The sequence below is a fragment of the Theropithecus gelada genome, chromosome 13, assembly GCF_003255815.1.
Source record: "Theropithecus gelada isolate Dixy chromosome 13, Tgel_1.0, whole genome shotgun sequence".
NCBI classification, from domain to species: Eukaryota; Metazoa; Chordata; class Mammalia; order Primates; family Cercopithecidae; genus Theropithecus; species Theropithecus gelada.
Window position 1 is genome coordinate 7,295,493 of NC_037681.1, and position 143,439 is coordinate 7,438,931.

At 44.9% G+C, this 143,439-nt stretch overlaps 4 protein-coding genes across 17 annotated transcripts in view; 2 read left to right on the forward strand and 2 right to left on the reverse strand.

Annotated features, from left to right (window-relative positions):
* Positions 1-16,642: 16,642 nt before the first annotated feature.
* SOWAHC (sosondowah ankyrin repeat domain family member C) lies at positions 16,643-21,325 on the reverse strand. The gene has a single exon (XM_025353643.1). The coding sequence runs from the start codon at positions 21,150-21,152 to the stop codon at positions 19,557-19,559; it is 1,596 nt and encodes a 531-aa protein (XP_025209428.1). The 5' UTR covers positions 21,153-21,325; the 3' UTR covers positions 16,643-19,556.
* Positions 21,326-21,393: 68 nt separating this feature from the next.
* SEPT10 (septin 10) lies at positions 21,394-91,343 on the forward strand. Of its 12 annotated transcripts, XM_025353630.1 has the most exons (12): positions 21,394-21,857; positions 45,908-45,976; positions 53,118-53,235; positions 53,635-53,830; positions 59,318-59,504; positions 66,594-66,755; positions 68,647-68,743; positions 69,973-70,141; positions 80,977-81,109; positions 87,891-88,078; positions 88,586-88,668; positions 89,816-91,343. In XM_025353630.1, the coding sequence occupies exons 1-12, from the start codon at positions 21,828-21,830 to the stop codon at positions 90,019-90,021; spliced, it is 1,638 nt and encodes a 545-aa protein (XP_025209415.1). In that variant the 5' UTR covers positions 21,394-21,827; the 3' UTR covers positions 90,022-91,343. The 12 variants fall into 12 exon arrangements, with proteins under 12 accessions (XP_025209415.1, XP_025209419.1, XP_025209416.1 ...); XM_025353634.1 differs by lacking the exon at positions 88,586-88,668 and having other exon boundaries at positions 21,436-21,857; positions 45,908-45,980; positions 89,816-91,166; XM_025353631.1 differs by lacking the exon at positions 88,586-88,668 and having other exon boundaries at positions 21,436-21,857; positions 89,816-91,166.
* Positions 91,344-111,410: 20,067 nt separating this feature from the next.
* LOC112604937 (myosin regulatory light chain 12B-like) lies at positions 111,411-120,020 on the forward strand. Of its 3 annotated transcripts, none has more exons than XM_025354504.1 (2): positions 111,411-111,417; positions 119,231-120,006. In XM_025354504.1, exon 2 carries the CDS (start codon positions 119,235-119,237, stop codon positions 119,754-119,756), a length of 522 nt encoding a protein of 173 aa, XP_025210289.1. In that variant the 5' UTR covers positions 111,411-111,417; positions 119,231-119,234; the 3' UTR covers positions 119,757-120,006. The 3 variants fall into 3 exon arrangements, with proteins under 3 accessions (XP_025210289.1, XP_025210290.1, XP_025210288.1); XM_025354505.1 differs by lacking the exon at positions 111,411-111,417 and having other exon boundaries at positions 119,223-119,450; positions 119,595-120,020; XM_025354503.1 differs by lacking the exon at positions 111,411-111,417 and having other exon boundaries at positions 119,223-119,730; positions 119,775-120,013.
* An 11,397-nt stretch (positions 120,021-131,417) lies between these two features.
* SH3RF3 (SH3 domain containing ring finger 3) overlaps positions 131,418-143,439 on the reverse strand; it is a 371,252-nt gene continuing 359,230 nt past the window's right edge. Inside the window, exon 10 of the mRNA XM_025353961.1 lies at positions 131,418-134,555. Within this exon, the coding sequence (XP_025209746.1) occupies positions 134,387-134,555 (169 nt within the window). The 3' untranslated portion in view covers positions 131,418-134,386. The remainder of the gene's footprint in view (positions 134,556-143,439) is intronic.

Consider the following 143,439-nt stretch of genomic DNA (forward strand, 5'->3'; position numbering starts at 1 on the left):
CTATGGGGTTCTTTTTTTCAGTGTTTGCAGCTGAGATCAAGCCCCCATGAATGAGCCATTAAAAGAATCTAAAAGAGTATTGAAAAACAGGCTCCCTATTACTGAGACTCCATTCAAAAACAATTTTTGTTTTTGTATTACTGTGCAAACCTACTCTTTGGAAATATATTACCTGGGAAATCTGGAATTATTTTATTGACACATGCTTGAAAGCTAAATCTAACTGATTTTTAAGCTGGTCAATGGGAAGAGGTCATGCAGGAGACCAGCGAGTAGATCACTGCTATCTTTTTGTCGATGGCTCAGCTCCACTTTGGAACTCACCTTAAGGAAAAACAAAGAAACCCCACACCCATCCAAACATATAACATGCACACCTGGTGGGGAATTTGGAACTTGAGCTTGCTTTGATGGAACATGAAAACAAAAGTTTCAGGGAGTAGTTATGCCTCATTTGAAACTATTTTCAGAGAGCAAACGTAGTGTTTACCCCTTTCTTTAAATGAACCTCATTTTGCTTCTAATGAGTGCTAGGAATCCTTGAAAAGCCTAACTCTTAACTCTTGTTCTTTTACCTTTTTAAATATAAGTTCTAATAAGCATACAAAGACCTCCCGTGTTATCTTTCATCTTGCTTCCAAATGTTAACATTTTGCCACATTTACATTATCCTCCTCTATCTCTTGCTTGTATTTTGAAAGTACAGTCATGTATAGTCATGATGCTCTTTAGCCCAGATAGTTAGCATGCATTTCCAGCAGCAAGGACATCCTCTTACACAATCACAGAACAATGATCAGACTAAGGAAACTAGCATCGTCGCAACACTATTTTTTGTTTGTTTGTTTGTTTGTTTTTGAGATGGAGTCTTGCTCTGTCACCCAGACTGGAGTGCAGTGGTGCGATCTCGGCTCACTGCAACCTCCGCCTCCCGGGTTCAAGCGATTCTCCCACCTCAGCCTCTTGAGTAGCTGGGATTATAGGTGCGCACCAACACGCTCGGCTAATTTTTATATTTTTAGTAGAGATGGGGTTTCGTCATGTTGGCCAGGCTGGTCTTAAACTTCTGACCTCTGGTGAACTGCCCACCTCAACCTCCCAAAGTGCTGGGATTGCAGGTGTGAGCCACTGTGCCCGGCCAACACTGTTTTAATCTTCAGATCTTATTCAGATTTTGCCATTATCTTAACAATGTCCTTCATAGCAGAAGTCTGAGTCACATGTTGCATTCTGTTGTCATATTTCTTGGGTCTCCTTTAAGCTGGAAGAGCTCCACAGTCTCTCTGTCCTCTACAATATTGGCATTTTGAAGACTACATACCAGGATTAGGAATGTCCCTCCATCTGGGTTTGTCAAGTGTTCCTCATTGTCTCTTTTGGGTTATGCACTTTTGGCAAAGATTTCATAGAAGTAGTGTGTTCTTCTTTTCATAGAAGTAATATGTATCCTATCAGAAGGCATATTATTTTTAATAGAAAAAATATATCCTGGTATGCTCTTCTCAGTGAAAAAAACCATGAGAGTTCTAAACCATCATCAGATTCTTAATGTCCTAGTCCATTTGGGCTGCTAGAACAAATTGTCACAGACTTGGTGGCTTATAGACAACAGACATTTATTTCTCACAGTTTTGGAGGCTGGAAGTCCAAGATCAAGGTGCCAGCAGGTTCAGTGTCTGGCAAGGGCTCACTTCCTGGTTCACAGATGGTGTCTTCTCTCTGTGTCCTCACGTGGAGGAATGGGAGAGAGAGTTCTCGGGGCCTCTTCTGTAGGGGCACTAATTCTAGTCATGAGGGCTCGCTTGTGACCTGATCGCCTCCTAAAGCCCCCACCTCCTAACACCATCACGTTGGGGTGAAGATTTCAACATAGGAATTCTGGGGGTACACCAACATTCATGCTATAGCACTTAATAACCATAATGCAATTCTGTGTTTACTTACCACTTTCCAGTAGTGGGAAAAGTTAGACAGCATATCTTTTTCATGTTTACAACTTAGCACCCAGCAAAGTGCATGGCATCTAATTGGTATCCAATAATATTTTTTGAGCAAATTCTTTCTGAGGGAGAGGGTACTCTCACTTCATCTGCACAATTCAGCTTTCTGACTTCTGCTCTGTGTCCCCCACCGACCATCTGAGACGAGGTAGGGTCAGACAACCCACTTAGGGCTCAGCTCCCTTTTTGGATGTAGCATCTGGCTCTCCTCATGAATTAAGAAAACGCTCTCACAGCGAGGCTCTGCCACTCACTCCAGTACTTGATAGGTGTTGAATTATTGAACAAATGCCTGCTTAAAATACAATATGCTAGGTGCAGTGGCTCACACCTGTAATCCCAGCACTTTGGAGGGCCGAGGCGGGCAGATTACCTGAGGTCAGGAGTTCGAGGCCAGCCTGGCCAACATTGTGGAACCCCGTCTCTACTAAAAATACAATAATTAGTTGGGCATAGTGGCATGCACCTGTAATTCCAGCTTCTCAGGAGGCTGAGGCAGGAGAATTACTTGAACCTGGGAGGCAGAGGTTGCAGAGAGCCAAGATGGCACCACTGTACTCCAGCCTGGGCAACAGAGTGAGACTCCATCTCTAAATAAATAAATAAATAATAAATAAAATAAAATAAAATAAAACAAAATAACATATGCCAAGGAGTTCGTTCACTTCTGCTGAACACTGGAGTTTCCTTTTTTTTTTTTTTTTTTAAACACTGGAGTTTTACACAGTAGATTAAACAGCTAGGTCAGTGACAAAACATTATTTTTGCAATTTACAGAAAATGTTAAAGTATCATTAGTTTCAAGTTTCTCCATGAATGTGTGTTATCACTTAGATTTTTGCCACAGCCTATTTGTGAATGATTGTTGGTAGATGACAAAATAAGTCAACATGCCTGCAAAGGAATATTTAATCATAAAGGGACAATCATAATTGTTTACTTATTCTTTTATTTCTTCATGATATGCATTCGTGGTTGTGACTTTGTATTATGTGCAAATAATTAGTGTTATAGTGAATACTGGTTATAATCTTTATGCTAATCTAAGCCTCCTTCCCATGTTAGTTCTCTCTTACTTTTTAATATTATGAGTCATTGTTATTATTGTATTACACAGTCAATATTCTTTTGATTTTTCTACATATATGCACCAATATACACATCACCATTTGAATCTCAGGATTTCCATCTGGGATTACTTTAGTTCAGCCCCAGTATAGTTCTTTAATGAGTAACTGTGTTGGAGACAAACTCTCTCCATTTTTATTTGTTTGAAAAATATCTTTATTTTGCCCTCCATCTAGAAAGTCCTGGAAACTCCACCTTCTGCAACAGTTGAGAGCTACTTCTGTGCCTGCTCTGAAGCTCTCATTCCCTGGCCTCCTGGCCCTCAGTGATGTGATTCAGATACTAATTCAGCCTAATCACCCTTTTTTGGAGATAATCTTTTTCTTAATGGCTTATTTTAATGTCTTCTCTTTGTAAATGGCATTTTAACATTTTATTATAATGTGTCTAGGTGTGGGTTTCTATTAGTTTCTATTTATTTATTCTGCTTGCAATTTGTTGGACTTCCTGATCGGTGACTGGTGTTTTTCATCAACTGGGAAACATTCCTGGATATTATATCTTTGAATACATTCAATCAAAGCTACTTTTTTTTTTGAGACAGTCTCACTCTGTCACTCAGGCTGGAATGCAGTGGCGCGATCTCAGCTCACTGCAGCCTCTGCTTCCTGGGTTCAAGTGATTCTCCTGCCTCAGCCTCCTGAGTAGCTGGGACTACAGGCGCCCGCCACCACACCAGGCTAATTTTTTTACGTTTAGCAGAGATGGGGTTTCACCATATTGGCCAGGCTGGTCTCGAACTCCTGACCTCGTGATCCACCCACCTCGGCCTCCTAAAGTGCTGGGATTACAGGCGTGAGCCACTGCGCCAGGCTGACTTTTTGAACATCAACCCATCTGTGACAGTCCTGGAATCTAGCAGTCTCTTACAGTGACCTATGCTCATTTCAACACTAAATCATTCATTTCCCCCCAGCTTCATCCTCTACCTGGGAGGTGAGTCATCTGGGTTTCCGTTTTATCTTGGCTTTATTTTGGGAGAGGAGAGAAGAGAGAGGTTGGGGTTGTCCCTTCCCACTTGGCGGTGGCTCTGCAGGGCTGTGTCATTCTGCAATGGCAGGTCCTGCTGGATGGCCCCTTCTTGAGGTCCTCTGCCACCCAGGCACTGATGATACCTCAGGCTTGAGGGTAGTAGCTGCTTCCCTGGGTGCCTCAGCATCATTTCCCGCCTGTTCCCTTCATTCTGTCTGTTGTTTTGTTTTGTTTTGTTTTGTTTTTTGAGACAGAGCCTCGTTCTGTCACCCAGGCTGGAGGGCAGTGGCACGATCTCAGCTCACTGCAACCTCCGCCTCCTGGGTTCAAGTGATTCTCCTGCCTCAGCCTCTCGAGTAACTGGGACTACAGGTGAGTGCCACCATGCCTGGCTAATCTGTGTATTTTTAGTAGAGATGAGGTTTCACCGTGTTGGCAGGCTAGTCTTGAACTCCTGACCTCAGGTGATTCCACCCGCCTTGGCCTCCCAAAGTGCTGGGATTACAGGTGTGAGCCACCACGACCGTCCCTGTCTGTTCTTTTTAAAATCACGTCTTCATTCAAAACTTAAAAAAAAAAAAAAAAATTCCGGTGAGTGTGCCTTCTATTTGCCATCAAAACCCTGCCTAACGCAGTTCCCCTTCCCCAAGCCGTGCTGTTCTCCACAGAGCATGAGTACAATACAAAGAAGGCATCACATTTGTGGTAACTCGTAAGAGTTGGGAACTGAAAGAATTTGAAGGGAAACAAATCTAAAATGATTACTGTGTATTTCATCTTGGACATCAAGTTTTTTTGTTTTTTTGTTTTTTTTTGAGACAGAGTCTCGCTCTGTTGCCCAGGCTGGAGTGCAGTGGCGTGATCTCCGTTCACTGCAACCTCCACCTCCCATGTTCGAGCGATTCTCCTGCTTCAGCCTCCTGAGTACTGGGACTACAGGCACCCACCACCACACTCGGATAATTTTTGTATTTTTAGTAGAAACGGGGTTTCACCATATTGGCCAGGCTGGCCTCGAACTTCTGACCTTGTGATCCACCTGCCTCGGCCTCCCAAAGTCCTGGGATTATAGGCATGAGCCACCACGCCCGGCTGGACATCAAGTTTTAAATGGATAATATGACATTCTGTTTCCACCCAAACTGACCTGACCAGCTGGGTGTACAGCAATTCAATTCTGACACTAACTTCCTGGAGCTGGTGCAGATGCCACAGGTGAAGGGCAAAGTTCACCACAGATCACCAGTCCCCTTCAGACACCAGCCACAAGTCTCAGAGGGTCATCAGGGCAATTATACTCTGACTGGCTGCAAATTTGGGAGTTCCCATGACCCCCTTAGGTTTGATCATTTGCTAGCACAACTGGCAGACCTAGAAAAGCATGATGCTTATGATTAGTTTCATTGTAAAGCACACGAATATGGGAGGGTCCCAAATGCAGAGCTTCAGTGGCCTCTCCTCGTGGAATCAGGGCACATCACTGTCCTGGCACATCAACATGTTCACCAACCAGGAGGCCCTGGAAGCCTCCAGTTCCAGAGCTTTTACTGGAGTTTTATTTTGTAGGCACAAGTAATTAAACCACCGAACCTGTGATTAATCTCAACCTCCAGACCCCGTCCTCTCTTCAAGGTCAGGTGACTCAAATTCCCCAACCCTCTAATCACCAAGCTGGGCTGCTCTTTTGGTAACCAGCACCCATCTTGAGGCTGTGTAGGCGTCCACCATTGCCTCCGTAGCATAACAAAGCACTACCACTCAGAAAACCCCAAGGGTTTTTAGAGCTCCATACCAGGAATTCAGGAATTATATCTTTGTTATACAAAGATACAAATTCTTTGTTATACAAAAATAAAAATTCTTTGTTATGCAAAAATACAAATTCTTTGTTATACAACAGAGATAATGATATTTCTTTTTCTTTCTTTCTTTTTTTTTAAACCTAGTTTCACTCGTTACCCAGGCTGGAGTGCAGAGGCACAATCTCGGTTCACTGCAAACTCCACCCGCTGGGTTCAAGTGATTCTCCTGCCTCGGCCTCCTGAGTAGCTGGGATTACAGGTGCCCGCCATCGTGCCCCACTAATTTTTGTATTTTTCGTAGAGATGGGGTTTCACCATGTTGGCCAGGTTGGTCTCGAACTCCTGACCTCAGTTGATCTGCCCGCCTTGGCTTCCCAAAATGCTGGGATTACAGGTGTGAGCCACTGCACCTGGCCAGAATTTGACAAATTATTATAGATGTCATAATTCAACCTGTTAATTGATTTCTATATACTTAACTCACTTTCCAAAAAGACTTGGGATTACAAATAAGACTTCTTTTCAAAATATTCCATGTGACAAGAAAGTATAATTTGTCCAGTTCATAGGAAATAGTCTACATGGAGGCAGGAATGTAGGGCCAAGCATCCGCAGTTGTAGGTTCAAGTTCTGGCTCTGCCACAAGGTGACTTATCCCTTATCTCGGAGGTGAATGAGATGACGTCTGCAATCCTGTGACTGGCACAGTCAGCATCCAGGTCACATAGCAATGATGTCATGTCTGTTTAATCATCAACAGCTAGCCCTTTTTGCTTTTCAAGTTATTAATGTTGGATAGTTTCTTTTTGCTTTCTGTTTGTTCATTGTTTTTGGTTTTTGAGACGGAGTCTCGCTGTCGCCCAGGCTGGAGTTCAGTGCTGTGACCTCAGCTCACTGCAACCTCCGCCTCCTGGGTTCAAGTGGTTCTCCTGCCTCAGCCTCCCGAGTAGCTGGGATTACAGGTGCCTGTCTCCATGCCCGGTTAATTTTTGTATTTTCAGTAGAGATGGGTTTTCACCATGTTGGCCAGGCTGGTCTCGAACTCCTGACCTCAGGTGATCCGCTTGTCTTGGCCTCCCAAACTGATGGGATTACAGGCATGAGCCACTGCGCCCAGCCTCAATCTTGAAAACTCGTGCTATATATCCCTCAACGTTACCTCCACAAAGCCTTTCCTGATCCTTGTTTTGTACTCTTTTAGGCAACAAAGGAGTGACTAGGGAGAGCAAAGTGCATTATACTCATCGGTCCTAGAGGAAGGACGCATGCCTCGCTACACAGGCCACACAGCAGACACCAGGGTGGCCAGGAGGCGGAAGACGGGAGTCAGGGAAGGGTCAGGCCACGGCCTTTATGGTGGTTTCCACAGGAACGGCAAGGCAGGGGAGAGTGGACAGTATAGGATTGGCTAGTGCGGAGATTTCTGGTGGGCTCTGGACTCTAGGGATGGTCCCTGGCTGCCTGGGGTACTACCTGGCCTTGGGATGATTGAGGTAGAGGAGCTGTCTGCTAGGGTTTGCAGGCCAGCTAGAGGAGTGCTGGCTCTGGGTCGTTTGTTTGCGTATCAAAGGCATGCTCCAACCTGAGCCTGTTTCTTATCTCCAAGTATTGGCTGCCCCAGGGAGGGTATTTTTTTTTTAAAGATGTCAAAACATCATAATATACATATATATATATATATATATATATGCACATATATGTATTCCAGCTAGAGGATTGTAATTATACACACATGCACACACATAATATATGCAGTCCTCCAGCTGCAATTTCTCCTGTCTCCTAAACCTTAGTGTCGCCTTGTCTGTCTAGCCCACATGGATTTTCTTCTCATTCTTTCTTGCACTTCAGTGATGTGTGGGCGTGTTGTGTTTCACTTCTGACTGTGAGTCCCTTCGGGGCAAAGCCTGGGACATCTAGCTCACTGTGTTCTCCACAGCGGAGGCACTGCTGCTCCCAGTATGAGCTCCAGAATTGCTTTTTAATGAATAAATATCAGCAGGGTACATAACGTGTATGTGTCTTTACCAAGCCATACTCATACACATATTTTCATTTTTTAATTTTAAACAGAGTCTCGCTCTATTGCCCAGGCTGGAGTGCAGTGGTGTGATCATGGCTCACTGCAACCTCTGCCTCCCAGGTTCAAGCAATTCTTCTGCCTCAGCCTCCTGAGTAGCTGGGACTACAGGCATGCACCACCATGCCTGGCTACGTTTTGTATTTTTAGTAGAGACGGGGTTTCACCATATTAGCCAGGCTGGTCTTGAACTCCTGACCTCATGATCCACCTGCCTCGGCCTCCCAAAGTGCTGGGATGACAGGTGTGAGCCACTGTGCCTGACCTCATACACACATTTTCATACTTACTATTCAAATTAGTACAGCATGGTGTTGAGATTTAAAAATCAATTCTCAACTTAGTAAATATTTGTAAGTTAATTGTTATATTAAGGTGGAGATTTACCATTTTTCAAGCTTGTGAAAATGAGGCCCAGGAAAATGAAAAAAATATATGTGTATATATACATATATCTTTAGGCCAAGTGACATTTGTACTTGCTGGCAGCCCTTCAGTATTTAAATGTTAAACATTTTATTTATTTATTTATGAGGCAGAGTCTTGCTCTGTCGCCCAGGCTGGAGTGCAGTGGCAGGATCTCGGCTCACTGCAACCTCTGCCTCCCGGGTTCAAGCGATTCTCCTGCCTCAGTTTGCTGAGTAGCTGGGACTATAGGCATCCGCCACTAAACCCAGCAAATTTTGTAATTTTAGTAGAGACAAGTTTTCACCATGTTGGTCAGCTGGTCTCAAACTCCTGAACTCAGGTGATCCACCCACTTCAGCCTCCCAAAGAGCTGGGATTACAGGCGTAAGCCACTGCACCCAGCCTAGTTAGACATTTTAAATGATTGCCAACCTGCCTGCCAAGAGCCCGAAATTCCTCAAAAGGGAAGAGAAAAATAACTGTCACTCACTTAAGTATTTTTTGGTGAGGTTAAAAAAAATCTACTCTATTAAAGTGGATAAACACGCTACCTGGGATGCGCTTTGAAAAAGTACCATGTCGTCTTATTGGCGAAGTGCCTTAAAGCACAATCTGGATGGCTTGGAATATATATAAGCAAGCAGAGAACTTTGAGAAAAAGAGGACGAGGTTAGCAGAAAAAAAATGTATCCACCTGAGAAAGTATTAGAACATAAATGAGGATATAAATGATGGAGGCTTAAATTCATATAAACTGAATGTGGCCATACTGGGAATAATGGGAATTTAATTAATTAATTATTTACTTACTTATTTATTGAGACAGAGTCTCACTTTGTCATCCAGGCTGGAGTGCAGTGGCACAGTCTCCGCTCACTGCAACCTCCGCCACCTGGGTTCAAGCGATTCTCATGCCTTAGCCTCCGGAGTAGCTGGGACTACAGGCACATGGCTAACTTTTTGTATTTTTAGAAGATACGGGGTTTCACCATGTCTGTCAGGCTGGTCTCTAACTCCAGACCTCAAATGATCCACCCACCTCGACCTCTCAAAGTGCAGAGATTACAGGTGTGAGCCACTGCGCCTGGCCCTTCTCAGGGGCATTTGGATGTTATCATCTAGATGTTACTGTCAATGAGTTCAAGAAACAACAAAATAAGGAAGAACAGGAAGGTTATGGCAAGGGAGACCAAGGTCCACCTGTCATTTTAATTCTTTTTTCCCCTTATACCATATTTCTAACACAGAAAAATGTAGTAGACAAATATATACCCTAGGTTTATCATATTTAAACATCTTGCTATGATTCATTCTAATTTTTTTCTTAAAGGGAACACTGCAGATCTAGTTCAGTTTTCCACTTCACTCCCCTTCTCCCGGAGGTAACCATGTCTTTAATTTGGTCTTTGTGGTCAATACTCTGACTAAGCATGCTTGTATCCCCAGATGAAACAGAATATTGTTTTGTTTTTACATTTTGTATACAGTGTATCCTACCCTACATTTCAGTCTGCAATTTGCTTTTCTTTCCCTTCATGTTATGATTTTGGATGCAGCCCATGCTGGCATATATGGCTCTACTTCATTTATGTGTATTTTTATTTTATTTTATTTGAGATGGCGTCTTGCTCTGTTGCCCAGACTGGAGTGCAGTGGCGCGATCTCGGCTCACTGCAACCTCCACCTCCCGAGTTCGAGCGATTCTCCTTCCTCAACCTTCCGAGTAGCTGGGACTACAGGTACATGCCACCATGCTCAGCTAATTTTTTTTTTTTGTATTTTTAGTAGAGACGAGGTTTCACCATCTTAGTCAGGGTGGTCTTGATCTCCTGACCTCACGATCCACCTGCCTCGGCCTCCCAAAGTGCTGGGATTACAGGCATGAGCCACTGCGCCTGGCCTACTTCATTTATTTTTAACTGTTTTATGCATGTCATTGTATGACAGCATCACAGTTTATCTGTTCTCCATATGTTGGCTATTCGGGTTGTTCCCCTTTCTACTGTTATTACAAACAATGCTGCAACAAAGACATATGCACACATATTTGAGATCTCCAGGCCAGTGCCTGGGAGTTCCCAGGGTCTAAAATGCAGCTTCCAATTTAGTAGGACTGGGAGGGGCCTAAAATTCTGCCTTGCCTTCCCCTTCCCCTTCCCCTTCCCTCCCCCCCCCTCCCCTCCCCTTCCCTTCCCCCTTTTTTTTTTCGTGTCACCAGAGCTGAAGTGCAGTGGTGCCATCTCCACTCACTACAAGCTCTGCCTCCTGAGTTCAGGCAATTCTCCTGCCTCAGCCTCCCAAGTAGCTGGGATTACAGGCACCCACCACCACTCTAGGCTAATTTTTGTATCTTTAGTAGAGAAGGGGTTTCGCCATGTTGGCAAGGCTGGTCTCGAACTCCTGACCTCAGGTGATCTGCCCGCCTTGGCCTCCCGAAGTGCTGGGATTACAGGCATGAGCCACCATGCCTGGCTGGATTCTGCATGTCTAAGAAGAGGATGCTGCTGGTCCCAAGGGCACCACTGGTGCAGCATATGTGATGAGAAGTGAAATAGTTGAGTTAAAGGGTATGCGTGTCTTCAACTGCATTTCCAAGTAGTTTTTCCACATTACTCTCCACGGTGGCACTAATTACACCCTTTCTGCATATGAGAATTCTCGTTGCACCACATTTTTAGCAGCACTTGGTATGATCAGACCACAATCACAAGATTCTCAGATATCTAGACTATTCATTACCTCCATACAGGGAAAGAAAAAGAGGAGCAGACCTCCAGCAACATTCCCCAGACAACTCACAGATGGCTGTAGATGGAAACCTGAAGAACAGTCTAGGAGCGAAATCATGTTTGTGAGATGGGCAAGTTCTGTTGAAAGCATGTGTCATGGTTCACAATAATGGTCAGAATAGTAAAAGCGGTTGATTCTTCCAGATGAATTTCTTAAAATATAATATGCATCATATTACCTTCCTGCTCAAAAAGCTTCCCAGAGCCTCTTTCTGAATGAATTTCTCAGGCTAGCTTTCAAAGTACTCTTCCAGATGGTCCCTACCTGCTCCACTGTGCTTGCCTCCTGCTACCCCTCCCTGGAGCACCACCTGAGTGAAGGTTATCTCAAAACAATTTTGTAAGATGGGCTGAACTTTGGTGTTTATTTTTGTCTTAGCCTGAGGCCACCCTCCATGCTCCATTGGCCTCTTTTGAAGAAGTGGGCTTGCAAAGCTCTGAGTCAACAGCAGACCCAGCTCCTTCCCGAGCTGTGCAGTGCACAGAAGGCACCCATCACGTTGTTTTAAAATTAAATGGGCACAAAGACGACATAGGGGAAGACCCCTGTGGTTTGCCAAAGACTCCCATGAGCACCTCTTGGCTGTTCAGACCCCATCCTAGGCTCTCCTGGGTCCTCTCCCTTCTCCTTTCCTCTCCCCACCCCAAACCTACCAACCTTGTTTTTGGAGTTCTTTTAGGAGACTGATTTCACTTCCATGGGGGTATCCACCTTCTTGATAAAGGCATCATGGTTTTCTAGAGGTTGATTATGGACCAGAGCATTCTCTTTCCTGGACAGAATTCTCTCACAGCACCCACCTGGGTGCACACCTTAAGCCATGTGCCATTTCAAGGTGTCAGACATTGGGAAGAATAATCAGGGTGGGATAGCTTTTAGGCAAATTCCATCTGACCACACAGAAACTGGAGTCGCCTGCCCACAGCCGTCCATGAGAGTCACTCTGGGTTTTGGTTAGGGGAAGCTCCAGATAGGTCACCCTCTTAGAGATCCAAGAACTGTGGGGCAGAGTCCGGACCGCAGGAGGCCAGCTGGCAAGAAGAGCCGTTCATTCTATTAACCCATAAACAGCCCCCGAGTACAAGCCTGCTCAGGATGGCTATGTGGCTGAGACATCCACTCTGGAGAGCAGTTGCACAGTGGACAAGAAAACTGGTGGTGCACCGGAGAGGGACATGCAGGGCCACAGACGAGGACAATGACGAGTGGCTGGGTGTGGGTATGGGCTCAAGGAAGAGGCCACCAGGGATTTACACGCAGGGAAAATAGCACCCTTTGTAATAGATTCCGATAGAACAAACATAACACTCCTGCCTGTGCCAAAATGAACTTTTTTTTTTTTCTTTTTTGAGACAGAGTTTCATCATGCCCAGGCTGGAGTGCAATGGCATCATCTCGGCTCACTGCAAGCTCTGCCTCCCGGGTTCAAGTGATTCTCCTGCCTCGGCCTCCCGAGTAGCTGGGATTACAGGCATGTGCCACCACACCCGGCTAATTTTTGTAGTTTCAGTAGAGACAGGGTTTTACCATGTTGGCCAGCTGGTCTCGAACTACTGGCCTCAGGTGATCTGCCCATCTCAGCCTCCCAAAGTGCTGGGATGACAGGCATGAGCCACCGCGCCCGGTCTCAAAATGAACTATCAAAATTCTTTTAGTGGGCTGCAAATTTATAAATGTATAGTACGAAAACCAGATGCCGTGTTGCTGGTTTTCTTCTACACTGGCCTTTAATCTCATGATTATGTGGAAATGGGTTAAGCCCTTCCGTTAATGCTTAAGTATTCAGACAAGTGAAAGGGGGCTGGACAGAGGGGAGGTGAGCCTAAAGAAAGAAGTATAACTACACCTCAAATATTTTAGCAGCTCCACCATTCTGAGCTAAAGAAATATTCTTTCCTGACCCAAATATTCTTTCCTGATCCTAGGTGACACCAGAAAATGCAAACTCCTAAAAATCCAGTTCTAACCCTACTGCTGTGCAGTAATAACAGAGTGTTAAAGTCATTATCCGTCTCAATCATTAGTGCTTGTTTCTGGTTCTTAGTTGGCGCTCTTCTGCAATAGTATGAATTTCCTATATCATTTGTACTTCATTAGGTGCTAGCCCCATAAACTTCAGGCCAGTTGACTGTCTCCTATGTTCCCAAAGAAGTGGTATTTCCTATACCACTAGCGTTTCCCACAAACCTTAGAGCCAATCTGCCTGAGCGCAAAGCTGAACTGCTAAGAACTAGCTTTGGGACCTTGGGCAAGCAGCAGTTACTTGGGTTTTTGTACTTCAGTTCTCCATCAATAGAAGTGAGGCTACTAGAATCAGGGAAGGGGTATTATGAGGGCTAAACAGCTTGCTTTTTATAAAGTACTTGAAACCTCATCGGGTATATACAGTAAGCTTCCTGAAAGTCTTAGCCATCTTAGTCTTAACCTTAGTCTTGCTGCCAAGTCAGCACTTAGGTGATTCTAAACCTGACTAAGCCAAAGGTGATTCTTTGCTCAATAGTACTGAACTGACTACAACCAAATAATTCCCTATTTATTTGTTTATCTATTTATTTTTTGAGACGGAGTCTCACTCTGTCGACCAGGCTGGAGTGCAGTGGCACGATCTCAGCTCACTGCAACCTCTGCCTCCTGGGTTCAAGCCATTCTCCTGCCTCAGCCTCCCAAGTAGCTGGGATTACACGTGCCCACCACTATGCCTAGCTAATATTTTGTATTTTTAGTAGAGACAGGGTTTCACCATGTTGGCCAGGCTGATCTCGAACTCCTAACCTTGTGATTCGCCTGCCTTGGCCTCCCAAAGTGCTGGGATTACAGGTGTGGGCCACTGCCCCCTCCATAATTGCCTCTTAAATGCAAATTTCAAAGATCCCACATCAATATCAGAAATTTCTGGACAAATCTCCAGAATGCTCAACTATGTTTCTGAACTATTATATTCAAAGTTTCTTAGAGACCCAGAAGACTATTCTAATGGAGGGCCCCCAGGTTCTTTGATCAGAATAGCATAAAGTTGAGTTAAAAAAAAAAGTGGCTTATGCATATAATCCCAGCACTTTTAGGAAGCCAAGGCAGGCGGATCACGAGGTCAGGAGATCGAGACCATCCTGGTCAACATGGTGAAACCTGTCCCTATTAAAATACAAAAAATTATCTGGGCATAGTGGCATGCAACTGTAGTCCCAGCTACTCGGGAGGCTGAGGCAGGGGAATCACTTGACTCCGGGAGGCGGAGGTTGCAGTGAGCCAAGATCACGCTACTGCACTCCAGCCTGGCAACAGAGCAAGACTCCATCTCAAACGGAAAACAACAACAACAAACCAACAACTTACATGATTATACTTTACACCACTGGCAAAGTACTGGTTAACTTTATCCTAAGTCAGGCTGCTTTTGGCCAAAGTTTTGGTCAGAATGAATATGGTTTAGAGCAGTGTTTCTTGAGACAGAACTGGTCACAAGTGTGCTTTAAAATGATCTATTTTAAATTTTCAGGTGCTCATGCAACCTCTGACACATTATCTCCAAAGGCTGAATGTTCTATCTCACAAGGCAGTCCATGGTATGTTTAAAATGATTATTAGAAAGTTCTCTATGCTAAACTAAACTTCATTTCCCTATTCATTTGCTCTTTGGGATTTCACAGAATAAGTAGTCATTTGTGTAACTGACAGTACTCAGACGATTTAAGGCCAGTTAGAATAGATTCTCCTACAGGTCATGGACCTGAGTCAGCTTGTAAGGAAACTTTTTTTTTTTTTTTTTTTTTTTTTGAGACAGAGTTGCTATGACCCCCAGGCTGGAGTGTAGTGGCACAATCTCGGCTCACTGCAACCTGTGCCTCCCTGGTACAAGTGATTCTCCTGCCTCAGCCTCCCGAGTAGCTGGGATTACAGGTATGTACCACCATGCTCAGCTAATTTTTGTATTTTTAGTAGAGACGGGGTTTTGCCATGTTGGCCAGGCTGGTCTTGAACTCCTGACCTCAGGCAATGCTCCCGCCTCGGCCTCCCAAAGTGCTGAGATTACATGCATGAGCCACCACGTACAGCAAAACTTTCTTATAAGCAAATTTACTCCTGAAAATCTGTTAAGTCACTCATGAAGTACAATTCTAATAAAGTTGATTTTATCTTCAGGATTGGAATAACTTGATGTTCTTTTGGCTGAGCTGCAGATGAACTGGTAGGCTGGCATTTAAGAGCCATGTTACATAAAAAATAACTTTATTTGCATAGCATGAACGCATGTTATTGAATTATCCATATTATGTAACATTATAAAATATTTAATGTTTTCCATTAAAAGACCCTTACTGAGTACCTTCAACTTGCCAGGTACTGTGCAAGGGTGGGAACATTTGTCACACATTCCTTACCAATGCATCGATGTGGAAAAATAGGCTATTAGTTAACAGAATAGGAAAGCTACTTACTGAGGTGAAACTGACATTTAAAGAGATCGAGAAAAAAAGTTTAGTGCTCTTCAGGGAAAAAGCAGGTAGTTATGTGAACCATATGACTTCCGTATCTTGAGAAACAAGTTCCTGTAGAGTCATCTTCCAACCCTCTAATATTCAGTGATTTATGAAGACTTGGGTCATCATTGAAGGAATGCTGGTTTACAGCAAATTCCAAGTATTTAGTACTGGAATTAATCATGTAAGAAACTCCAAATAATGCTATTTACTTAGCAAAATAAAAATAATTTTTACTAGGAAAATTTCAAAAATATCTTTAAGTGAACTGGTTAATAAATACTTTTAAGACATGTATTTCTAAGGAAAGAAGTTATTCAAGAAAAACAAACTACTTATCTAGTCTTTCACTTATCCTGAAAAATGTTTTATGGGTTGTCATAAAACAACAAAAACCCCAGCAGCCATAATAGTGGGATCTCCTGGAGAGAGCAATAGTGGGCGATTACACCAAGGAGTACCACATCCCTTTGCCATTCAACAGAGTTGAATTTTGCTAAAAATACAGATCACAGGCAGCCTTGATAAGGAAATTAATTAACTCTCCATGCTTGACAGAGGTTGAAAAATGAAAAACAGTATTCCCACACCTGTCTTGAAGTCAGCCCTGGGTAGGGAGGGTTGATGGCGGATGGTGTGTGCAAAACCTATACAGCTTTTTTTTAGGTAGTGGTAGAGGTATTACCTTCTCTCCATCACTGGTGCCAAACTACAGCTGTTTTGCTAAAAATGTGGCAATTCAACATGCAGAAAAGGTAACGTTGTGGGAAAGCACTGACTCTTAAGATCTTACTAACAGCTTTTTACTGTGTGACCCTGAACAACCATTAACCTTTATTTTCTTACCTGTAAGTCAAGAACATATGGCCCATAATCTTAAGGGATAGGAAAAGGGTCAAATAAACTGAAACTTCAAAAAGCATTTTGTGAACTGTAAAACACAGTATATGTAAAAAGTCTAAAGGACGACAGAAACTTAAACAATTCAGAGAAAAATTCTACTGTGAACATTTTATTTTGACAAAACAAACTTTACAGATTTTACAATCTCCCAAATTTCACTTATTTAAAAAAAGGAGAGACAAGGCAACCTAGACTCCAAGATTTCAGGCATGAAAAAACTAGTACCAGATATTCAAGTTATATATGCAAACTGCATTTTACATACCATGAAAGTGAAATGTGACAAATACTCACTAGTTTCAAGTGTACCTTATAAGAAACACATGGACATACTTGGGTTTTTTAACCACATGGTCTCATGTCAATAAACATCTAAGTATCTGACATACATTTTTCCATTAAAGGTAGGCGCAACTCTATGAATATCAAATTATAATCTGGCTTTTTATAATCTTGACTGGAAACTGAAAAATAAGAGGAATGTAGAGTTAAGTAGCCAAAAATGCTACTTACTGCACAAACAAGCACATCATGAAAAGGAATGCTAGTAGTTCCCCTCAGGAATGGGTTTTTGAAAATTTAAAATATTATTTTATCAGAAAAGTTAAAGCCTTTGGGGGAAAACCACGGTAAATGACATATTGACTCAATCTCTAAAGCCCTAGCAAATTATAGATTTTGTGCAATTAGTGACCAACATATACATTTAAGAGATAATACTGACTGTTCACCAGAACCTTCTGATGGTTCTGAAACATCTACTCTTTAGAGTTATTTCAGCTTTACATGTCTATGAAATTTAAGATTCCTCAATGGGACGTCATAGCTTATTCCACACTAGATACAAGCAATATGTATAGATTTAGCACAAATGACTACTTCTCACCTTCCAGGAGCCTATTTTTATTTATACAAAATTAGATTGGTTTTTCACCCACGTGTATGCATAAGTGCTTCTCAAATTTACACAGTTCATATCTAAAATCCCACAACAAAAGGCAAACGAATGGATAATAGTTTAGATATTTCATATTTTCATTCATCTTTTTTCTTTTTTTTTTTGAGACAGAGTCTCCGCTGCCCAGGCTGGAGTGCAGTGGCATGATCTTGGCTCACTGCAACCTTCGCCTCTCAGGTTTAAGTGATTCTCATGCCTCAGCCTCCTAAGTAGCTAGGACTATAGGAACGCACCACCACACCCAGCTAATTTTTGTATTTTTAGAAGAGACACATTTTTACCATGTTGGCCAGGCTGGTTTCAAACTCCTGGCCTCAAGTGATCCACCTACCTCGGCCTTCCAAAATGCTGGGATCACAGGTGTGAGCCACTATGCCCAGCCTTTCATCCATCTTTAAACAAATTCAATGAGCATCTAGAGACAGACGTGACAAAAGTGTTACAAATTTCTGTGCATTTTCTATGAATTGCTTTGTGCAGTTCACACGTGGGTTCATTCACCCTGCAGGCTGTGAACTTCCTTATCCTGTAGTCTGTAGGTACTTAGGTTTCAGCAATTACATGACCCAAAAGACTAAAGGAGAAGGACTTGTTTAAATTAGTCCCTCTCAAAAACTGTTTCCAATTTTATGACAAACAGATTTCATATGCTTGTGGGTTAAATTTTAAAGTAATTATGAAGCCATTTACTCTAATATAAATGAATGAAATGTAATTAAGAACCACACTTAAGTCCTTAATTTTAATGAATGGTATTTTTCATTTATATACAAAGGAATTTAATAGCCAGCAGCATTTAAATATAGAAATAGTCCCATCTCTTCTCTATTCCCTTTTATAAAGTGCCATTTTAACTGGGTAGATTTACTACCCAGATTTTCAGTAACTACAGGATAGGTATCTAATTGTCAAGAAAAGGTTGGAAAATTAAGTTTAGCATTTTAAACATTTATAAAACATTGCTACAAGTCATAGAGACTACCAATGTAGTAAAATAAAAAGTGTACCTTACGTGAGGATCATTACGTTGGTTTAATAATTACTCCACAGAAACATGGGCTCATGAGCCAATTTGTGCTAATTATTTAAACCAGAAACAGTTTCTGTAGGTAATTCAGCTCTAAGCACCATTAAACAGGGTTATGCCAAGTAGAACAATGGTTATATGATCCTCAGAATAAACACCCCAGCAAATGCAAACTTTTAGAATAGTAACACAAGTTAGTGAGAATCCGAAGGAGAGGCAACATTTTATTTAAAACTATCATAGGCTGCTAAGTGCCCTCTTTAAATAAAATTTTGTGTAGTTATTAATGTACCTTAACACTGGTGTACCTTAATAGTGGTGTTAGAGATGGCTGGAAACCATACTACAGAAGTGAATGTTGCCTGTTTCTTTTGTTCAGTGATTAAAACTGAAATTGCTTTTACAAAAATAATTTAACTGCTACTTACAATACACATAAAATACCAAGAGGATTCCCATTTATTCACATTATTACCTAATTAGTATTTTTGCATTTCCACTTTGATCTGACCTTCAGTAGTACCTTAAAATACAAATGCAATTGGTAAAAAATGGGGCAGCCTGTCGTTTTCACACTCAGAAATACTACCAGTTTCATTACAATTTGCATTTTTTTGTTGCTCTTGAAAGAGTAACCCCTTATAAAATCAGATACATAAAAAGTGCACTATTCCTTACTTTGCAGACATCCAGGAATGGTTAAAGCAAAGGAACTCTCATTCATTCATTCTGTTCCCCCAATTTAGATACATTTCTAGTCTCCAGAAACGGGCTCCAGGGCAGGGAAGTGGAGGGCAGAAAAGAGGCACAGGTCAAGGTATGATGAATCTCTTAAAAGAAATCCACTTTCCCCAGAAGGCTAACCTGAAGGGAACTCCGCCCCATCCATTCCAGTCCCTCAAGTAAGAATGCATAATTTAGCTTGTCCTTCTGGTCTCATTTCCTTATAACACCTAATATTCAATTTCCTAAGACAAATAACCCTTAGCATTTTCTAAAAGAAACAATTTTTACCCAAATACATTGGACTTTGGTCTCAATTTGAAGGAGGACGAGTGGCCTTTAACAGACCGTTCCTCCTCCACTTCCTCCTCCCCGCCACCCTCCAGTGGCTGTTCTGGATCCCTGAAAGAGGGTGTGGTGTGGACAATCTGGGTTCTGAAGCGGATTTTGTTGAGTCTGGGTTTTATACGTCCACTAGAGCTGCCTGAAGCTTTGCGCCCTGGATCCTTGGCTTTGCCTCCGACCCACCCCTCAGCCAAGTGGTGATGTTGGTGATGGTGATGGTAGTGATGGTCTCCTCCATCATCTAGGACGTGCGAGAGTTTGTAGGTGATGAGATGCGAGGGAAGCACCTTTGAAAGCCTCCAGCGCCCACCGCTGCTACCCGCGGCGCTTTCCCCGTCACCCTCGTCCAGGGCTCCCACCAGGTTCTTGATCTCCTCAGCGATGCTCTGACTCAGGTACTGGGAGGCCTTTTTCCCACTGTAGTCCCTGATGTCCACATCGGCGTCGTAGGCCCCCACCAGCAGCTTCACGACCTCCACGTGCCCGTGCATGGCTGCCAAGTGCAGGGCGGTGTAACCCCCGCTCGTCCTGGCGTTGATGTTCACCGGCAGCTGGTGTTTGTTGGCGAAGTTGACTAGCATGGCCAGAAGCTCCTGCCTTCCGTGCTTGGCGGCCCAATGCAGGCAAGTGAAGCCGGTAATGAAGTCCCGCTTGACCAGCAGGCCGGGCTCGCAGGTGAGCAAGCCCTCCAGGCTGTCCCACTTGCCATCGGAGGCAGAGAGCATCCAGGCGTGCTCCAGGGGGTCTAGCGTCACGGAGCCTCCGCCGCTGCTCTCCTCCTCCGCGGACGACGAGGCCACCGATGCGCTGTCTGAGTCGCCACCGCCTCTGCCGCGTCCTCCCCCGGAGGAGCTGCCCGGGCTGCTGCCCCCGGGACACACGCTCCTCTTCAGCTGCGGGGAACTGCCCATCACCAGGTCGCGGAAGTTCTGGCGGGCCGGCCTCTGTGCGGTGACCCCCCCAAGGGAGCTGCTCCTGTCCGCCTCCTCGCAGCCATGGGGCGGGGGTTCCAGGTCCTCACTGGGTCCCGGGGCCGGAGTCCGGGGCAGGGGCTGCACTTCGCGCCGCGAGTTCTTCCTGCGAGCCCCGGCGCTCAGGGGCGGCCCGTGAGCGGCGGCGTGGGGCTCTCCCTCGCCCAGCTCGCGGCCCTGTCCAGGGAGCGCCTCCGGGGCCGCTGCGTCGGGGAGCCGATCGCGCACCTCGGGCCCGGCCGGGCAGTCGGGGGCCTCGGGCTCGGCGGTCACCTGGATTCGCGGCGGGTCCCCGGAGGGCTCGGACGGCCCCTCACAGAACCTCTTCTTGAGGTGCACGTACTTGGCGCCGTCGGCGGGATCGACGCGCACCGTGGCCACGGCGTTCACCAGCTCCTTGAAGTGCGCGCGGGCGCGGGCGCGCTGCTCGGGTTCGCCGCCCAGTGCGCCCCTGAAGTGCTGCACCAGCTCGGCATGCAGGGCCCGGCCCCCGCGCTCCGCCAGGAAGCGCAGCACCGCCTCGGGGCCCAGCACTGCCTCGGGGCCCCACTCTGCCGACCCCTCCATCCTAGACCGCGCTGCTCCCCCGCCAGCGGGCGGCTCAGCGCGGTCCCATCGCGGCGGGCTCCCAGCGGCCGTCTCCCGACGACTGCGGAGTCTGGCGGGCTCAGCGGGCTGCCAGCCTAGGCGTCACAGGCCGGAGAACTCGGCCACCGCCTCACTGGGCCGCGCCCGGGGGGACACGCCCCCCGCATCCCCGCCCCGCGCCCACGACAACAGGCCACGCCCACTTCCGCTCCCCGCTATATCAGCCACACCCACCTAGGGCGGCCTTGCCTCAGGGCCCGCCCACTTCCGGCCTCGCGTGGGCCGCAATCACTGTTCCGCAGTTCCCGCCTGCATTCTTCGCGCCCTCTTCCTGGAGTCCCGGCTCTCCTTCAGCCCGCCCCAACACTGACACTCAGTCCTCAGTCGTCGAGGGCAGCTCCCGCGAGGGGCTCGTTTGGCGAACTCAAAACGCTCAGCGCGCACCACCGGGCGTCCGCCCCGACCCCGCCCCCCGTCCACCGTCCCCGGAGGCCTCCAGCTCGGCCCCGCCCCTGTCCCTTCCCTGTGGCGGAGCCGCTTCGCCTCGCGCCCCGCCCGTTACTGCAGCGCTCCCGCCTTCCCGCCGCCGTTGTCGGGACCAGCCGCTCGGGGCCGGGCTGATACAGCCGCTTCACCGCGCCCCTCCCCGCGACCATGGCCTCCTCAGAGGTGGCGCGGCACCTGGTGAGTGCCGCCGACGCCGGGGTCCCAGCCCCGAGCTCCTCGGCCCCCGCGGGACTTCCCGGACCCCGACCCCGGCCCGCCGGCCCCCTGGTCCGGCCCGGGATTGTGACCCGCGCCCCCTTGGGCCCCGCCCGCCCAGTCCTTCGCGGCTTCCGCGGCGGCCGGGCGCCTGGGGCGGGACAGGAGCCTCTGCGGAGCCTGGGCGCGGCCGGACCCCGGCTCGCGGGGCACGGGGCGCGGTGCCAGCGTCGGGACGGTGGGGGAGTTCTTCTTGAACGACTTCCCGGTCTTTGCCAAAAGTTAAACCCACAGCGGTGATTGTGGGTCTCTCATGGCTGTAACGGTGTTGAGGGCGCTGTGCGGACTGGTTGAATAGCGGTCATCTTTTACAGCCGTGAGCACTTCCCAGCCTCCCTGCCCCCGGGAGAAAGCCCGGCTTCCCTGGCTTTTCAAAAGCTTTCGCGTTTTACCCAATGGTGTGGTCGTCCAAGTTTTCCTCCGAACCTTTTTTTTTCCCGCCTTGACTCTTTTGTACTCTAAAAGAACGCGTTTGTTCATTGTTTTGAACCTTTCCAGTTACTTTTGTATATTTATTTCGCTTGCTAGTAAGCCAGCGGTTTTCAAAGTGTCGTTACAACTATTTTCGTAATAGTACCAAGGACCTGTACATCGAGTTTTCCAAAGGCTACATGATATGGAATGATACCACCGTTTGGAGGGCCGATGTCTGTGTATTCTTTTTTTTTTTTTTTTTTTTTGAGATGGAGTCTCGCTCTGTCGCCCAGGCTGGAGTGCAGTGGCTGGATCTCAGCTCACTGCAAGCTCCGGTCTGTGTATTCTTAAAAACAAATTCTCCCTTTTAATTTCTGATAGTAAACATTAGTGGTTTTAATCTATGTAAACAAAAGCCCTTTGGAGGCTGGAGACCAAAAAGTTTGAGAACTACTCTCCTAAGCAGCCTCCTACATGAGAAGTTTAAATTGTAGAAAGAGTTCAGATTGTAGGCTGAGAGATTAGAGGATCCGTCCAAAGTGACACCGTTGGTTTGTTTTATAGAACCTGGACAAAGATTTTTCTCCCCGATTCAGCCCAGGTCTCTTTTCATTCTATCGCGTATTTTAAAAAATCTCAAATTTTCTGTTTGGACCCCCTTGTCTCAGTTGCTGTGTTTGTGTGCATGTGTGAGTGAGGGAGAATTGAGGGGTCCTGGTGAGGAAAATGTGTTTTATAAACTCTTTGATTCGTAGAGTACGTATCCAGACACGCTTGAGCAGAAGAGAGCACTTCATTTAGCTGATGTTAGATTTCTTTTTAATTGTACTTAATTTGCTTTGAGACTAACTTATTTTCGAATTAAACTTTATTTTGCATTAATTGTAGATTCGTATGCAGTTGTAAGAAATAATGCAGTATAGAGAGAACCCTTTACCCAGCTTTCCACAGTAATATCTGGCAAACCCATAGTATGATATCACAACCAAGATATTGTCATTGATTGCTACGGTGAAGATAAAGGATGTTCCCAGGACCAAGAGGATCCCATAGTGCCTTTTTATAACCACACTCACTTCTTTCCTGCCCTGCCTCCTCCTTAACCCCAGACAATCAGTGATTCGTTTTTATTCCTATAGTTTTGTCATTCCAAGACTTATATAATGGAATCACCCAGTTAGTAACCTTTTGAGGTTGGATTTTTTTTTACTCAGCAAAGTTCTGGAGATTCATCCAGGTTGTTGCATGTATCTGTAGTTTGCTGACGTCGTATTCCATGGTATGATTGTGCCACAGTTTGAAGGACATCTAGGTTGTTTTCAGTTTTTGGCTCTTGGGAATAAAGCTGCTATAAACATTCATGTACAGTAACTCATAATGTAAGCATAAGTCTTCAGTTCTCTGGGATAGATGCCCAGAAATACAATTGTTGGGTCATATGGTAATTGCATGCTTAGTTTTATAAGAAACTGCCAAACTTTCTCAGAATGGCTGTATTATTTTCCATCCCCACCAGAAGAGTAGGAGAGGTCCAGTTTCTGCACATCCTCACCAGCATTTGGTGTTGTCCCTATTTTTAATTTAGCCATTCTTATAGGTGTATGGTGACACCTCATGGTGATTTTAACTTGCATTTCTCACATTGTCACCCAGGCTAGAGTGCTGTGGTGCCAACATGGCTCACTTCAACCTCAGCCTCGACCTCCTGGGCTCAAGCGATCCTCCTGCCTCAGCCACCCCAAGTAGCTAGGACTATAGGTGTGCACCACCACACCCGGCTAATTTTTGTATTTTTTGTAGAGGCAGAGGTGTGACCATGTTGCCCTGGCTGGTCTCAAACTCCTGGGCTCAAGTGATCGTCCCATCTCAGCCTCCCAACATGTTGCCTATTTTCTAGTTAGATTTTTTTTTTTCTGTTGGGTTTAAAGTTTTTCAGGCATACTAAATTCCAGTCCTTTCTCAGATATGTCATCTGCAAATGTTTTCTCTCAGTCTGTAGTTTATCTTTTCATCTTCTAATAGGGTATTTTGCAAAGCAAAATTTTTAAATGTTGTTGAAATTTGTCATTTTTTCCTTTTATGGACTGTGCTTTTGGTGTCAAGTTTAAGAACTCTTTGCCTAACCTTAGATCCCGAAGATTTTCTCGTATTTTTTTCCTAAAAGTTTTATAGTTTATATTTCATATTTATGTTATGACCCATTTTGAGTTAATTTTTCTGTTAGGTGTCAGACTTAAGTTGAGGGCCATTTTTTGGCCTATGGATGTCCAGTTGCTCCAGCACCGTTTGTTGAATAGACTCGCTTTCAGTTACTGAATTGTTGATGCACTTTTGTCAAAAGTCAGTTGAGCATATTTGTGTGGGTCTATTTCAGTCTGTTTCTGGGTTCTCCATTAGCACACAGTCTTGATTCCTGTAGCTGTGTACATCTGAAATAAGGTAGACTGATTTCTCCCACTTGATTCCCCTCTCCCCCAGATTTTTAGGTACTCTAGTTCTGTGCCTTTTTGTGTAAGTTTTAGAATCATCTTATCTATATTTACAAATAATTTTGCTGGGATTTTGAGAGGAATTACATTAAATGTTTATATCAATTTAGGGAGAATTGATAGCTTTACTATGTTGAATTTTCTAAATCATGTACATAGTATTTCTCTTCATTTCTCGCTCTCGTTTTTTTGGAGACAGAGTGTTGCTCTGTCACCCAGGCTGGAGTTCAATAGCGTGATCTCAGCTTACTGCAGCCTCCACCTCCTGGTTCAAACGATTCTCATACCCCAGCCTCCCGAGTAGCTGGGATTACAGGCATGCGCCACCACACCTGGCTAATTTTTTGTAATTTTAGTAGACACGGGGTTTCTCCATGTTGATCAAGCTGGTCTTGAACTCCCAACCTCAGGTGATCCACCTGTCTCAGTCTCCCAAAGTGTTGGGGTTACTGGCATGAGCCACCGTGCCCAGCCCAGACCTTTTATTAATAGAAGAGGATATTACAACTCAGGGAAGTAGCTGGGCACAGTCGCTCACACCTGTAATCCCAGCACTTTGGGAGACCCAGACAGACGGATCATGAGGTCAAGAGATCAAGACCTCATGACCTCATGGTGAAACCCTGTCTCTACTAAAAATACAGCAATTAGCTGGGCATGGTTGCGTGCACCTGTAGTCCCAGCTGCTCGGGAGGCTGAGGCAGGAGGATCGCTTGAACCTGGGAGGTGGAGGTTGCGGTAAGCCGAGATCGTACTACTGCACTGCAGTCTGGCGACAGAGCGAGACTTTCTTAAAAACAAAACAAAACAAAAAAAAACACTTCAGGTAAGTTTAGTGTCTCGCTCAAGGAATCACAGCTAGTGATCGTGAGATTGCTCTGTGTCATATTGTCCCTGCCATTATCTCCACCATGCCCCTTATTAGGGAATTGCATCATTTTATGATTCAGGAGATCCTGACTGTATAATTAGTTATTGCTGACTGAGATAGTGGGTCTTGAAATAGTGTTGAGTACAGTCCACTGGCTGCCTTTTCCTCTCTTGAGAAACAGCCGTAATTTTCCACTTCTTCAGTTATCCTTACCTTTTAAGTGGTGTCTAAATCTTTGCAATTCCTGTCCACATTTGTCATTTTCTGTTTTAGCTACAATGCTTCTGAACTTTTTTTCTCATTCCTTCTCAGTTATTCTTCAGTGAGAATAATTTTTGTATCTAAGAGGCTTCTCTCCTTTGTTTTACTTTCTGTCTTGAAGTTTTGATTCTTAATTCTTTCCTTTCATGTCCTGTTAATTACCATCTCCGCGCCTTCGGATATTCCCATCTCTTCATCTGGAGATCCTATAATCATTGTAGTATAATGAAAGACTCAGTTCCCATGCTACTTCCTCTGAAGCTTTCCCAGAGAACCCCAGCCCCTGGCAGCCAGACTACTTCTCATTTGGCATTTGGTCATATGCTACCTTGCAGTACCTCCTAATTTATGTTTTTGTGTTGTTAACGTTTTGCATCAAGTAAGCTCTGCATTTTTTCGTCCTTAATTAAATGATCTGCCTTCAGGAAGAGCAACCTGTGTTATTCTTTGTATCCTCCATAGCCATACTCATATATCTTTGAGGACAGGTGTTGATTTTTTTTATACGGAAAGTATGTTATCTTGGACAATTTTACTCTTGCTGAATGTTAAATGAATAAATTATAAATGCTTGCAGGCAGCCAGGAGCTGTTTGTTCATCTACATGTATGTTCTAATGAAGCCCCACCTTCCCTAGGCTGTAACACTGATAGTCTCATACTTTTCAGATATTCCCAGACTGATTTTCATTATAACGTAGTCCCAGACTCTGTTTGGATTAATTGATTGATTGATTGATTATATTTTGGTGTGTGGGAAAGAAGGAGCAGGATGCTCTTAAATTTTTATAATCTACTGCAGGATAGATTCCCTCTCTTCAAGAATATGTATAGGACCCTTGTTTTCAACCATATTAATGTAATTTGTCTCTGCTTTAGATTTTGGGCATTCCTAGTATAAAATGCCTGATGCGCAAAGCTTTTGTAATGAGAACTTTAATTCTTACACTTTCTTCTGATTACATCTGGAAGGTTGATTTAGATAATGCTTTATTTAGAAAATTTAATATTTTTCAGGATTTGTATCTACTACTGATTTAAGGATTATGGAGGAGGAATCACATATCTCATAGTCATAATGACAGAAGTAAACTGTTAAATTCTAATGTTAAACACCGTAAAACAAATAAGATTTAATAGCTTGGGATATAGCACTTATACTTTGTTGGTATTATTTTTAGTAAATAGGCTGCCTGGTCTGTGCCAGGTAGGATGGGGTTCCCAGCCCCTTCACACTAGTTTCAGCCTAACTTCACATAACCAAGGAGCTTATCAAAGATAAGGTGGAAATGTGGCTATTCTCTGATTTCCTTTACCTTCCTCCCTTAAGAATCAGGTCAAGTTTATCCTGCCCTCTGTGTGGTCTGTATTTTTGGGGATAGCAAGAAAGTCCTATTGTCTTAGAGTGTCTGTTGCATAGAAAGAGTTCACAAATTGTGAAATATTAGGTAGGGAGTATACTGATGGATACCTTGAATGTTTAGTGAGTGTCTATGAGAAAACTATCCCAGTTTTCTCATAGACAAATAGAAGCTGTGCATGGTGACATTTTCCCTTAGCTGCATATATACTATTTGGCAGGAACATTACCTTGAGCTCTAAGTTAGGCCAGAACTAACTCAAATGATTTTTGAAAATTAAAATGAAAAACTGCTTTTGTTATAAAGGACCTTTAAGAGGAATAGTTGACTAAGGTAATTCTATGTGAATAGATGAGAAATGTTCTCGTTGACAAATTAGTAGCTAGTTCTGCTCACTCTGAATGAGTCACGGCTTCAGAAACAGACATTGAACTTTTCCCCATCTCCAGCATAATCTTCAGTTTTTTTTCCCCATTTGCACTGCATGAAATCTACTTTATAGAAAGTCCTTTTGTCGTCTTATAAAAGTATAGATACCTCCAGGCAGGTTAGTCAGTGGGTGACTTTCCTAATGCCTAGGGAGATCCTGGGAATCAAGGAAGTCAGAGTTTCCCTAGGGGTGAACACAGGTAGGTAGTTTTGATTTAGGGCAAGTTGGGTGAGGAGTCAGGGGAGGGGAGGGCTGCAAAAAGGAAGGTGGGAAAAGACTAAATCTAAACTTTGCCTTTTTCAAGGTTTGTCTAGAACAGTGTTTCTCAACATTTTTTTCATTATTGTCCCCTCAGGAGAAAAATTAAATTTAAATAAAATGTAATTAATAACATTTGATTTTTATTAAATTAATTCAAGTAATTAAGTTCTCCCTAATGGGGGGAATCCAGTACTAAAGAATATACATTTTTCAGATAAGGTTGAGCTTTGCTGAAGGCCACAGACCATTTATTTATTTATTTATTTTTGTCCTCCCAAGAACCAATTTCTCCTCTCTTTAGGGGGAGAGATAATACAGGTACTGCCCGCATTGAGAATGCATGATCTATAGTTAGCCATCCTAGCAATAGGGCAACATATGTTTTTTCTTCTTAGTCTGCTACTAGATTTGAAAACACTCTAAGACTAAATACTGTGTACATTATAAGTTAAATGAGGCATTCGAGAACCTACTCAGGACCTTAGCTGTTTGTAATAGTGTTCTATGGAGATGTATTCTTACTCCAAGCAGCTTACTAATATGAATTTTTGGAAAATACAAATTATTTGTGTGATTATGATTTATACTACCTTTAAGTAAAGCTTTTTACAAAAGCTCAATATTGAGCTAAATAGTAAAGGAAGAGATGGGCACGGATTAGTGGAGAAAATCAGGCTAGACATTTTAGACAGGAAGAATATTCACTGTCTGACACTGTTTATATGCTCAGCCTTAAAATAACATGAGAAGCCTTTCAATTCTTCACTATTCCTGAAAGAAACAGCTTTGCTGGGCGCAGTGGCTCATGCCTGTAATCCCAGCACTTTGGGAGGCTGAGGTGGGTGGATCACCTGAGGTCAGGAGTTCGAGACCAGCCTGGCCAACATGGTGAAACCCTGTCTCTAGTAAAAATGCAAAAATTAGCCTGTCGTGGTGGTGCGTGCCTGTTGTCCCAGCTACTCGGGAGGCTGAGGCAGGAGAATCGCTTGAACCTGTGAGACAGAGGTTGCAGTGAGCTGACATCGTGCCACTGCACTCCAGCTTGGGTGACAGAGTGAGACTCCATCTCAAAAAAAAAAAAAAGAAATAGCTTTAAAATTTTTAGTGCAATTTTTTTTTTTTTTAATAAAAGGGAACTTTTTAGCTATTTTCAACTTTTAGTGGCCCAGTAATCTCTGAAGATCTTTGCAGGTAATAAAGTAGTTAAGATATATTTTTCTGTGGACTTGTTCTTTGTGGCTATAACTATGTCCACTATGGTAATTGAATGCTACCAGATGCTGAAGTGCATTCACCATGGCAAGTACTTCCCCTGTGTTATCACATTTTGTTTTTTATTTTTTGTTTTTTGAGACAGAGTCTCACTTTGTCGCCAGACTGGAGTGCGGTGGTGCAACGTCGGCTTACTGCAACCTCTGCCTCCTGGGTTCAAACGATTCTCCTGCCTCAGCCTCCTGAGTAGCTGGGATTACAGGCATGTGCCACCACACCCAGCTAATTTTTGTAGTTTTAGTAGAGACGGGGTTTCACCATGTTGGCCAGGATAGTCTCAATCTCTTGACTTTGTAATCCACCCTGTTTGGTCTCCTAAAGTGCTGGGATTGCAGGCGTGAGACAGCGCGCCCATCCTGTGTTATCACATTTTATTCTCCCAGCCCATGAGCTGAGTACTGTTATCTCCAGTTTTTTGGATGAGATGCAACTTTCACACATCCTTGCACAAAATGTCTCTTGTTTCCTCCATGTTGTCTTTGTACCTCCTTGCCCCAGACCTCATTCCAGGCTTTGGCAGTTCTTAATGATGCAGCATTTTGCCTCTGTTGCTACTATAAACAGTTAATTCTAACAGCCTTCTTAACATACATTTATACTGATGTCATGTTAACTCTTCTCCTTTGTGACATGGGTCATTGAGAGAATTTCTAGGGGCTCTCTGTTTTGGTAGAAGATAGGCTGCTTGTCATATAGTAACAGAAATTCTGTTGTATGGAAAAGAATTATAATTTACAGTTTCTATGTAACTCTGAGGACCAAAGAACCTAAGCCAGCATTATAATTTGAACAGTTGGAGAAAATATTTTAATTTTGCTTTGTATTTGCGTATTTTGCTATATATTTTCTTTTTTGTTGATTACAAAATTATACAGATATTATTTAGTTTATCCTCAGATATTCTGATTATTTTAGCTACACTTTGCCATTTACCTACCTTTTAGTCAGAAAATTGTTATACTTTTATGAATTAACTTTGTTATTCAAGTACAATTTGTTTATTTATTTATTTATTTATTATTTTTTGAGATGGAGTTTCACTCTTGTGGCTCAGACTAGAGTGCCGTGGTGCGATCTCGGCTCACTTCAACCTCCGTTTCCCAGGTTCAAGCGATTCTCCTGCCTCAGCCTCCTGAGTAGCTGGGATTACAGGCACCCACCACCATGCCTGGCTAATTTTTGTATTTTTAGTAGAGACAGAGTTTTGCCATGTTGGGCAGGCTGGTCTCAAACTCCTGACCTCAGGTGATCCGCCCGTCTTGGCCTCCCAAAGTGCTGGGATTATAGGCATGAGCCACTGCGCCCGGCCTCAAGTACAATTTATGTACAGTAAATTTACCCTTTTTTGTATAAGGTTCAATGAGTTTTGGTGAAAGCATACAGTTGTGTAACCACCAGCTATTTAAGCTAGTTCCATAACCCCCGAAAATGTCCTTGTGCTGTTGGTAGTCAACCTCTTATCCCACCCTCCTCTGACAACCACTGACCAGTTTTCTGCCTCTATTGTTTTGCCTTCCGCAGTGTCAGTTGTATGGAATTTTCATAGCCTTTGCACTGGCTTCTTTCACTCAATGCCATGCCTTTGAGATTCATCCATGTTTATCACTGAGTCATATTCCATTATATTGATGTGCCGCAATTTATTCTATTCATCCTTTCTCCATTTAAAGAGCATATGGGCTGTTTCCAGTTTTTGGCAATTATGAATGAGGATACTGTATACCTTTACTTACAGGTTTTTGTGTGAATGTGTTTTTTGTTTTTTTGAGATGGAGTCTCACTCTGTCGCCCAGGCTGGAGTGCAGTGGCATGATTTCAGCTCACTGCAACTTCCGCCTCCTGGGTTCAAGTGATTCTCCTGCCTCAGCCTCCCGAGTAGCTGGGATTAGAGGCGTGGGCCACCATGCCCGGCTGATTTATGTGTTTTTAGTAGAGACAGGGTTTCACCATGTTGGCCAGGCTGGTCTCGAACTCCTGACCTCCAGTTGATGCACCTGCCTTGGCCTCCCAAAGTGCTGGGATTATAGGCATGAGCCACCACACCCAGCTGAATGTAAATTTTCATTTCACTTTGGTCAGTGTCTAGGAGTAGGATTGCTGAGTGGTATAGTAAGTATGAGTTTAACTTAATAAGATACTGTTTACAAGTTGGTTGTACCATTTTGTATTCCTACTAGTGATGAATGAGAGTGTGTTGCTCTGCATCCTTGCCAGTACTTTATATTGTCAGTTTTTTGGGGTTTTTTTGTTTGTTTGTTTGTTAGTCATTCTGATAGGTATGTAGTGATATCTCACTGTGGTTTTAGTTTGCATTTCCCTAATGACTGTCATGTGCTTATTGGCCATCTGTACATCCTTGGTCAAGTGTTCCGTCTTTTCCCAATTTTCAATTGGGTTAGTGTCTAAATATTGAGTTGTACAAGTTTAAAAATATATATACATATATATATTTCTTGTATAAGTCTTTTATGAGACAGATGAGTTACAGCTGTTTTATCTCAGTCTGTATCTTGTCTTTCTTGTTTTTTCAGTCCCTTTTTTCTTTTGAGACAGGGTCTCTCTCTATCTCCCAGGCTGAAGTGAGGGCAGGGGGGCATGATCATGGCTCACTGTAGCCTCAACTGTCTCAGCTTGGCTGATCCCCTTGCCTCAGTCTTTTGAATAGCTGGGACTATAGGTATGCGTCACCACACCTAGGTAATTTTTTAAATTTTCTGTAGAGACGGGGTTTCACCATGTTGCCCAGCTGGTCTTGAACTCCTGAACTCAAGCCATCCACCTGTTTGGGCCTCCCAAAGTGCTGGGATGACAGTTGTGAGCCACCGTGCCCAGCTCAGTCTCTTTAACTACATCTTTTGAAGAGCAGAATTTTTTTATTTAAGTCCAGTTTATCATTTTTTCTTTTATAGATTGTGCTTCTTGTGTTGTAGCTAAAAAGTATTTGCTTAACCCAAAGTCACAAAGATTTTATACCTTTTCTTCTAGAAGTTTTTAGGTCAGCGCTCCATTTTGCATAAATTTTTATATGTGGTACCAGATATGAATCGAGGTTCTTTTTGCTCATTTTAGCATATGGGCGTCCAATTGTTCCAGCACTGTTTTTTTTGTTGTTGTTGTTTTTGTTTTTTTTTTTTTTTTTTTAAACTCTACTTTCTCCATTGAGTTGCATTTGGGCCTTTGTGAAAATCTCCTCCCTACTACCACCTCAGTTACACTCTAACCACATTACTTCTTTCTTTCACAGCACTTGCACGGTTTGTTTTCTTGTTTAACTCTGTCTCCTCACTATAATATAAGCCCCTTGAGGGGAAGAACCTTTGTGTGGGACAAAGGATGGGAAGGGCATCCAGGTAGAGGGAATGGCATTGCAAAGGGCTGGTGGTGAGTGGAGCTTTGGTGTGTCTGAAACATGCCAGAGGAGGACATCAGGAGCAAGATGAAGCTGGAGACTAGGTGGGGCCAGATCCCGCAGGGCCTGGGTGCAGCCGGAGTAACCAGAGGCTATGACTGGGTTCAAAAGGATTGCCTCTGAGCAGGAACAGGAATCATGTGTTTGTCAGCATAGCTGAAAGAGGGATAATCAGTGACAGTTTTCAATTCGTTATGACCTGTGTCTTGTTCCACAGCTTCCTAGGAAGGTTTGCCCACTGCTATTCTTGGTTAAGGTGGGCCATGCCTTCCTTTGTGTATTCGTGATTTTAGTCAGAATACAGAAATATTTGACTAATTTTATGTTGCCTGAACTTTTTCCCAGAGGGAATGTCTGGGAACTTTCTGTCATTTATGGATTCACCTTGTACCCTAGAATCTGTAGATGGAATAGTTGATTACCACATTCCTCACGTCAATTTCCAGATCCTCCTTCTCCCGGCTAACAGTTCTGACCTCACTCAGCTGTCATACTGTCTGCTAACCACATGCCTTTGTTGCACTCATATCTGAAACACCACCTCTCCTGGTGCCTGATGGTTTAGCTACTGACTGCCTGTAATTCTCTAACATTAGACCTGTCAGAATTCTGGATGATTTCAGCATCTGCATAGATTATCCTTTCAGTCCCCACCTTTTCAGTTTTCTGCCCTTGTCCTTGTGCCCCCCAAGCGGGTAAACACACAGGGTAGAGGTGCCCATCCCTTGCTCATGCCACCTCCACATTTCCTATCTGCTTTCCCTGCCTTATTTTTCTTTCATTTATCATCCTCTAGCAAAGTGTATGCTTTACTTAGATTTTTGTCTGTCTTTCCCTAACTGGAATAGGAGCCGTGTAAGAGCAGAGATTTTTCTGTTTTTTAACTTATGCATCCCCAGTACTTAAGACAGTTTCTGTAACATAGTAGGCACTCAATACATAGCTGCTGATCAAATGCATTTTTTTAGATATTTGAGGAAGACCTGTAGTCTTTTTTCTGTATTAGTCTTTGTTAAATTCACCTAAGTAATAATATTAATAGATATCAAAAAGAAAGGGAAATATTTATTCCCCCTCCAAGAATCAGACTTCATAATACTTGTTCATATGCAGAAATCATTTTTACTTTTAACCATGGTGTTAATACAGCACAAACCTGTATTCTTCTACTGCTTAATGTCACATATCCATTTCTCTCAATTTTTTTATTTCTTCTAATCTTTGTAGTAGTAATTGCCCATTGTAGTAATAATTCCCCCATTTCAATATATGCAACTTTTTTCTTCCTTTTGACGATTTTTTTTCTGACTATAAAAATGAGATAATATTTTATAAACTGCTGCCTGATACTAGTAATATGGTATAATTATATTCAGCCTAAAAACTAAGCCTAACTGGCTTGATTAATTAAGCTGAATCTTTAGTGCTCTTATCAGTATAGAACAATTCCAGTCTCAAGGAATCAGTGGAAACTTCAAGAGAAGTGAGAATTACCACTGGGCCACGTATATTTGTTTTGGATAATGTAAAATTTACCCTAATTATATGCTTGACTAAAGATTTGGGTGATTACATAAAAGTTCTTTGAGGGATCCAGGGTGCTCATAGGAACCATAAACTCAGTAGTTCCAAAATTGCATCAAACCTGTGCTGATTCCTCTCCTATTCTCTTTCCTGCTTCACAGTGACGTCTCTCCAGTGACCTTAGTTTGAGTCACTTGGACTCAGAATCATGAAGTCACTAAGTCATAAGGGACTCCTGGCCTCTTGCAGCCTCACCTTTTCTGCTGTCCTTGCATTTACATGTAAGCCTCTTTGGATTTCAATGATGAGCTCACTGTGCTTTTCCAACCATACTGGTTATATTTGTACCTTTGGCATATGCTGATTCCACTACTGTCTTGTTCCTCCCCTTCTCTCCCCTTCCCCACCCCTCCCCTCCCCTTCCCCACCCCACCCCTTCCCTCCTCTTCCCCACCCCACCCCTTCCCTCCTCTTCCCCACCCCTTCCCATCCCTCCCCTCCCCTTCCCCATCCCTTCCCATCCCTCCCCTCCCCACCCCTCCCCTTCTCTTTTATTTTATTTCACAGAGTCTTGCTCTGTTGCCCAAGTTTGGAGAGGCGCAATCTTGGCTCACTGCAAGCTCCGCCTCCCGGGTTCATGCCATTCTGCTGCCTCAGCCTCTCAAGTAGTTGGAACTACAGGCGCCTGCCACCGTGCCTGGCTAATTTTTTATATTTTTAGTAGATTCGGGGTTTCACCAGTTAGCCAGGATGGTCTCGATCTCCTTGACCTCGTGATCCACCTGCCTCGACCTCCCAAAGTGCTGGGATTACAGGCGTGAGCCACTGCGCCCAGCCTCTTTGTTTCTTTCTTTTCTTTCTTCTTTTTTTTTTTTTAGATGGAGTCCTGCTCTGTCACCCAGGGTGGAGTGCAGTGGCACAATCTCAACCACTGCAACCTCCGCCTCCTAGGTTCAAGCAATTCTTCTGTGTCAGCCTCCCAAGTTGCTGGGATTACAGGCACCCGCCACCACACCCGGCTAACTATTTAAAAAAAATTTTAGCAGAGATGGGGTTTCACCATATTGGCCAGACTGGTCTCGAACTCCTGACCTTAGGACCCACCGTGCCCAGCCAGTCTTTATTTGCTAGGAAATTTCCTGTTTCTTCAAGTCTCTGTTCAAGCCTTTTCTTGCCAGTGCCTTCTCTGACTATGCAGATTTCATTATACCCTGAGTGTCTTTTCCATATTTTTAGTTGTATGTATGTCTCCCAATTGTACTAAGATTTAAATTGCAAGAATATTGATTTATACAGCTTTGATCCACAATGCCTGGGGTCTGTTATTCTGTCCTTAAAATGTAAGGCTTTAGAAATAATATTGTGAGGCACTGCGTGGTGACTCACGCCTGTAATCCCAGCACTTAGGGAGGCCGAGGCGGGCGGATCACGAGGTCAGGAGATTGAGACCATCTGGGCTAACACGGTGAAACCCCGTCTCTACTAAAAATACACACAAAAAAATTAGCCAGGCATGGCGGTGTGTGCCTGTAGTCCCAGCTGCTGGGAAGACTGAGGCCAGAGAATGGTGTGAACCCAGGAGGTGGGGCTTGCAGTGAGCCGAGATTGCACCACTGTACTCCAGCCTAGGTGACAGAGTAAGACTCCGTCTCAAAATAATAATAATAATGATAATATTGTATACATTTGTGGAATAAGTGAAAAGCATTGATAGACTTCTCACTGATTCCTAAGTATTCTTTTTTTCCTCAAATGTTCTTTTCCTTTTAATGCTTTTAATGCTTTTTTGTTTTGTTTTTTGTTTTTGTTTTTGAAACAGGGCCGTGGTCTGTTGCCCAGGCCAGAGTATAGTGGCACAGTAACAGCTTACTGCAGCCTTGACCTCCCAGGCTCAGATGATCCTCCTGCCTCAGCCTCCCAAGTATCTGTTTCTACAGGTACGCACCACTGTGCCTGGCTAAATTTTTTTTTTTGAGACAGGATCTGCCCGTGTTGTTCAGGCTTTAAGTCCTTTTAATGTGTATCTATTTCTGTTCCTTTCCCTTTTCTTCAACTCCTCTCTCATTTGCTTTTCCTGGGCTAAATTAATGCCTTCTCAAATTTCACTGGCTTTTCTGTCACCTAGCCTGCATGGAACATGCTCTCTTTTGAAGGAATTCAAGCCATCTAGTAATCCTTTTTTTTTTTTTTTTAATTTGAGATGGAGTTTCGCTTTTGTTGCCCAGGCTGGAGTGCAATGGTGTGATCTCGGCTCACTGCAACCTCTGCCTCCCAGGTTCAAGCGATTCTCCTGCCTCAGCCTCCTGAGTAGCTGGGATTATAGACATGCACCACCACACTTGGCTAATTTTGTACTTTTAGTAGAGATGGGGTTTCACCGTTTTGGTCAGGCTGGTCTCGAACTCCTAACCTTAGGTGATCCACCCGCCTTGGCCTCCCAAAGTGCTGGCATTACAGGCGTGAGCCACCGTGCCCGGCCTACTTTTTATTTAAATAAGCCTTGAGATTTAGTTCCACAGGGTCTTTTCACATCAATAAGATGCAATTTTATTGTCTTAATCTTAATTTTATTGTCCAGAATCTCCCTTTCTGTTCATGCAGTTTCTGTAAGTTATTTTCATTCTTCACATCACATACTTTCTCTCATTGCTTGTTCCAAGTTATAGTTATAAAATCTGAGCTGAAAGGGATCTTAGAAAATTGTTACCTTTGTTACCCACATAGTACAGAAATCAGCTCTGTAGTATTGATAGGGGTTACTGTGCCGCTGTTGGAACCCTTCCAGGGCCTGAGCTCAGTGCTTCCTTGGCAGCTCATTTCTGTTAGACAACTTGAGTCCTTCAGTCATTTCCCTTCCTTGTGTCAAAATCTGCCTCACTAGTCTATTCATGGGTCCTGGTTTTTCCCTTGGGAAGCTCATTTCCATATGACAGACTTTGCCGTCCCTTAATCCTCTTATGCTGCAATAGGCTAACAATATTGGGAAAAAGTCATGTTTCCTTGACTCATACAGTACTAGAAAGTAACTCGTAGAGTATTATAAAACTTAATCTGTAAGACATCATAAAATAAAATTTAGTTACTTTTTTTAACTTCAGGGTGTAGAAAGATATTTTAAGCTTTATATTTAAGGAAGAAGCCATAAAGAAAAGATTTATAGATTAGACTTTATGAAAACTGGAAAGATCAGTAATAAATCAGGAAAAGATATTTATGATACACATGACAAGCAAAGAGTTACACTACTCAGTAGCTCTTACTAGTAAGAGAAACAAAGGAGTACCCTGATAGGCAAGTGGGAAAACATGAATTGGTGATTTATGGAAATATAGTAGAACTGGCCAGTAAGCAAAAAAATGTTTAAAATACCAGAAGTCAAATTAAGATGTCAGTTTTGCCTGTCAAATTTACAGAAATTTAAAAATTAATACCCTGTACTGATTAATATATAATGAAATGGACCCTTTTATACATTTGTGATTATTGTGAAATATATATTTGGTCTTTGACCCCCTGACATACAACTCCTGAAATCCTTAAAACTTCCAAAGTTATGTCTTTTGTATGCTAATGAGATGACTGGTGGCTGGCAGCCCCTAGGTAGCTTCAGGATGGGGCTGGTCACCAGAAAGAACAAGGCAAGATTAGAGTATTCGGACTTTCAGCTTCATCCCCCAGGCTCTAGGAAAGGGAGAGAGGCTGAGAGTTAATTGATCACCAGTGGCCAGTGGTTAATCAACCATGCTTGTATAATGGAGGCTCCTTAAGAACAAAGGACTGGGTTCAGAGAGCTTGCAGATAGCCAAACACGTGGAGGCTTACACACATCGATGTGTTGGGAGGGTAGCACACCCCCCTCCATGGGGACAGAAGCCCCTGGGCTTGGGACTCTTCCAGATCTTGAGCTTTGTATCTCTTTCTCTTTTTCTGGCTGTTTATTTGTATCCTTTAAAATATTCTTTGTAATAAACTGGTAAATGGAGGAAATGAGCAAATTAATTGAACCTGAGATGGGGGTTGTGGGAATCCTGATTTCTAACCATTTGTTACTTGTGATGAGCAGAAGTCGAGTGGGGATGGGGCAGAGTCTTGGGGACTAGCCCTCAGTCTGTGGGATCTGACTCTATTGCCAAGTGGACAGTGTCAGAATTAAATTAGAGGGCACCCAGCTAGTGTCCACTACAGAACTAATTCTTGCTTGGTGGGTGGGAAAAACTTCCCACATTTGGTCACAAAATTATCCTGTGTTGTGTGAGAGCAGAGGAAAAACAGTTTGTGTGGTTTTTTTTTTTCAACTCATTGCTAGTATTAGAAATATAAGCAGGTCCAGTCTTTTTGAGGGGCAGCTTGGCAGTTTGCTTGGAACAGGAATGATATTCTAGGAATTTATCACGAAGATATTGTCAGATGCACAGAATAATTGATGGTTATACTGGTGAGTTGGGTGGAATTCTGGAAGCAGACATGTAGGAGGAGCTAGCAGTGTAGGAGATTTCTTGGAGATGAGGGGCAGGGGGAATATTGCCTGTGAAAGTTGAAGAGGGAAGAAAGCAGGACATGTGGGTGTTGGGGAGGAAGCCTTCAGACCCTGATCCAGATCTTGATAGCCATGCAAGGAAAGAAGGGAGGAAGCCCAGTTGGGCAGTGAGAGCTGCAGAACAGTGTGGATCTGACAAAGTCTGGGCCAGGCAGCCCTGACATCCTTACTGTGCCCAGTCTTCACCTACCAGCTGCCTAGGGAGAAAGTGGTCTTGGGTCTATACTGCAGCAGATTCCGAAGGCTCTGCAGGTAGAGACGGTCAGCGAGCTGCAATCTTTGTAGGCACAGGACTAGGTATTGCTTGAAGGGGGAATCGGAGTGGCACACCTCTTTGGCTGCCATGAGAGGAAGTTTGTTGTAGTGTTAGTAAAATAGCACAAATTGGAACATTCATTGCAATGTTACTAATTAGTAACAGCACAAATTAGAAATGATATTTTTTCTATAATAATTTTCTAATTAGGAGTAATTTTAAAATAAAATTGCATTTGTATTTTCAACTGTTATTCTTGTAGTGCAAGCTTTTGTTAAGCTTGAGACTCTTAACTTTTATATGAACTACTTCAAGAATTTCCCCATCCTGATGATCTTTTGAGATTAAAAAGTAGAATTTGCAGTTATCCTTTAACTTTTGATGTATTTGTTGGAGTTTGATGGTATAATGGAGGTGCTATTTTGATGGGATTGGACAACTGTAAGCCTTGCTATACTGACACCCTCCCGGGGATATGCAAACAGGCCACGCACACTGGATGCCAACTTGCTGCTATCTTATGTTGCTCACTCTTGGTAATTTCACTTGAGTTCTTTTATTTTATTTATTTATTTGTTTATTTTGAGACTAAGTCTTGCTCTGTTGCCCAGGCTGGAGTGCAGTGGCGCAATCTCGGCTCACTGTAACCTCTGCCTCCTGGGTTCAAGCAGTTCTCTTGCCTCAGCCTCCCAAGTAATTGGGATTACAGGCACACACCACCAAGCCTGGCTAATTTTTGTATTTTTAGTAGAGAGAGGGTTTCACCACGTTGGCCAGGCTGGTCTCAAACTCCTGACCTCAAGTGATCTGCCAGTCTTGGCCTCCCAGAGTGCTGGGATTACAGGTGTGAGCCACCGCGCCCGGCCTCCACTTGAGTTCTTTTTAGTTTTCTGGGCTGTAATTAGCATCCCCTTCTAGCAGTATGGTCTGCATTAACTTGAATAACTTAATGTTACTACTTGTTTTAGGAAAATTTTGGATCACTGTTAATCTGTAACTTTATTTTAACTTGAATTTTCCCGTAACCTGAAGATTTTATAAAATGATTTTAAATAATGAGTCTGTGGAATCTTTCAAAGTATTGTTTCAAGCCAAATGCCCCACCCTCCTGAAACTCATAAAATAGGCCCCGATAATAATTTTTCTTTTAATTTTTTTTTTTTTTTGAGACCAAGTCTCTCTGTGTTGCCCAGGCTGGAGTGCAGTGGTGTGATCTTGACTCACTGCAACCTCAGCCTTCCGGGTTTAAGCAGTTCTCCTGCCTCCTGGTAAATGGAGCAAATGAGCAAATTAATTGAACCCAGCCTCCTCAGTAGCTGGGATTACAGGCATGCACTGCCACACCTGGCTAGTTTTTGTATTTTTAGTAGAGACGGGGTTTCACCATGTTGGCCAGGCTGGTCTTGAACTCCTGACCTCAAGTGATCTACCGGCCTCAGCCTCCCAAAGTGCTGAGATTACAAGCGTGAGCCACCACTCCCGGCCTCCAGATGATAATTATTTAGGCCACTTTTTGCTTTTTGTTCTCTCTCTCACTCTTGCTCGTATTGTCCTAAAGAATGCCAAGAAACATCTCATAGAATCCCAAGGGACGGTTTAAAAACTTTGGTTCTATGTTTTGGACTAACTTTATAATAATAAAACATTTTGGAAAAGTGAAGTTAAAGGGAAGCGATTATAAGGCCAGGCGCGGTGGCTCACGCCTGTAATCACAGCACTTTGGGAGGCTGCGGTGGGCAGATCACCTGAGGTCAGGAGTTCGAGATTAGCCTGACCAACATGGAGAAACCCTGTCTCTAGTAAAAATACAAAAATTAGCTGGGTGTGGTGGTGCATGCCTGTAATCCCAGCTTCTCTACTTGGGAGGCTGAGGCAGACAAATAGCTTGAACCCGGGAGGCAGAGGTTGCAGTGAGCTGAGATCATGCCGTTGCACTCCAGCCTGGGCAACAAGAATGAGATTCCATCTCAAAAAAACAAAACAAAACAAAACAAAAACACAGTGAAGCGATTATAAAGCTAAGTTAGGATTCTGTTGCCTGAGCCTCATTGTTCTGCTTAAGGGGCGGCTGTAAGGCATTTTCAGAAATGTTTCCCAGCAGGGTAAGGAAAATTGTTATCTGGGGCCTGTTGTGAAAGAACCATCATAAGTTTATCTGTAATTGGCAGATAGGAAAAGGCCATGTCTCCCAAGGGCCCCAGGATGAATTGTGTGTCTCTCACATTGCCTGTATCCCACAAACTGAGATTTTAAAGAAGGTGGAGCCACCTGACCTTCCTCCAGCTGTCTCACGTCTGGCACTTCTTTCTAGGACTCATAGATAATACAACTTTTTAAAAAGTATATGGTTGACTTTGCTAGGAGTTAAGTTACTGTATGGGATTTTTCCTTTTGGAAAGTAGGTGTGTAGATTTATATATGGTTTTGTGTGTGTGTGTGATATATGTATCTTTGAAATAGAAGCAAATTGACTATGTAGTCAAAGGTGGGTTGAGATGGTTAGTCTCCTTACCCCCTTGTACGTTGAAACGAGATTGTGGTTGCCTGTTGTGCATTCATGTTTCTCTTGAGACACAGTTACAAGGTCAAGGGCCATATCTTAGTATTGTTGAGACTGCAGAGCCCAGCTGAGTGGTTTACACATACTAAGTAGTGGTCAACGGTAGAGCAGGCCAGAATTCTTCTTGGCAGATTTTTAATTTTTTTCTAATTTAGTGTTTCTTAGCCCTACACAGAGCTCTGTTTGCCATTAGAGGGATTCAGCCAACACTTGTCCTATTGTTATTTTTCTTGCTAATTTATTAAAAACCTTTTCCAGCCGGGCACGGTGGCTCATGCCTGTAATCTTAGCACTTTGGGAGGCTGAGGCAGACAAGTTGCTTGAGCTCAGGAGTTCGAGACCAGCCTGGGCAACAGAGTGAGTCCTCATCTCTACAAAAAATTTAGCCAGGCATACTGGGATGTGCTGGTGGTCGCATCTACTCAGGAGGCTGAGGCAGGAGGATAGCTTGAGCCTGGGAGGTGGAGGATCTCGGCAGTGAGCCAAGATCGTGCCTCTGCACTGCAGCTTGGGTGACAGAGCCAGAACTTGTTTCAAAAATAACTAAGTTAATAAATTTTAAAAAAATTCAAACCTTTTCCAGTATTAAACTTGTTTTGGAAATTTAACTGACCAAGTAGTACTAGTGGAAAATATTTGAAATAATTATTCATATTACTTTAATGTGACTCATTTAAACTTCCTGATCAAAACATTCATCCACTGAGATTTTATGTAGGCTTTTTGGCAGATGTTCAGAAACACAGTAAATCAATAAACAAAAGCAGATATTTGATATGAACTTACATAAATGACAGAAATTTAACCTGTATTTTATTTAAATTTAATGGTAAATGAGTATAAAGCCTCTAATTTTTTTCTTTTTTCTTTTTTATCTTTTTTGTTTTGAGACGGAGTCTCGCTATCTGCCAGGCTGGAGTGCAATGGCGTGATCTCAGCTCACTGCAAGCTCCGCCTCCTGGGTTCACACCATTCTCCTGCGTCAGCCTCCCAAGTAGCTGGGACTACAGGCGCCCGCCAGCACACCTGGCTAATTTTTTGTATTTTTAGTAGAGATGGGGTTTCACATGTTAGCCAGGGTGGTCTCAATCTCCTGATCTCGTGATCCATCTGCCTCGGCCTCCCAAAGTGCTGGGATTACGGGCGTGAGCCACAGCGCCCAGCCTAAAGCCTCTAATTTTTTTCTAAGCAAATTTTACTTATCAACACTAAGCAGCATTTTACCAAAACTCATCATATGCTGATCATATAGCATCACTATATTAAAAACTAAAAATCACTTTTTTATCAGTAATTTTTAAAGTTTGATTTTCAGCCGCGTGTGGTGGTGCGTGCCTGTAGTCGCAGCTATTTGGGAGACTGATGTGGAAGGATCCCCTTAGCCCAGGAGGTTGAGGCTGCAGCGAGCTGTGATCACACCACTGCACTCCAGCTTAAGCAATAGAGGGAGATCTTGTCTCTAAAATAAAATAAAAATTAAACTCTTCCTTAAAGTTCTGTACTTGACAAGTCAAAATAATACAGCCTCAGTGAATTATATGTGTAGTACATCACTTATAGTAGAGACAGATGCTGAGAGGCAAGCAGGTAGTATGTTAGGTCCGGAATTAACGACAAGCATGGAATGTTCTACCCTCCTCCTCATTGTGTCTAGTGCAGGGCTCTGAACAGGGCCCCTAGCCAAATATTATCTGTGGCACTTCTTAGCCTTTAGCAGAAAGTCAGACTCTAAATGGACACTTCTGGTTTACTCAGTCTGCCACTCAGGTATTGTCCCTAATCTGTTCCTTTTTTCCATCAAATTCTTGCACTTACTGTGTTTTCTTCTAGTACGAAATTCTGCCTTGTGGTATTTAGGGATTTTTTTTTCTACCTTAAATGTCTCATCTAGATCTGTACCTCTTTCCTGACTCACTTCAAAGTCATTTTCTTCTTTGACTCCTGCCTTCAGTGATCTCTAATTTCTCCAAATTTCTGTAACCACCACTGTTTGTTTCCAGGGGCTCTCACTTTGCTTGTATTCTACAGACTAGAGGGATGTGTACCACATGGTGACTGGGATTGGGGGGCCTTTCAGAATGGCAGGGTGTAAGTGAAGTATATGTGTAGTTAAAAGCTAAAGCCTGAGGCCAGGTATTAAAATCAGGCTAGTCTCTGATGTGCTTTGTATCATTACATACTTTTCACTTTTCAGATTGTGAAAACACAACCAGGACCATTGTGTCCCTCACTGAGCTTTTGCATGCTTTTCTATAGGAGCATCTTCCAACTGACAAACATCATTTTGTGTTAGAAAAACTTAGTATTTGAAAACACTGTTGGCTGGGCGCAGGGGCTCAGGCCTATAATCCCAACACTTTGGGAGGCCAAGGCGGTAGGATCACTTGGGTCAGGAGTTTGAGACCACCCTGGCCAAAGTGGTGAAAACCCCATCTCTACTAAAAATACAAACATAAGCCACGTGTGGTGGCGCTTGCTGGTAATTCCAGCTGCTTGGGAGTCTGAGGCAGGAGGATTGCTTGAACCCGGGAGGCAGAGGTTGCAGTGGCTGAGATTGCGCCACTGCACTCCAGCCTGGGTGACAGAGCGAGACTCTGTCTCAAAACAAAACAAAACAAAAAAAACACTGTTATTCGGAGTGTTCAGTTACAAGGTCAGCCTATTTTATCAAAATGTACCAGCAAAAGATGGTTGTCAGTCACGATGTGCACTATTTTGTCTGTGTAGGATTCATTCACTGTGTGTGCGCATGCAGAGGATCAGGGTGAGGTGGTGGGAGCACCCAAGTTCTGTCTTTCATTGCAGTGCCATTTGTTGCAGCATAGTTCATTGTAAGTACAGAGGAGAGGACAGTCTCAATGAAGAGCGTCTGTATATATACCACACTGTAGTACACAGAGGAGAACACTATGCTGTAGAAAGAATGAGGTAGATCTAAATAGTACTGCGAAACAGTCTCAGAAAGATTCAGCAAAAAAAACCACAGCACAGAGGAGTAGACAGCTACCATTTATATAAACAAAGGAGGCCTGCTTAGACATGCACAGCCTCTCTCTGGAAGGATGCGTAAGGGTCTGGTGCCTCTCGGGAAGAGCGCTGAGCTACTAGAGAATCAAGAGTGGGAAGGGAGTAATGTGCACTGTATTCTCATTGGTACCATTTGCAATTTTTTTACCAATATTAATACTACTTTTTAAATAATGTGACGTTTCCTCAGTATCTTGTGCTGTATTCAGAAGTAGGATAGCAGTACCTTGGAATTAGTACAGTTTTTCTTGTACCTCTCTTCCCTCATTCTCTACTGTTGGGAACAGTGAATATCCATTTGGTTTACAACTTGGGGCAGCAGAAGGAACACCAGTTTGGCAGTCAAATCAGACCTATGTCTACACCCTACTGGCTTGTATGATTTCGGGTAAATTACTCAACCTTTCAGAATCCGAATTTTTTCATCTAGGCTGTGGGAATAATACTATGTGTAGCTCAGATGTATTGTAAGGATTAAATAAGAAAATGAACTTAACGAGCTAGCATAGTGATATGGATGTGTAATATGAGTTCTATAAATGATTATGTTAGTGACAAAGGTAGTTGTTAAAATTATAAAATCCCTGCTTTCCCCACCACACTGCAATTGTAGCATTCTTGACATTTATGTTTCCTCTGACACGCTACAGTGGAACATACCTAATTTTGAGAGACTTCATGGCTCTTAGTATCTTTAAAAATGAAAAGGCAGGGTGTGGTGGCTCACGCCTGTAATCCGAGCAGGGAGTGCTCGGGAGGCCGAGGCGGGCAGATCATGAAGTCAGAAGTTCGGGACCAGCCTGACCAACATGATGAAACCCCGTCTCTACTAAAAATACAAAAATTAGCCAGGCATGGTGGCGCATGCATGTAATCCAGCTACTCAGGAGGCTGAGGCAGGAGAATCACTTACACCCAGGAGATGGAGGTTGCAGTGATCCGAGATCACACCACTGCACTCCAGCCTGGGTGACACAGCAAGACACTATCTCAAAAAAAAAAAAAAAAAAAGTTATTTGTCTCCCTACTTGTAAATGGAAGTTTACTAATTTCTTACAATTTTTTTGTGTGTAAGTATATTACCATATGTGTTGAATATTATATGTAATTTACTTATGTAGGTACCTATCCAGCAAGAAAGCCACAATTTCAAACATGATTCAATAATGTAGATTACACTTCAAAACTTGGTGATAACAACAGTATTGTAACACCTTATTCATGTAAATATATTATTTAGATACTGGGTTTTGGGGAGTAATGTTTCTATTTCCTTTTAAGCCTTTGTATTCCTTTTTTAGCTCTTTCAGTCTCACATGGCAACGAAAACAACTTGTATGTCTTCACAAGGATCTGATGATGAACAGAGAGTGAGTATGTCTTTTAAATAGATACCATATTGTACTGTAAATGCTTCTATGATTTTAAAATAACTACTTGGAGTGCTCATAGACTCTTGTGATAGAGACTTCTGTTTGTACTCACCTCCAACATGAATTAATTTTTCTGTTGATTCAAGTGAAAAGTCGATGATGGATTGAATAATTGAGTATACACAATATTCTGACATTAAGGACATTTTTTTTTCTGTGTTTTTTTAGACGGAGTCTTGCTCTGTCGCCCAGGCTGGAGTGGGGTGGTGTGATCTCGGCTCACTGCAACCTCTGCCTCCTGGGTTCAAGCAATTCTCCTGCCTCAGCCTCCCGAGTAGCTGGGATCACAGGTGACTGCCACCACGTCCAGCTAATTTTTTTTGTATTTTAGTAGAGATGGGGTTTACCATGTTGGTAGACTAGTTTTGAACTCCTGACCTTAAGTGATCTGCCCACCTCAGCCTCCCAAAGTGCTAGGATTATAGGCATGAGCCACCACGCCCAGCCCTGTTTCTTTTTTTCATTCATTGTTTGTTTTTCTTTTTTGAGACAGAGCCTTGCTCTTTTGCCCAGGCTGGAATGTGATGGTGCAATCTCAGATTACTGCAACCTCTGCCTCCTGGGTTCAAGAAGTTCCCTCAGCTTTTCAAGTAGCTGGGATTACAGGTGTGTGCCACCACACCTGGCTGATTTTTGTATTTTTAGTACAGATGGGGTTTTGCCAGTTTGCCCAGTCTGGTCTCGAACTCCTGGCCTCAAGTGATTTGCCTACCTCAGCCTCCCAAAGTGCTGGGATTACAGGCGTAAGCCACCACGCCCAGCTGTTTTTTTTTTTTTTTTTTTTTTTTGAGCACACTGCAGAATGTGGTGGGTGCATAGAACTCCTGTGAATGGCAGAGTTTAGGGAGCCCTTGGGTGGTCCTGCCAGATGCCTCCCTGATACAAGATTAGACCTGATTCTTCTAAGGATCTGCAGGGAGGGGTTTGGTAATTTATATTGAAATTTGTATTTAAAAATAGGAAGTAAATTTAATTTGGTGAAAGAGGAACGTTTTAAACTTTAGCTAGAAAGAAAATTGCAAATACAAACATGGGTAATTCAGTAAGTTGTTTTTTATTTTGTTTGTTTTTGAGACAGAGTCTCACTCGCTCTATTGCCCAGTCTGGAGTGCAGTAGTGCAATCTCGGCTCACTCAACCTCCACCTCCCAGGTTCAAGCAATTCTCATGCCTCAGCCCCCCAAATAGCTATAATTATAGGCATGTGCCACCACACTCGGACAATTTTTGTATTGTTATTAGAGGCGGGGTTTTGCTCACGTTGGCTAGGCTGGTCTCGAACTCCTGGCCTCAAGTGATCCATCTGCCTCTGCCTCCCAAAGCACTTGGATTACAGGCGTGAGCCACCACACCTGGCCAGTAATTCAATAAGATTAAATAATTTTCTTTAGTTCTGTGCTCCAATAACTGTAGTCTCTTCTTGTTTTTCCCTCTTTCTCCATATATCAATGGTACTAACAGTCTGTTCCATCTTCCTCACAGACTTTTTGAATGATGTTTAATCCTCCAGAGATTACTGTCAGAGTCACTAGTAATCTTTAATCTTTAGTGACTAGTCCATCCGGTGACTGTTAGCTTAGTTTCTTTTTCCCTGGCCCCTCTTCTGTGTTACATCATGGGGACCACACCCTCATTTTTGAAATACTTCTTTTTTCTGGTGGCATTAAAATCCTGTCATTGTAGAACTAGAAGGAATCCTAGAGGCCATTTAGTTCAACTTGTATGTAATAAGCATATGCCTATCAGATAGCAAGTTTAACAAGTTATGAAGTTCTTATCATCTTGAACACTTTCACGAGGAAGAAGCCTAGTGCTTCTTCAGTGCTCTTTAAAAATATATGAGGATAACATGCTTACATGACTAAAAATGATTCAAACGGCACAAAAGAGAATATAGTATACTAGTTTTCTGTTGCTGCATAACAAATCGTCACAAATTTAGCTGCTTAAAACAGCATCTGTTTGTTAGCTCACAGTTCTGTAGGTCAAAGGCCAGATGTGACCCATCTGCCTTCTCTGCTCTGGGTTTCATGCTCACGAGGTCAGCTGCTGGGTTCTTATCTGGAGGCTTTCCTTCCATACTCTTTCCTGTTGTTGGCAGAATTCAGTTCCCTACTGGCTGGGGGTTGTTGTCAGCTCCTAGAGACCATTCCATTCTGAAAGCCATCAAGGGAGAACTGGCAGGTGGAGTTCCCTTCATGCTTCAAGTCTTTGGCCAGGAAGTGTCCAGGCCCTGTTAAGGATTTACCTCATGGCCGGGCACAGTGGCTCACACATGTAATCCTAACACTTTGGGAGGCCCAGGTGAGTGGATCACCTGAGGTCAAGAGTTCGAGACCTGCCTGACCAACATGGTGAAACCTTGTCTCTACTAAAAATACGAAAATAGGTGGGCATGGTGGCAAGGACCTATAATCCCAGCTGTTTGAGAAGCTGAGGCAGGAGAATTGTTTGAACCCAGGAGGCGGAGGTTGCAGTGAGCTGAGACCACATCATTGTACTCCAGCCTGAGCAACAGAGCAAAAACTCTGTCTCAAAAGAAAAAAAAAAAATGATTTACCTCATTAGGTCTGGCCCCCACCCAGGATAATCTCCCTTTCGAAGGCTGACTGACTGGTTTGGGAACTTAATCACTCTGTAAAATCTCTTCTCAGTGACACCTAAATTAGCATTTGATTTAATAACTGGGAGAAAGTTTGTGTGCACCAGGGGCATCAGTGTTAGCGACCATCTTAGAATTCTGCCCACTATATACAATAAACAGCGATTTCTTCTCACCGCAGTCTGTTAGTCTACTGCTGACTGGTAACCACTCTCAATAGTCTGTCATCACCCTTTGAGACATTTACATCTGTGTGTGTGTGTGTGTGTGTGTGTGTGTGTGTGTGTGTATATATGAATATATGATTATGTGAAAAATGCACATAATGCGTATTTTTAAAAACTCAAACCTCAGTAAATAAATCACTGTCGGGATACCTAGCTCGTCATCCATGTTGTGACATATATCAGTAGTTTAGTATACTACAATTTGTTTATCTATTCACCACTTGTTTGATATTTGGGATGTTTCCAGTTTTTGACCATTGGGAATAAAACTGCTGTGAACATTGATGCATAAGTTCTTGTGTGGACATATATTTTCATTATTTTGGATACCTCCAAGCGGGGTTTTTTTTTTTTTGGCTATATAATAGCATGTTTTTAACTTCATAAGAAACTGCCAAGCTAGTTTCCAAAGCAACTGTACCATTTTGCATTCAGACTAGCAAATTTACCAGCATTCCAGTTCTTCATTATCTCTATCACTTGACATGTTCAGCCTTTTTATTTTAGCTGTTTTGTTGGATATTCAATTTTACTTTTTATTTATTTTTATTTTTATGAATTTTTTTGAGACAGAGTCTTGCTCTGTTGCACAGGCTGGAGCTCAATGGCAGGATCTTGACTCACTGCAGCCTCCGCCTCAGGTTCAAGCAGTTCTCATGCTATAGCCTCCTGAGTAGCTGGACTACAGGCATGCACCACCATGCCCAGCTAATTTTTGTATTTTTAGTAGAGATGGGGTTTTGCCATGCTGGTCCGGTTGGTCTCAAACTCCTGACCTCAAGTAACCTGCCTGCCTTGGCCTCCCAAAGTGCTGAGATTATAGGCATGAGCCACCGCGCCTGACCTGACTGCTTGAACCTGGGAGGTGGAGGTTGCAGTGAGCCGAGATCACACCACTGCACTCTAGCCTGGGTGACAGAGCAAGACTCCATCTCAAAAACAAAAAACAAAACACAAAACAAACAAACAACAACAAAAACAAACAAACAAACCCACAAAAATTACCCAGGCGTGGTGGCACCTATAATCCCAACTACTCAGGAGGCTGAGGTGGGAGGATCACTTAAACTCGGGAGGTGGACATTGTACATTTTCTTGATAACCAGTTTTCTATATGTGCCCTTGTCCTTTCGTTTTCTTCTTTCCTACCTTCTTTTGGATTAATAGAGAATTTTTATGACTCCATTTCATTTCTGCTTTTGGCTTATTAGCTATACCTCTTTGGCTTTTTTTTTTTTTTTTTTTTGATAGTAATTGACCTAGGCTCTAACTTACCACACCCAACCTTCAGACAATATAAAATTTTAGCCCAGCACGGTGGTTCAACGCCTGTAATCCTAGCACTTTGAGAAGCTGAAGTGAATGGATCACCTGAGGTCAGGAGTTTTAGACCAGCCTGGCCAACATGGTGAAACCCCATTTCTACTAAAAATACAAAGATTACCCAGGCATGGTGGTGGGCGCTTGTTATTCCAGCTACTCGGGAGGCTGAGGCAGGAGAATCCCTTGAACCTGGTGGTCGGAGGTTGCAGTGAGCCAAGATGACACCACTTCACTCCAGCCTGGGCAAAAGAACAAAACTCCATCTCAAAAAAAAAATTGATATATATAACACTTTATGTATACTGTAGAAACCTTATAACAATATTCCTTCAGTCCTCCTCCTGTATTTTGTGTTTCTTATACATTTTACTTGTGCATGTAACCTGTAACACATTGTTTTTGTTATTGCTTTAAACATTTCTATTTTCAAGAAGTTAAAAAAACCTCTCTTACATTTACCCACATATTTACCTTTCTGATGATCTTCATTCCTTTTTGTAGATCTGTTGTCATTTTCCTTTCTCTTGAAGAACTTTTATCATTTCTTATACCGTGGGCCAACTGTCAGTGGATTTTCTCAGATTTTATTTATCTGAAGTTGTCTTCATTTTGCCTTCATTTTTGAAGGATGTTTTCGTTGGCTATAGAATTCTACATTGTCTTTTTTTTTTTTTTCCTGGCATTTTATAGGGGTCATTGTTTTGTCTTCTGGTTTGCATTGTTTCTTAAGCAACATCTCTAGCTTACTGCAATGTCTGCCTCCCAAGTTTAAGTGATCCTCCCACCTCAGCCTCCCGAGTAGCTGGGATTATAGGCACCACCACGCCCGGGTAATTTTCGTGTTGTTGTTGTTGTTGTTTTTTGAGATGGAGTCTCGCTCTGTCACCCAGGCTGGAGTGCAGTGGTGCAATCTCAGCTCACTGCAACCTCCACCTCTCAGGTTCAAGCGCTTCTCCTGCCTCAGCCTTCTGAGTAGCTGGGACTACAGGTGTGCGCCACCACACCTGGCTAATTTTTTGTATTTTTAGTAGAGACAGGGTTTCACCATGTTAGCCAGGATGGTCTCAATCTCCTGACCTCATGATCCACCTGCCTCGGCCTCCCAAAGTGATGGAATTACAGGCATGAGTCACCATGCCGGGCCTAAAGTTTTCATTATCTTTGTTTTTTAGCAGTTTGCTGTGATGTCCCTAGATGTGGGTTCCTTTGGATATTTCCTCTTTGTAGTTTGCTAAAATTCTTGTTCTGAGTTCAAGTTTAGAAAATTAGAAAGTTTTCAGTCACTATTACTTAGATTTTTTTTTCCTCCCTCCTACCCCACACTTTCACCTTCTCTCCTCTTTCTCTAACTTTTCTCCTTGTATTCCAATTACTGGTGTGTTAGACCATTTGATACTCTCATGCAAGTTTTTAAGACTGGCATAGTTTTATCTTTTTTCTTTCTGTGAGATTTTTAGCTTGGATAACTATTGAACAAATGTCTCTTCCATTATTTGATCTGCTGTTAGTACTAAATATATTTTTTACTTCAGATGTTGCACTTTTACATTCTAGAAATTGTCTGCTGCTTTTTGCTGTTGCGAGCTCTTTCATATCTTTCTGTAATTCCCTGTCATGCCACCCATGATAGCCGTCTTTTTTCTGTAGATTCTTTAGCATATTTGTTGTGATTATTTGAAGTTCTTACCTGCTAATTAAACATCTGGTTCATTGTGGATCTCTTTCTGTTGACTTTCTTTCTTGACCATGAATCACATTTTTCTGTTTTTTTCCCTGTCATAATATTTTTTATTGTATAGTAGATACTATGGAGATGCTAGATTCTGTTTTCTTCTGCAGAATGTTGAACTTTGTTCTGACAGATAATTAAATTGCTGACTGATCACATCGATCATGTTGAGCCTTGTTAAAGGCTTTGTTAAGGCACGTCTGCTTCAGCTATGCTTTCTGATTGCTGAGTTATGGACCTTACTCCTAGGGTTTCAGTAGAAGGCTAGGGTGTTTACAGGAGACCGTTTAACTTACAGGCTTAAAATTTAAGCTCTATTCATCTCCTCAAGATGGCACTTGAAAACTCTGCATAACTCCTCCCAATTCCCATTTTCCCCTTTCTGGGATCTTTGTATTCCCTCTATATGTGTGCAGTTTGGCCATCAGCCATGGATTTGAGTGGAGTGTGTTTGTAGATTTTGGATTCCCTTCTTTCTGGAATTTTCTCCCTGAATTCCCAACCAATCTGCCTGCCCCAATCTCCAATGGACATCTTAACCCACGAAGACTATAACTTCCCTCCTGAACTCTATCTTCCTTTTGCCATAATGACTAGGGAGTGTCTTCAGGGAAAAAGCTAGATAAACTCATCTCACCTGATAAGTTTTCTTCCCTCTAGTCTTATTCTGTCCAGTGTCTATCTGCCTTTGGTTGCACTCTAGTGACTTAAAAAGGTTGCTTGTAATAGTTATCAGTAGGCCGATAAGTTTGACCTAAGTTACTCTGCCATTACCGGGAGCTGAACCTGTATCTGTACTTTTGTTGTGTATTTTTTTTTTCACTTGACATTTTAATGTAAGAATTTTCTAAGTTGTTAAAAATTTATAAACAAATGGACTTTAACTTTTTATTTTGTAAGTGAATATGCCATAGTTGGATATTTTCCTATTTTGGAAATCGAATGTTTTAATGTTACACATAGTGCTAGACTCTCGTTGTATGAAAGGGATAAGAAATGTGTGTTTTGAGGATCTGGACACAGGTTTCTTTTCCTGAAAATTTACTTAATCACTTGTATCTTAGATGAGGTATAATGATTATAAAATTTTTCATTTATTTGATATATTTATCCTTTCAAGTACACCTACATCCTATTTAAGTCAAAGTTTTTTATTACTGTTATTATTGCTGTTGTTTTTGTTCTTATTTTCCTTCAGAAAAGAGAAAACGTTCGTTCCTTGACTATGTCTGGCCATGTTGGTTTTGAGAGTTTGCCTGATCAGCTGGTGAACAGATCCATTCAGCAAGGTTTCTGCTTTAATATTCTCTGTGTGGGTACGTGCCACCTTATCTTCCTCTAAGTTGTTCATTCATATTCCTTGTACTCACTTCATTCTTGTCATGGGCAGAACGATGCTTATGTTATCAATTTGAAATCGTGATCCCAGGGATTCTCTTCAGTTGTTTAGATTCTGTTAGTTTTGTTTTTGTTAGCTTTAAACTTTTGGCTTGTTCTATAAACATTTCAGTGTTGTTGTCAGAGTCCTGAGTAGCTTAGCACACTTACTCTGTGCTCTGCTAATGACCTGGGGGACCAGCCATAGTGTGTATTTCTTTCATGTGCACCCTGGCCTTTGAAATACTTGGGATCTTTGAAACCACTCTAGGCATTTACAGTTGTATTTCTTTTCAGCCATTCGTACAACCATAAAGATGTACCTTTGTGTGTTTCAGGGGAAACTGGAATTGGAAAATCAACACTGATTGACACATTGTTTAATACTAATTTTGAAGACTATGAATCCTCACATTTTTGCCCAAATGTTAAACTTAAAGCTCAGACATATGAACTCCAGGAAAGTAATGTTCGATTGAAATTGACCATTGTGAATACAGTGGGATTTGGTGACCAAATAAATAAAGAAGAGAGGTACGTGTTTTCTTCTTGTAATAAAACAAGTTTTTCTTATTTCAAGACATTTGCCTTATAGCCCTATGAACTATGATTTGATTTTCTCCTATGGTAATCCATACCTTTCCTTCCATACATTAATTTTTAACAATAAAACAATTAAGCAATATTTTGTTCTTATTAGCACATTGACATTTTTCTATCCATTTGTCTAATTTCTTTAGAATAATTTGAATCACCTTATTAAAATGTGCATTTCAGCAAAAGTAGCTTTAATTATTTCCTGACATGCAAATTAAATGTATATTAATTATACTAATTTTCAGGCAGGGCTTATCTCCTTGAAGAAAAAAAAAATAAGACATGTAAGAACAATTATAGACAATGGCCAAATACCTGATACGTGAATTTTTTGTAAAATTCTAATCAGATTAGCCAGTTAAATTATTAATCATTGCAGGAAAGTTTTGATAGTGAAATTTTAATTTATATTTTACCTGATGTCTCTATTTCTTTTCATATTTCTCCTAAGCTCATATAAAGATTGAGTAGAGATTCTGTATCAAATTTAAACTATAAAAGGGGGAAAAGGATTGTTAAAGCAATAACTTTTTGTTTTATTTTCTTTTTTGAAATGAATTTCAATTTTTTTTTTTTTTTTTTTTTTGAGGAGTCTCGCTCTGTCACCCAGTCTGGAGTGCAGTGGCGTGATTTCAACTCACTGCAATTTCTACCTCCCCAGTTCAAGCGATTATCCTGCCTCAGCCTTCCAAGTAGCTGGGATTACAGGCACCTGGCACCACACCTAATTTTTTTGTGTTTTTAGTAGAGACGGGGGTTTCACCACGTTGACCAGGCTGGTCTCGAACTCCTGACCTCAGGCGATCCACCGGCCTCGGCCTCCCGAAGTGCTGGGATTACAGGCGTGAGCAACTGCTCCCAGTCTTATTTCCATTTTTATAAGTATTTTTTTTTCCTTTTAAAAAACAATTTCAAATTTTCGTTTAGATTTGGGATACAATTGCAGGTTTGTTACATGGGTATATTGTGTGATGCTGAGGTTTGGGGTACAAGTGATCCAGTTACCCAGGTAGTGAGCATAGTACCAGTAGTTAATTTTTCAGCCTTTACCCCACTTCTCCCTTCCCACTCTAGTAGTCCCCAGTGTCTGTTGTTGTCGTCTTTATATCCATGTGTACTCAATGTTTAGATCCCACTTTAACCCAATGTTTAGATCCCACTTACTTATAAGTGAGAACATACGGTATTTAGTTTTTTGTTCCTGAGTTAATTTGCTTAGGATAACGGCCTCCAGCTTCATCATGTTGCTACAAAAGACTTGATTTTGTTCTTTTTTATGGCTGTGTAGGAGTCCATGGTATGTGTGTACCACATTTGCTTTATCCAGTCCACGTTAATGGGCAGCTAGGTTGATTCCATGTCTTTGCTATTGTGAACAGAGCTATGATGAACATACAAGTACATGTGTCTTTTGGTAGAATGATGTATTTTCTTTTGGATATATTCTAAGTTGGAATAGCGGGGTCGAATCGTAGTTCTGTTTTAAGTTCTTCGAGAAATCTCCAAACTGCTTTCCACAGTGGCTGCATTAATTTACATTCCCACCAACAGGGTACAAGCATTTCCTTTTCTCTACAGTCTCGCCAGTATCTGTTGTGTTTTGACTTTTTAATAATAGCCATTCTGACTGTTGTAAGATGGTATGTCATTGTGGTTTTGATTTGCATTTCTCTGATGAGTTATGTTGAGCATTTTTTCATGTTTGTTGCTGCTTGTATGTCCATGTCTTTTGGCCATTTTTAATGGGGTTGTTTTTTCCTTGTTTAATTGTTAGTTTCTTACAGATTCTGGCTGCTAGACTATAGTTGGATGTATAGTTTGTAAAAATTTTCTCCCATTGTGTAGGTTGTGTGTTTACTCTGATGATGGTTTGTTTTGCTGTGTAGAAGCTCTTTAGTGTAATTAGGTCCCACTCGACAATTTTTGTTTTTGTTGCCTTTGCTTTTGAGGACTTAATCATAAATTCTTTTCCAAGGCCAGTGTCCAGCATGGTGTTTTCTAGGGTTTCTCCCAGGATTCTTATTGTTTGAGGTCTTACATTTAAGTCTTTAATCCATCTTGAGTTAATTTTTGTTTATGGTAAAACGTAGGGGTCCTGTTCTCTTACACATTATCACATATAATCTTTCACTTAAGGTTGAAGATGAGTGTTTATACTTCTCCTTGATAATACAAATAGACAATGAAATTAAATTTAGAACAGTTAAATTTTGTTAATCCCTTCTCCTGATTGCTATTATATACTAACTCTCTCTCTCTCTCTCTCTCTCTCTTTTTATTTTATTTTTTTGAGACAAAGTCTCACTCCATTACCCAGGCTGAAGTGCAGTGGTGCGATCTTGGCTTACTGTAGCCTCTGCCTCCTGGGTTCAAGTGATTCTTAAGCCTCAGCCTCCTGTGTAGCTGGGACTGCAGGCACACGCCACCCCACCAGCTAATTTTTGTATTTTCAGTGGAGATGGGATTTTGCCATGTTGGCCAGGCTGATTTCAAACTCCTGGCCTCAAGCAATCTTCTTGCCTTGGCCTCCCAAAGTGCTGGGATTGCAGGCATGAGCCACTATCTGACCAAGTTCTCTCTCTCTTTTTCTTTTTTTTTTTTTTTTTTTTTTTTTAATTTTTGAGGTGGAGTCTCACTCTGTCACCCAGGCTAGAGTACAATGAAGCGATCTTGGCTCACTGCAACTTCTACCTCCTGCACTCCAGCAGTTCTCCTGCCTCAGCCTCCTGAGTATCTGGGATTACAGGCACCCGCCATCATGCTTGGCTAATTTTTGTATTTTTGCAGTGACAGGGTTTCACCATGTTGGCCAGGCTGGTCTTGAACTCCTGACCTCAGGTAATCCTCCAACTTTGGCCTCCCAAAGTGCTAGAATTACAGTGAGCAACCATGCCTGGCCGAGTTCTCTATTTTTTAACTACACAAGGTATTATTATATGACCAGTATATGTTTATTACCATTTATTAACCAAAAATTTCTGTTTTACTCACATACTTGAAATTTTAGTTGGATATACAATTCTGGGTTGCCAGTTATTTTCTTTCTTGCATTGGAAATATCATTCCACTCTCTCCTGGCTTTCATCTTTGCTATTAAGGAGTCACCCTTAAGGATTCTCTCCTTTTTTTCCTCCAGTGCTTTTAAGATCTTTGTTTTTATTGTTCTCCAATTTTGCTATGCTGTATCTGGGTTTTTATTATTTCTAATTTACGCTGCTTGTGATATGTTTGAGTTCTTGATTCTGAATAGTGTCCATCAGTTCTTTCTAAAAAATCTCAGACATTTCTTCTGTAAATATTGCCTCTGCCCCTTTTTCTTTGAAAACTTTGATGAAATGTGTGTTAGATCTTCTCATTATATCTTGTGTCTTTTAATCTCTCTGATTCATATTTTTTATCTTTTTGTCCAGATTATGAAAGAATGGCATATTATTTATTTAGCAGAAAATCTTTACAGTTTTCATTCTTGAATAGCATAAGACAAAACATTCAGATAGAGGTACATTTATGGTTATTTATTTAGGTCATATAATAGGTCCTCTTACTGACCTATTTCAGGTCATTAATAAAAGCTTCTTTGGAATGTTTATTTGAAATATATACTTAACAGATTAATTTTTCCCATTTTATTGTTTTGGGAAGTGAATCCTATTGGGTCACATTTAGACCACTTTCTGAAGGATCACTTACTGTTGTTATAATAATCACTCTGATGATGAATTGAATTCTTGTAATGTTCAAGGTTTTATGCTATTTATTTAATTTATTTACTTGTTAAAAAAATATCATTTTTTGAGGCTGGATGTGGTGGCTCATGCCTGTCATCCCAGTGCTTTAGGAGGCCAAGGCAGGTTGATTGCTTCAGGCTAGGAGTTCAAGACCAGCCCGGGCAACACAGCAAGACCCTGTGTTTAAATGAATTTTTTAAAAAAATTCATTTAAAACAGAATCTTGCTTTGTCACCTAGGCTGGTGTGCAGTGGCACAATCACAGCTCACTGCAGCTTTGAATTTCTGGGCTTAAGGGATCTCCCGTCTCAGCCTCCCAAGTAGCTAGGACTATAGGCACCTCACAATGCCTTGCTGATTTTTAAAAATTTTTAGGGGGTCTTGCTGTGTTGTTGCCCAGGCTGTTCTTGAACTCCTGGCCTCAAGTGATCCTCCTGCCTCGGTCTCCCAAACCATTGGGATTACAGATGTGAGCCACTGAGCCTAGCCTATGCTAGTTGTAGTGGAAAACACAGATATATAAGATACTGTCTCAGTCCTCACATTGTTTACCATTTGCATAGGGAGAACAATGTGTATTCTATAATTTTAAAAGAAGTGATGATCCTCAAGGACTAGAAGGTCAGGCAACTTTATAGAAGAATTTAATTCTGTACACCTTTATTAAGTACCTCAGCTGCTCAAGGTACTGGTTCATTATAGGGCTAGAAGGATATTACAAAGGTTTCCAGGGAATTTGACATGGGAACTGTTTGCTGTTATTTTCACTTGGAAACCCAGATTTGTTTAATGAGAATAGTTAAGAGTAGAAAAGTAAGTTGCAAAGGCAGTGGTTTAACATACCAGAACTTGGAATGCTCACAGACTGTTCTTGGAACAGCATTAGCACACTGCTCTGCACATGCACTGTGATTGATTTGCATCTTGAAGGCTGAATAACATGAGACAGCCAGAAGGAAGACTGCATTTCCAGGGAGGAGTTATCTGAGCAGAGGATATAATTGGCCTTTCCTTTATTTATAATCAAATGAAAATAAAAACATGCCAGCATTGCTAGTTAGATACTTTCAGCTGATGTATGCCTTTCTTCTTTACTTATGCTTTTCGTGCCTTATAAATCTAAGAGGCAAGGAGTCATGGACTTTGACTTAAATATCTTTTGAGTATTGATACCTATGCATTTTCTCAATTAGTTAAATAATAAGCCATGTACCAGTTTGATTACAAATTAGACTGCTGCCAGCCTCTTTCAGCAGTCTGGTAAGTGTGGGAAGCTATGTCAGAAAGGGACCCAGCGTGTGAATGACTGTGAGAATGAATCAATGTAAATTCAATACTGTTTCAAGCACAGATTGCCCTAACGGTTTTGGAAGTACAAATGATACTGAATTTAGGAGAGTTTGACTTAATGATTTCTCAACTTTATGATAGGTTTATTCGGATATTAAATGCATTTCAGCTAATATTTTCAGCTTATGTGATGGATTTATCATGATGTAACATCATTGTAAGTTGAGAAGCATTTGTATAGCTTTTGTGCATGTTCTGCACATTTTTTTTATCACTACAGTTATCTGTTCAGCATAGATACTGTTTATTAATCAATGAAAATATAGACCTCAAACTTCTAAGAGTTGCACAGATATCTTAAGGTAGCACAAATAATGTTGTATTAAACATTTAAATAATTTTTCAGCTACCAACCAATAGTTGACTACATAGATGCTCAGTTTGAGGCCTATCTCCAAGAAGAGCTGAAGATTAAGCGTTCTCTCTTTACCTACCATGATTCTCGCATCCATGTGTGCCTCTACTTCATTTCACCGACAGGCCACTCTCTGAAGACACTTGATCTCTTAACCATGAAGAACCTTGACAGCAAGGTGAGTTGGGGAAAGGAATCACCTTATCATACTTTCATATTTATTTTGAACTATTAAAATATTTTTACAATATGGGTATGTATTGTAACTTTTATCCTGTGCATCTTTTTTTAATTATTATTTTTTTTAGAGATAGAGTCACTCTGTCACCCAGGCTGGAGGTAGTTGTGAGATCGTGGCTTACTGCAGCCTCAAACTGGTGGGCTCAAATGATCCTCCTGCCTCTGCCTCCCAGGTAGCTGGGACTGTAGGCATGTACTACCACACCAGCTAACTTTTTAATTTTTTTTTTTTATAGAGTTGGGTGTCTTGCTATGTTGCCCAGTTGGTCTCAAACTCCTGGACTTAAGTGATTTTCCTTCCTTGGTCTCTTCAAATGCTAGAACTACAGGCATGAGCCACCATGCCCAGTGCCTGGAAATCTTTAAAACATTTTATATTTCCATCTAGCTTATTTTTTCAGAGAAATTCAATTTGGAAGATGAGATGCAAAGAAGGAATATTGCAATAAAATTGTAGTTCCCTTTTTAGTGATTAAATTGCATGCCAGAACATGGGTATTCTCTACATTTTTAATGCAGAATTTAGTTGATACTAATTTTACTTTATGAAACTATTAAGTGAGAAGAACTTCATTAACAAGGATGAAGGTCTAATGTTTCATTAGATATTGTCGTAAAATAGATTTTAATTTGGACCATACAGAGAAAACCTATTTTTGAATTTCCGAGTCAAGGAGCTATATATAAATTTGGGGGAGCTATAGAAAAATTCATAAACTAACTCACTTCAGATTTTTATATTTGTTTAAAAGATGGCTAAAGACAGTAATCTTATATTAAAGAAACATTAGAATTTTCCATAATCTCAAATGGTATGCGAAATGAAGCTTTCATGATCCTAGTTACTAACTGTGTAAGTTGAATTCAAAATCCAAGGTTCTGGATGCTGCTGCTTTCTCTGCAGAAACCTGTATGGAAAGCCTGAAGGCCTGCCTACTGAAGCTTTGGCACATCGGTCGATTTACTTTTGACTAGTCACTTGGTCCCCTGGTTTTAGCAAAAATTGATGTAGCTTATATGACAGTCTGTTCACCTGATCACATATGATCAGATGTTCTAACCATTTAACCAGTTGTTTTCATAGTTGAGTCTGATTATGTGGAAATTCATATTTGTTAAAGGAACATAAAAACAAGAGTGTGCAGTTTTGTCTTAGCTAGAGTGGAGCAACATGAGGTAGTTTGTATAAAGAGTTGTAGAAGCTGGTGTCAGTGGAGGATGGCTCTAAATATTGGCTCTGTCATTTACTAGCTGTCTGATCTTGCACGTTTCTTTAGCCCTCTGAGCCTCAGTGAACTTAAGTGATTTTAAATAAAACTTTTAAATAAAAACTAGGGAGAAGAACTACCTCAAGAGGCAGATATGAAAATAATTAAATTGATCCATGTAAATAGAGGGTTTAGCAAATAGGCATGCTCAGTAAGAGCCTATCTGCCATAGAAGTTTGCTTTAGTATACTGTGTAAGTATATATTATCTAATCTTTTCCAACTTTGGTGACTTAAATATATTCTTTATTTTTTATGATAAAAGTGTAAACTACCCTGTAAACTATCTGCCTCTTATTTTACGTAAGAAGGTTGTTGGGCCGGACATGGTGGCTCATGCCTGTAATCCCAGCACTTTGGGAGGCCAAGGCGGGCGGATCACAAGGTCAGGAGTTCGAGACCAGCCTGGCCAACATAGTGAAACCCTGTCTCTACTAAAAACACAAAAATTAGCCGGGCATGATGGCACACGCCTGTAGCCCTAGCTACTCGGGAGACTGAGGCAGGAGAATCGCTTGAACCTGGGAGGTGGAGGTTGTAGTAAGCCGAGATTGCACCACTGCACTCCAGCCTGGGCAACAGAGCAAAACTCCATCTGAAAAAAAAAAAAAAAAGAAGGTTGTCTTAAAAGTTAGCTGAGGTCTCCCCATCCGGGTATAAAACAGGCAGTCAAGAGGGGTTAGGACATGGCCGTCATGCTGAACTGCCTGGATTCTGCTTCAGCCCCGCCACTTAGCAGCTATGTGGTCCTGGATGAACTCAGATTCAATTTTTCATGTGTAAAATAGTGCTAGAGGCCAGGCGCGGTGGCTCATGCTTGTAATCCCAGCACTTTGGGAGGCTGAGGTGGGCGAATCACGAGGTTAGGATATCGAGACCATCCTGGCTAACACAGTGAAACCCTGTCTCGCTAAAAATACAAAAAAAAAATCAGCAGGGTGTGGTGGTGTGCGCCTGTAGTCCCAGCTACTCGGGCGGCTGAGGCAGAAGAATGGGGTGAACCCGGAAGGTGGAACTTGCAATGAGCTGAATTCACACCACTGCACTCCAGCCTGGGCAACACAGCGAAACTCCATCTCAAAAAAAAAAAAAAAAGCGCTAGAGAGAGCTCACTCTAAGACTTTTGGGGAGATTAGCTGAGATGAACATTACAAAGCATTTAGCACGATGCCTGGCATATATGAAGGATCTCTGTTATTTATTGTTATTTAAAACTTATTTAAAAATTAACAGGCACAGTTTATTGAGGATATTTACGTATTGGTATTCGAGGTACTGGCCCACCCACCCACCTTTGAGTCATCAGAAGTCTTTAAGAAATGTTAGCCAGGAGCAATTTATATTGATGTATTCCCTTAGTGGATTTTCAGGAATAAATGGAAGAGCTAATGAGCACTTGTTCAGAGGCAGTGCACCTTGAACCAGCAGTTCAACCTGCAAACTCTTGTAATAACTAATTCTAGATGCTTCCTAGTCATCCCTCGGTATCCAAGGGGGATTGGTTTCAATACCCTGAGGATGCTGAAATTCCTATAGTGTAGGACAGTCTTGCAGTGCAAAACTATATTTTAGTCAGCAAGGGACCAAATATAGAAAGTGGTCCCATAAGATTATACCTTATTTTTACTGTACTGTATTATATGTTTCTGTATTTAGATATGTTTAGATATACACATACCATTGTATTATAGTTGCCTACATATACACATACTTACCATTGTATTATAGTTAGTCTATAGTATCCAGTGTAGTTACGTGCTATACAGGCTTCTAGTCTAGAAACAGTGAGCCATACCATACAGCCTAGGTGTGTTATAGGCTATAACATCAAGGTTTGTGTGAGTATACTCTGTGATGTTCACACAGCATCAAAATCACCTAAGGTCATATTCACATTCCTATCAACATGTGTATTAGTCCGTTCTTGCATTGCTATAAAGAACTATCTGAGACTGGGTAATTTATGAAGAAAAGAGGTTTAATTAACTTACAGTTCCTTAGGCTGTACAAGAAGCCTGGCTGGGGAGGCCTCAGGAAACTTAAAACCATGGCGGAAGGTGAAGGGAAAGCAGGCGTATCTTATGTGACCTGAGAAGGAGGAATAGAGAGCAGGGGGAGGTGCTACACACTTTTGAACAACCAGATCTCGTGAGAACTTGCTCACTACCACAAGAACAGCAAGGGGCAACTCTGTCCCCATGATCCAGTCCCCTCTCACCAGACCCCTCCAACACTGGGGATTACAATTTTACATGAGATTTTGGGCGAAGACACAAATCCAAACCATGTCACCATGGTTAAGTAGCACATGACTGTATATAACCTACTTGTATCCTTGCATATAGTTTACGTAATCTCTAGATTACTCATTATAATACCTACTACAGGCCAGGTGTGGTGGCCCATGCTTGTAATCCCAGCACTTTGGGAGGCCGAGGCGGGCGGATCATGAGATCAGGAGATGAGACCATCCTGGCTAACACGGTGAAACCCGGTCTCTACTAAAAATACAAAAAATTAGCCGGGCAAGGTGGCGGGTGCCTGTAGTCCCAGCTACTGGGAAGGCTGAGGCAGGAGAATGGCGTGAACCCGGGAGGCGGAGCTTGCAGTGAGCCAGGATCGCGCCACTGCACTCCAGCCTGGGCGACAGAGCGAGACTCCATCTCAAAAAATAAATAAATAAATAAAAATACAAAAAGTTAGCTGGGCATGGTAGCAGGCACCTGTGATCCCAGCTACTCGGGAGGCTGAGGCAGGAGAATCATTTGAACCTGGGAGGCGGAGGTTGCAGTGAGCCGAGATCACGCGACAGCACTCCAGCCTGGGCTACAGCTAGACTCCATCTTGAAAAAAAAAAAAAAATCTAATACAACGTAAACGCTATGTGAATAGTTGCTATACTGTATTTTTAAATTTGTATAATTTTTATTGTATTGTCATTAAAAAAAAAATTTCCCCTAATATTTTTGATCCTCGGTTGAATCTGTGGATGCAGAACCCACAGATGATGAGGGGGGCAGCTGTAAAGACATTGATGAGCATTACAATATTACCTTTTGACCAATACCTTATTTCATTCAAACCAAAATGAAATCTTTTATGGTAACAGTAAAGGTCACGGGTATCATGCACTCATTTAAAGATTGTCACTACTCACTTCTGCCTTATTCAGTTGATGAGAGACGAATTCTAAAATTGGGACTCCCTTATCAAAATCCTGCGTTTATCTTTCTATTGTACAAACTAGACAGGAAGTTAACACCTAAGTTTTGTTATAAGTTTAAAGGAAAAACCAGGATATGCTTAAATTGCTTGATTTGGCCCATTTTAAATAGCAATACACAGATTTTTTGTAGGGGCAGCTGGTGGGTGTAGGGAAATTCTAACTTACACAAGGGCACTACATAAAGATGAGAGGTGTGCTTGCTGACCTCATCTCTCCACTCCCCAGGCTGCCTCCGGATAGTTGTCTTCTGTTCCTCAAAATCAGAACACTCAACTGCTTGATGTGGAAAGTTATCTTCTCTTATGCCATTGGTGGCAAGTGACCCTCTTTGGGCAGTATCTGTTACTTTCCCTCCCTCTAATAGTCATGTAAACATTGATGTTTAGTATTCAGTCTACTGCAGTTTATTGTGCAAGCAATTCTAAGTTATTAACTTGGCATAATTCGTTGAATACCTAAGTATATAATATTGAAACTAAGGACCTGGCATCAAAATGTTTATGTACTTTGACTAATTTAACAGGAAAGTTGTTTACTTAGGATTGCTAGAAAGTTTTCTGCCATTAATTTCATAGATAGAAAAAATTTCTCTCCTTTGGAGCATATGGAAGACTGATACATTCAGATATATACTTGGCATCAATGTGAAATTTGAGAAGAGAAAAAATTAAGAATAGAATAGGAATTATAATTTTTTCCTCTTTTTAATTTATTTTTTATTATACTTTAAGTTCTAGGGTACATGTACACAATATGCAGGTTTGTTACATATGTATACATGTGCCATGTTGGTGTGCTGCACCCATTAACTCGTCGTTTGCATTAGGTGTATCTCCTAATGCTATCCCTCCCCGCTCCCCCACCCCACAACAGGCCCCAGTGTGTGATGTTCCCCTTCCTGTGTCCAAGTGTTCTCATTGATCGATTCCCACCCATAAGTGAGAACATGCAATGTTTGGTTTTCCGTTCTTGTGATAGTTTGCTGAGAATGATGGTTTCCAGCTGCATCTGTGTCCCTACAAAGGACATGAACTCATCCTTTTTTATGGTTGCATAGTATTCCATGGTGTATATGTGCCACATTTTCTTCACTCTTGTTGCCCAGGCTGAAGTGTGGAATGCAATGACGTGATCTCGGCTCACTGCAGCCTCTGCCTCCTGGGTTCAAGCGATTCTCCTGCCGCAGCCTACCAAGTAGCTGGGATTACAGGCATGCACCACCATGCCCACCTAATTTTTTTGTGTTTTTAGTAGAGATGGTGTTTCTCCATGTTGGTCAGGCTGGTCTCGAACTCCCGACCTCAGGTGATCCACCTGCCTCAGTCTCCCAAAGTGCTGGAATTACAGGCGTGAGCCACCATGCCCAGCCAATTTTTTACTTTTAATCTGAAAATTACATTGTGGTTTTACTCTCTTGATACATATGACTGATTAGCCTGAGGTTTTTGATGAAAACCAAACTAAAAAACTTAAGAACCACCAGTCACAAATTTGTGGAGCTATCAGTCTTTTGTGGGGATATTAATCTTATAGAACTAAATTTACAAGTTATTCGGTCTTCACAGCCCCATATCTCTTCCCCTCTGTCAGTGATAGGACTTTAAATAATATTGAGAAAGTTATTCCTTTGCATCATGAACACTTTTAATTGGTATTAGTACGTACGGTTTCCTTCCTCTGCTGTCTAAGTAAGTCTGTGACAATGGGGCATAGGTAGGCTTGGAGTCAGTCCTGAAACAAGAGGCAGAAAGAGAAGCTTCACCTGTCTTTTAGTTTTGCTGAGGAATCAATCACCCTGGTTACTTAGTGCTTAGATTACTAAAAAATAAAAATTCTTAGTGAATTAAGGAGCCAGTTCAGTTTACCTTTTATCACATTTTACTTTTTAAGTGTTTGATGAAATTGCAAGATTTTGAGAGAAAAGAAAATGTGAGATTTCTAAACCTAAACTCAAATGAAAGATTAATCTTACAAGAGTTCTGCTTTCTGAAAGCATTGATTGAGGTGCCTGTAATCCCAGCTACTTGGGAGGTTGAGGGAAGAGCATCGCTTGAACCCGGAACGCAGTGCTTGCAGTGAGTTGAGATTGCATCACTGCACACCAGCCTGGATTAGAGCGAGACTCCATCTCAAAAAAAAAAAAAAAAAGATTGTGTGGCCAGCATCTGTAGGAATGAGCGTGTAAGGGGTGTATATATATAGGAGAGTGGCCATCTAGGTCCGGGTTGGCATACCTTTTCTGCAGAGGGCCAGGCTGTGAATACACCGGGCTTCACGGGCCCTGTGGTTTCTGGCAGCAGTAACTCATCTCTGCTATTGTAGTGTGAATGCAACTGTAGACAGTACACAAGTAAATGGATGTGGCAGTGTTCCTGTAAATCTTTATGTATAAAAATCAACAGCGAGATGGACCGTAGTTTGCCAGTCCTCCAATCTAGGTTTAGGGAAAAGAATGAACGGTTTTGAGTGAAAAAACAGCTGCAGGATTAAAAAAAAATCCTCAATAAGATTTTGTTTTTCTTTATTCTTAATAGGTAAACATTATACCAGTGATTGCCAAAGCAGATACGGTTTCTAAAACTGAATTACAGAAGTTTAAGATCAAGCTCATGAGTGAATTGGTCAGCAATGGCGTCCAGATATACCAGTTCCCAACGGATGATGACACTATCGCTAAGGTCAATGCTGCGATGAATGTGAGCTCCTGATTGAATGTTAATTCTGTTTTCCATGTGAAAATAAAACTAATTTGTAAGTAATATTGCAACTAATATACTTTCACTTGTGTCTTCCAAAAAGACTTCAAACAAGGTGAATTTTCAAAAAGTCCAGTATGAGAAATTGTTTTATTTTTTAAATTGGAAAAAGTATAAGGAGAATTTATTTTTAAGCATATTTTTCTTTCACCCTGCTTTCACCAAAATAAAGTGATACATTTGTGAGACTGGGATATACCTTTTGTGGAACCGTATGTAATTGCCTTAGAAAGATGACACCTTCCTACCCTGTCTTTATAAACATGAGAAGACTTTACAGCCTCTCTTTGCATGCTGTAGAATCTTAAAATCTTTAAGGAGGCCTCTTAAAGCTAGTATTTACGCTCCTTCTCTCTTATAGTGCCAAGTTACATTCACGTAACTTTTAGTTTAATACAATGGAAGGTTACTAAGTTCTTTATTTTACTTTCTTGAAGCTAACACATTTTTAAAACACCTGGTTATATTTTGTAGGATCATGGATTTTGAAATCCGACAGGCTTGGCCATATGTTCATTGGAGTTACTAACCTCCCTGAGACTTAACATATCTACAAAGTTATGTTAATACTGCCCATCTTAAGGGTGGTTGTGAGGGATGAATGATGTCACCTTTGTTAAGCGCCTACCAGTGACTTTGAATAATTGTTCATTCCATTTCTTCTATTTTCCTTTTCTGATTTTTCATACCACTTTTATATTAATGTACCTAAACTAAGTCTATAAAAAAACTAATGTAAATGAGGTGATCTTAATTCCTGTATGTTAAATTGTCTTTACATCTAATTTTATTTCTTGTGCTCACCTAGAATATTCAGAAAGCCACCATTAAGAAACTAAATATGTCAATTTAAAAATATTAAACATAGTAATTAATACTTTTTACATTAGACTTTTCCCCTGTATTAATCCTCAACTTCAGACAGGCCAGTCTGCTCCCTGCCCCTGAACCTAGCTATTACGTTTTGTTCAGAATCTTTTCCTTTTCTAAGCCATTTCTTGCCACTTTGCTCATCCATCTAAATCTTGTTCTTCTTGATCTGGCTTAGCTTGTATCTTCCTGCTCCCAGTGATCTCTCACTCCCCTCAATTTCTAGGACATTTACTATATTGACATTAATTTGGGACTTTGTATACTACTTTATGTTAGTATCATATCTATACACACACACTGTACACACAGAATAGGAATATACTATTGTATAGTTACATACACAATATGTATACTGTGGGTGTGTGTATGTGTAATTTCCTCAACATTATCTTTGTCATTTAGGGGAAAATTGTTTTTCGGCCAGGTGTGGTGGCTGACACCTATAATCCCAAGACAGGTGGATCACCTGAAGTCAGGAGTTTGAGACAAGCCTGGCCAACATGGTGAAACCCCGTCTCTACTAAAAATACAAAAATTAGCTGGGTGTTGTGGCGAGCAACTGTAATCCCAGCTACTCGGGAGGCTGAGGAAGGAGAATCACTGAAACCCAGGAGGTGGAGGCTGCAGTGAGCTGAGATCATGTCACTGCACTTCAGCTTGGGCGACAGAGCAAGACTGTCTCAAAAAAATAAAAATAAAAATAAATAAGATTTTTTTTGTTTGTATTCCCAATAGCATAATGCCTTGCATGTAAATACTTTTCTTTATGGGGCTCAAAGATGACTCTTGTAGAACAGTTAGCACATATTCACTGGCAGGTTTTAAAATCTGAGGCATAGCTGACCATTTGATTTTAATAGGTTTATTTAATAAGTTATTCTCTTCTCTCTTACATAAAATGTCTTTTATCTAGTCAGTTATCACACTGGTATGAGATGTGTTTGATATTCTTTTTCAGGGACAGTTGCCATTTGCTGTTGTGGGAAGTATGGATGAGGTGAAAGTTGGAAACAAGATGGTCAAAGCTCGCCAGTACCCTTGGGGTGTTGTACAAGGTAAATGAGACAAAGGATGACTAGAAATATGTATCTAGTAATCTCAAAGCTGCCTTTCATGCCTTCTTTGGGGTGATGCTTAGTTTGGATGTGATTGGTTGTCAGAGGAGTTGGAGTTGGCTGTGTACTATTTTAGCCAAAGTCTGGAGGCCATGTAGAGCCTCCACCTTCTCATTATGCCACACACACATTACCTCCCCGCGGTACCCTGTCAGTAGGTGGGAAACAACAGTGGGGCACTCTGACCCAAATGTGAATGTAGAAACTAGTGTTCAGACATAAAACATCACTAATTACCACTTAACTATGAGGACGGTCAACCATCTTATAAATTTATTTTTGCTGATCAAAGTATTGCCAGCTATTTCCAGAATAAACCAGTCAGCCAACTTAAAAAGTTAAATCCACTTGACATTTAGATTATTTATCTGACATTATAATGAGTAAGTAAGTAGTACTGTATGGTTCATTTACTTATAGTGCTAATTAATGGTGAATAGATTACCCTTACTAGTATAGATTTCCAAATGCTGATTTTTTTTCTTAATTGATAAATTTTATAATTAGTGAAAAATATTGAGAAAATGTAACATTTTTAATTTTATAAAAAATATAAAAGTAATAATTATACCAAAGAGTGTTGGTCACAATAACACATATTTATTTGTAGTCCTCTAGTCACCGTAAACATAGAAGAAGGATCATGTAAGTGTGTTCACTAATTTTGAATAGTGTCTAACACAGGATCATAAATGTGTTGTATAAAATGAATTTGATAATTATAGCATGGATAGATAGTATTCTTGAGTTTGTAGAATTTACTACTTTGAAGTTTTAGTGAACTAATATTATATACTCTTTTTAAACATTATGTGAAATGTCTTCAGGATAGTTTGTAAACTGCTAACAAAATATTCCTGTGAAATAACTAGAACAGTTGGTTAACAATAAGTTGTGTCTTTTTTGCTATTTCCTGGTGGTCCATTGGCTACTAAATTTAAAGTAAATCTCCTGGTCTGTTAATTCACCTTGCCTATGATACAGTGTTTACACTGCAAGAGTTTCTTCCTTAGTTACCTGTATAAAATAATCGTAGCAATTAAACAAACTGATCATTTTGCTATTTGTTATTTCACATGTTTTCATTTATTTGTTCATTCAGCAAACACTTAATTGTGTGCCAGGAATTAAAATCCAGTGTTGCTCTTTTTTTTTTTTTTTTTGGCTAGTGGAAAATGAAAACCACTGTGACTTTGTAAAGCTGCGGGAAATGCTCATTTGTACAAACATGGAGGACCTGCGAGAGCAGACCCATACCAGGCACTATGAGCTTTACAGGCGCTGCAAACTGGAGGAAATGGGCTTTACAGATGTGGGCCCAGAAAACAAGCCGGTCAGGTAGGGTTGGGTTCTTGGGAAGCCAACCAAAGAGGAAGTTAGAGAGGATTGCATATTTTTATATATCCAGGGTGATGGGGCACGTGTTGTTTAGAATCTCCCAAAACCACGATATAGAATCATTTGGTAATGACTAATTATTGTGCTTCTTGAATCACTTGACTCCTTCTTGCTTTTGAAGAGTCTTGCTTTTTAAGTCCTTGTCTGACTCAGAAAGAGTTAAACATGATGAAGAATATATGACAGAGGCCCCCTGTTTCAGTTCATGCTGACATGAGTAACTGAAGGAAAATACCCTCATTATTTGATTTATTTTTGTATTTATCTGAGACAGATGATATATTTAACTGTTTTCATAAAGGTAAGTTGGAACACAAATCATTTTCTTATTTTTATTTGTTTATTTTTTGTAGAGACAGGGTCTTACTATGCTGCCCAGGCTGGTCTCAAACTCCTGGCCTCAAGTGATCCTCCTACCTCAGCCTCCCAAAGCTTTGGGATTACAAATGTGAGCCTCCATACCAGTCCTCAGGAATCATTTAAAATAAAGTAAAACATTTTCTGTTGGTTTTTCTTCTGTAAAAGTTTTGGAATGAGTGAAGCTCAGCAAAACATATTATAGAGAAAGAATGAGAGTGCTTGTAGGGAGTCGGAGATTAGATTGTTTCTTGCCATATTACAGCGTAGTTATAAGAATTTTAGAATCTGAACACCTCCTTGCTCAGTAATATAAAGCATTAAAAGTTGTAGAAACTTCCTTGGTAATTTCATATGGTGCTGTATCCCAGATTTTATGAAACTCGAATCCTTAGTGTACGGAATCAAATCGATTTGATGTAGCATTCCAGAACAGTGTTTGCATGGAGGAAAGCATGAGATCCTTGGGACAAATGCTATTTTAAACTCTCTTATGAGACTGAGGATTCCTTTTCCATTGCATTGTTTGCATTTGTTATTTCCCTGGTTCTTAGCACCTGCACCAGAGTAAACACAAAAGAAAGAGGGAGGAGTGCATCAAATCAGTGCTGCTGTTGCATATAAGCTTTTGGAAGACTTAATCTTAGATGAAGTTAAAATTTTAAATTTCTTCAGTCTATGGAGTTAATTAATGTTTTCGCTTCTGGTAGCACAGTGAATTAAGAATTGTGTATACTTACGGCCAGGCGTGGTGATTTATGCCTGTAATCCTAGCACTTTGGGAGGCCAAGGCGGTCAGACCACTTGAGGTCAGGAGTTCGAGACCAGCCTGGCCAACATGGTGAAACCCTGTCTCTACTAAAATTACACAAATTAGCTGGGTGTGGTGGTGCACTCCTGTAAAACCAGCTACTCAGGAGGCTGAGGTGGGAGAATCTCTTGAACCTGGGAGGCAGAGTTTACAGTGAACTAAGATCGTGCCACTGCACTCCAACCTGGGCGACAGAGCAAGACTCCATCTCAAAGAAAAAAAAAAAAGCATTGTATGTACTTAACCCACCCTCACCAAATTCAGGCATAGGATGCTTCTGGTTGTGGGCCATTCTGGTAAACTGACAATTTTCTCATGATACTGTCTTCACTAAAGATTAATCATCTTGAGTTAGCTTCCCTAGTGTTTCTCAGAGGAGGCTCTCTTCTCATTTCTTCCAAGTGTCAGGGTCACTTCAGAGGCCTCTGTGCACTGAGGTGGAAGGGGTCCTGAGTAAGAGCATGCAGGGACAGCTTTGAAGTCCTCTGTGAGGAGATGGGCCTGGGTGTCTGGTGGAGTTATCATCAGTCACCTGTGGATGATTAAGAAATTCAGGGTCAGAATTTCCAGGGATGAAGCCTAGAAATCTGCAGTCAGAATTCTTAGTCATTCAGCAAATAATTAGTTTGTCTGCTGTCTGCTCAGCCAAATGCTAGTCATTGGGTATATGTGCACTGTGGGATCAAACAAGAGACCCTGTCTGTGTAGAGTCTGTATTGTGGGGTGGGAGGAGGACCCCTATGTGAAGAAGAGAGTTGGGGGGAGGCAGGCAGAAGTGGGGAGACCAAGTTAGGAGGTTGCCATGAGAAGATGGAGGCATGAAAGAGAGTGGTAGTGACAGAGGGGTGAGAAGTATGCTTAGGACATGTAATTTTTTTAAATTTAATTTTATTATTTTTTTTTTTTTTGAGATGGAGTCTCGCTGTGTTGCCCAGGCTGGAGTTCAGTGGCGTGATCTCGGCTCACTGCAACCTCTGCCTCCCAGGTTCAAGCGATTCTTATGCCTCAGCCTCCTGAGTAGCTGGGACTACAGGCATGCACCACCACCCCCGGCTAATTTTTGTGTTTTTAGAAGAGACAGGGTTTTACCATGTTGGCCAGGCTGGTCTTGAATTCGTGGCCTCAGGTGATCTGCCTGCCTTGGGTTCCTGAAGTGATGGGATTACAGACGTGAGCTACCACACCTGGCTGAGGATATGTAATTTGAAGTTAGTAGGACCCACTGATAAATTATTTTTGGATATGGGATTTGAAGGAAAGAGAGGAGGACCCACTGATAAATTATTTTTGGATGGAAAGAGAGGAGGACCCACTGATAAATTATTTTTGGATATGGGATTTGAAGGAAAGAGAGGAATCAAGGATAACTCAGTCACCATTTTGACCTAGAAAGTGGGGTGACTGGTAGTGATCTTTATTGACCTGAGCAGGATGGAAATCGGAGCGTTTAGGGGTGTAATTGGTAATTCAGAGGTTTTAGAAATGTTACATTTAAGCTGCTTGTTAAATATTCAGTTGAAGAGTTTGAGTAGGTTATTACAAACATGAATCTGGAGCTAGGGAGAAGTTAGGGCTGCCATAGTAATTTGGGAGTCAACAGTGAATAATACTGGGTAAAATCTTAAGTGTTTTTTAAAAGGTTGTGCTAAATGCTAGAGATTACTATTATTTCTCATGGAGTTTACGTTCTCGTAGGGGAGTTCAAAAATTAAACACCTAATTGCACAGTACATTGTAGCTGTGATATAAGCACTAAAGGAGAGGTAGACAGTGTAAAATGGGTGGTGTGGGTGGGGGGGTCCCAAATTTAAGCTGGAAAATTCGGGAAGACTTTCTTGAGGCAGTGACTATTTTGAGCTGTAATAGCTTGGGGAAAACAGAGCAAGACATAGACAAAGGGCTGAAGATGGAGAGAGAATGGCATCTGTAAGACTCTGGAAGAAGATCAGTGCACCGCAGTACAGCAGGACAGATGAGGCAGGCCTGGGCTCGCATGAGATGAGAGAAGAGAACAGGCAGGCAGCAGCTGTGGAGGCCCTGGGGAGGATTTTGATCTTTGTCCTAAGGGGAAGGCAACGTTATTTTAGGAATAGTATTTGCATTTTAAAAATTATTCTTTGCTCTAATGTGAAGGAGGTATTGAAGGGGTGTGCAGAGATGCTTAGGAGAGGCCAGTTAGGAGAGCATTTCTTTGACCAAAGTGAGATCAATGACAATAAAGAGCTGGACATATTTGAGAGATGACTAGAAGGTAAAATTGGAAGAACTTAGTGGTTGTTTGGATACAATAAACTGAGAAAGCAGGAGGCTAGAAGGAGACTCCTAGTCTCCTGAATTTGTGGTTTCATGGTTAGGTGGATGGTTAATGCATTCATCTAGATAGGTATGGCTGAAGGAGGACTAGCTTTTTTGTGTGTGTGAGGCAGCAGTGGTAGGCACAATGGAGGTCACAGTTTTGGACCTGTTGACTTTGAGTTTCCTCTGAAACAGCAAAGTGACAATTACAAGTAAACACTTTGGGGTATCTTTCTGGAGGTCAGAGAAGGGCTGGGCCAAAGAAATACGCTTAAGAGTCATGGGCATTTCAATGATTAATTCTGAGTGTGACCAGGGATAAGACTGCCTGTAGAGAGAAGTACATCTAGAAAGAAAGTTGACTTGGAAACAGCCTTGAGTCACTTTAGTATTTGTCAGCTGGAGGAGCAGATAGGAGAGCATGAGAAGGGAGGAGGAGGAAAACCAGCAGTGTCACGTCTTGAAACTTGACAGAGGGGATCAAGAAAGAGAGAGTGTGCTGCTGTGTCAAAGTTGAGGGCCAAGTTTATGCTGCATAAGTACAGAGGTACTTCCTTGACAATTCTTGGAGAATAATGAAGACCACTTTGTGTTCAGTTTAAAAAGGCAGTGGTTGGGGCCGGGCGCAGTGGCTCACGCCTGTAATCTCAGCACTTTGGGAGGCTGAGGCAGGCAGATCACAAGGTTGGGAGATCGAGACCATCCTGGCTAACACGGTGAAACCCCATCTCTACTAAAAATACAAAAAATTAGCCGGCATGGTGGCGGGCACATGTAGTCCCAGCTACTCGGGAGGCTGAGGCAGGAGAATGGCGTGAACCCAGAAGGTGGAACTTGCAGTGAGCCGAGATCATGCCACTGCACTCCAGCCTGGGTAACAGCAAGATTCCATCTCAAAAAAACAAAAAAAGGAAAACGGCAAGGGTTGGAAGGCTCCATAGGTCTGGACTTGCAGATTTGAAGGGAAGGCCTACAACACGAAGAAACCATTTTCGTTCTAGCTCTGGGAGTGGAATGAATGAACTGAAACCATTGCCAGCCTTTTTTGTTCACTGCTCACAATTCGTATCCAGGGAAAGAAAGTCCAGTAGGCCCAATGTAGTTCATGTTCCCATCTCTTGTTTAGGAGTGAGTATGAACCTGATTAATTGTCCCACAAGACTGTATCCCATGGGGGACAGGTAACCCCCGAAAAGGTAATGAGGATAATGGTACCAAGAGGAAAGGGCTCAATGATAGGCAGTCAGGAATCATAGATTGCCCGTCACATCCATTTACTGAGCATTTCTTCAGGTTGGGAAGCATCTGCTCACTGATCACACAAAGAGGGGGAAATTAGAAAGGGAGGTTCTTCAGCTTATGTCAGGCTATGGACTGGGTGGGAGCAGCGGCTGGAAGAAACTCAGTAAGTTTAGGTCAGGTTACAGAGCTAGTGGGAGCAGTGGCTCAGTATTTTCTTCTGAGAGAGTAGGCCTTTCTACGGTATTTCTGGATCACTTGGGTAAAGTTGAGGCAAAATGTCTCTTCTGGTGCTTTGTCGTATGTGATTAAATGATTTGATAAGGCTTTTATAGCTCATTATAGTCTGATGTATTAGGAAACTTTTATTTTTTATAGTTTCAAGAAGTTATATCTGGCCAGGCGCGGTAGCTTATGCCTGTAATCTCAGTACTTTGGGAGGCCGAGGCAGGTGGATCATCTGAGGTCAGGAGTTCAAGACCAGCCTGGCCAGCATGGTAAAACCCTGTCTGTACTAAAAATACAAAAATTAGCTGGGTGTGGTGGCGGACACCTGTAATCCCAGCTATGTGGGATGCTGAGGCAGGAGAATTGCTTGAACCTGGGAGGTGGAGGCTGCAGTGAGCTGAGATCACACCACTGCACTCCAGCCTGGGCAGCAGAGTGAGACTGTATCTCAAAAAAATAAAATAAAAGAGAATTTATATCTGTTTTCTGGGGAGTCTTTTCCCATTTAATTTGGTAGTTGTTGTAATTTGGTTGGCATGTAAAATCTGTCCCCCAGTATTACATCTATCTAGCAATAAAGACAAGTGATGCGAACCTGTTGGGTGACCTTTATGTCACTGTACTTCCTGGCCCTCTTTGTTGCCAGAACTTCCGTTTGTTTTTCCACTTACGTTTTATTGAATGGGTATGCTGAGTCATAGTGGGTATCCTAATCTGCCAGCACCAATTGTAGGCTTGTCACGAGCCCCACGTAAATAGCATTATAGTCTTATAGTTTAATTTACTGATCTTAACATTTTATATTAATTATTTCAACCATTGGAAACATGCCTTTATAAAACTCTTTAAATCCCCAAGTTTAATAAAGATTAACCTAACTAATCTCTTTCCCACAGTTAATCACCTTTAACTTTTTAGCACAAAATCACTGTCATTGAAGTACTGTGGGACCTATAGCTTTGAAAGGAAGATTTATGCGTAGTAGTTTAGAGTTGCTTAAGTGTTTGATGTAATTTTAGTAAAACTTAATGTCTTTGGAACTCTCAAGAACTAAATAGTTCTTCAAGTAGTCTATAGTAGACTTGGAAAAAGTTCACTAGGCTTATTGGAACTGTACTTGAAACACAAACATATCCCAATTGAAGGAAAGGACTTTTCTTGATGACATGAGCATCTGAGATTTTTTCTTTCTTTCTCTTTGGTTTTCAACTTTAAATCAGTGAGATTTGCAACAATAGTAGTATGTTGGCATTAAATATTCATGACAGGCCAGACGCAGTGGTTTACGCCTATAATCCCAACACTTTGGGAGGCCAGACAGGTGCATCACTTAATCTTTGGAGTTTGAGACCAGCCTAGGTAACATGACAAAACTCCATCTCTACAAAGAATACAGAAATTAACCACAGCATGCTTATACAGCCCCAGCTACTTGCGTGATAGAGGCAGGATGATTGCCTGAGCCCAGGAGGTAGAGGCTACAGTGAGCTATAATTGCACCGCTGCTCTCCAGCCTGGATGACAGAGTGAGAGCCCATCTCAAAAAAAAAAAAAGAAAAGAAAAGAAAAAAATTATGACAGCAAGCTACTTTTATGCTAGAAAAGGGAATAGTATAGCAAGAAAATGTTTTTATTTTTATTTAATCTATAAGAAACAATGATTGCATTAGTTTTAGAATACTAACTTTATAGACCATTCTCTTCTAGATCTTTCTTTACCACCTTTTGAAAAATAGTACAAGTTTCTTTACTTGAAATTGGCCTTGTAAATTTACATTGTCAGAAGTTGGAAAGCAGCACAATAAGATGCAAAATATGTAGAAGCCATCCATCACTTTCTTCTGCTGAGACATCACATTGGGGCAATCCGATTTGTGGTAGTTGGGAATATGAACTTTGGAACAAGTCTAATCTGCTTCAAATCCCAGCTTTTTACTTTTCAGTTGTGTTTCTTTGGGCGGATTACTCTCTGTGCTTTAGTTTTCTTATTTAGAATGTGAGGGCTTGTTCTTCAGGGTTGCTGTGGGAATTAAATAGTCAACATAAAGGAGTCCAGAAGAGTATCCTGCCAGTAGCAGATACTCAGCACATGTTAGATCTCTTCTCTTCACCGGGTAGGTGTATTTTCCTTGTGAACAACTCAAGTGCTTGTATAGATTAATGAAGCCATTGTTTTAAAAAAATCTTATGTTTGTTATGAATTCAAGATATTTTTACTTCAAGCTTGTCTATAAAGACTATCAGTCATGTTGGACTAGTGAAATGTAGTGAAGTTTCTAAAGATGATGAAAGTAGCTGATAAATATAGGGGCTTCTTTAAAAAAAAGATCAAAACAAACAAGCAAAAAGCCTGGTACTAAGTAAAATGCCTCCTTGGGGTGTGAGACATATGATGTCTAGGGTATTTTGCACATTTGTAATCTCTTCTTTTAAAGAACATGTTTCTGCAAGTGTTTAGGATCTGTTTCTTCTTGGAACCCCTCCTGTACATGCCTCACACTCACCTCTCAGCCATGGTAGCTGTTGTGTAGTATTTCTTACTCTGTGTTTCTTTGAACTTACAGAATTCTATACTTAAAAGCTTGATGTCTCCAGTTATAAAATTTAAGATTAATAAGATTTCTTAATTCATCATATTTTGAAATTGATTTATTTTTATAAGCAATAGACATTTCTCACTAGTGCAGCTGGAAAGTGAATTTGTGTTCTCTGTCAAACCTTTGGGATATTCTGATAGCAAGCCCAAATGGAAGGGCTCAGCATTTCTGACATATAGGAAGGTTTATTATACTTCCAAAATGCTACACATAGGAAAGGGCAGCTACCGGTAGAGTTCCAGGATAGTCCTTTCTTTGCTGGTTATGCTGGTTCAGTCTGCCTCCCCTCTCCCAGAAATTTGTCATGGAATGAACATTGATAAAGAAACTGAAATGTCTAGAGAGTTCTGCTGGATAGTCAGTCAGAGATGAATAAGGATTCATTTTCTGTTCTCAAGGTTTGTGACCTATGAGAAGGGAGAGGTAGGCAGGATATAAATGCCATGGCAGTGCTTGGAAGGAACAGTTAATTCTAACTGGGGAGTGTGGCAGTCACTACAGGACTGAACGAAGGAGGACAAATGCAGAAATGAAAACTTAAACTGTTTTAAAGAAAGGGGCCAGGGGAAGAAGAGAGCACCCTGCTTCTAGTGGGCAAAGGCAGCCACCCCAATCTTCTTCAGCCCTTCATATTTATTGGGTAGAAAGAACAGGGAGGAAGAGGTAATGATTTGTCAGCTGCCTAATTGATCACAGGTTCATATTATTGCTAACAGGCTTCAGATGTGCCCTGTAGATGGTCATAAGAAACACTTGTGCCTGGGTTGTGACTGCCCTCAGCATTTCTTCTGGACGGCAGACGCAGTTTGTCAGTTTGCAAACATTCTGCATTTGTGAGAACAGTTTGCTCTTTACTTATAAAGCCTCCAGTGGTATACTGAGTTGATCATGACCCTCATTCTTTCAGCCTGCAACAGGGGAGAATGGGGAAGACTTTACAGAGGAAGTTGTATGTGAATTTGCCCTTGAGGGGCAGAGGATTAGCAGGGCAGCATGGGGGTAGAAAGTGGACAGTGGCCACAAATTGAAGCCTGAAATGCCAGGTACATTCTAGGAACAGTGAACTGGTGTGGCTGTTCATTGGTGTGACTGAAACCTGAGGGTGTCAGAATTGTTTGGTGAGAAATCAATCTGGAAAGGTAAAATTAGGCCAGATACAAAGTTTCTTGAGTGCAATTTAAAGGAGGTGGGACCTTATTCTATAGATAACATAACTTTAATGTGGTGAGAAAAGATAATGAGATCTGTGCTTTTGGTGGAAAATCTAGAGAGTGACAAGAACAAAGTGAAAGAGGAACTAGAAGCTCAGAGATGAATTAGGAGATTGTTGCAGTAGTGAAGGCAGAAAATCACAAAGATCAGGTTCGGCTGTAATCAGATAATCTGTAGAAATGGAAAGAAGGTTATGTTAAGAGGCTTAGCTTCAGAAGCTGAACTAATGGACCTTGGTGATAAGATAGGGAGATAGGGTAAGGGAAGAGTGAAAGATGACTCAGGATTTCCAAGTTTCTACACATAGTGATTCCAGTTCTACTCATAGTGAGATTGAAAGAGGGATGTGTTTAGGCTGAAACGAGGGTATTTCTTGTAAAGGAGTTGCTTAAGCAGAGACTTCAGGACTCTAGTACTCCATATCAGCACTAACACAGGTGACTTCATATTTCATGCTATAGGAAATTTCATGTTTTGGGTTGCCATGTGTAAAAAGATATTGGTACCTGTTACATATATGAGGCTGAACATGGGATGTATGGCAGGTTCTTGAATAACAATGTTTTGTTCAATGTCATTTTGTTATAACATTGATAAGAAAAAAAATTGATTCCTGGTGATGGCCACTGTCTGTGTAGAGTTGGCACATTCTCCCTGTATCTACAGGTTTTCTCTGGGTTCTTCATCCCAAAGCTGTCAGCGTTAAGTTCATGGCATGTCTAAATTGTCCCAGTCTGAGTTGGGTGTGGGTGGTGTGAGTGTGCCCTGCAATGGAATGGCGTGCTGTCCAGGGCCGATTTCCACTTAGCTTCCAGGATAGGCTCCAGCCATCCATGACCCTGAACTGGAGTAAGCAGGTTGGAGAATGAATGAATGAATACGTATTATTGTAACATAAAAATTTGTTAAGTATACAGTACACAAATGTAGGACAGTAAGCAATGTGGTGTGAAAGAACTCAGTGAGCCTGCCATATTTGTTGTTATTTGTTTTTGAATTACATTGTGGTAGGAGATGATCTTTACAGTTTTCCCTTTGCAAACACTTATTCCCTGATTTCGCCTCCACTACGATGACTGCCATCACTCACTGATGCACCAAAAATTGGGTAATTAATTGTCCTACTTGTTTTTAATTTTTCTTAAATGTGTATATAGCTAACATTTATTTCTATGTTTAATATTAGGAAGGTTTTGAGTTTTTACAAGTTTGATAGTGTTTTTGTGACCAGAAATATGCCATAGGAACTTAATTCTTATTTCTATCAATTACCCTACAGTAAAAATTGGTTTAATTATATGTTGCTTCACTTACAGTTATAGTTTTCAAGAACCTGTTAATGTCATTAGGTGAGCACTTGTATTTTTTAAAGTTTATTATATCACTTTTTTTTTTTTTTTTTTTGGAGACAGAGTCTCGCTCTGTCGCCCAGGCTGGAATGCAGTGGCGGGATCTTGGCTCACTGCAGCCTCCACCTCCTGGGCTCAAGCAATTCTCCTGCCTCAGCCTCCCATGTAGCTGGGACTACAGGTGCACACCACCATGCCTGACTAATTTTTTGTATTTTTAATAGAGACAGGGTTTCACGATATTGGCCAGGCTGGTCTTGAACTCCTTACCTCAGGTGATCCTCCCACCTCAGCCTCCCAAAGTGCTAGGATTACAGGCATGAGTCACCAGGCACGGCCAATTATATAACTTTTTTTATTTTTGAGACAGAGTCTTGCTCTGTCACCCAGGCTGGAGTGCAATGGCGTGATCTCGGCTCACTGCAGTCTCTGCCTCCTGGGTTCAAGCAATTCTTTCACCTCAGCCTCCCAAGTAGCTGGGATTACAGGCACCTGCCATCATGCCCAGCAAATTTTTGTATTTTTGTAGAGACAGGGTTTCACCATGTTGGCCAGGCTGGTCTTGAACTCCTGACATTAGGTGATCCACCTGCCTTGGCCTCCCAGAGTATTAGGATTACAGGCGTGAGCCACCATACCCGGCCTATATCACTTTTTAACAGGAGAGTAACACAAATAACTTTTTAGTCTTCAAGAGACCTATGAAGCCAAAAGACATGAGTTCCATGGTGAACGTCAGAGGAAGGAAGAAGAAATGAAGCAGATGTTTGTGCAACGAGTAAAGGAGAAAGAAGCCATATTGAAAGAAGCTGAGAGAGAGGCAAGTATGCTGGTTTGATGTGGTTTGCATTTATTTTTTAGATGTCCTATTAATTTGGAGAATTTATTCCAAGAATTTGCTTGAGATGCTTTTGTAGGCTACTTGTTCTTTAAAGAGTAGTTTTTCCAACACATAGTATTTGAATATTGACTTAAAATCATAGCCTGAAATTAAATGAAAACTTTGGCCTTCTTTTTTTTTTTTTAAAGTAGTGCATTTATGGAGTGACTAATCGTTGAAATTCTTATAATGAACTGGAAGCTGCAGCAGCTACCCTCTTGGGTGCAAACATTTTTCTCTCATGAAATCCACCATGCCTTGAATCCACAGTATACAATTTTTAGGTGCCTCATTTAACCAGTCTCAGTGGTGGTTTGTCTTTGTTAGTGCCAAGGCTAAAGGAAGAAACACCACTGGATGTTTTCTTGTGCCTGGCAGGGTAAGCCACATTTGCCACAGGCCAACTCCTGAAGGTGGTGGGCCTCACAGCCACAGTGGCAACACAGTGTATGCGTCTTACTGTGATGCTTTCCAAACGATGACCTTCCCTTTGTCATCTCACTCCTTTAACTGAGACCAAAGAGAATTTTGGCCTTTTGAGCAAATATTCTTCCATTTGAAATGGTTTACCAAGGGCTCGTAATGGACTAGGTTACTGAGAAGTGTCTTAACCATGAGCCATAAACATTTTTACTATGGCTTAATAAAGCCTTTTTTGAGTGTTGCTGGGGTGGTTGTTTGCCCTGAAATGGGGATTTGTGAAGGCTGTGAAGTAGCTTTACTTCCCATTTGAACCCAGTCTCTCAGTCTGTCAGGGTGTAGTTAGGTGGTCTAGATCAGTGGTCCCCAACCTTTTTGGCACCAGGGACCAGTTTCCTAAAGACAATTTTTCCACGGACCAGGGGCGATGGTTTCAGGACGAAACTGTTCCACCTCACATCCTCAGGCATTAGATTCTCATACGGAGCGCACAACCTACATCCCTCACATGCGCAGTTTGCAATAGGGTTTGCTCTCCTGTGGGAATCGAATGCCACCACAGATCTAACAGGAGGCAGAGTTCAGGCAATACTGCTTGTTTGCCCGCCACTCACCCCATACTGTGCAGTGGTTCCTAACAGGCCATGGACCAGTACTGGTCCGTGGCCTGGGGATTGGGGACCCCTGGTCTAGATGACCTTGGGGTAGTCCTGGCACCAAAAAAAATCACCAGTGAACTTCCATAGTTTTGTTTGCTTCTAGTTCTCAAGCAGCAGTTTAGGTTTTGAGTAAAGCTATTTTCTTGAAAATACATGATTTCTTGAAGAGTTAATCTGTAATCAGTTGTGCTAGTTTATTATTTCAAATACACTTATAGTACTTGCTGCGTAAGTGAACTGTGCAGGAAGTGGTTTTGTAAAAGTAATAGTTTACTAATTTATTTATAATTCAAATTTTGATGTTGTATTTGGAAAAAGTTCAAACACCAGAAAAGTGAAAGTATAGGATACCTATGTCCTTCCCCTTACCTAGGAAAATAGGAATACCATAATCGCACCCAATCTTCAGTCCTTATTCAGATTTCCCCAGTTGTCCCAAGATTGGCTTTCAAAATCGTTCCTTTTTATTTGGTGATTTTTCTGTTTTTGTTTTTGAACCAGGATGCAATCACAGATTACATATTGTACATGGGTATTATGTTTGTTTAGTTTCTTTTATTCAAGAGTTTCTTATATAGCATGACTCTTAGTTTTGCCAATTCACTAATAAAAAGATACCACTCAGAACATTATTTAATTCTATAATAAAGGACTGTTACTTAAATATGTCCTTGCCAATATTGTTGTGAAACAAATATCCCTTATCTTTTGTATAAATCTAGATTTTTATATGTAGGTTAGTAAAATGATGTATGCTTAGATAATAGTGTGTGAACATTAGATGAGTAGAGTGGGGAGATGCACAGAACAAATGATGTCTCCAAATATCGTTGACGTTCTGTCTTCCCTATTCCTTTATTGACAACATTCTAGAAGAACTCATGAGGCATGTGTGTGTGACACATGGATTTCTTATATACCCCCCCCCACTTTAAGAAAAAGTACCATTTATATTTATCCCTCAGGTTACTTGACCATCATTAAGTTATTATTACTACCCAATTTGATATGTCAGTCTATATCTTGGGATAATTTTTTCATTTAACATTTATGCCCCTCATATTTCCAAAAAGTATGCTCAGTAATTTGCAATTTAAAAATGCAGCTACATTACAACCATGAACATGAAGAGAACAGGAGACTTATAATACAGGGTGTGAAGAAGGGGTTTGCACAGAGGGCAGCCGAGAACCCTGGTCGAGGGAATTTTTAAGTGAACACAAAGACTGGGCTCTAAGGCTCTAACTTCTAGGCAGGCAGGGCAGAAGGGACCACGCAGAATTTAGATGGAAGTCATCTGCTAGCTCAGCAGAGTGAAATATTTTCCCTAGTATTTATTTCTAATTTCTAAAAATGGGGCCGGGTGTGGTGGTTCATGCCTGTAATCCTAGCACTTTGGGAGGCCAAGGTGGGTGGATCACTTGAGATCAGGAGTTCAAGACCAGCCTGGCCAATATGCTGAAACCCCATCTCTACTAAAAATACAAAAATTAGCCGGGCATGGCGGCGCATGCCTATAGTCCCAGCTACTCGGGAGGCTGAGGCAGGAGAATCGCCTGAACACAAGAGGCAGAGGTTGCGGTGAGCCGAGATTATGCCACTGCACTCCAGCCTGGGCAACAGAGTGAGACTCCCTCTCAAAAAAAAAAAGTTACTTTTTTTTTTGCAGTGGCGCAATCTCGGCCCACCGCAACCTCTGCCTCTTGTGTTCAGGCGATCCTCCTGCCTCAGCCTCCCGAGTAGCTGGGATTATAGGCATGCACCGTCTTGCCCGGCTAATTTTGTATTTTTAGTAGAGACGGGGTTTCTCCATGTTGGTCAGGCTGGTCTCGAACTCCTGACCTCACATGATCCGCCCACCTCGGCCTCCCAAAGAAAAAAGATACTTTTAAAAGGATCTTTGAGTGACAGAATGTGTAGTATCCTTAAAAGTAGTGTTTACAAAAGGTATAGCATTGTACAGTATTCCCCTTTATCCTCAGTTTGGCTTTCTCAGGTTTCAGTTACCCGTGGTCAACCACGGTCTGAAAATATTACTATAAGATATTTTGAGAGAGAGAGAGAAAGAGACCACATTCGCATAACTTTTATTACATATATTGTTATAATTGTTCTATTTTATTATTAATTGTTATTGTTAGTCTCTTACACTGTGCCTTAACTTTACCATAGGTGTCTATATATAGGGAAAAACATAGGGTATGGTACTACCTGTGGTTTCAGGCATCCTCCTGGAGTCTTGGAACGTATCCCCCATGGAAAAGGGGAGACTGTCGTACCATATTGATGACTTAATCTTAAGAGAATTGGTGACTATTGGTAACACAAAAGATCCCTTGTTTTTAATTTTTTGAGAATTTGAAAATGTGTTTGAATTAACTGCCTGTCATAGTGAATAATGGAACCATGCATGCATGCTTCATGTATATGAAATAGTTGTTGATAGCCAGAGCTGGAAATGCCACACAGTGTGAATAATAGTCACATTCACACCTCCCCACCATCTTGTTTAATGTTTCCCTCTTTATAGTTTTCCTGGAAATTTTTAGTCAACCTCATGAATGATGTATGAAGGGCTCTGTGACCTTTCAAGATATTTTAGTATGCATATGAGGTACACAACCTCCATTTGAGTAACCAGAGAGCTATCTCTAGTCACGTGATAGAAACCTGCCCTTGCTGCTTCCTTTCCAGACTTTGCCCCACTCCTGCTCCTCTCCCACATCACCGGTGCACACGTGTGCAGAAAACTGTCACTCTGTTTGTGCCACCGATTTGAATGACATCTGGGTAGCGTGCCCTTTAAACACACACACGTACCTAGCATGTAACTTTTTTAAAAGCAGGAACCATTTAAATAAACAAATACTAAGGAACTGATGCTTCTCTGAAAAGACATCCTCTGGAATAAAAGCATCTTAGGTTAGAAGGGCCTTATTCGATTATCTGTTTTAACCTTGTTTCCCTTGGAATACTTCTCCTGTCAGGTGCTCGCTGGCTCACAGGACAACCTGTTCCGTATTTGGAACATAACACTTTTATTAGACCAGAGTTTAGCTCTCTGGTTTCTTCCCTCAGTCTCTGATTTTCAGTGAAATATTTCCTCAAATGTTATATGTCATCTTTTTTTTTTTTGAGATGGAGCCTCACTCTGTTGCCCAGGCTGGAGTATAATGGCGCCATCTTGGCTCACTGCAACCTCAGCCTCCCGGGTTCAAGCATTTCTCCTATCTCAGCCTTCCGAGTAGCTGGGAGTACAGGCGCACACCACCACACCTGGTTAATTTTTTGTATTAGTAGAAACGGGGTTTCACCGTGTTGCCCAGCCTGGTCTTGACCTCTTGAGCTCAGGCAATCCACCCGCCTTGGCCTCCCAAAGGTCTCCCCCTTTCTAGACAACTAGGTGTCTTAGAAAAAGATGACATAGCCAGGTGCGGTGGCTCATGCCTGTAAACCTCCATGAGCCACCACGCCCAGCGATGTCATCTTTTTCTAGACACCAAGTCCTGCTTTGTTTGCATGAATGCTAGGTTTCTACCCAGAACTAAAACGTTAATGTTAGATTTACCTAACCAGATCAGAGGACCAAAAATACGGTTATCTTTTAAAATGTAGATTCTAGACACTGTCTTTGTGTTGTTAGAGGGCACAGCACACAGCTGATTCGTATGGAGCTGGCTTAAGACCCTAGATTTTTTTTTTTGAGGTAAGCCACAATTAAACCAGGACCACCTACATTCTTCCTTGGACCTTGTCTCTTTGAACTTGCATGCAGAACTTCACATAACTTCCATCTGTATTTCTTCTCATTACTAGTTCTTCTACATCATTTAGAATTCTTTTATGAGCAGCGTTGTGTGCTGTGCTGGGGGTATAAAAATAAAAAAGACATAGCTCCTAAGTAATCCTCAGGGAGACGCTGCTCCACAGTTAGCCCAGCACATGTGTGCTAAGGGTTTCTCTTTTGCACCTATAACAGAGCACAGGGCACAGAAAGAACTACCCGGGGTGGCAGTTGGAGCAAGATAAGTTTCCTATTTTTTGTTATTAACAATGGGTAATATTTATTGAGTGCTTACTCAGTGCCAGCCATCATGGTAAAAAACATTAGATAGAATTTTTCTTTTGGTATATCCCAGTTGTTTTAAAGCTTCCTTTTTATTTGTAAGTTTCCAGAGTTTTATACCCTTCATAGCTTTGAGAAATATAGGGCATTCCTTAAATTGTGGAAAAATATAAAGTAAAAGACAGACCTGCCCCTAAGTTGACATCCAAGGTGACATTGCTCCCTTTATATGGTTTATCAAGTGATTTTCAGCCCCAAGGAGATGCAAAACTACTGAATTTTATTCTTTAAATAATTTTTTCTTCTGCTTTTTTCACTTAAGAGAAATCTCTTGTGGTAATGTTATAAACTTTTGTGAAACTCATTTAACAGTTGTTTAGGGGAAGAATAACCCCTATAGGTTCTTAATTGGAATGACCCCTTATTCTCAGATTAACAAAAGAAAAGCAAGTTTATTAGCATGTGTATTTCACATATACATGGGTGATACAGTCAATGAGTAGTTCTCAAAGAAGTGACTGCATTCTACCTTCTATAGCATCTTCAACAAAGAACAGTTAATTTTTACAAAAATGACAAGACAAAGGAAAAGGACTTGGAGTCTCTAGGGGCAGCAATTTGGAGGAAGGCACATAGCTGGCGGATGAAGGCTAGCCAGTAAAGCTAGTTAATGTAGAGCTGTCTGGTACCAGTCTCTAGGCCCAAAAGGGTCTGAAGTTGTCTTTGCTGGTTAACCTTTGTTCTCCCTGGTTGGGGAAGGGAGCTGGATACCTTTTGTCTTTGTACATCTATATCCTCCCTTTAGGCACCTAAAGGGAGGTCAGAGAGCTTTCCTGTATCTGCTGCTTCTTAGTTGCCCTCAGCTCAACAGTCCTGCACATTCTGCTCTCCTGCGGCTGCATCAGATGTGTTTAGCATTTATTCTTTGACTTTATCTTTATTGGATAGTGTAAATTCTAACATGATGAATATTTTTATATGTAAAACTTTCTCTGAGTTTAGGATTTTTTAAAGCCTAGATCTCAAGACATTGAAAGACTGGAAAAATAGAATACAGTTTTGACATTCTTGACATAGTTGACAGTTGACACTTGCTTTCCAGTGATGTTTACCAGTACAGTTTTCAATAACTGTTTACTGCACATATTTTACTTGGAAAATAGTGTTGTTGTTTTTTTCCTTTCTGGTGATTTCTTTCTATACTTTGCATCTCTTATTTTTATTGAGCATGGACTTAAGAGACTTTAAGAAGTTTTGTGGGGAAAATATACACTGAGAAAATAAAAACTCTAGGAAAAGGTCACAGTGTTTTAAAAACAGTTTTGTTCATAAAGCTGTGATTTTTATTATATTTAAAGCATTTTTTGCATGGGAACTCATTTAAAATTAAAGTTACCAAGGGAATTCCATATGTAAACTTTTCCTTGAACTGTGAACTTCTGAGACTTCAGGAAGATTTTGACTGTGTAGGTTATTCTGTGTTGTGCTATGGGGTCCGCCTTTGTGTTGCTGAGCTGGAGAGCGTGCCTCTGCTGCCGTGCTGTGTCAGTAGTGGGGATTGCACTTTTGTTTCCAGCTACAGGCCAAATTTGAGCACCTTAAGAGACTTCACCAAGAAGAGAGAATGAAACTTGAAGAAAAGAGAAGACTTTTGGAAGAAGAAATAATTGCTTTCTCTAAAAAGAAAGCTACCTCCGAGATATTTCACGGCCAGTCCTTTCTGGCAACAGGCAGCAACCTGAGGAAGGACAAGGACCGTAAGAAGTAAGAGACCCAGCCACCCTCCTTGGCAGCCCTGCCCGCACTTGTCACATTGCCCTGTCGGATCTTCCTTGCGCTTCTTACTTCTGCTTCCTTATGCTTTGTCTGCCTCCTCCAACTAAATGTCAGCTCTTGGAGAGGAGAGACCTTGTCCCTCTTGTCCACTGCGGTTTCCCCAGCATCCAGAACAGCACCTGGCACATGTTATGTGTTCAGTATTTGCCAAAATGAATGAATGAACAAAATAAAAATACATCACAGTGTAGAAAGGATCAGTTAGCTGGGGGAAAAATGGCTGCTCTTATTTCATAGCCCAGTCGTGACCCTAGTACACAGCTAATGGCTGCTGACCTACCATGAGTTATTTTGAATTTCATGTCTAAATGAAGCTGTGCCCTTTGTTGGGGAATTATAGACATAGATAGTATTTTATTAAACTAATTCTTAGGTTCATTTTTTTAGAACAAATTCTACTGATACTGATTTTGTGAGAATTTTTATTTTAATAAGGGAACCAAGCTGTGGATTCGAACTCCTGTGCGTTGATGTCAGAACTTGTGAAAACAGTGGTGGACGTAAAGAGGCAGAGAAAGGTAGAGAGGGCCACAGTGTAAGGGGGCGGCCATGAGTAGCATGTGGATGATAATCACAAGGCGTGTAGGTTTGGGGTATGTGTTAAAATCAGTTACCCAAGTTTTAGAAAATAAGTTTATTTTTCCTTTTTGATAATTTCCTTCTGTACTTTGTGTCCCTTGTTTTATTTCTCCCACTAAAGATGTCCCTGTTGGTTTAACTATTTGGCTGTTGAGGAAATTCATCATGCCTTGTTCTGTTCAGAATGCTCATTTGGTGGACTCTGCCTCAGTTTACTCTAGCTGCCTCTGTGCTAGCAGCATTGCATGCTCCCATGTTCCCCACAGAGCAACACATCTGGTTTAATGCTCTCACTGCATCTATGTCAGACCCATTTTCAGAATATTGCAACTCAACTTTAAAATAATAAAACATAACCTTGGCCCATTGGTGGCTTTCAATTTTTTAAACATGGAGAAGTAAACCACAGGACTTTGGCAGGTTTTATTGGCTTATATATTTTACAGGGTTTTGTTTTGTTTTGTTTTTTGTTTTTTTTGGAAAAGAAGAAGGAATTCGCATGTATGATCTTTTAATGTAAGCTCTGCAAGGGCATGGATCATTATCTTGTTCATTGATATAGCCATCCCCAGAGCCTAGAGCAGTTGTCTGGTACATAGTAGGCATGCAATTACTTTTTAAAGAATAAGTAGTATAAAAGCTGTATTTTATTCAAGCATTGAATTTCAAAAGATAAACTATAAATTTATTACTGCTTTTCAACCTGCTTTGAATTTTAAAGCTTATGGCTCTTTTATTAATACTTTTTTTCCTTTCATCTTAACCCAGTGTTACTAAAATTAGATTTCACATTTTTTCACCCATATGAAAGATAATTTACATTTACCTTGTAAAAATTATTTCCCTGCTCCACTTGAGAACCCTACTGTTGTTTGCAAAATCAGGGCCAAACCCGTATTTTTTGAGAGCTCTCTAGAAGAATTTATCTTCAAGAAAATATGGTTTGGTGTTTTTGGTTTTTTCTTTGCTTTTTCAAAGTCCCATAGCCAGATATCCTATAATATACTAGGTGCATATTTGCTAATTTTTACTTCTTGAATGTTTTCTTTCAAAGTGTACCAATCAAAAGGTTCTTTTTCTTTCCAGCTCCAATTTTTTGTAAAACAGAAGTTCCAGAGCACAGAAGGTCATCATCACAAGCAAACTTTATTAAAAAAAAACTAGAAGTGTGCTTTGATTTTGCTGTTTTTATTTGTTTTATCACTTCTATATTTGGTGAACGGCCACAGTTACTGATATTTATGGAAAAGTACTTTCAAGTACAAGGTCAATACATAAGCCAGAGTGAATGATTCTACAAGTTGAGCATCTCTAATTCAAAAATCTGAAATCCAGAAGCTTCAAAATCTGAATCTTTCTGAGCACTGACTTGACCCCACAAGTGGAAAATTCCCCACCTGACACCTTTGCTTTCTGATGGTTCAGTTTAAACGGATTTTGTTTCTTGCACAAAATTATTTAAAATGTTATATAAATTACTTTCAGGCTATATGTATAAGGTGGATGTGAAACCTGAATTATGTAATTAGTCAGGTCCCATTGTATATATGCAGATATTCCAGAATCTGAAATCCAAAACACTTCTGGTCCCTAGCATTTTGGATAAGGGATACTCAGCTTGTACCTACATATTCATATATATTCACTGTTGTTAGAAATTTTTAAGTTGCTGTTTTGTGATGAATCTAAATCTTTTGTCTTGCTACCAAGCTATTGTCACTGCAGTGCATTATACCAAAGAGCAAAGTGTCAGTGCCATTGAAAATACAGAACCCATTAATATCGTGACTATATGATTGCATTTATATTCCAAGGTGAACCTTTTTTATACTAAAAATTTTGGGGAATATGTTTTGGGATGTATTATAGAGCTGAAACTCTAACCTCTTAATAGTTTTATAGAACTTAAAAATTTTTGATACAGTTACCCAATTGGTGATACGATCTGAAGCTTTTATGTCAAATTATTTAATATGACTTCATGCTTTATTATGCCTTATTATGGCTGATGTATTACTGTGGTGGAACAAAATATCTTTAAAAGTTAAAACATCCAAATATATAAACTCTTTTTTCCTAATGATAAAGTACCTTTGAGTATGAGTGTATCACAGCTTTTATTAGGAAAACTTTTCATTACATACTTGTTTAAACTCTGTCTTCCAGGGGAAAAATAATAAGGTTGAATCATTTTATTAAAAATACATTTTGAGAAAATAACTAGGAACATCTGAATATTAAAGATATGAAAATGCACATAATTCATATTTCAGGTGGTATTTGCATTCAGTGCCTTACTAGTATTCTCAGAACATTTTAATGATTTCTAACATTTCTTAACAGTCATAGATATATAAATTTTCATTTTTTGTACTTGAGTATTCTAAATAAAACTGACATTTACTCTTGACAAATAAAACATATATATTTACTAAAATGTGTTTAATTTTCCTTTTTGAAAACTGTCATTTTCAAAACATTCATTTAATTACTCATTTGAATTATTTTGGAGATGAGGTATTTTATGAGTATTTTCAGACAATAAAACTTATTAGTCTGTGTCAGATTCTGAGCAATCATAAAGTCATCCAAGTTGTAAATAAAACTTTGCATAACACAATTTATCTGGACACTTTAAATTTTATTTTTGCGTTTGAAATTCACAGATATCTCTCAGTCTTAAAAAATTCAGTAAATTGTATGTGTCACAGAACAAGCTCAGAAGTTTCTTCGCAAGATCAGTGACACCTGGGTTCTGGTAGGCAGGGAGTCCTGGAGGGTAGGTGACCTGAAGTACAGAGCCAGGCCAGCGCGCCACAGTACTTAGTGCCAGCTGAGCAGACTGTTCACAGAGGGACTCAATGACTCTGCGGGAGTGTTTGTTACATACGTGGCTATATCTGACCACACTGTTTATAAAGCAGCTCTCCTTAACTCTGAAGAAGGTACGTCGAAATGTGAGATGGGTTGTTGGAATGGTAAACAGTTATTCAAGTTTCTAGTTGAAAAGAACGTAATAAACCTGCCTAAGACTCTCTGGACTTAACAGCAGGGCGGTCGTTTTGTACTGCTGATGACTGCTGTGAGAAAGCCTCACTCCTGCTTCAACCACAATGTGAATTTTAAATTTATTTCATATATTTGGGTCTCGTGTAAGATTTTAGTTTAAAAGAGTTCAACAACAAAGAAACAAATTTTTAACAATGACTTCTTATTACAAAGCTAATTTATTATCAGGCACATGATTAGAAAATGAATTATCCACTGATGCTTAAATTAATCTCCTGGGAATAAAATAAAGCTACTCATGTTTTGTTAAAAATTTTTCCCATTAAGCTTATGAAACAGCCATTAATCCTGGTACATACTCCCTCCAACTTTTAAAGCTGTTTCACATAGACTAGGATTTGAACTTCAAAGCAACACAAGGAAAAAGCATTACAGGGGTTATTATCACTATATTGTGGATAACCTCAGTGTAGGCCCTATGTTCCTATTGGGCCAGGAAATGGGGGGACACACATGATTCAGGCCATCCATGCATCACGGAGCAGCTGGAGCAGGCTGGACAACCAAGTGGGTTTGGAGCAGGGCACTCTCAAAAGGGTGTCTGCCTCTCCTCACAGATCACAAGGAGCCGTCCAAGGAAGTGACTGGTCCTGAAGGACTGGAGCAGTTTGTCCAGAGTATGAAAGAATCAGAGTACCAGCGAGGAGCGGGACTCTGGTAAGGGCCAGGTTTCAGAAGCAGGTAAGGAATGGGTCAGGAAAGAGTTTATAAATCCTGTCCAGCAGGCAGTGGGAGCCATTGAAAGGCTTGGCCTCACAAGGTTAGTTGTTCTCCAGGGTTTATGGGAAGGAGATATTGGCAGGCAGGGGCAGCTGGGCCAGGGGCAGGCCAACCCTTTAGGGAGATACAATAGACTCACGTAAGGTATGTTTAAACAATACTGATGTAGAAAGGAATGTATAGTCATGAAAATGGTAGCTGTATGGATAAATCCAAATGAATAGCCTGTATAAAACAATTACAACGTCTTATGGACTTGAAAATACATAGTGAATTAAAATATGAGAAAATAGTGGCAAGAAAGTTAGGAATGGGGTAAATCGAGGGATCTCAGGTTCTTGCATTAACTGGGAAGTGGTTAAGAGTCCCAGTCACACAGGTAAATCAGAATTGCTTCTCGCCATCTCTAAGGTAACCATGAAACATGGTGATGTGTGTAACTTCCAGGCTAATAGGAGGAAAACGGGTTTTAAAATGCTAATACAGGAAAAAATAAAAAACTACAGGAAATAGCACAGGTGTGACAACCAGAACACATGTAGTAATATGGTAGATTTAGACCCAAATGTATCAGTAAGTACTTGGATTACATGCTCAATTTTTTAAAATAAGTTTCCTAAAAAAGCAGCTATATGTAGTTTACAAGAGAACGTCTAGAACTTTGTCTTTATAGACAACAGAAAGGTTAAAAGAAGATGGGAAAAGGTACATCATGCAAATTTTAACCAAAAGCTAATGTGTAGCTTTTTTTTTTTTTCTTGACAGGGTCTTGCTCTGTTGCTCAACCTGTTGTGCAGTGGCACAGTCATAGCTCACTGCAGCCTCAAACTCCTGGTCTCCAACAGTCCTCCTGCCTTAGGCACATCACCATGCTTGACTAATTTTTTTTTTTTTTTTCCTTTTTTGGTAGAGACAGAGTCTCACCCAGGCTGGTCTCAAACTCCTGGCCTCAAGTGATCCTCCCACCTCAGCCTCCCAAAGTGTTAGAAATACGGGCATGAGCCATGTGCCTGGCCATATTTTCAATATATTAAGATAACTTTAAGGCCAAAAGCATTGCCAGAGATGAGAGAAAACTTGTAAAATAAATAGCAGTTCTCAGCTATACATCCCTATGTACAAAATAATAGCTTCAGCATATTTAGAGCAAAGATTGATGGGAATATAGGAAAATACAGATCCCCACTTAATGAGCGATTTAAACATGCCGCTTGTGAATGATAGGACAAGCAGACTGAAAATTAGTGCAGATATGGGAGACTTGAAGAAACTATGCAACAGCCTTGGCCTTGTGAGCGCAGATAAAACAGTGCACCCGGGGAATGCTTCAGGCACACGTGGAACATAGAGTTGACTATGTTTTACTGTAAAGTAAGCCTCAATACCTTTATATTCTTGATCATAATACAGTTAAGGTAGAAATCAATAATAAAAAGTGAAAAAATGTCTCTAAGGGAACTTGTTTTGCTCAGCACCATACAACCCAGCAATCCCAGTCCTAGATGTGTACTCAAGAGGAATGAAGATACCTGTCCCACCAGGACCTGTCTAAAAGTTTGTGGCAGCCTTCATAATCTGCCAAAACCCAAAACAGCCCAAGTGTCCATCAACTGGTGAACACACAAACAAGTTGTGGTTCATCCATACAATGAAAAGGAACAAGCTACTGGTGTGTGGAAAACCACAGATGAATCCCAATCATATTACGCTCTCAAGCCAGACGCAGAAGGCTACACATACAGCATGACTTCATTTATGTGACATTTTTTCCAAAGCACAACTACAGGGACAAAACTGGTTGTGCTGGGCGCGGTGGCAAGGTGGGCGATCACCTGAGGTCGGGTATTCAAGACCAGCCTGGCCAGCGTGATGAAACCCCGTCTCTAGTAAAAATACAAAAATTAGCCCGGCATGGTGGCATGTGCTTGTAGTCTTAGCTACCTGGGAGGCTGAGGCGGAAGAATTGCTTGAACCTGGGAGACCAAGGTTGCAGTTAGCCAAGATTGTGCCACTGCACCCCAGCATGGGTGACAGTGAGAATCCGCCTCAAAAAACAAAAAGCTGTGGTTGCCAGTCTTCACAGGTTGATTTCAAAGTGCACATGAAACCTTTTAGGGTGGTAGAACGTTCCATCCCATGTGTTTATTGTGGTGGTCACATGACCACATATATTTGTAAAGACTCAGAACTGTGCACTCATCTTTTTTTTTTTTTTTTTTTTTTTTGGACAGAGACCTGCTCTGTCGCCCAGGCTGGAGTGCAGTAGCATCATCTCGGTTCACTGCAACCTCCACCTCCTGGATTCAAGCGATTCCCCTGCCTCAGCCTCCTGAATAGTTGGGGCTACAGGTGCATGCCACCACACCCAGCTGATTTTTGTATTTTTAGTAGAGACGGGGTTTCACCATATTGGACAGGCTGGTCTTGAACTCCTGACCTCGTGATCCGCCTGCCTCGGCCTCCCAAAGTTTTGGGACTACAGGCGTGAGCCACCGCGCCCAGCCAAAATATTGTTTATGCTATGTAAATACCTCAGCAAACCTGTTTTTTTCTTCAAAAGTAAAAAAATGGAGTAAAAAAGAGGATATCACTGCAAATGTGGTAGACATTAAAACCTTGTCAATACATTTGAAAATATAGAGGAAATGACAAATTTGTGTAGAAAATTAATGTGTTAATGTAAGAATTAATAGAAAATCTCACAACAAAGATAATGCAGGCCAGCTGTGGTGGCTCATGCCTGTAATCCCAGCACTTTGGGAGGCTGAGAGGGGTGGTTCACTTCACGCCAGGAATTCGAGACCAGCCTGGCCAACATGGCAAAACCCCATCTCTACTAAAAATATAAAAAATTAACCGGGTGTAATGGTGCATGCCTGTAATCTCAGCTACTCAGAGGCTGAGGTACGAGAATTGCTTGAACCTGGGAGGCAGAGGCCACTGTGGTGAGCCGAGATCGTGCCACTGCACTCCAGCCTGGATAACAGAGTGAGACTCTGTCTGAAAAATAAAAGACAAGGTATAATTAAAGTTTCCATGAAGGTCAGGCTGAGATAACTTTAATTACAAATCATTTGAGACATTTAAAGACAGCCCGTCTTTCACAAACTCTCCCTGTGGTCGGCAAATAATGACCCCGAGAAACATCCACAGCCTTATTCTTGGACCTGTGAATATGTTCCCCTTCCTGGCAAACAGAACTTCACAGATGTGGTTAAGGCTGCAGACCTTGAGATAGAAAAATGATCCTGGACTGTCTAGGTGTGGTTGGGTCCTTGAAAGCTCAGAACCTTTTCTGGTTGTGAGCTGGAGGGAGATGTGACAGCTGAAGCCAGGTCAGAGAGTTACAATGCTGCTGGCTTTGAGGGTGGAGGAAGGGCTCCTTCCACAAGCCAAGTAGTGGAGGTTGCCTCTGGAGCTGGGAGGACCAAAGAAAAGGATGCTCCCAGAGCCTCCAGAAAGAGCACAGCCCTGCTGACAACTGGAGCCCAGTGAGGCGTGAGTCAGATTTCTAAATTCCAAAACCGTAAGATAAATATGTGTGTGTGTGTTTTGAGACAGGATCTTGCTCTGTTGCCTGAGCTAGAGTGCAATGGCACAATCATGGCTCACTGCAACCTCTGCCTCCTGGGCTCAAGCAGTCCTCTCACCTCAGCTTCACAAGTAGCTGGAGTCCCAGGTGGAAACCCACACCTAACTGGCTAATTTTTACATATTTTGTAGAGACAGGGTTTCGCCATGTTGCCCAGGCTTGTCTTGAACTCCTGAGTTCAAGCGATCCGCCCGCCCTGGCCTCCCAAAGTGCTGAGATTACAGTTGTGAGCCACCACGCCTGGCTGTTCCTAAACATTTGTATTACTTTAAGCCACCAAGTTTATGGTAATTTGTTATGGCAGCAATAGAAAACTAATGCATCCCCAAGAACACGTTAAAAAAAATTCCCAAACTCATAAGGCCAGTATGACTTTTCATTTCAAAGCCTGGTAAGGACATTTGAGAAAGGATATTTATAGTCTGGTCTCACTCATCAGAAATGCAAAAATCCTAAACAAAATGCTAACGAACGGAACCCAAGAATATATAAAAAAGACAGTACCTCATGTCCATGTTGGTTTATTCCAGAAATGCTAGGTGGTTTTAATTAACATTAGGAAATTAATGTAATTCATAGTACGAACTAATGGGGAAAATAATCGTCATCCCCATAGATACAGAAAATATTAATAAAAACTAGCTTTTTTTTTTTTTTTTTTTTTGGGGGGGAAAGTGTCGCTCTGTCACCCAGTGTGGAGTACAGTGGCACGATCTCAGTTCACTACAACCTCCTCCTCCCGGGTTCAAGCGATTCTCCTGCCTCAGTCTCCCGAGTAGCTGGGATTACAGGCATACACCACCAGGCCCGGCTGATTTTTTTTTGTATTTTTAGTAGAGACGGGGTTTCATCATGTTGGTCAGACTGGCCTCGAACTCCTGACCTCAAATGATCCGCCCGCCTCGGCCTCCCAAAGTGCTGGGATTACAGGCGTGAGCCACCTCGCCCGGCCAAAAAACTAGCATATTTTTAAGACTTAAAAAATTGGCAAGAAAAATCTCTTAGAACACTGGCTAGAAGGAGACTTTCTGATTTTGATAAAGGATATCTACCCCCAAACACAGTAGCAAGCACCATACTTAATGCTGAAATATTGAAAACCTTCTTTGGGAACAAGGTAAGAATGGCCAGAGTTATGCCCTTACATTCAGCATTTTACTAGAAGTTGTAGCCAGTGCAGGTGTATTAGTCCATTTTCACACTGCTGATAAAGACATACCCGAGACTGGGCAATTTACAAAAGAAAGAGCTTTAATTGGGCTTATAGTTCCATGTGGCTGGGGAAACCTCACACATGGTGGAAGGCAAGGAAGAGCAAGTCATGTCTTACATGGATGGCAGCAGGCAGAGAGAGCTTGTGCAGGGGAACTCCTCTTTTTAAAACCATCAGATCTCATGAAACTTATTTACTATCATGAGAACAGCACAGGAAAGACTTGGCCTCGTGATTCAATTACCTCCCACTGGTTCCTCCAACAATATATAGGAATTCAAGATGAGCTTCCAATGGGGACACAGCCAAACCATATCATTCCACCCCTGGCCCCAAATCTCACATCCTCACATTTCAAAACCAATCATGCCTTCCCAACAGCCCCGAAGTCTTAACTCATTTTAGCGTCAACTCAGAAGTCCACAGTCCAAAGTCTCATCTGAGACAAGGCAAGTCTCTTCCACCTATGAGCCTATCAAATCAAAAGCAGGTTACTTACTTCCTAGATATAGTGAGGGTACAGGCATTGGGTAAATAAGCCATTCCAAATGGGAGAAATTGGCCAAAACAAAGGGGCTACAGACCCCCATGCAAGTCTAAAATCCAGTAGGGCAGTCAAATCTTAAAGCTCCAAAATGATGTCCTTTGACTTCACGTCTCACATCCAGGTCATGCGATGCAAGAGGTGGGTTCCCATGGTCTTGGGTAGTTCCACCTCTGTGGTTTTGCAGGGTACATCCTCCCTCCTGGATGCTTTCATGGGCTGGCATTGAGTGTCTGCAGCTTTTCCAGGCACATGGTGCAAGTTGTCAGTGGATCTACCATTCTGGAGTCTGAAGGATGGTGGCCGGCCGTCTTCTCACAGCTCCACTAGGCAGTGCCCCAGTAGGGATTCTGTGTGGGGCTCCGACCCCAAATTTCTCTTCCACATTGCCCTAGTAGAGCTTCTCTATGAGAGATACCCCCTACTGCCCCACCTGCAGCAAACTTCCACCTGGACATCCAGGCACTTCCATACATTTTCTGAAATCTAGGCAGACGTTCCCAAACCTCAATTCTTGAGACTTCTGTGCACTTGCAGGTTCAACACCACGTGGAAGCTGCCAGGTTTAAAAGCCCCAAATTCTGTTCTACTCCCAGTGCAAAGACTCTCTTCTCTCTAAATTGTGTCCTTGACTCTTGGCTCCGTCGCACCCACTGCCTTCTGCCTTGATAGCTGCACTGACATTTACTTGTGTGTACTCAGGCTCCTGCTGCCACATGCCTATGCTAATTGTGGTTCAAGGTCAAGGTCTACTTTCAAGGTCCACTCTCTCTTGGGCTCATGCAAATGCCCTTGTGCCTTTGCTGAGGCCCAAGCAGCATCACATAAGGCCCAAACTTTTCTTACATTCCTGGCTGTGCAGAAACCCACCTGTGGACACAGCCCCTACAAGTAGCATCACCCACAAAGTTAAAGCAGCTCGTGCCCTGAACCCTAAGTTTACTAGCCCAAGTCTAGAAGTTGGAAGCCAACTACACAACTCAAAACAGCCCACTTGGCCTAGTACATTCACAGGACACCAAGCTACAGCCCTATCCATGTCAAATGTGTGAAGCCAGAAGTCTGAGGAATGTGCATTCCATGGGAGGCATAGTGACTGGGAGGGAGTTGGGAGGGCTCTGGGGACTGGTGCATTTTTAGGTCTTGGTGTTGGTGACGGTTCTGTGAAGATTCATCAAGCTGGCCATGTACATGTGCACTTTTCTGCCATGTTATACTTCAACAAAATGTTTAGAAATAAGGGAGGGATAAAGGGAGAAGAAAATGCCTGCATACTGAGGTCCACACACGGGGTAGTTCCCTTGGGTCTGCATCGTCCATTCTCTGCGTTCTCTCTCCATGCTTCTGACCAGTGCTCTAAGTGGTAGAATTTTCCAGGGGCCTAATAGCCTCCATCTTCCTCGTCTGGGTTCTGAAAGCAATTAAACAGTGCACCTGGAGGTGAAGTGTCAGCTCAATCACTGATAGAGGCTGAGCAAGTTGAGAGCCAGATGGGCTTGCTGAGTGAGTCCACAGTCCTGCAGACACCCGGCACTCACAAGCAGTGCCGGAGGGGAGGGGGCCTTCTCAGGGTTATGTCCACCACCACTCTCCCAAATTACCCAGCTCGAGTCAGGTGAGAAACAAACCATGATGTGATAGCAATACTTAAAACAAAACTTTCATTCCCAGACTTTTTTTTTGAGATGATGTCTCATTCTTGCCTAGGCTAGAGTGCAGTGGCACAATCTTGGCTCACTATAACCTCCACCTCCCAGGTTCAAGCGATTCTCCTGCCTCAGCCTCCTGAATAGCTGGGATTAAAGGCCCGTGCCACCACGCCCAGTTCATTTTTGTGTTTTCAGTAGAGACGGGGTTTCTGTATGTTGGCCAGGCTGGTCTCGAACTCTTAACCTCAAGGGATCCACTCACCTCGGCTTCCCAAAATGCTGGGATTACAGGCATGAGCCACTGTGTCCAGCTGTTCCTAAACATTTCAATAGCATTGGCTGAAATATAAACATTGCTTATTCTGGTATCTTCCCAGCTCTTAGTTGCTTATAAAGAGTTTTGTCATTTTCAGATTGCTCTAATGCCTGTGATCCTACTAGAACCTCAGGATGCAGGTGGATGGGTTAGGGAACTGAGGCCGAGCACCCTAAGGACTTGAGATGGCAGTGGCAGAGCTGGATGGGAATTGCACCTCACCTGTCTCCACACCAGGCTGACAAAACCAGGCATTTCTAGGTCTTTCTGAGGAAACAGGGAAGGTGTTTATCCACATAGCTTGACTCTGACAGTCGTATATACTAGCAGAGGCTCGTCCACAGAAATGAGGTCTCCAAGCAGAAGTGAGCTGAGGGGAATGCCTTTTGGACATCTGGAAGCAGCTAGTACTGTCCCTGAGGCTGGGCGACAGAAGGAGAGGGCATGGGGCCGCTCACCTGCTTCTGGCACTGTGCAGCGCTGCCCTGGGCTCCTCCTGACCCGGCCTCACTGACTCTGCCCATTCCCAGTTTCTCCTCCAGGCAGTGTGAGTTTCAGTGCTAGGGGCCACTCCGCATGGCGGGAGACAGTAGCTTTACAAAGACAGGCTTAAAGAGTGAAAAATCTTCAAGACAAATACATTTGAACTGTGGGAGTTCAGGAATATCAGGAGCTGGAGAAATCTTGAAAGCACCCCACGGGGACCTTTTCAATTATCCCACTCGATCATAGTAAAGGCTGCTTTTCTAACTGTTAGAAATTACACTTGACATGGGTAAGTGGGTTCACAGGCTGTCACTCTCATCCTTAGCTGTTTGTATTCGCTAAGAGCTAATTTTTTCTTTTAAAGCTTTTAAGTTTATTCTGTTAAAAGTTGGCATGACATTGAGTGGATAATATTGTTAGAATATTATGGGAATAGCACCCATGATACTGAACCTTTCCCCATCTGCAGCCTCCTCCTCGGGCCCGTGGTTCTGTCAATATGGCCCGGGGCATTCCGCACCAACGTTTCTGCCAGAAGATAGATGTTCTTTTGTTCTTGACTAGCAGAGAGAAATGAAACGTAGCCATGTTTTCTAACAGAAACAAAATGTGTCTGGTACTTCTTTTAAAGATACATAGAAGAGCACGCTAACAAAAAAGATAAGCAGATGTCCTGCTGTTCCTCATGGGGTCCCCAGGTCAGCAGTGAGGGCAGTCTGCCCCTCTGTCCGGCAGCAGGGCAAGTGCCCTCCAAGGTCTGTGTTGGCAGTAGCTCATGTGTGGGCATACATTGGTATAAGGATTTTTCAAATGCTTGCTACCCTCCCTCCCTACTTCCTCCTTCCCTTCCTCTCTTCCTCCCTTCCTCCCTTCCTTTCTTTCTGTTTCAGAGCTCCTTTGTGCTATCCTGGCCTCACTCTCAGGTCAGCTCTCTGTCCTGAGGCCTTTGCTCATCACCTGACGTGTCTATTTGTGTCTGTGAGGGTGGTCTCTAGAGTGTGAGCCCCAGGACGGCAGGACCTCCTCTGCCTTGTTCGCTGCTGTATCGCAGGGCCAAGCACGCACCTGGTCAGTGAGTGTTTATTGAATGAATTAACAGAACGAAACAGAAGGAAGCAGGAGATTTTAGGCAGTTGGGGCCAAAGGTGTTGAGAGCGCCTGTGTGAGGTGTCCACTGCCCACAGGGTAGAGGGGGCGTCACGGGGCGGAATGACAACAATTCTGCATCATATATTTAAGTCTAAACTTCCTTACAAGATCCGTCAGGAGCTTATTAGAGCATCGTGGGCTCTCCCCAGGGCTTGGTAAGAGCTCCTTTGTGCTATCCTGGTCTCCTCCCAGGTCGGCTCTCTCTCCCAAGGCCTTTGGGTGTCATCTGATGTGTCCCATCATGCACAGCAGCTTTAGATTATAGACACATTGAGTTCACCTGAGAGAAATAAGGAGCAAGCCCACACCAGGATCAGGGCCCTTCTGTCACAGTGGCTTTCAGGCTGTGCTCCCCATGAGGCCTTAGGGAAGTCACAGATGGGGGCACCCACGCACTGGGCTTCTAGGCCCCCACTGCTGTTTCAAGAAGAATAACTCCACTCTTATCTGGTTTATAAACCTTACCTGGCTTCTAGATATGATTTAATTTGAACAAAAAGTTCTAGGGTTTTGGAAATATAAAGCCTAAAACGCAGCTCTTTTGCAATTTACTTGGTTGATGCAATGTGAATGTTTTTACTGATGGGTAATTCCCAAGTCTGGTAGTGACCAAATCTGTAATTGAAGAGAGCCCTTCCTCCCTTGCAGGGGATGCTTCTGCCCACACCTCCTGGGAGGGCCCAGAAGCAATTCTAGCCCCTGAGTCCCAAGAGCGTGCTACGTCCTCCCAAGCCTTCTCCAGGATTCATGGCTCTGTGTCCTTTGGTGGCTCCCACATGCTCCCAAGATGTGCCAGCCACCTCATCTGGACTCTCTCTGGGCTGGTGCTGTGGGGTCCCGTGTGTCCATCCATGTAGGCAACTGTGTATTCATTTTTGTCACAGCCACGCCATACTTCTGGAAGAACCTGTCACCTTGAAAATGATCTTTGGCCAAGTGCAATCGATTTCTGGTTTCTATACATGAGGTTTTACAGTTACTTGGCTTGAGCCAGAGCTCACTGATGTTGGTGCACTAATCCCTCCCCTTGAGGTGACCATGACCTCAATTCTGCCACCTGTTGTATCTACCTGTTCTGCTCAGCTTTGGGTAATCAGTAGATGCGATATTTATGCATTGATGTCTTTATCTAAATTATAGAAATATTTGACATGACAGAGCCCTATGGTATGCCACTGGAGACTTCCCTCCAGGCTGGCAATGATTTAACTTGGCCCCATAGAAGATTCTGAAGTCTTTGATTAAAACCTAAGGTCCTTTGATGAGTTATTGAAAAAATATAATCAATCATGATTCCAATGAGCAGCCAAAAAGTCATGCCCAGACTGATTTACATTGATTAGGGCCATGATGCATATCCAAGAGACAGATGAAAGGGCTGAGTTCAGGGTAGAGGATGGATTCACCATGATTTCAGCAACTCAGGAGCCTTGTGGGTCAGCCCCGTCCTTCCCTTTGTAAGTGCGCAGTGCCAGATGGCTGTCATCAGAGAAGAGAGAAGTGGCCAAGGGTGAGACTTTACAGCTGGCACCTCTGCAGTCGCACAGACCACGTCGTGACCCCTGCAAGGGCTGACATCAAATGCAGAGCCGGTCTGTAGAGTGGGATATTTTCACATCAGAAACCAAGTGTCAGAATTGTGCCTTTGAACTTCAAGAAAGAGATGCTCTGATATTCAGGGGCAGGCTCTGAGACCAAAGAGAGGGGCCCTCGTGCTAAATTCTCAAAGATCCTGGGTGAAGGGCTAGCCTGGCTCTGTGCTCTACTCTCCTGCTCTGTCCACACCTCCCTGCTGGATGGGAGACAGGGACCCACAAGGCCTGGGTATGGGCTAGAGAGATGCGGGAAGGACATCAAGCCCAACCTCCTCAGGAGCCTCTGATGCTCTTTCCCTCTTTCCCTCTTCCAGAGTCTCTATTTCATTTCCCAAGAAGCTCCTTGTCTTGAGGGTCAGCTCTCCCTTCCCTGTCCCCCTCTCCGTAGATGTGCAGTGGCCACTCCAGGAGCTGCCCAGGAACTTCCCTGGCCTGACCTTTCCTCTTGAATGTCTGGGGTGGGGCAAGACAAATACTCGGTTTAGTGATCCTCAGTAAATACCAAAGAGAGAGAGAGAGCGGGCTATCAGTGGTCAGCTTTGACTTCCAAAATAATTCCATTGTGAGTGTGTAAGATATTAGATGGTTAGAAAGTGAACTGACTAGGACATGGAGACGCTGGAACCCTTGTACATTCCTGGTTGGAATGTAAAATGGTGCAGCTGCTTTGGAGAAAGTTTGGCATTTCCTCAAAAGTTAAACATAGAGTTCCATATGACCCAGAAATTCCACTCCTAGGTGTATATACTCAAGAGTATTGAAAACATATACCCAGGTGAAAACTTGCACACAAATGTTCATAACAGTATCATTCATAACTGCCAAAAAGTAGACACCACTCAGATGTCCATCAACTGATAAATGAATAAGCAAATACGGCATATCCATACCATGGGTTCAGGTGTAAAAAGGAATGAAGTGATGCAACATGGATGAACCTTGAAAACAGTATGCTAAATGAAAGTGGTGATACACAAAAGGCCACATATTATATGATTCTATTTATATGAAATGTCCAGAATAGGCAAATCCATACAGACAAAAAATAAATTAGTGGTTGTCAAGAGTTTATGGGGAGGAGTAATGGGGAGTAACTTCTACTGGGTATGGGGCTCCTTTTTTTTTTTTTTTTTGAGACGGAGTCTCGCTCTGTCGCCCAGGCTGGAGTGCAGTGGCCGGATCTCAGCTCACTGCAAGCTCCGCCTCCCGGGTTCACGCCATTCTCCTGCCTCAGCCTCCCGAGTAGCTGGGACTACAGGCGTCCGCCACATCGCCCGGCTAGTTTTTTGTTATTTTTTAGTAGAGACGGGGTTTCACCATGTTAGCCAGGATGGTCTCGATCTCCTGACCTCGTGATCCACCCGTCTCGGCCTCCCAAAGTGCTGGGATTACAGGCTTGAGCCACCGCGCCCGGCCTGGTATGGGGCTTCTTTTGGGATGCTGAAAATGATCTAAAATTAAATAGTGGTGATGGTTGCACAACTCTGTGAACACACTAAAAACCAGTGAATTGTACACTTTAAGAGGATGAATTCTATGTTGTGTGAATTTAGTCTCAATAAAGTAGTTATTTTTAAAAAGTCAAAAAAAAAAAAAAAAAAAAAGAAAGTGAACAGCACTTGGAAAGGTACACCAGAGACAGCACATGTCCCCTTGGCTCTCTCAGCTGGTTTCTTCCTATCCCTTAGCCATTTTTATTAGAACCTTGCATATCATTCTGGTATTTCTTATGCAAAGCCAATGCCAAGATAGATATAGACACATGTTTTCTTATTGCACCACTTTCTTACAAAAGAGCGTACACCATTTTATTGTTCTGTACCTTGCTTTCTTCATTTAGTAATCTACACAGTGAACTTGGCAAATCCATCCTCACTTCTGTATTTGTTTGCAGCTGCTTGGACACCATGGAGTGGAAGCGCCACCGCCTGCTCACGTGGCCCCGATCAGTGGACACGTGGCTGTCAGTTGCTTGATGTCACAGCAGTGTTGCCGTGACAGCCTAGCCACATGAACACTCCTTTGTGCACAGGCAATCTGTGACTCAGCTCCCCTCCTGGGGCCATGCTTTCTGGGTTCCCACCACGTTGCCACACCCACGGGTTCTGGCCACTCTGAGGGCGAACGCAGTGTCTGGTGTTGTGTGAACTGCATCTGCTGATGAGTGAGGCTGAGCATCTGTCTTCTGTGCGGAAGAGGGACATTCGTATTTCCTTTTTAAGAACTGTCTGTTCATTAGACTTGTCAGACCCAAAGCAGAAACATCCATCTTAAAAGTCAGGCAACAGCTGTTTATTTTTCTTTTTTTTTTTTTTTAAAGAAAACAGTTGTTATGATTGCTAAGCGGCTTTTGGCCCAAGGGACCTAGCACATGAGACTCATTCTAGAAACAGCAGTGTGGGGAGAACGTGGGATGATTTCAGACAAGTTTCCATGCCTCAAAGGGCAAGAAGGCTCAGCCCAGTGGGGAAGTGAGGGCTAGAGGCAGGGCCCTGGGAAGGGGCTCCACACCCATCATCCCCCTCAGGTTGAGCCCCAGGGTTATGACAGGTGAGGTGACTTCTTATGACCTTCAGGGTCTGTCCCTCCTTCTGAGATTCCCTTCCTGCCCAGCCACCCCTCAACGCCTTCCACAGCTCCCCCTTCCTGGTGACCTGTAGACACGCACAGCTTTCCTTTGCCCTAAGCAAAGCAAAGCAAATGAAACCCAAACACCACTGCTCTCTGCAGCTCTCACCACATGTCCTTGGCACCTCGGGACCTCCTCAGCACCCTATTGCTCTGCTCTCCTGAAACACCTCCCTCTGTGGCCCGGGCTCTGCTACCTGCTTCCCCATGCAGGGGCTGGGCTCCCAGCTTCTCCCCTGCCCCCACCCTCCGGCCTCTCAGGCTCTCCCTCGAGGTCCCATCTGTTCCCGCAGCTTCCATCACCTTTTCAGGACACCACCCGTCACTCCACACCGTAGCCCTTCCTCCTCCTCCGCACTCCTGGCTGGCTGTCCACGTTGGCCTGGCTACCCCCACCTTGTCTACGTTCAAACAAACCCACCCCATCCCTTCAGAGGCCCAGGACCAGACTGGGTACCCCATGTGCCAGGCCCTGCAGGCATCTCCAATCCCTGAGCCCATCCAGGACCCACCACCATCAAGGAAGTGGCGGGACTCACCTGCAGGGTCCCGGCAGCCTATAGCCACCGGGGCCCTGGATGGAGCCGCAGCCGTGGCCTCTGGGCTTGTTTCCTGTGGCTGCTGTGAAAAATCTCCACCAACTCAGTGCCCGTGACACAGGCTTATCCTCTAGTGGAGGAAGTCGGAGGCCCAGAATGGGTCTGAGCGCTGAGGTCAAGGCATGGGCAGGCCACAGCGGTCATCAGCTCAGCCCCTCCTTGGTGGAGTCCTCCTCAGGTCGCATCAGCCTACACTGACCCTTCTGCACCCATGGTCACTTCCAAGGACCCTGTGACCACATCACCCACCCCCATAATCCAGGATGGTGTCTCCATCTCAAGATGGGCTGGTTGGCAACCTTAAACCCCTTCATCATGTGGTGTGACCACAGGGTCTGGGGAGGGAGTAGGACGCTTCGGGGACTGTGGTTCTGTCTGCAAGACGCCTTTGTGCCTATCCCTCCTGTCCCACAGCCCCGCTGCTTTCCCTCCTGTTCTCTGGGCTCTGCCTGTAGCTGCAGCACCACAGCCTCCTGGGCCTGATTCCTTCCCTTTCTTCTCCCACCTCCTCAGAGTTGTCAGAATTACTCTTCTAAGCCGCAGACCCCTCCCATCCCTTCCAGCCGGGTCCTGGGACTGGCCATGGTGGGCATCCTGGTCTTGCGCCATTTGGCTTCAGCCTTCCCAGGAGGGCAGGGCACGGAAGGACTGGGCTCTGATACTTTCCCAGGGGCCATGTTGGCATAGCTTTAAAATGGCAAACCTGTAGACTTGGCGCTCATGTTTATTGTGGGCAATTGGAAGAGCAGACCCCCTTGCTCTGCTGGGCCTTGCCCTGGGCTGGGGTCTGTGGGGTGGTCAGGATGGAGCATGTGCTCAGGGCAGGGCATGGGGGTGGGGGGCACAGGGTATCCCTCCTGTATGCCACTTAGCTGAAACTTTACCTGGTGACATGGGGCATCGAATCTGTCCTGGCTGAAGCCCTGCTGGGCCCAGTCCTCCTCCCAGGATGCTGTGATTCATCTGGGCCTCCAGCTGACCCTGATGACCTCCCTTCAGCTGCTGGGATGCCTCAGCTGCATTCCTGGAAGAGCCCACGCTCAGTCACTCTGGAAACTGCTCATGGGCACAGCCCACAGACCGCCCACCCGTCCTGCCGCCTGGCTGCAGGGGTCTCCACTTGCACATCCTCCTCACCCTCCAGCCCTTGCCTGGCTTCTCCTGCTCTGCCCTGCCTGGCTCCTCGGTCATTATTTCCTTCTTTCCCTGGTGACTCTGACGACGGCTCGAGGGCCTTCAAACGGAATCAGCTGCAAAGCAAACTTGCTAAGACTGGCGACCTGTCGGCCACATCTGTTTATCTTTAACAATCTTTTATTTTGAAATAATTTTAGACCTACAAAACAGTTGCAAAGTTAGTACAGAAATCTCATATGCCTTCCCCACCACTCCCGGTGACATTAACACCTGACTGACGAAACGATCTACCCTAGAAAATTCACATGATTCCATACTATCGACTCACCTATGGGACTCATCCTAATGTTGCTGTGGGTCCAGTGACATCCGTTCTCATGCCCTGGGTCCCACAGGGCCTGTGTTGTGCCTCCTGGGGCTCCTCCAGTACATGGTGGCTCCCCAGTCTCTGGAGTGTAGGACCTGTGGGACACATCGCAGGTGTGGAGAAGTGCCTCCAGCACGTCTGTTTCTTTATCTTACTCAAACTCCTTTCCCACTGCAGGGGAAGGACGCAAACGCCATCCTTGTCCGAACATACCATGTTCTGCCTGTGTCAGCTTCCTAGGCGAGCAACTGGTTTTCCAGAGATGGGCTGCCTGGGGCCCAGGCCTCTCTGCTTAGTCTCCAGGACTAGCACAGCAAAGGCGTGCGGCAGCTGATGGATGAACTTCGGCTGAGCTGGGTTCAAGCACACACGTCGGCTTCATGTGGGTTTGTGCGAGGTGTTGCACATGTAAACATTTGTAGGTATGTGTGTTTGTGCACGTGTGTGTAGGGTCATCTGGTAGCTGTTATAAAAATCCGTTATTTCTATAAGCGAAATTAAGACATTTAATTGTTCAAGCACAATTTGCCAAGTGTCAGCTTTGTGGCAAGCACTATCCTGATTAGACACTACACCAAGTCCGGGTGCAGACACAGCCCCCACCCCGGGAAGGCTCGGGCCTCATGCTGGAGCTGAACACGTGCTGGCTGAGGCAGACACCACGTCTCTGAGAGCACATGTGTAGGCCATCAGAGAGGGCCTTCTAGAGGAAGCAGCCCACCAGAGGGTTGAATAGGAATTCACCAGGCTGAGGTGGTCCCAGGCAAGGGTGGAGAGAGGGTGCATCTGGGGACCCGAGAGCCAGGGAGAATACCAATTGCAGTTGTCATTGGTGAGACCCCGTGCCAGGGTGCGTGGCAGATGCATCCACGCACTTCCTCCCACCCTGTGCCTCTAGAAAGTCGGCTTTCTGATGTCATTTAAAGAGGAGGTGAGCCAGGCATGGTGGCTCACACCTGTAATCCCAGCACTTTGGGAGACCAAGGCAGGTGGATCACCTGAGGTCAGGAGTTCGACACCAGCCTGGCCAACATGGCAAAACCCTGCCTCTACTAAAATCACAAAAATTAGCAAGGCATAGTGGTGCACGCCTGTAGTCCCAGCTAACTACTCGGGAGGCTGAGACACGAGAATCACTTGAACCCCAGAGGTGGAGGTTGCAGTGACCTGATTCCTGGTCACCTGTGGGTATGTGTCAGGGGCCCTGATGGTGACTGGTTGTGGTGGCTCTGGCACTCGGGATCGTGAGCAGCTCCAGAACCTGGGTGACACCACCTATCTTCCCACTCACCAGGCCACAGTGGGCTGCAGAGACTGTTAATACTGAGGCTTCTGAGCTGAGGAAATTACCAATAGCAGCACAAAGAAAATTACGCTCCGTCTGCTTCCAATGACAATGGTAGGACCAGCGAGGTCCCAAAACCCGAACAGAGGAGGGAACTCAGAGCCACATCCAGGACGGGCCTCCAGCAGGTGGGAAGTGCAAGTAGGACACGCATAGATGATTTAGAGAGGAGGCTGCTTTTCCTAGTAAGGACAGTGGCCAGACGGCCACCGAGAGCCTCCTCTCTGGCATCTTATGACAGATGGGCACCGAGCAGGTTGTCCTGAGCTACCTGATGGTGACCAAGGTGTTGTCCAGGAACGTTTCCATCCTGTCCTGATTGCCGGGTGCTGGACCTCCTTATGGCTGCAGCACCCTGGGGTTCACGTCACCAACCCATCACTTTGTGGCTGGCGTCAGCTCGGGGAGTGCAGGCCTGTGGGGCTGTGGCTGGTAAGGGTGCAAGTAACTAGCACTTTCAGCCCTCAGACATGGTGGCTCATGCCTGTAATCCCAGCACTTTGGGAGGCCAAGGTGGGCAGATCATTTAAGGTCAGGAGTTCGAGACCAGCCTGGCCAAGATGGTGAAACCCTGTCTCTATTTCTCGTAAAAATTCAAAAAAATTAGCTGGGCATGGTGGTGCATGCCTGTAGTCCCAGCTACTTAGGAGGCTGAGGCAGGCGAATCTCTTGAACCCGGGAGGCAGAGGTTGCAGTGAGCCGAGACCGCGTCACTGCACTCCATCCTGGGCAACAGAGTGAGACTCTGTCTCAAAAACCAAACAAACAAAAAAACAAAAACAAAAATGATGTCAAGGGATATTTGCTGAAGCCTCATCCATAACCACAAAAAATGGTAAGGAGCCTGAATGTCCACCATGGGGAAGTGTCGAACTAGTCTGTGATGTGGGAACACCAGGCAGCTGCAGAAGCACTGGGTGAAGATGCAGAGGGCAGGGTGAATCCTGACCCGGCAGAGAGGAACATAACCGAAGATCTGCGCCGAGGAGGAACCCGGCGCTTGGGGATTCCATGTGCCAGTCGTTTCCTTCTTGATTCTTTTCCCTTCTTTTCTATATATTCTACAATTAGGACCTTCTCATTTAGAAACCCTTAAAAAATTTAAAAGTAGAAGGCCTTTTAAAATTGTTTTGTTTTTATTTTTATTAATTAATTAATTTTTTTGAGACAGAGTCTTGCTTTGTCACCCAGGCTGGAGTGCAGTGGTGCGATCTCAGCTCACTGCAACCTCCACCTCCCAGGTTCAAGAGATTCTCCTTGCCTCAGCTGGGATTACAGGCGTGCACCACCACGCCTGGATAATTTCTGTATTTTTAGTAGAGACAGGGTTTCACCATGTTGGCCAGGCTGGTCTCGAACTCCTAGCCTCAAGTAATCTGCCTCCCTTGGCCTCCCAAAGTGCTGGGATTGCAGGCGTGACCCATTGCGCCCAGGCTTTTTTTTTTTTTTTTTTTTTTTTTTTTTGAGACAGGGTCCCACTCTGTCCAAAACAAGATCCCTAGCAGGAGCTGATATTCATAGAGCGTGTCATGGCTGCTGTGCTCCGGCTTTCACACACATGATCTCATTCAAATCCCCATGTCATGAGAAGGTGACAGTGGGCAGCGTGTGACCACTGAGCCGTCCTTATGGTAGATGGAGAACTGCCCTCTGAGCCCCAGGTCCTCCCTACCAGCTAGAGCCTTTGGACAAGCTGTGTGGCTTCTCTGAGCCTCAGTTTTTGTTTGTGCAATGGAGGGAGTGTCCTACTCTTGGGTCACCAGGCCCTGACCTGATGCATGATGTGCGAAACGGAGGCCCACAGAGTCCTAGCGAGTCTGTGGAGGCGAGACCAGGCAGGTGTGCATGGAACAGCCCCTGCCCCTGTCCCTCGGGGAAAGCAGGAGCTGGCTCAGGACTCTGAAGGATGCAGGTGGGCGGCTGTGATGCAGACAGCTACATGGAGCAAGGCTGTGTACCACAGCCCCTTACAGGCGCTGGCTCAATAGGAACCATGCGTCAGAGCAGACAAGCATGGCCCTGAGATGCAAATAGGAAAATCTGAGAGGGGGACCATCCCAGGCTGCATGGTGGTCCATGTCCCAGTCTCTGAGGCATTAGCCGCAATGGATGTCAGGGATGCTCCCCAGCTTTGCTGGGACTGTACCCAGGCAGTTCAGGGAGATGGGGGACAGGGATGGGCTGGGGCTGGGGGTGGGCAGATAGGGCTTGGGTATGAGGGCTGGGCGAGGTGCCAGCAGCTACTTCTCAGCGGCTCATGTGTCCAGTGGGAATTCCACCTCTCAGGTCCTTCTAAAGAGCTAATGAGTCATGGTTGAAAGGGGTGTGGCTGGAGCAGGGGCACCTACCCATTCTACACATGAGATCAATCAGTGAAAGAGCGTGTGTATCACAGCACATCTTGGGTGACCACCTGTGCACAGCCCAAGTCCCTGTGGGACCGGGGAAAGCAGGTGCAGCATCACCTAGTTACCTGGGCGACCTGACATTTCCATGCAGACCCTGAGCATCCTCGCCAAGTGAGGATGGTACAGCATGGCCACTGGGGTCTTCTAGCCTGGACAGCTCTCCAAGGCCTTCCAGCAACCCATGAGCCGGTCGCTTTCCCTAGGTGTGGCCTCAGCCACTGGCGGCATCTGCAGCCTCTCCGCCACATGATATGCAAAAACTGTGACATGGTGGTCCTGGAGGAAGAGCAGCCCCCAGAGATTCAAGGGCACTGTGAGTCTTGGGGCCCTGCAGGAAGAGCCTGTCATCAGCCACATCTGCTCTGACTAACCCCAGGCTACCTCTCCAGGACCACAGAGCGCTGCCTGTCAATGGAGCAAGCGAAGACTCCGAGGGGTAGACCGATCACAGCAGGAAATGGAGTGACAGTGCCTGACACGGACTCACAGATTTGTGCCTTTTAGCACTTACTCTTAATGGGGCCATCTGCAATTCATAAGTGGAACTTGAATCTGCACAGCTGTGTCTAAACACACGAGTATTTTGAAGCACTGCTTCTCTCTCCCGGTCATCCTCACTAGTTAAGTCTGGCCTCCACGTGCTTCCACCCTGGGTAGGCACTGCTGACTGCGTGCTGCGTTTTCTTGAAATGAAGATAGTGATGGTTCCTGATCCCAGGAGCATATTAGTGTCACTGGGAAGCTTGTGGGAGATGCTGATGCCAGGGCCTGATCCTGGGCCCGATGCACTGATCCTTCGCGGTGGGACTGAACACTTTGGGAGGCCAAGGCGGGAGGATTGCTTGAGCTCAGGAGTTTGAGACCATCTTAGAAAAAAAAAAAAAAGGCCAGGCACAGTGGCTCATGCCTGTTATCCCAGCACTTAGCGCTTTGGGAGGCCGAGGTGGGTGGATCACCTGAGGTCAGGAGGAGTTCTAGACCAGCCTGGCCAACATGGTGAAACCCCGTCTCTACTAAAAGTACAAAAATTAGCCGGGCGTGGTGGCAGTCACCTATAATCCCAGATACTCGGGAGCGGGGAGGTGCAGAGGCAGGAGAATCGCTTGAAACTGGGAGGCAGAGGTTGCAGTGAGCCAAGATTGCACTATTGCACTCCAGGCTGGGGAACAAGAGCGAGACTTGGTCTCCAAAAAAAAAGAAAAGAAAAGAGAACCTTTGGGGTGGGGCAGGACACTGGTATTTTCTTCTCAGATGCTAACGTGCAGCTGGGATTGACACAGATCACCAGAAAAACAAAATACCCCACTCAAAGTCCGAAGTTTGAAACTTTGGACTGATCTCAACTGGTAGGAGGCTCAATGGGCATATGTTCATTCAGCAGGTTTTTTTTTTTTTTTTTTTAATTAAAATTTGAAAAACAGTTTTATCAAAACTTTAAACATTGCAAAGTAAAACGCTGCCGTTGTGGAGTGACAGCTGTCCCATGTAAGCCGTGGCTGTCCTGGACCCTCAGTGGGTCTGGGAGCCCGGCTGATCAGCGGGCAGGGCAGCAGCTGCGACCCCTCCCTCCTCATCCCTGCAGAAAACTCATCTTCAAAAGACTCAGCTTCAATTAACACCGACTATAACAGGTCCTAATGAGAGGTACTTGGGTAATGAGCTGATTAAATCTGTAATTAAAGTGTCAAAAGCACAACTCCCAAGGAGATCAGCTGCTGCCAGGGTCTGCTCAGGGGACTCCACCCCGCTTTCTTGGATACACGCCATCTTTCTGTTGGAAAGCAGGCTTCCAGGTGACACGTCCAGCCAGCAATTTCTTTTGATCATCAAAAACATCAAGTGTCAAATAAAAGGGGTGGAAATAAATAGAACAGTGTAGAACAGAATAGACTTCAGTGAAAAGAGTGAAATCTCGGGACAGCAAGCACGCACTGAGTGCCAGCTCCGTGTGATCATCCGTTCTGGCACGTGGCTGTCCTAGCTCCACTCGGACACTTCCAGGGGTGTGGGTTTCCTGCCCTACAAGGCAGCCCACGCCCCGGCTCGGTGGTTCTACTGAAGTGGTGAGGGAATCCTGGATTCCAGACCATGTCTCAGCACCCTGGGGAGCCTGATCATCACTCGTGGTGACTTGGCCACCATGCCCTGCACAGCCTGGGACACTGCTGCCAGCCCTGCTGTCCCTGCCCCTCTTGGCTTCATCCGAAGGTCACCTGTCTTCTCTTCAGCATTTTCACCATCATAGTTCTTTTTTTTTTTTTTTTTTTAAGATGGAGTCTCACTCTGTCACCTAGACTAGAATGCAGTGGCATGATCTCGGCTCACTGTGACGTCTGCCTTCCGGGTTCAAGTGATTCTCCTGCCTCAGCCTCCTTGAGTAGCTGGGATTACAGGCACCCACCACCATGCCTGGCTAATTTTTGTATTTTTAGTAGAAACAGGGTTTCACCATATTGGCCAGGCTGGTCTTGAACTTCTGACTTCAGGTGATCCACCCGCCTTGGCCTCCCAAAGTGCTGGGATTATAGGTGTGAGCCACCGTTCCTGGACTCAACATCATAATTCTTTTTTTTTTTTTTTTTTGAGATGGAGTCTTGCTCTGTCCACAGGCTGGAGTACAGTGGCGCCATCTTGGCTCACTGCAAGATCCGTCTCCCGAGTTCCAGCGATTCTTCTGCCTCAACCTCCCGAGTAGCTGGGACTACAGGCACATGCAACCACGCCCAGCTAATTTTTGTATTTTTAGTAGAGACGGAGTTTCACCATGTTGGCCAGGATGGTATCGATCTCCTGACCTCATGATCTGCCCACCTCGGCTTCCCAAAGTGCTGGGATTACAGGCATGAGCCACTGTGCCCGGCCAACATCATAATTCTTAAGCAGAGCTCTTATTCCCACCCACCTTTATTATCTTTCTGCTCTGAATTCAGCTCTAACTCCTCCTTCCTTTTAGAAACTTTTAAATTTTGAGATAATTGTGGATTCACATGCATTTTTTTTTTTTTTTCTTTGAGACAGAGTCTCGCTCTATCGCCCAGGCTGGAGTGCAGTGGCACAATCTCGACTCACTGCAAGCTCCGCCTCCTGGGTTCACACCATTCTCCTGCCTCAGCCTCCTGAGTAGCTGGGACTACAGGCGCCCGCCACCACGCCCAGCTAATTTTTTGTATTTCTAGTAGAGACGGGGTTTCACTGTGTTAGCCAGGAAGATCTCGATCTCCTGACCTCGTGATTCACCTGCCTCAGCCTCCCAAAGTGCTGGGATTATAAGCATGAGCCATAGCCCCTGGCCCACATGCAGTTTTAAGAAATAAATTCAGAGATCCCACATACCCTTCACTAAGTTTTCCCCAATGGCAACATCTAGCAAAACTACACGTAGTACCGTATCATAGGAAATTAGCCTTGTACGATCCATTGACCTTGCTCAGATATGTTAACAAGCATGTGTGTGCATGCACACCAGTATTTAATTCCATGTAATTTCATCTCATGTATAGATGCATGCAGCCACCTCCTCAGTCAGGACAAAGAATAGCCCGTCCTCACACAGACGCCTCGGTCCATCCTTTTGCAGCCACAGCTATCATTTTCACTTCCATTCTTACTCCACCCCCAGCTCCTGGCAATCACTCATCTGTTCCCCATCTCTACCATTTTGTAATTTCAGGGATGCTACATAAATGGAACAGCAACAAGAGTAGGCAATAGAAAGCAATGCCCTCACATGCCCTTGACAAAAGTGTGCTGGATGTCCTGTGTCTTTATTTTTACCCAGGGTCTGGGCATCTCAGTGAAATGCTAACTAGCTGAGTGACATATGTGGTTATCTTTATTTTTAATGCCTGTCTGCTCTTCTTTTAAAAGGGTGTAAACAGAATTTTCAAGTCACAACTGACCCTGGAGACCAGTGTGATCTCCCCAGCAACTGTAGGGACACAGTTGGTGCCCGGCCAGGGCTGAGCTTGTGAGACCTCTCTCTCGAGGTGCAGTTCTTTTAACAGTAGGATGACATACAGGTCAATGTTCCTAGAAATACAAGTTTGGGCAAATCACACAGTAGCAAATATGCATTAAACCTGATAGGGTTTGGATCTGTGTCCCCACCCAAATCTCATGTTGAAATGTAATCCCCAATGCTGGAGGCGGGGCCTGGTGGGAGGTGATTGGATCATGGGGGCAGTTTCTAACAGTTTAGCACCATCTCCCTAGTGCTGTTCTTGTGATAAAGTTCTCAGGAGAGATCTGGTTGTTTAAAAGTGGGTAGCACCAGGCTGGTTTGGTGGCTAGCCTGTAATCCCAGCACTTCGGAGGCTGAGGCAGGCAGATCACCTGAGGTCAGGAGTTCAAGAACCAGCCTGACCATCATGGTGAAACCCCATCTCTACTAAAAATACAAAAATTAGCCAGGCATGGTTGCAGGCACCTGTAATCCCAGCTACTTGGGAGGCTGAGGCAGGAGATCACTTGAACCCAGGAGGCTGAGGATGCAGTGAGCCAAGATTGCACCACTGCACTCCAGACTGGGTGACAGAGCAAGACTCCCTCAAAAAAATAAAAATAAAAATAAGGTATGTAGCACCTTCCCCATCTCTCTCTTCCTCCTGCTGGGGCCATGTAAAATATGCCTGCTTCTGCCATGGTTGTAAGTTTCTTGAGGCCTCCCCAGAAGTTCAGCAGATGCTTCCTGTACAGCCTGTGGAACTGTGAGCCAAATAAACCTCTTTTCTTTATAAATTACCCAGCCTTGGGTATTTCTTTACAGCAGTGCAAGAATGGACTCATGCATTAAAAAAATTACACCAAAGTTCAGTTGGAAATTTTGATTCAGTATGCACATATTTGCTTTACATACAATCTACTGCTGCTAATGGCGGGGATGTCCATCAGAAGCAACAAGGCGATGGTTCTTAGAGCAGACGCCCCCTGTTGGAGTTAGAGACTTGAAGCCGCGGGTATTTGTGGAACTGGGCCATAGGCTCTGGGGTCTGCAGGCGCTGAGTTAAGCTGTAGCTGGCTGTAAGCCCTGGGGGAAGCTACCTAACCTCCCTGAGCCCCTGCTATCCCATTTGTAAAATGACCATGATGAGAGTCCTCATAGGGTGCTTGTAAAGTGAGATGATGGAGTAAAGGGCCCAGCACCCTGCTCAGTTAACACAGCTAATGCCGTCTCTCTGGAGTGCCGGCCTGTGTAGGAGGAGAAACAAGAGGTATGTAGGTACAGCCCTTTTGGAAGGCTTAGAAACAGATTCATGCTGAATAGAAGGAAACCGGAAAAGAAACAATTGCCCACACTTATTTATATTTTACCCTGTGAGTTATTGTTGCAAGATGTGCGCAAGGATTCAAATGCCGCCAATTAGAGAAGCGGACCGTGTAGCTTGTGGCTTCATGGCTGCACACCAGGTAAGCGAGTTGCGGCTCGTGCCTGCAGGGCTTCAGTCCCTTGGCTCAGCCCACTTATTTTCATCCCAGTCTGCTCCTCTGAAGTTCTCAAATGGGACTGGAGCTCCCCTTGGGGATTATATCCTCTGCAGCTGCACTTTCTGGGACCCTGCGGGCCACACGAAGCTGTAAAGACGTTGGGCGTCGTTATGTAGGCTTCCCAGTCACCTGGGGATGGCATTGTCCTTGTGGAACGCCGGGTCCCATGTTTGTGGGTGTGCTCCAGGCTCTCGACAGCATTGGGTGTCAGCCTGCACTGCACAATGGGCACTTGGGAGGCCCAACCAGCCCCGTAGGATCGGAACCTCCAGCCAGAACCCAGCCCAGGACGGAGCAGTGAAGAACCCAGGCAGAGTCGGACAGGCGTGGTGTCCGCAGGCGTGGAGCTCACACCTCTGCTGAGCTGCGGAGGGGCCATGGGAGGGCCTGGGCAGGATCCCGGATGTCAGAGCGCAGCCATTGCTCTAGTGCCGTTCCCTGCACCGGGCTGAAGCAAGCACACGGCCAGGTGGGTTCGCAGGTCCGAACCTGCGGTGTTTGGACTCTGTCCACTCACCCGACCTTCCTTGCTGCCGTGGTTCTGCAGCTTCCAGAAGATTCCAGCAGAGACTCGTGCAAGCCTTAGGCTGACACACAAATGATCAATGAACCTGTCAGGCTTTATTGAGCATGGACCAAGTCCCAGGCACCGCACAGTCCGGGGATAAAGAGGGTGGCTGGTGTGGAGATAAAGGGGCACTGAAGGCATGGGCAGTGGCGTGGGAGGGGGTGGGCAATGCTGGCGACAGGGGAGGACAGCAGCTTCCAGAGGTGGGGCAGGGCCTCTGTGTCCCTTTGTACATTCCGGGTGACCCTTTCTAAGGCTCACACAGGGACACCAGTCCCCCAGAACTCAGTGTTTCTGGCCGTTTCTAGGCCTGTGGGGGTGAGGGGTGGCTAGTGTTCCTGGAAGGCAGTTTGCAGGGGAGAAAAGCTCAGTCGTATGTTCCCAGTGGGTACTGCGATCACCCTTACCCGAACTGCACACTCGGGGGCTGGGCTCCGGCTCATTTTGCTAAGGAATTCTGGGGGCCATGCTGCCCACCCTACCTCTGGCATCGAGATCCATTGAGACTGATGAGGAGCAGTGTTTAACCATTTTTCGCATTAAAAACATTGTGAGACAGTAACTGATCTATCAGTTTTGGAAAATGCAGTCATTGTTTAGCAGATTTCATCTGAAGGCAAGAGATAGGAAGTTGCCCTTAATTTGAATTGTTCTGTCGAGGGGATCCCGCTTGCACTGCAGTTACCTGTGCCTCACACGCCAACCCTGCTTGGGGGCTGGGGGCTGGGGGCTGGGGGCTGGGGGCTCCTGTGAGAGACCAGACACGGGCTCACCTCCTTCCCACTTCTTCAGTAAGGAAAGCCTGCCTTGCAGAGCTATCTGCGGCCAGGCCTTGGGGTGGCTGGAGTGGGACCAGCACGCCCTCCAGTGGCGGCCCTCACAGCTGCCTTGCCTGTGCCCTGCCTGCGGAGGGGCGGGCTCTTTGTGAGCCGGTGGCCACAGCCTGGGAGACTGAGTGTCCACACATCAGGCCAGGCCTAAGTGCTCAGCCCCCAGCTGTGGGCCCGTGCTGTCTGTGCCGGTGGAACCTCTCCTGCACCAGGCATTTACAAACCCTTAAGCCTCAGAACATGTCCGGTCATGGCCACATTTTCCAGGTGAGGAGACTCTGGCCTAAGACGGCACCGTCAGTGACGCTGGTGTTGGAACTTAGGTCCTTCAGGCCCAGCACGGTCCACACAGTACCTGCTCGGGCCCATGTGTTGTAGAGCGCCAGGAGGCCTGGTGGGCTCAGCAGCCCACTCCAGGGTGACTGGGGGCTCCAGGACTCATAGGCTGCTCCCATGCCCCTTGGCCCAGGGAAGAGCCCTGAATCATAACCATTGCACTCAGCTGGAGAGCTTGGAGCTGAGTGCTAAGCATTAAGCAGGTGGTTAGCACAGAGAATCCCCGCTGATATTGTCTGGATATTTGCTTGTTTGACCCTTCCAAATCCCCGGTGGAAATGTGATCCCTGGTGCTGGAGGTGGGCCCTGGCAGGCAGTGTTTGGGTCGCGGGGTGGATCCCTCGGGAATGGCTTGGTGCGCTCCTGGCGGTAATGAGTGAGCTCTTGCTCTGTTAGTTCACACGAGATCTGATTGCTTGAAAGAGTCCGCCGATAAGGCCGTAAACCTTATGAGGAATTAAACAACCACCATGTCGAGCAAAAAGGCAAAGACCAAGACCACCAAGAAGCGCCCTCAGGGCGCAACATCCAATGTGTTTGCCATGTTTGACCAGTCACAGATTCAGGAGTTCAAAGAGGCCTTCAACATGATTGATCAGAACAGAGATGGCAGCTTCATCGACAAGGAAGATTTGCATGATATGCTTGCTTCTCTAGGGAAGAATCCCACTGATGCATACCTTGATGCCATGATGAATGAGGCACCAGGGCCCATCAATTTCACCATGTTCCTCACCATGTTTGGTGAGAAGTTAAATGGCACAGATCCTGAAGATGTCATCAGAAATGCTTTTGCTTGCTTTGATGAAGAAGCAACAGGCACCATTCAGGAAGATTACCTGAGAGAGCTGCTGACAACCATGGGGGATCAGTTTACGGATGAAGAAGTGGATGAGCTGTACAGAGAAGCACCTATTGACAAAAAGGGGAATTTCAATTACATCGAGTTCACGCGCATCCTGAAACATGGAGCAAAAGACAAAGATGACTGAAAGAACTTTAGCTAAAACCTTCCAATTACATTGTCTTACTCTGTTTTATTTCTCAGACACTTCCCCCACCCTCATAGAACCTGTTGCATGCAACTTAGTTTCACAGCTTTGCCTCTTTTTGATGTATTTATTCCAGACCTTTCTGCCACTTAGCACTTGTATAATCAGACTGGAAATGGGGATGAGGGTGTAAATTGTATTGAAAAAGAGATCGCGAATAAAAATCAAGAAATGTGAAAGCCCAGAAAAATAAAAAATAAAAAAAAAAAAAGAAAGAGTCCGCCACGGTCCCTACCCCTCCTGCTCCCCATTTGCCTCCCGAGGCCTCACCAGATGCAAATGCTGGTGTCATGCTTCCTGTACAGCCTGCAGAACCGTGAGCCAAATAAACCTTTTTTCTTGATAAATTATCCAGCCTCAGGTATTCCTTGATAGCAACGCAAAACAGACTAATCCTACCCTGGGAAGAAGCGTCTCTACAGCCATGGCCGAGTTTGGGGTACTGGAGATCTGGCTGATGGGATGAGGCGCTCTCCTGAGGTCCTCAGTGGGGAGGTAGGTTTGAGATCTGGGGCCTGGGAAGGGCAGGAAGGGCCTGCACTGCCAATGGCTCTTGTCCTCCGCTCCACCAGGGCTTTGTCCTAGAGCCTGGCCACCCCCAAGATTAAGCGAGTTAGCAACAGGCAGGACATTCCACATCCCCAATGTGGCCGCTCTGTCCCAGCCCGCAGGCCCCTGTCTCTCAGCCACTGCCTGTAAGCCCTCCCTCCTCAACTTACATTGAATCATCTGGGGCACACTGTTTGGAGTCACGGGGCATGCCAAGCTTGCCATCATGGGGTTCTGGGTGCTGCTGAGTTTCCATTTAGTCTGTTCTCGATGCCTGGAGAACCCTCCTGGCCCTGGCCGCCATTGGTCATCCAGGCTGAGTGCGGACCTGGACCCACATCCAGCATGTGCGGTGAACCCTGTGCCCAGCGGGCAGAGGCCACGAGTGATTTCCAAGGCAAAGGCCGTCCCTGGACTTGCATTCGGGCCCCAGGGCAGGGCTCTGGGCATGAGCGTTGGCAGGGTTGGTTGGCTCCCCATCCCGGGCATCTCTGGCTAATGGAAGTCAGGGGCTTGAGGAGAGGGGAGTGTGTGAGGGGCACGGGGAAAGATGAGAGGCAGGGAGGGTGGGATGTACCACCAGACCAGGGGAAGGAGGAGGCAGTAAGCAAGTGACCACCATGCCCAGGGCCTGGGGGGCAACCCTCTCCCCTGGCACCCAAACCCCCAAGGGAGTCAAGCTGTGGACCTCAAACCATGGAATAAAGCTGCAAGAAGAGTCCACAGACCAGTTGGTCCCACAGCGACTGAAAGTGAAACATGAAGAGAAGGAATACTCCAGTCCAGGCTGTGGCCACACCCGAGGCCACCCTGGCAGAGCGCTGCAGGCTTGAGGCCCCTGTGTGAGGGTCTGTACACAGGGGAGATAGCCCAACTCTAGGGACAGCCCTGGTCCCACAGCAGGGCTCCCCTGCAGCATCCCGCCTGGCCTGCACACAGGCTGGTTCCAACACACAGCCGAGTGCCCCACACTGAACTCGTACAGGGCCTGCGAGTCTGCCTTTCATCCATGGAGGTCTGAGCTGTGCACAGTCGTAATTCACTAGCCCTGGGGGAGGCGGGCGGATGGGCCGCAGCTGTGGGCACTCGCACACCCGGGGCTGAGTTTTCCTAACAGCCCTGGTCTGTGTTTTATAACGCGGTTTTCTGAGTCCACAGCAGAAACTCCGTATTTACCAGCTCGGAGCCATAACCAAGTTATGAATCATAAGATTCCAGAAACAGCCAGTCCAGCACATGGGAGTTTCCAGGGCGTTACATAAGCTCGGAATCTGGCCCGGCTAGCTGGATGCTGAGTTTAAGTTTCAACCAAATCTCAGTGCTGCAAGAGCACTTGATGGAGCGACACAAACCAGGCTTACCGCCTTTCTAAGGGCCGTGGGAACATGCTCACATTAAGGCCCTTCTCCGTTCTAGCTTTGAGTGGTAAGGAGAACTCTGACATGGGGCCGCAGACTCTCTGGGAACCAGAAGGCCCCAGGCCCCGGAGGCTGCCCGGGCTCCACAGCGGCTGCTTCCTCTTCTAGGATGTGCTCATGGGCCACCATCACGGTGGGCCCCCTGGGGTGGCTGAGGTGCTTTGTTGGACGCTGAGGTTAGAACATGGCTGTGGGTGAGGGCTTGGTTTGCTGGTGATACCCAATCTCCTGCATCCCTGGCCACATCCTCCGTGGCCACAGGCTGGCTCTGGAGAGGTGAGGCGGCACAGACTACAGTCTCCATGGGCGCCCTCTTCCCTCCCTCCCTTGTGGCGCTCCTCCTGCAAAGCCTCATCTATGCAGGTGTCCTAGAACTGGGAGAAGGGTGTGTGTACAAATGTGCAAGTGGTGTGTGTACAAATGTGCAAGTGGTGTGTGTGCATGTGTGGTGTGTGCTGGTGGTGTGTGTGCATGTGCATATAGTGTGTGCATGTGTGTTTGCACATGCATATGGCTTGTGTGGTATGTGCATGCAGTGTGTATGTGCATATAGTGTGTGCATGTGTGTATGGTGTGTGTACACGTGGTGTGTGTGTGTGGAGCGTCTATATGTGCACATGTGTATGATGTGTGTGGTGTGCATATAGTGCGTATGCATGTGGAGTATGTGCATGCATGTGTACATGTGTGGGGTGTGTGCATGTGGGATGTGTGGGATGTGTGCATGTGGGATGTGTGTGCATGCACATGAGGTGTGTGTGGTGCGTCAGGTGTGAATCCATGGGGCCTGGGTGCTGAGACAGGTCTACTGTGCAGATGCTTTCTTTTGGGAAGAAATTCCAGGGCATGGGAGTGGAAGGTCAGGGCATTGTGCCAGGGAAGGAGCTGGGGCAGCACGGCATGGGGTGCCTCAGAACTGCCCCAGGAAGGACAGCACATCTGTCCGCTGGCTCCTTTGGGCCTTGCACCTTCAGCGCTGTGCAGGGGAAAGGGCTGTGTGGGCTCCTGCAGGCTTCCCTCCCTCAGGTGACTGAGAAGCCACCCCAGGACAGGAAGAGGCTGCCAGGCCCCTCATGTGGAAGATGGTTACCATGGCAATGGCCAAGGTCATGGTGGACCTGAAGAACTGGAGGTGAACAGCAGGCAGCTGCTCCCCTGGTGGCCCAGGAGGGGGTGGGGAAGGGTCAGGGTCAGAGTCACGTGAGGGGTCTTGGGTCTTGGGGCACCCATGGTGAGGCCCTGGGAGACACAGGAGCACCTGGGAGGGGAAAGTCAAAGATGCTACCCGAGGACTCTCCAGGGTGCCCAGCCTCCCGGCTTCTCTTTCTTGCTCAGCCTCTGTGGCTGACTTGCCTCCCACGAGGCCCAGCAAGCCGGCTCTAGTCAAGAATGTCCCAGAAAAACCTGGAGTGTAGATAGAGAGACACAGTGAAGACCAGGAGACCAGGGGGCAGCTGCAGTAGCTCAGGGAGGGTAGTGGGGAGGACTTGTGATGTTAAAATCCCTGGGTGCCCAGTGCGGTATTCAGACCCCAGGCAGCCGGGGACCATCCCTGGGCATACTTGGAGCCTGACTCAGGACGGGGCAGGAGGGTGCGGAGGCCACAGTGAGAGGTGAAATCAGCTGCAGCACATCAGGCAGTTTGCTGGGCATCAGAAGGAGGAAGGACATGCTGAGGGCACCCTGGGAGCAGCAGGGATGCAGGGCAGGGGGGCGGGCTGCGCACAGGGGCTGGCGGAGGAGCCGGGGCACATGGGCCCACACGTCAGTCACTGAGGCACGCACGCAGCAAAGGACAGTGGGGCCAGGGCCCAGCAGGAGGAAGGCCAGGGTCCCAGGTCAGAGCCAGGAGGAAAGTTTCCAGCAGGCTAAGGAGGGCGGAGAAGTCCCCTAAAAGTGTTTAGATGTTGAGACAGATATCACAGCCTCCACTAGAGTTGTAGTGAAAGTTTATAATCACACATGATGGGACTCCTAAGTGCCCTGGAGATGCGTCTGGCACCCAGCTCAACTCCCATCTGGGAGGCCCAGTGACTTCTGGGTAGCAACGCCACCTAGGGCAACTCTGCAGCACTGTGCATCGGCACCTGCTGTGTGCAGCACCACACTGGGGGCCACCCCCACCTCCTGGCTGTGCCCTCCCAGGACGCAGGACCTCACCTCTCTCTTTGGCCACCCCAATTCCTTATTTGGGGGTGTGAGGCAGCAGCCATGAAAATGGAGGGAGGATGTGGATGAAGACCTTGTGGGGCAATTCCAATTCCATAGAAAAGACTTACAGTAGATGAGACAGCCCTGGCCCTGATCTCACCTTGGGTCACAGAAGCAGGGCTAGAACCTGCCCCTGACCCCAGGGCTTGTGCCCCTCCTTATCCCTCCCTGCAGGCTCCCACCCTCTGCAGGTGATCTGAGCCTTGCCCAGCAGTGGTTGGCCTTAGCTGATTGCCATGTGGTCCAGGCACCTTCAGGTGGGCAGGTTCTCCCAGTCTGACTGCAAGGACACCACCCCTCAGGCCACCAATCACCAGCCTGCAGGCCCAAGCAGAGGCACACTGGATCGGGGGAGGGGGGAACGTTTTGTTCTTTTTGATCAAAGAGTATGTTGTCACCAGGTGGGGGCATGTGGTATACTGGGCCTCCTGGTGCCATCATCAGAGGCCACAGACTACAACTGAGAACTTGTGGCTGTGGGACCTCATTCTCCAGTCCTGAGTCAGGCTTCAGGGAGCACTGTCACAGCAAGTCAGACAGGGACAAGTGTCAATGGCCCTGACATCCATCCACCAGGCCTCCCGAGGCCAAGAACAGGCTGAGGGGTTAGGAGGATGGCCTTTGGCGCCGGACTGCCTGTGTTGGAATCCCAGCTGCCACACCTCTTTGCCCCTTCCTGAGGCGAGTTGGTTAACTGCTCTCTGCCTCACTTTCCCCATCTGTGAAATTGCATGGTTGTAATTCCTACTTCATAAGCCTGATGTGAGGGCAAAAACGAGGCAATGGATGTAGAGTGCTAAACACGGGGCAGACACAGAGCATGGGCTTAGTACATGCTTAACATGCACTTGCCATCCTCAGTGCCCACGAGGAGGCCAGGAGCTCCTGGGGGTCCCACTCCCCATGGCTCCGGTCACCCGTCCCACCTTTGCTCTCTGCCGCTTCCCCTGTGGGAGAGCCTCTCTTGCTTTGGCTGCAGCCACCGCCACCCAGCATGGCCCCCACTCTGCTCACCCTGGCTTTAGCTGGAGGAGGCTGGTTCCTTGTCAGACGGGGCCCTTCCCCAGCCCAGGCTGGGCGTGGAGGAGGAGTCACCCCATGGCACACACAAGTGGCTGTTTTGTTGAGAAGGGACTGTGGCTGCTCGGAGCCCCTGGTCCCAGCTAGTAACAGAAATGAAGCCCTGGACCCCGCCAGCCCTCTGGGCTGCAGAGGGTGAGGATGGAACTGGGGTTCCTTAATTCTTGTAGTCACTGCACAAATGTGAGAAGACCTACTTCGGGGTTTCCCTCTAGGACATGTGGAAGGCTTCCCCTTGGCCTCCACATTGGCCCAGCTCGTCGGAGGGCCCTCAGGGCTGTCTGCTCCCCCACATGCCTTTGCCGCCCCCTTGGCAGAAACGCCTTGCCCTCTGCCTGGCATCTGCCATGCCAGCTTCCCACATTCATGTGAGCCATTCCCTGTGCCACCAACAGAGGGAGCTCCCAACACAGTTTGCGTCTAAACACCCACTGAGAGCCCAGGAAACGCTGCCTCCTGCTTCTGGCCTGGAAGGCTCGGAGACCACTCCTGGCCATTCTCACCTCAGACCTCTCCTCCACACCTGCTCCTGGCTCCCTCAGTTTCTTGATCCTGCCAAGCTCTCCCCAGCCTCAGGTATGTGCACGCACACTGTTCCCTCCAACCGAATATTCTTTCCCCTCTCCCTTCCTTGTGAATTTCTACACAAGACTGCAGTGTGAAGGTCCAGATAAGATCGGGACACCCTCTAAGTGGCCCTCCATGCCCCCCACCTCTCCAACTAGATGAGAGTTTCCTGTGATTCCTTAGTACTTTGCCCTAGAGTATTTGCCTAGTAGCCATTGCCTAGTTATTTTGATTCATTTAACTTCTGACTTCATTATGACCTGGTCTCCATGAGCATAGGCACTGTTATGGGCTGAATTATGTTCCCTGAAAATTCATAGGTTGAAGTCCTAGTCCCCAGTGCCTCAGCGTGTGTCTCTGCTTGGAGATTAAGTTAAAAGTTAAAATGAGGCCATTGGGTGGGCCTAATCCAGCCTGACTGGTGTCCTTGTGAGAAGGGTGAGGGTGGAGGGGGTGGACGATGAGAAATTGCTTAAAGGGGACAATGTATGTTATTCGGGTGATGAATACACTACAAGTCTTGACCACTATGGCATGTAACAAAATTGCACCCCATAAATTTACACAAATTCATTTTAAAAAGAAGAGGAACATTGGATACAGACACACAGAGATGAATCCAGGTAAGACGACCCGCCACAGCTGCTTGACAGAGTGAGGAGACTGCGGTGTGTGAGTCGAGGAGAGAGGCCTCAGAGGAAACCAACCCTGCTGCAACTTCAACCTTGGACTTCCAGCCTCCAGCACTGCGAGAGAATATATTTCTGTTGTTTCAGCCACCCAGTGCATGGTATTTTGATATGGCAGCCCAAGTGACTGATACAGGCACTGTGGGTTTGCACACTTCTTTCCATAGCACCAAACACAGCATAATCTGACAGGCGGCTGGGCCCCACCAGGCAGAACTCCAGGAAGGCCTGAATACCTGGAGTGGATCCTCTTGCCTGGATTCATCTCCGTGACGCTGGTGCTGGGCCCAGAGTGGAAGTAGCTGTTGAATGAATGAGTAGAGGCAAGTCCTGTATGACCCTGGTGGATGGGCACTTCCTTCCATTTCTCCTGGCAGGAATGGGTGAGCTGGTAGTGAGCTCCTTGCCTCATGTGCTGGTGTTGTGCATTCTTGCCGAGAACATCCAGGCAGGAAGCACTCTGGAATCTGTCATGGAGTGGACTGCATTCCCCTGTCTCAGGCTTGTAGAACCTTTGCTCCTCAGGCACAGACCACCGAGTCCATGACTACCCATGCAGCTTGCCTTCCTCTCCAGATGTGAACTCTGGCTGAGATGGGCAGCTGTGTCTGTCCTTTCATGCCTTGTCTGGGGTGCCCTGTCTGAGCACTTACATTCATCTGTGACTGCTCACTGATCTGATGAGTGACTGGGTGAAGCCAGGCCATCGAGGGGTGTGGTAAGTGGGTGTCCCATGTGACACTTCCTGGCTGTCTCCAGGCTTTCATCTGGTTCCATTTTTTTTAGAACATTACAGAACGTGAGTTCTTCCAAATAAAGAGTTCTTTCTTCACATTTGTAATGATGTCCACGTCTGCTGATGTTTCCTCTGGGACTTCTTTTAGATCCAGTTTTTATAGCTCATTTTCCTAAATATGGTATGGTGGCCCTCGGACGCTCTTGCACACTGCCGTGGGGTTCTGGGGCAGTGTCCTAGGGGAGCGGCCCTGGGGAGTGTGCATCTGTAGTTTTTGTCTGCCCAGTCACAAGCTCCTTTTATTTTTGCCAATAGCTCTACATGCATCTTCTCACCCCCACTTCCAATCCATGAAGTCTGGGCAGGGCTGACACCTCACGTGCTGTCAATCAGCATATACCTGTCCCCTGTCCAAAATGACTGAGTCAGGGAGGGCTGCACGGGCCCCAATGTAGCCAGTGAGAGTCAATGCCAGGGTTTTGGCTGGGCCCATGGAGAAGGAGCAGGCCTATTTCTGCAGGGATGGGGAAGGTGTCAGATGGCATCCTGAACCTGCTGGTCCTCATTGTGCTGTAAGGTGGGGAAATCCTGCTGAGGAAGGAGCCACAGGGTGGGCAGCAGAGCCCAGCAATACCCTCAAACGTCATGTGAGCACCTGGACCCAGCTATGCCTGAAGCAAACTCACCTAAACCAGTGTTTCTTAGTGAACCCACTCTTGGCATTTGGGACAGGACAGGCTTTGCCATGTGGGACTATTGTACACATTGCAAGATGTCCCACATCCCCAGGTCCAGCAGAATGCCAAGTGTCCTTATGGAACACCAGCCCCATCATTTGCACATGTCTGATTGACTGCCCTTGGCTTTCAGTTGAGTCAAGAAGTCCTCTTTTGATTTATTCCAGTTGGTTTTTGGGGCATGTTCAAATGATGGGCCCCGGACAAACACGCTGCTGCCACTTTCTTGGGTGTCTGAGATTTAACCCTTACCATGTGAAACACCAGCTGGCCCTGGTGAGGGATTGGGCCAAGCCCAGGATTTTCACTGAGGGAGGGGTCAAGGTCTGGAGCCACAAGGTGGGCAGCACAGGCTCCTATCACTGTGGGAAGATGGGGACCCCTGCTTCTGGTGCTGGAGGAGAGCACAGACAGGACAGTCAGCAGAACACAGCCAGCCTCAGATTCTGGGGCCACAGGTAGACCAGAAGCAGGGTTTCAACAGCTCACAGGCCCCGGATGTGTCCCATGTGGTCAGTTGAATGTGATCTTCTTTGAGAAGTGAAGGGAACCCCCTGGAAGGGTGACATGAAACAGAAGGGAGAAAAGAACTCTGACAGGTTGCTCAACCCTAGAAGGGTCCTGACCGATTCCAAGACGGTCCCTGGTCTGTGAGGCCCGGCCAGGGGTGGGGCCGGCTCGGGAGGGGGGTGCATCTCGAGCCTCAGCTGGAGTCTTGGGGCAGCACAGGCTTCATGGCGGTGGGCGGGCGCTGTGCTCTGCCTTGGCATTTAGGGACTCAACACTGGCAAAGGCATTTAGACCTTCCTCCCTGCTCACGTTTTGCCCAGGCCATTCTCCCCTAGGTAGAGCTCAGAGCCGACTACTCCTGGCCAGTCTCCACCTGCAGCCTCCAGCCCCCGAGACTGTGGGACTGGCATGGACTCCGCCCAGCTGTCAAGGCCTGCCCGAGCCTGTTCCTCTTCTCCCACTGCTCTGTGTGGGGCGACTGAGCACTGGGGCTGAACCACAGCTTGACCTGGCACGTGGCCTCACACCAAGCATTGGACTGTGGTGCCTCAGTTTCCCCATCTTTGGAACAATACGATAGCAGTCCCACCTTATTAGGTGGTTAGTGCTACCAGCAGAGCCCCTTGTCAGAACCATCATTTTAGTATTTCTGCTGCATTCAAGAAAAGCCAGAGATTGGAAGTCAGAAGTCCTGGCTCTGCCTCTGATTTAATTCAGAGCTAACAACAGAACTTGGAATCAAGTTTCTTTACCTGTAAAACAGGGATGATACGAACCACACTTTGGGGGCTGTTGTAAGGACCCAGTGACATAACATATGTGACAACTCTATGCAGATAAAAGGCTGTGAATAGTCTCCCTTCCCTGCATCTGAGAAGCCCCCACCCAGTCCTGTCCCACCCTCTGCAAGGCCCCAGGGGAGGTCTCCAGGAGCGTGGCTCCCTCTCTCCAGGGTCCTCACAAGGTTGTTTAGGTGCCTCTTCAAGATTAAATGTCTCGTGCCATGGCCACCTGTGTGTTGTCTTCACAGCTCTGCCGAGAGCTAGTGGTGCTCACTCTCCTGGCTCACCCTGCAGCTCCTGGCATAGGCCTGGCCATGGAGCCTTTCTCCCAGGAAAGGAGACCCAACACCCCTCTGCAGTTCAGGCACACCACTTGTCAGTGTCAGTTACAGGCATGGATACCAACTCCCATCACAAAACCCACAGAGACTGAGGCCTCAACTGAAGGCCCAGTTCACTGGCAGCTAATGAGAAACATCTCAGCTACACAGGCCAAGTGGTAGACTACTGTTCAGATAGCACCCTGACTCCCACTGTTCTCCCTGTGGTTGCTAAATCAGTAAAGGCAAATTACTTGTTTGCTTAGGAGCATGGATTTGGAACACGAGCAGTGGGGTATGTGATTTGAATGTAAAATGGCATCAGGCCCTGATGGGTTGCTGTGTAATTTCTATAGGCAGGATACCTCCACCCGGCAGGCTGGCTGGGATGGTCTGCCAGACACCCTCTCCAGACAGACTGTGATGGGCACTGCCTACATTTCCTCTGGCTCTCCTCTTCCTACACTCTTGTGCTTGAGATATCAATTCTATTAAGGAGTACAGGTTTGGCACCCAGCTTTTGAGTTGTGAGGGTAGACTTGACATTGGATAAGTAGACTTGAGTTTGAGTCATGGCTGTCCACTGAGCTATGTGACCTGGGGCAATTCATTTAACCTTTTACAAACTTGATTGCTCACGTAGCAAATGGAGGCAAGAGTGGTGTCCGCACAGCCTTGTCTGGAGAGTGAGTGAGCACACAGCAGATCTCCTTCCCACAGTGCCAGGCCTGCACCAACCTCCCAATGACTGTCCATGCTGTGTTCATTTAAAGTGAACTTGTACAAACAAGTTCAAAAAATTATTTTATTTGCTCATACAAGGATCTCTCTCTATTGCCCAGGCTGGACTTGAACTCCTGGGCTCAAGCAATCCTCCTGCCTTAGCCTCCGGAGTAGCTAGGACTACAGGCATGCACCACTGTGCCTGGCAAGCTCACTTACTTTTTTTTTTTTTTTTGAGATGGAGTCTCGCTCTGTCGCCCAGGCTGGAGTGCAGTGGCGTGATCTCGGCTCACTGCAAGCTCTGCCTCCTGGGTTCTCACCATTCTCCTGCCTCAGCCTCCTGAGTAGCTGGGACTACAGGCACCTGCCACAATGCCTGGCTAATATTTTTTGTATTTTTAGTAGACAGGGTTTCACCGTGTTAGCCAGGATGGTCTTGATCTCCTGACCTCGTGATCCACCCGCCTTGGCCTCCCAAAGTGCTGGGATTATAGGTGTGAGTCGCCATGCCCGGCCCACTTAATTTTTACAGTAGAGTAAAATGGCTGTTTGCTAAGTGTTCTTCCAGCTCAAATGTATACATGGATGTGTGTCTCAGCTAAGAGAACAGTGAAAGCCTGTTTCAAGAAACATGTGGTTCCAGGCATGGATCAGGCTGGGGGGCCAGCTCTCTGCCAGGTGTCAGGCTGGCTGACTGCAGACAGACGCACCTTTCTAGAGATCAGTGGCCTTCTGGGTCCTTCTGTTGGTGGGATTCCCTGCACCCCCATCCTGTGCTCCAGAGAATGGCTGCCATGGCTCAGGCACCCCAAGGACCACAGAGACAAGGGTAGGACCAGGAGAGTGCTGGTCTCAGAGGTCAATACCAGGCACTTCTGGTTGAGCGGGACTTGAATAATGACAAGAAAAGGAGGCGAGTCATCTACAGCAAGCCACATTGCCTTTCCAGGCACACGAGCCAGTACAGGGGAACTGGAGACCCTTCCTGCCCAGCCCACTGATGGCTTCTGTGGCTTGGCTCTTATTGCCCAGCTCCTGGGTCTCTGGCGTGTGCTGGGTACAGACATCTGATGTCACGACTTTCTCATCTCCTTGACCAACACCATCCTGATACAGACTCGCTGCCCGCCCCCGCCCCACCAAGAGCACTGAGGGGCAGGTGCGTGAGCCAGCTGGGCTGGTCAGCAGGCACGTGGGCCATGCCTTCGGGTTCTGCTCCTACCCAGGTCCCTCTCGGCCTCTGCTGGACGCTGCTGCTCCCGACATGCAGACACAAGGCTTCTCCATGTTCATTTTTATTTAAAGACTCAGAAACACAGGCATCATGGTTCGTCATCACTGACAAGTCTTCCAAGATCACACGCTGACATTTGTGTCTAACAAAAACACTTGGGGTGGGGTGTGTGTGTGAACTGTGCAAAGTACAAAGGATCTCCCAGTCGGCTGAGCTTGTTTTGAGGTGCCTGGCCTGGCATCACCCCATGAGAATGCCAGGAGAGCGCCTGCGGCCACCATCCTCTCTGCCTTGCTCTGGGCAGAGGCCCCTGGTGGCCTGCAGTCCTGTCCCCTCGGTGTCCACTGACTTCAGTCATGGCTGTGGACTCTACCAAGCTCCTCAAAGCCAATCTCTGTGGCCACCCAAGGCCACTGCATGGCTAAGATGTGTACATCATGGGACTAGGATGAAACGTAAGGGTTAGTTTCATCTTAACCGCCAAAACATGTGTGCCCTTTGAGGCAAGACGGCCTGAAGAAAGGGCTAATTCTGCTCCTGCTCTTGTCTGCAAGCTACATCATCACGAAGGCTGCAGGGGCTGGACGAGTTTAAAATACTCAGAAATGCACATGGGCCATGCACTTCCTCTGCCCTCAGGCAGCCTGGCATTGGCTCCAGAGCCCTGGCCAGACCCACGCATCGCTCTCCTTCCTAAGGTGGCACCAATGCCCACCCGACTCTGCCCTGGAAGGGGCCAGCTGACATCTTCCAAGGACATGGCGACACTCGCCCCAGCTCTCTACCGTGCTGCATGTAGTGGGCTGTGGCCTCGCCCCCCATCAGGATGGGCGAAACACATTTCAACCGGAAGCACCATGTGGGCCATGCCTGGGAGAGGAAGAACGTTCAGGTTACTCTATTCTGTTGCTTGGTAGCTGCATGCCTTAAAAAAAAGACTTAAAAAAATTAACCTGGAGACTTGACTTCATCTGGTTTCCCTGGAGAACACCTGCGTCATCCAGGTTGTTGGATCTGTGCACCTCTTTGGTGACGTGAATTTAAACACGCACAGGATTTTGGTGCTGGATGGGCAACTGATAGTTTGGCAATAATGGTAAATAGACAGCTTTTGGTTGTCATCAAACTGGCACACAGAAGTTCTTATGTTTAAGCCAGACTTTTTCTTCTTTGATTCTGAACAACTTTCCCAAGTCTATTAAATCCATTATCATCTGGAGGGAGGGAAAGGCATGACCCCTGTCGTGTGGCAGCCACCTAGAAGTAACAAGTAGCCAAGACACGTCCCAAAACAGGAACTCTGAAAATAAGCAGCCCGTGTTTCAAAGGCTTCATGCCAGGCAAGAGAATGTATTTCCGGAATGGGTTACATCCTTGAAAACCAGTGTCACCCTATGTTACCAAGGCTAGTTTATTCAGCTTAATTTAAGTCTGAATGGTTTTTGTAAAAATATAGGTGGAGAGAGGGGTGATGGATCAAAATTCTGAGGTGATAAAAATGTGTTCCTAAGGTGTGAATCTTGAGAACAAAACTGTCTCCCAAAGGACTCCTCATCAGTCTTCCTAGGAGGTGAGCCGTGGTGCTAATGAATGTACATTCATCAGCCCCACTCAGGGAGTTCCCAGCCTCAAAGCTGCACCTCCTCCTCTCTCGCCCTCCCAGCTCCCCGATCTTGCAAGCCTCCAATGGTGCCGCAATCCCCTGATCTCCTCATACCTCTGGTCTCCAGCAGATGAAGGTTTGCACTGCCTGAAACGGGAGCAGTTATTTATTTTTAAAAAAGAAGAAAAATGGTGGTGGTGATCTGAACCGTTGTAGAAACTGCACATTTTGATACCAAGATATCATCTTCTGAGAATGCTAATAGCAGTTCTCTCTGAGGCAGTAAAGGGAAGATGTTGCCTTCCCGGCTGGGGTTGACCTGCGTGCTCCTTCTACCGCCACACAAAAGGACAATTATAGTGGTCCTTCCTCGAAATGTTTCCAGGTCTTGAATAATAATCATCACCGTCTAGACAGAGCACGGGGTTTTGGTAAGAGTTTAAAGAAACCGGCTGCTTCCAAGCTCCCTCCAACCCCCTCAATGGATCCACCCCGCCAGCCCCCGGAGTACTGGCTGGCACTGAGGTGCGAGATGGGGGCTTCTCGGCGCTCTCCCAAACCCATATGGGAAATATAAAAATTCTGCCCCTTTGATGTCGCCTCAGACATCCTTTCTTTCAAGCTCAACCAAGTCATTACTAGTTTTACAAAAAGGCAGCACCAGATGTATGAAAAATAGGCAATGTCTGACCTATTAGAAATATATAAAGTCTAACAGCTTTACGTTAAAAATATGCTGTAAGAAAGAAGTAACGCAAGGGACAGTGGTGGTGAACAGAAAGTGTTGCTTATACTACTGGCAGGAGACAAGCCCACAGATTCTGCTCCGGTTCCCACAGGGGCGGTGGGGTGGCCTTTCCGGGGGATCCCCAGGGCCTCACGTGAGGCCCCCCAGGACCACGAACACCCCTGCTGAGCAGCCGGGCGGCAGGTGACTGAGGTATATAGAATGGTGACAGAGCAACCTAAGCCCCGCGGGAAGCCCAGGGCAGCGCAGAAAGATGATCTCCAGCGCTCTTGGCCCCCATGCCACCCACCTCGCCTGCAGACCTCCTGCAACCTCCAACCCTGCTTAGGTGGTAAATATGAACGCTGCCGTGGCTGCAAACCACAGCCACAGGCCTGCCTGCGCCGGCACCTGCCTCTCTTCCTCAAGGTGCTTTCTTTGCAGTTTCCACAGAGGGGGTGGACATTTCCTTGAAGAACATCCCAGGTGTGCTCTCCGTTGGGGGTTTTGGGAGAAGGCACGACCTCCACAGTCCCTGGCCCCCACCCTGGGCCAGGGCGGCCCCCGCCAGGTGCCTTGGAGACGACCTGGAACCCTTGGAGCGCCGTGGCTCCCTCTCTGTGTGCCGTGGGACTTCCCAGGCAGCCTCCCGCTCTGTGAGCCGGGTGCAGGGAGCACCAGTCCTCAGAAGCTCTCGACGAAGCTGCCCGGGAAGAGGCCCGTGCGGCCGTTCCGCTGCAGGGTTCCCTTGTACCAGCCGTCCTCACGCTTCTTGTGCACGAAGACGATGTCGCCTTCCTTCAGCTCGATCTCCGCCTCGCTCTGGGGTGGGTACGAGACCACCACGCGGTACCTGGGGAAACAGCACAGAGGGTGAGCCCTGCCCAGAGAGTCTGCGTCTGCCGGGTCGTGCTTTCTCTTTCTCTTCCCTCGGTGTGAATTATTGTCGTTTGCTGCTATTTTCCCACTTTATACAATTTATCTTTATTTTTAATTTTTTCAAAACTCTTTTGAAATTTTTCATTTTTTTGTAAAAAAATTGTAAAAGACATTTCCCCCTGCTGTCCTTTTAGACACTGATCTATGCAGAAGCTGGACTGTTCCACCCCGCTGAAGATTCTCCACCCAAGCATAGCCCCCCATCTCACATCTGTGCTCCTGCCCTGGCCCACCCACCCAAACTGCAGCCTGCCAGGGGCAGGGGCCGGGGAGGGTCAGGACAAACTGTGTTCCGATTTGCCCCATCCCAACGTCAAGACTCTGGGCTCCTGTCCTCATCTCTCCCTCTGTCGGTTCCTCTGAGAAGCGGAGCCCCTCAACTGAAGCACCACCCCACAGGCTGGTGCACCATGTGATGTGTGAAAGGTACTTGGAACATTGTTTTGGTAAGTGGTCCTTATTTTTTCCAGACAGGGTCTTGTTCTTCCACCCAGGCTGGAGTGCCGTGGTATGATCCTAGCTCACTGCAGCCTTGAGCTCCCAGGTTCAAGTGACCCTCCCACCTCGGCCTCCTGAGTAGCTGGGACCAAGGCACACACCACCATGCCCAGCCAATTTTTAAATTTTTTTGTAGAGATGGGGTCTTGCTATGTTGCCCAGGCTGGTCTTGAACTCCTAAGTGCAAGTGATCCGCTGGCCTCAGGCTCTCCAAGGGCTGGGATTACAAGCATGGGCCACCGTGCCCAACCTGTCCTTATTTTTAGATGTGCTCCAAAAATCGTAAGATTTTTTCCCAGTGCCTTAGCATTGGAACTGGCTGAGGCCACATTATCATCAATAAGGCCCAACTTTCCCCACGTCTCATTTCTACAAGACTTGGGCCCCCTGCAGCCTCTGAGGCCTCTCTGGAGTCCCTGTTTTCAGACCAATATGCCGTAGTGTAGAAGCAGAGACAGGAGCCTTCCCTGGGGCCTTCCCTGCATGGCCTCCGCCTGCAGGGGCCCAGGGGCATGAGGTGTGCTGCATGGCAGGTGCTGGAGCTCTGAGTGCACTCCAGGGGCTCTCTGGGCTGTGGCAGGTGCTCCTGACAACACTTAGCTATGACACTGACCAAGAGTTCTCTCCTCGACCACACTCCAGCCTGGCTCCTCTGAACCCTCTTCTTGGCTGGGCCTCACCTGTGTCTATAACAACTTGAACAACCACTAACATAGCTTCCAACAGCTCAAGGTGGCATCCCTAGGCTGACCCCAGCCCCCCTTAAAATGCCTGCCTGAGAAACCTCATGGCAGCCAAAAGAATCGACTGTGAGTTCCAGCCACACCTGAGGACAGGGCCTGTCTCCTGACTTCAGTGAGCACGTCAGCGTGTCCAGATGTGTTCGCACAGACCACCCGCTTCCACCATCTGTAACTTTTCACTTCCCTCACTCTCCTGAGCCCCCACTCACTGCCTCCCTGCTCCTCATTCTCTCTTGGAAACCCCCAGTCATTTGTGAGCCAATTGAACCTGAGCTCAGCTCACCCTGGACCCTATTCCCCATTGCAAATGTCCATTATGTTGCTGATTAAAACCTGTCTGACCACTTTCACTAGTGTCCGGCTGTGTTTGTGTTTGACAGGACACACACACACACACACACACACACACAGAGCCCTGCTCTGTCCCACACTCATCCTGCAAGCTGCAGAGGAGGAGGAACAAGTCTGAGAAGCAGCTGCGGTGGCCCCAGGAGAGCCTTCCTCTGAAACACTGCCAAGGACAAACCCGCTGGGCCTTGTGCCCTTGGCCCTCATGCTTGCGGCCCGACAGGCAGGGCCCCGTACTCACTCCCACCAGCTGGGTCTCCCTCTGCCCTGGGGAAACTCCACAGCGGCATGCTTGCCCGATGCCGGGCTGGGCCTCTGCATGCCCCCAGCCCTTGTGTGGGTGAGGAATGTGCAGTAAGGCCTGAGAGGAGATGCCCCTGGGGCACCAGGGTATTGGGCCTCCGGTCTAAAGCCCAGATCCCACATGTGGTGGATTTTGCGGCAGGCAGGGTGCAGCTGTTCTGTCTGTCTAAAAACCCCCCGGCTGACGGTTCCTCCGACACCCACTTTGCTGAGTAGCACTGAGACGGGCCTGGCAGGGCAAAGACACTCAATAACCAGCACTGGACTGCTCGGGTACCCATCTCCACAGACGCTGAGGCTGTCTAGGAGATAGGAGACATGGCCCCTGTGGCTCCGGATGCCTTCCCTGGTGGCCTCTGTGCGGCGCTTCTGTGGGTGGCTCCTGGTCCTGGCAGCTGCCCGCTCTGGGCCTCCTGCTTTCACCCTGCTCGGACTCAGTTGCCTCATAGCTGAGGCTCCTTTTGGGCAGAGGCTCAGAAGGCTCCAGCAGTCCCCATCCCTCTTAGAGGAGGGGCCACAGTCTAAACATCCCAGCATTTCCAGGCCTTCCATGCTGTGCCCCTCCCACTCCTCCAGCTCTGCTCCGCCGTGTCCTGGAGGCCCCAGGTGCACCCACCTCAGGGCTCCTGCGTATGCTGCTCTCTCTGCCCAGAACGCCCTTCCCTGTGTGGCCATGTGGGGCCTGCCCTTTCTCAGCTCTCACCACCTTCTACCGCCTGACCACTAACCTGTTTACCCAACTCATCCTGCCTCCTGCACCAGCCTGCAAGCCCCATTGCCACAGGGATTACTGCACACGTGCTCCAAGTGTGGCTCACATACTTCAGGACCCCCTACAGTTCCCTGGGCCCATCCTGGACCTACTTGATACGACTTACGGGGAATGGACTAGGGAATGCGGATTTTTAGCAACTCTGGGAGGGAATGCGTGCACACTGGTGTCTGAAAATCGAGCTGAGTGCATGCTCAGGGAGGAAGCCTTTGCCCTCCCCCACCCCACATACTCATAGAGACTGGGGCACAGAAGCCATGGCTTTGGGGCAGTTTGGCTTGGTGCCAGGCTCAGGAAAGATGTGCAGACAGGAGACAAAGGTCCAGCCCTATGGAGCGCACAGCCCATGGGCACATGGGTCCAGCTTGCGTCAGGCTGGTGAGAGGAGGTGGCATGGAGGAGGGGTTCCTGAGGCTGACTTAGGGGTGCAGTGTTCCTAATGCTGGGGAAGAAGAACAGGCCAGGTTCTGGGTCCCAGCCCCGAGTACCAGCCAACTCTAAGTGTCTCGGAGTGTCTGCAGGTGCACGAGGGTTGGACTGGTTCCCATGGGCTGTCTGCTGGTGAACCAGACGCTGCTCTCAGGGACGTGCAGTCTGGGAGGAAGGAGGGCAGGCGGAGGCACCTCCTTCCTCCCAGCCCAGCGTCTCTGTGAGGGCTTCCTGCTGGCCCTCCTTGAAGGAGGACAGATGGCTGCCGAGATGCAGCCAGCGGTCTGTGAGATCAGACCGCATGCACACAAACCGAGGCTGCGAGGGCCCACAGGACCAGCGCCATCCTACCTGTGGCCTTCTGCTATCCTCTACCTCTTCCGAACACCTGTTCCTCCTCTCTCTTCCCCAAGGAAAGGAAGGAAGGCAAAGGGCGAGATGATTTCTCAGACTCTGAATGCAAGTTTTGGCTTTTGCCTCAACTTCCAGATGTGAAATAAACAAGCAGCTTTAAAAATATAATTTGTTAGAAAGATGTAATTTGGTGCTTCTGAGCAATTCAATGATTTAATGAGCCCAGATGGATGTGGGCTGAATTTATACGAGACAAGCGTTTAACGTTTCTGTCCAGATCATTCCAAGACTCTGAGCTGTTCTTCCTGCTGCAGGAAAGTAATTGATACTCCCCGTTATAGACACAGAGGGCCGTTGTCGTGTCCGTGTGAGCAGCTGAGGATGACAGCTACTCCCAGGTCACAACTGTGCGTCATAAATCAGCAAGCAACTCTGCCCTGCTGAGTATAATTATGGTTATGGCAACCACAGCTAATTTTCAGACACGGGGCTCATGGAATCCAAATGGGCAAAATCAGAATGAATTCTCATTCCATTATTATTACCATTAGCTCTGTGTGCGAGGTTTGGATGCTCTACTTTCCTTGGGGGTCGTCTGTTTCCCTCCCTGACAAGGGGGACTGCAAAGCAGCCCTCCACGTGGTAGCCTTTTCAGAGCACCTGCTTCAACACACAAAGATGAATGAGCCCCTGAGTCCATGGAATGTGCTGGTAACAGAGTGGTGTCTGCTAGGAACTTGGGGATAAGAATACTTCTATACCCTGGACACTAAACTGTAATATCAACACACATATTAGTTGTTTATGGCTGTAACAAATGACCATAAATGTAGTGGCATCACACTGTACAAATTTATTAGAGTTCTGTCCGTCAGAACTCCAACACGGTCTACTGGGCCAAAATCAAGGTGTCTGCAAGGCTGGTTCCTCCTGCAGGCTCTAGGGTAGAAGCTGTTTCCTTGCTTTTTCCAGTGGCTAGAAGCTGCCTTCATCCCTTCTCTGGAGGCTTCTTCCTCCATCTTCAAAGGGGAGTGCTCACATTATGCCACTCCGACCTTCTCCTCTGCCTCTCTCTTCTACTCATAAGGACCCTTTGTGATTACACAGCGCCCACCTGGATAATCCCAGGTAAGTTCTTTATTTTAAAGTTAGCTTGTTACCAACTTTATTTCCATCTGCAACCTGACTTCCTCTTTCCCATGTATGGTAACATAGTCATGAGTTTTTAGGGTTCAGGGCACAGACGTCTTTGGGGGTCATTATTCCTCTCACCACACACATAATGGATCAGAGCAAGGAACGTTGAAATCCTAACAAATCCTAACAGGCCATCAAGAGCTGAGGATGAGCTGATCCGACGTGAACATCTGGGGAGAAGCCTGTGCAGGTCAAAGTGATGGCAGTGGGCCAGGCAGTGCTGCAGGTGCCCTCACCATCACCATCTTACTATTATCATAGATGTCACAGCATATATTATTATTAGAGAGGTCATAGTGAAAGGTGAAGCCAGCTGGACTTCCTGGGTCGAGTGGGGACTTGGAGAACTTTTCTTTCTTACAAGAGGATTGTAAAACGCACCAATCAGCACTCAGTAGCTAGGAGAGTAAAATGCACCAATCAGCACTCTGTAGCTAGCAAGGGGATTGTAAAATGCACCAATCAGTACTCTGTAAAATGCACCAATCAGCACTCTGTAGCTAGCAAGAGGACTATAAAATGCACCAATCAGTGCTCTGTAAAATGCACCAGTCAGCAGGATCCTAAAAGTAGCCAATCACAAGGATGACAGAAAAAAGGGCATTCTGATAGGACAAAAACGGAACACAGGAGGGGACAAATAAGGGAATAAAAGCTGGCCACCCCAGGGCAACCTGCTGGGTCCCCTTCCATACTGTGGAAGCTTTGTCCTTTCGTTCTTCACCACGAAGGTCCATAGCTCCATTCTTGAAGTCAGCGAGACCATGAACCCACCAGGAACCAACTCTGGACACAATAGCATATATTATTATTGTTGTGTTGTTTAGTGTGCACTCATACTTGTTCTGGTGTTAATCTAGGTGATTTACAAGTATTATACCCAGACATGTATTATTATCCCCATTTTATGTATATGGAAACTAGGACTATAAAAATGAAGAAAGGGGGCCAGGTGCAGTGGCTCATGCTTGTAATCCTAGCACTCTGGGAGGCCGAGGTGGGCGGATCACTTGTGGCCATGAGTTTGAGACCAGCCTGGCTAACATGGCAAAACCCTGTCTCTACTAAAAACACAAAAATCAGCCAGGCATGTTGGTGGATGCCTGTAATCCCAGCTACCTGGGAAGCTGAGGCACAAGAATTGCTTCAATCTGGGAGGTGGAGGTTGCAGTGGGCCGAGATTGCACCACTGCACTCCAGCCTCGGTGACAGAGTGAGACTTTGTCTCAAAAAAAAAGAAAAAAGAAAAAAGAAAAGAAAGAAAGAAAGAAATGAAAGAACGAAAGATGGATGAAATGGCTGGTAGGTGGCCGGTGTGTTTGTCTATTCAAAGCCTCTCTACGATACTTGATACTGCCAAGGTTCAGAAGAGCCAGCAGGCAGGCATCCAGTGGGCAGGAGGGGCTGGTCCCAGAACTCAGCTTGCCTGGCCCTGCACCAGAACAGCCTAGGGCTGGTGTAGCCCTGCTGGGAACCGGGGCATTAGACAGTTCTAACCTGATGCCATGTGCATTTGCTGCCTGCATTTCCCATGACTACACCCGTATTATGAGTTCCACAAGCAACTTCTGGAAATTCAGCTCCCTCTGCACATAGTCCGCAGGACAAGAATATACCAGACACGTAAAGATGAGGTCCCCTTGGAAGCAATGGGGCATGGCCCTCTGATTTACTTATACCCCAGGCTTGTGGGTTTGGCTCATAAGTCTACTTGTGAGACTGGCCTGCTGCCTGCCAGCTGCTGGGGCTGGGCTGCTGAGCCTGCAGGCCTGGCTGACTCGGCCCCAGGGAACTGCCCACAGTACACTCCCCTACTCCTTTCTCAGAGGAGCTCCCTTTGCAGCACCTTCTACCTGAATGTCCTTCCTCTGAGATTGGAGAGGGGAGCAGTGCCCGCTCTCTTTCCAGAGTCTCAAGAGAGAAATGGTTGAGATCTGAAGGAGTCTGGGCATCGGAGAGGCCCAAGAAATGCAGGCAGCAACACTGCCCGTTCCTCCTTGGCATTTCAGGGTGGAAACCTTGACTCTGACAGCCCATACTGCCCTGCTGCCTGCATTCCCACTTTCATGACCATAGGTGGGCCTTGCACACCTCAGGCCCTCCAGGAGTGCTTGGCAGCCAAGTGTTCTGGCCCCATTGCAGAGACTCTCACTTCTGCACAGGGCGCAGCCCAGCTGCTCCTCCTCCCAAGTAAGCCTGGAAGTAAGTTTTACTCACAAGTCTGCAGGGCCCAAGTCCAAGTGCTCTCTGCTGCTGTCCCAGCCTGAGGAGTCAGCATTTTCCCAGTCATGCCCTCAGCTCCGCCCTGCCAGGGCTCCCCAGGAAACCAGGCAGTCTGTGGCTACCATGTTGAGGGGAGGGGGCATTTCTGGGGCTCATGAGCAGTTTGGTTTCAGGCTCTATGTTGGAAACACTTCTCTTTAACGAGTGCTACAGAGCGCTTTGGTGCAAGGAGGCCACCAAGAGTCTCCGGGTACAATGACCCCTGATTAGATGGAACACTCGGAGAACTGGAGTGAGTCTGAATTTTCTAATTCATCAGAGATGCCCACGGCTTTGTAGAACAGAGACTTTCAAGACCTTTTATGGAGGAGTCGGGAAGTCATGTCTTTGAAGATAAAGTTGAGGGTCTGGGGAAGAAGAATCCTAGGGCAGACATGAGAACAGCTTTGACATATCCCAAAGTCTGTCATTCTCACGGGCTGGCAGACCAACTCCGTGACTCCAGACAAGGGCCGGGACCCATTCGGAAAACACAGGCAGCAGGTGTTGGTCCCATGAAGGGAGGTTCTGATGCGGAGGAGACTCCTTAGGAGGGGATGGGAGGTGGACGAAGTGGAGGAGGAGGAGGTGAGAAGGAAAGAGAAGATGGGTGTGTGTTGTGTGTCTGAATGTGTGTTTGTGTGAGTGTTTGCTTGATGTACAATTTGTGTATAGTATGTGTATCTGTGTGTTATGTGTGTTTGCCTGGTGTGGTGTGTGCAGTGCATGTTTGTGTGGTGTGCAGTGTGTGTGTCTGCACAATTTACATGGTGTGTGTATGTGGTGTGTATGTATGGTGTGTGATGTGTTTGCACAGTGTGTATGTGTATGGTGTATGTTTGCAGCATGTGTGGTGTGTGTGTGTTTGCAGTGTGTGCGGGGTGAGTGCAGTGTGTGGTGTGTGTATGGTGTATGTGGGGTGTGTGTTTACAGTGTGTGTGGGGTGTGTTTGTATGGTGTATGTGTGGTGTGTGTGTTTGTATGGTGTATGTGTGGTGTGTGTGTATGATGTATGTGTGGTGTGTGTGTTTGTATGGTGTATGTGTGGTGTGTGTGTATGATGTATGTAGGGTGTGTGTGTTTGGTGTATGTGTGGTGTGTGGTGTATGTGTGGTGTGTGTGTGTGTATGGTGTATGTGTGGTGTGTGTTTGTATGGTGTATGTGTGGTGTGTGGTGTATGTGTGGTGTGTGTGTGTGTATGGTGTATGTGTGGTGTGTGTTTGTATGGTGTATGTGTGGTGTGTGTTTGTATGGTGTATGTGTGGTGTGTGGTGTATGTGTGGTGTGTGTGTGTGTATGGTGTATGTGTGGTGTGTGTTTGTATGGTGTATGTGTGGTGTGCATTTGTATGATGTATGTGGGGTGTGTGTGTTTGGTGTATGTGTGGTGTGTGTATGTTTGTATAGTGTGGTGTGTGTGTTTGTATGGTGTATGTCTGGTGTGTGTTTGTTTGATGTATGTAGGGTATGTGTGTGTTCGTATGGTGTATGTGTGGTGTGTGTATGTTTGTATAGTGTGGTGTGTGTGTTTGTATGATGTATGTGGGGTGTGTGTGTTTGTATGGTGTATGTGTGGGGTGTGTATGTTTGTATAGTGTGGTGTGTGTGTTTGTATGGTGTATGTCTGGTGTGTGTTTGATGTATGTAGGGTATGTGTGTGTTCGTATGGTGTATGTGTGGTGTGTGTATGTTTGTATAGTGTGGTGTGCAGTGTGAACCCAGTCCCCCAAGGGCCTGGGGCTCCATGGAGGGGAAGGCAGTTCTCCCTGTGAGTGTGGCTGTTGGGTTGGGACTGGCATGGCAGTGCTGATGGATCTGCAGGACCCAACACTGGTGCTGACCCCTGGCAGGGCTGTGACATGTCCCACACTGTCCACAAGCTGATGATAGGC

Excerpts from the sequence above, each read along its gene's own strand:
- SOWAHC (XM_025353643.1), bottom strand. The coding sequence starts at position 21,152 with ATGGAGGGGTCGGCAGAGTGGGGCCCCGAGGCAGTGCTGGGCCCCGAG.
- SEPT10 (XM_025353630.1), top strand. The coding sequence starts at position 21,828 with ATGGCCTCCTCAGAGGTGGCGCGGCACCTG. Across the intron at positions 21,858-45,907 it reads CAGAGGTGGCGCGGCACCTG|CTCTTTCAGTCTCACATGGC; the intron begins GTGAGTGCCGCC and ends TTCCTTTTTTAG. Across the intron at positions 81,110-87,890 it reads TGAAAGAAGCTGAGAGAGAG|CTACAGGCCAAATTTGAGCA; the intron begins GCAAGTATGCTG and ends TTTTGTTTCCAG.
- LOC112604937 (XM_025354503.1), top strand. The coding sequence starts at position 119,235 with ATGTCGAGCAAAAAGGCAAAGACCAAGACCACCAAGAAGCGCCCTCAG. Across the intron at positions 119,731-119,774 it reads GTTCACGCGCATCCTGAAAC|CTTCCAATTACATTGTCTTA; the intron begins ATGGAGCAAAAG and ends TTTAGCTAAAAC.